The sequence below is a fragment of the Morchella importuna genome, assembly GCF_003444635.1.
Source record: "Morchella importuna strain M04M26 chromosome Unknown Morimp01GS065, whole genome shotgun sequence".
Classification (NCBI taxonomy): Eukaryota; Fungi; Ascomycota; class Pezizomycetes; order Pezizales; family Morchellaceae; genus Morchella; species Morchella importuna.
Genome location: NW_025763461.1, coordinates 1 through 141,454, shown reverse-complemented (window position 1 = coordinate 141,454; position 141,454 = coordinate 1). Strand labels below are relative to the sequence as shown.

General features: G+C 47.3%; 25 protein-coding genes across 25 annotated transcripts; 14 read left to right on the top strand and 11 right to left on the bottom strand.

The window, feature by feature from the left end:
• Nucleotides 1-89: 89 nt before the first annotated feature.
• Nucleotides 90-1,042, bottom strand: LAJ45_11363 (uncharacterized protein; the record flags this gene model as incomplete). The annotated part of the gene is made up of 3 exons (XM_046120871.1): nucleotides 90-414; nucleotides 472-807; nucleotides 918-1,042. The coding sequence occupies 3 exons, from the start codon at nucleotides 1,040-1,042 to the stop codon at nucleotides 90-92; spliced, it is 786 nt and encodes a 261-aa protein (XP_045965958.1).
• Nucleotides 1,043-2,800: 1,758 nt separating this feature from the next.
• On the top strand, nucleotides 2,801-3,621 carry LAJ45_11362 (uncharacterized protein; the record flags this gene model as incomplete). Its single annotated transcript, XM_046120870.1, has 2 exons — nucleotides 2,801-3,055; nucleotides 3,175-3,621. The coding sequence occupies 2 exons, from the start codon at nucleotides 2,801-2,803 to the stop codon at nucleotides 3,619-3,621; spliced, it is 702 nt and encodes a 233-aa protein (XP_045965957.1).
• A 575-nt stretch (nucleotides 3,622-4,196) lies between these two features.
• On the bottom strand, nucleotides 4,197-5,572 carry LAJ45_11361 (uncharacterized protein; the record flags this gene model as incomplete). The annotated part of the gene is made up of 5 exons (XM_046120869.1): nucleotides 4,197-4,475; nucleotides 4,534-4,628; nucleotides 4,736-4,913; nucleotides 5,017-5,190; nucleotides 5,246-5,572. The coding sequence occupies 5 exons, from the start codon at nucleotides 5,570-5,572 to the stop codon at nucleotides 4,197-4,199; spliced, it is 1,053 nt and encodes a 350-aa protein (XP_045965956.1).
• Nucleotides 5,573-6,286: 714 nt separating this feature from the next.
• LAJ45_11360 (uncharacterized protein) lies at nucleotides 6,287-10,509 on the bottom strand (the record flags this gene model as incomplete). The annotated part of the gene is made up of 3 exons (XM_046120868.1): nucleotides 6,287-7,831; nucleotides 9,269-10,031; nucleotides 10,127-10,509. 3 exons carry the CDS (start codon nucleotides 10,507-10,509, stop codon nucleotides 6,287-6,289), a joined length of 2,691 nt encoding a protein of 896 aa, XP_045965955.1.
• Nucleotides 10,510-11,397: 888 nt separating this feature from the next.
• On the bottom strand, nucleotides 11,398-12,006 carry LAJ45_11359 (uncharacterized protein; the record flags this gene model as incomplete). The annotated part of the gene is made up of 1 exon (XM_046120867.1): nucleotides 11,398-12,006. The coding sequence occupies one exon, from the start codon at nucleotides 12,004-12,006 to the stop codon at nucleotides 11,398-11,400; it is 609 nt and encodes a 202-aa protein (XP_045965954.1).
• Nucleotides 12,007-12,498: 492 nt separating this feature from the next.
• LAJ45_11358 (uncharacterized protein) lies at nucleotides 12,499-14,898 on the bottom strand (the record flags this gene model as incomplete). Its single annotated transcript, XM_046120866.1, has 5 exons — nucleotides 12,499-12,873; nucleotides 12,946-13,633; nucleotides 13,826-14,407; nucleotides 14,576-14,826; nucleotides 14,896-14,898. 5 exons carry the CDS (start codon nucleotides 14,896-14,898, stop codon nucleotides 12,499-12,501), a joined length of 1,899 nt encoding a protein of 632 aa, XP_045965953.1.
• An 814-nt stretch (nucleotides 14,899-15,712) lies between these two features.
• Nucleotides 15,713-17,913, top strand: LAJ45_11357 (uncharacterized protein; the record flags this gene model as incomplete). Its single annotated transcript, XM_046120865.1, has 3 exons — nucleotides 15,713-16,521; nucleotides 16,645-17,159; nucleotides 17,372-17,913. The coding sequence occupies 3 exons, from the start codon at nucleotides 15,713-15,715 to the stop codon at nucleotides 17,911-17,913; spliced, it is 1,866 nt and encodes a 621-aa protein (XP_045965952.1).
• Nucleotides 17,914-19,132: 1,219 nt separating this feature from the next.
• On the bottom strand, nucleotides 19,133-19,483 carry LAJ45_11356 (uncharacterized protein; the record flags this gene model as incomplete). The annotated part of the gene is made up of 1 exon (XM_046120864.1): nucleotides 19,133-19,483. One exon carries the CDS (start codon nucleotides 19,481-19,483, stop codon nucleotides 19,133-19,135), a length of 351 nt encoding a protein of 116 aa, XP_045965951.1.
• A 368-nt stretch (nucleotides 19,484-19,851) lies between these two features.
• On the top strand, nucleotides 19,852-20,514 carry LAJ45_11355 (uncharacterized protein; the record flags this gene model as incomplete). Its single annotated transcript, XM_046120863.1, has 1 exon — nucleotides 19,852-20,514. One exon carries the CDS (start codon nucleotides 19,852-19,854, stop codon nucleotides 20,512-20,514), a length of 663 nt encoding a protein of 220 aa, XP_045965950.1.
• Nucleotides 20,515-23,206: 2,692 nt separating this feature from the next.
• On the top strand, nucleotides 23,207-23,624 carry LAJ45_11354 (uncharacterized protein; the record flags this gene model as incomplete). Its single annotated transcript, XM_046120862.1, has 2 exons — nucleotides 23,207-23,287; nucleotides 23,355-23,624. The coding sequence occupies 2 exons, from the start codon at nucleotides 23,207-23,209 to the stop codon at nucleotides 23,622-23,624; spliced, it is 351 nt and encodes a 116-aa protein (XP_045965949.1).
• A 7,355-nt stretch (nucleotides 23,625-30,979) lies between these two features.
• On the bottom strand, nucleotides 30,980-33,153 carry LAJ45_11353 (uncharacterized protein; the record flags this gene model as incomplete). Its single annotated transcript, XM_046120861.1, has 5 exons — nucleotides 30,980-31,701; nucleotides 31,760-32,027; nucleotides 32,127-32,690; nucleotides 32,739-32,752; nucleotides 32,841-33,153. 5 exons carry the CDS (start codon nucleotides 33,151-33,153, stop codon nucleotides 30,980-30,982), a joined length of 1,881 nt encoding a protein of 626 aa, XP_045965948.1.
• Nucleotides 33,154-35,480: 2,327 nt separating this feature from the next.
• On the bottom strand, nucleotides 35,481-37,168 carry LAJ45_11352 (uncharacterized protein; the record flags this gene model as incomplete). Its single annotated transcript, XM_046120860.1, has 7 exons — nucleotides 35,481-35,510; nucleotides 35,595-35,832; nucleotides 35,905-35,951; nucleotides 36,027-36,688; nucleotides 36,743-36,810; nucleotides 36,885-36,985; nucleotides 37,100-37,168. 7 exons carry the CDS (start codon nucleotides 37,166-37,168, stop codon nucleotides 35,481-35,483), a joined length of 1,215 nt encoding a protein of 404 aa, XP_045965947.1.
• Nucleotides 37,169-38,563: 1,395 nt separating this feature from the next.
• Nucleotides 38,564-39,055, top strand: LAJ45_11351 (uncharacterized protein; the record flags this gene model as incomplete). The annotated part of the gene is made up of 2 exons (XM_046120859.1): nucleotides 38,564-38,599; nucleotides 38,687-39,055. 2 exons carry the CDS (start codon nucleotides 38,564-38,566, stop codon nucleotides 39,053-39,055), a joined length of 405 nt encoding a protein of 134 aa, XP_045965946.1.
• Nucleotides 39,056-42,712: 3,657 nt separating this feature from the next.
• LAJ45_11350 (uncharacterized protein) lies at nucleotides 42,713-45,656 on the top strand (the record flags this gene model as incomplete). The annotated part of the gene is made up of 15 exons (XM_046120858.1): nucleotides 42,713-42,858; nucleotides 42,919-43,018; nucleotides 43,070-43,172; nucleotides 43,226-43,408; nucleotides 43,464-43,531; nucleotides 43,579-43,654; nucleotides 43,708-43,754; nucleotides 43,815-43,894; nucleotides 43,953-44,906; nucleotides 44,976-45,020; nucleotides 45,077-45,109; nucleotides 45,167-45,220; nucleotides 45,274-45,400; nucleotides 45,450-45,543; nucleotides 45,607-45,656. 15 exons carry the CDS (start codon nucleotides 42,713-42,715, stop codon nucleotides 45,654-45,656), a joined length of 2,160 nt encoding a protein of 719 aa, XP_045965945.1.
• Nucleotides 45,657-77,487: 31,831 nt separating this feature from the next.
• Nucleotides 77,488-80,382, bottom strand: LAJ45_11349 (uncharacterized protein; the record flags this gene model as incomplete). The annotated part of the gene is made up of 1 exon (XM_046120857.1): nucleotides 77,488-80,382. One exon carries the CDS (start codon nucleotides 80,380-80,382, stop codon nucleotides 77,488-77,490), a length of 2,895 nt encoding a protein of 964 aa, XP_045965944.1.
• A 12,031-nt stretch (nucleotides 80,383-92,413) lies between these two features.
• Nucleotides 92,414-92,761, top strand: LAJ45_11347 (uncharacterized protein; the record flags this gene model as incomplete). Its single annotated transcript, XM_046120856.1, has 1 exon — nucleotides 92,414-92,761. The coding sequence occupies one exon, from the start codon at nucleotides 92,414-92,416 to the stop codon at nucleotides 92,759-92,761; it is 348 nt and encodes a 115-aa protein (XP_045965943.1).
• Nucleotides 92,762-92,911: 150 nt separating this feature from the next.
• LAJ45_11346 (uncharacterized protein) lies at nucleotides 92,912-93,292 on the bottom strand (the record flags this gene model as incomplete). Its single annotated transcript, XM_046120855.1, has 1 exon — nucleotides 92,912-93,292. The coding sequence occupies one exon, from the start codon at nucleotides 93,290-93,292 to the stop codon at nucleotides 92,912-92,914; it is 381 nt and encodes a 126-aa protein (XP_045965942.1).
• A 3,928-nt stretch (nucleotides 93,293-97,220) lies between these two features.
• Nucleotides 97,221-97,541, top strand: LAJ45_11345 (uncharacterized protein; the record flags this gene model as incomplete). Its single annotated transcript, XM_046120854.1, has 1 exon — nucleotides 97,221-97,541. The coding sequence occupies one exon, from the start codon at nucleotides 97,221-97,223 to the stop codon at nucleotides 97,539-97,541; it is 321 nt and encodes a 106-aa protein (XP_045965941.1).
• Nucleotides 97,542-101,292: 3,751 nt separating this feature from the next.
• LAJ45_11344 (uncharacterized protein) lies at nucleotides 101,293-101,840 on the top strand (the record flags this gene model as incomplete). The annotated part of the gene is made up of 2 exons (XM_046120853.1): nucleotides 101,293-101,417; nucleotides 101,507-101,840. 2 exons carry the CDS (start codon nucleotides 101,293-101,295, stop codon nucleotides 101,838-101,840), a joined length of 459 nt encoding a protein of 152 aa, XP_045965940.1.
• Nucleotides 101,841-104,119: 2,279 nt separating this feature from the next.
• Nucleotides 104,120-104,989, top strand: LAJ45_11343 (uncharacterized protein; the record flags this gene model as incomplete). The annotated part of the gene is made up of 2 exons (XM_046120852.1): nucleotides 104,120-104,222; nucleotides 104,292-104,989. The coding sequence occupies 2 exons, from the start codon at nucleotides 104,120-104,122 to the stop codon at nucleotides 104,987-104,989; spliced, it is 801 nt and encodes a 266-aa protein (XP_045965939.1).
• Nucleotides 104,990-108,742: 3,753 nt separating this feature from the next.
• LAJ45_11342 (uncharacterized protein) lies at nucleotides 108,743-113,777 on the top strand (the record flags this gene model as incomplete). The annotated part of the gene is made up of 2 exons (XM_046120851.1): nucleotides 108,743-113,048; nucleotides 113,275-113,777. 2 exons carry the CDS (start codon nucleotides 108,743-108,745, stop codon nucleotides 113,775-113,777), a joined length of 4,809 nt encoding a protein of 1,602 aa, XP_045965938.1.
• Nucleotides 113,778-117,018: 3,241 nt separating this feature from the next.
• LAJ45_11341 (uncharacterized protein) lies at nucleotides 117,019-117,537 on the top strand (the record flags this gene model as incomplete). The annotated part of the gene is made up of 2 exons (XM_046120850.1): nucleotides 117,019-117,445; nucleotides 117,500-117,537. 2 exons carry the CDS (start codon nucleotides 117,019-117,021, stop codon nucleotides 117,535-117,537), a joined length of 465 nt encoding a protein of 154 aa, XP_045965937.1.
• A 6,612-nt stretch (nucleotides 117,538-124,149) lies between these two features.
• Nucleotides 124,150-124,584, bottom strand: LAJ45_11340 (uncharacterized protein; the record flags this gene model as incomplete). The annotated part of the gene is made up of 2 exons (XM_046120849.1): nucleotides 124,150-124,485; nucleotides 124,534-124,584. 2 exons carry the CDS (start codon nucleotides 124,582-124,584, stop codon nucleotides 124,150-124,152), a joined length of 387 nt encoding a protein of 128 aa, XP_045965936.1.
• Nucleotides 124,585-131,965: 7,381 nt separating this feature from the next.
• LAJ45_11339 (uncharacterized protein) lies at nucleotides 131,966-132,642 on the top strand (the record flags this gene model as incomplete). The annotated part of the gene is made up of 3 exons (XM_046120848.1): nucleotides 131,966-132,101; nucleotides 132,153-132,395; nucleotides 132,449-132,642. The coding sequence occupies 3 exons, from the start codon at nucleotides 131,966-131,968 to the stop codon at nucleotides 132,640-132,642; spliced, it is 573 nt and encodes a 190-aa protein (XP_045965935.1).
• A 4,968-nt stretch (nucleotides 132,643-137,610) lies between these two features.
• LAJ45_11338 (uncharacterized protein) lies at nucleotides 137,611-138,145 on the top strand (the record flags this gene model as incomplete). The annotated part of the gene is made up of 2 exons (XM_046120847.1): nucleotides 137,611-137,950; nucleotides 138,009-138,145. 2 exons carry the CDS (start codon nucleotides 137,611-137,613, stop codon nucleotides 138,143-138,145), a joined length of 477 nt encoding a protein of 158 aa, XP_045965934.1.
• Between the last annotated feature and the right edge of the window lie 3,309 nt (nucleotides 138,146-141,454).

Below are 141,454 nucleotides of genomic sequence, written 5' to 3'. Positions count from 1 at the left end.
TAGTACTCGGATTTCAAGTTGAGAGGGCGAAGCCTATGGACCTGTATCTCCCACCATCAATCTCCTGTATGCATTTCCCCGTACAATCGCTAGCCAAATTCATTATGCTCCACTACCGGCGAGTACACCAATGACTCCCGGAAGGCACGTTGCCCCAAAAGATATCGGACGACTACCATTGGATCCCGGTAGTAGTAAGAGATCTTCTCCCCCCCAATATCCACCTCCGAATGATTCCAGCTCGACTTTCCCAATATGTCCTTCATTTCCTCCAGCCTCTTGATACAACCTCGCCCAGTGCTGGAGGAGCACTCGTCACTGCTTGGCGGAGCGTGTAGAAAGAAGCTGTCGATGTTTCCCTGGAAGGTTTTGGACAGTACGAAATACCTTGCCATTCTGAACTCGTATGCTGACCTGAATGGGTGCTATGGGTATCGGAGAAGGCTCTGTCAGTATTCGTCGTAGTCCTACAAGCGGTAAAGTGGTTCCCCAGCACCCTCATAAACTGTTGTAGATGCCTTATGTCCATTTAAATCGCCGTCTGCCTCTTCCATCACGAAATATGATTCAGATTCTATGTCCGAATTGTTACCAGAAACTTGGTCAAAACTATCCGACTCCGAAGCGTAATGCGTGTCTGAATAGCAGTCGGGAATGCTCTCTGGGCTTTCATCAGTGTAGTCGGGAGTCTCCGCAGGTTGATCGTGCTCCAGGAGCGAATATTGGTTTCCCAACCATTCATCTGCTTCCAGAGGATGGATCGTTCGAAGATGTCTGTCAAAGTTGGCGGAGGAGCTGTACTTCTTGCTGCAAAAAGGGCAAGACGATTTCATTGAATTCGAGAATTTGCAGTCTGCCAAGGCTGAGGAGGCTCTTTCCTGCAGGTGGTGCAGAGTGCTCTAATAGCAATTAGTCACCACATGAGGCTCTCGCTGCCAAGCGGTTGTGCAGAGTGCTCTACAAGCGATTTGTCACCCCATGCGGAGTGCTCGCCAAAGCGCTCGCCAAATGATTGTGAGCCTTGCGCTCGCACCTCCACCATAGCGAGGCAGATTTTCACGTCATACATCTCCAACCGAATAATGCAAACACAAACCCCAACACAAATACAACAGGAAGAAACAACAATCACCACAATCACGCCGACAGCGATGCCATGTTCTACCCTCTGAGCACTCGCACACTCTCTGTGAGCACTCGCGGATGCTATTCAGATCGAGAGACTATTCTCAGCACCAAATTCAACACCAATATCGACTACAATCTCAAAGGATAGATTCTCTCCGACTCAGCTTCCTAGCGCACAGAGCACCGATACCAACAAGAAACACAAACACCAACCCACACCGGAATGCTGCCGACACACTATCGATGCTACCATCAGAGCATCCTCGAGTACGCCTAGAGCATTCATCTAGCCATTTTCAAATTGAATCAAACCACCATAGCATTTTCGAGTACGCCTAGAGCATTCATCTACGTCATGTGTGGGAGCAAACATTCAGCACGGTAGGAGCACCCGAGGGTGCTCGTACAGCACCCTCGAGTGCTTCTATAGCAATCTCAAATGCTTATATAGCATATGGTGGTGCTCCAGGAAGAACGATGATGAGCCTGGTAAAGCTGATTGTACTCGGTATAAGAGCACCCTTCTCCTCCTTCCAGTTCATGAGATATTCCTAACATCTTGAATTTCAAGTCCAGCAATACCTATCACTTCAAGCGCTCTGGTATCTAAGCTTCAAGATTACCTCTTGAAAGCGCATTCAAGTCTCGTTTCAAGTTCAAGCTTTCAAGTTTCGTTTCAAGTTCAAGCTTTCAAGCTATACACTTTGCAATCATATATAAGATGGTATATCTTCCTTAACCCGATTGCTTTCTGAACCATATTCATCACAGATTTACAATAGACTCCAAACTCCTCTCAGAGCACTCCCAAGCGCTCACAGAATACCGAAAAACCTCACAAAAGTCGAAAGAGGCGCCATCGAGATCAAGATTCAGACGAATCCAGTACTGATAATAGTGGCAGTAGTCGCAGCAGTAGCAGTAGTAGCTACAAACGCTCCGCCGAAAACACAAGAAGCATAGATCTTCCCGTTCCTCACGTCGAAAGTCGCGGAAAACTCTAAAGGCTATCCCGGAAGAGATAGCAGAGACATCCTCGGAGCACTCGCCAGTGCTTTCAAGTCCCCCGCAGCTCACACCACCTCCCCCGAACTCCCGCCACCCTCCTCCGCAGCTCCCACCACCGTCCTCACAGCGCCCGGCAGTGCCTTCAGTACAGCATCAAGCACCTCCTCCGCAGCGCCCACCACCTCCCCCTCATTACTCGCAAGCGCCTCCTAGCGTTGCCCCCCTCAGCCAGAGCCCTAAAAACGCTGAAGGACTCTTACCGAAGCAGTGGATATCATTGCAATCTGATTCTGACTCCAACGGCGAATGCTCAGCAGCAGGCCCAGCAACACACTCAGCAAAGCGCCAAGCAGCACACCCAGCAGCAGGCCCAGCAGGCCCAGCAGCAAGCCCGGCAGCAAGCCCGGCACCCTGAAGAAGAAGCAGACGGGCACTTTTACGAGTCCCCAGTGATTCCCCAGAACTCGGCAGCTCACCGCCACCACCACCAGCCCCTGTCCATAGAGCCGTGCTTCCAGTTCGTTCCACTGCTCCAACAGCAACCGTCAGTGCTTCACAGAGAGCACCAAAGACACCAAACCCGACCCCCTCGCCGGCTACCAATACAGAGTTCAGTTGCTGGCCCCTCCAGAGCATTAGACACTCCTCCACCGGTAGAGCAGAGATGAAGCAGCAGAGCCCGTGCCCCAGAAACACCCTGAGTGTTCAGGTAGCATACACGAGTGCTTCGGAAGCATCTCCCACCGCTCAAGGTCAATTCAGAATGACTCAGGCGAATAAAGCAAAAATGACTTTAGGTTTGCTCAACCTACCTAAAGTGTACACTAACATCCGCAACAGCCTCAAAGCGCAGATGCAGAACGTCGGTTGGGTTAATAAAAGCGTTCCCTGGGGCAGCAGCGTTCGATGCTCTATGCCTGTATGTGATGAACTTAATGCTCGCTCCGCGCTTTCCTGCCTATTTGGACAGGAGTCGATTCCGAAGCCCGTAGAGTACTCGCGGATGCTTTGAAGTGGCTGATTGGTGATGTTGGACAGAAGGAAAAGCTATCGAGAGGGCAGGGAAATCGCGAGTACAGAGAAGCTGCCGGCGATAGTGATGATGATGACGACGGTGGACAGCCCGCCCAACGCTCTAGGAAGCGTAAACGGGATCCAGTGTCTGCAGATCTCGATAGACCTTCCATAATGGTCACAGTGGTAGACCCCGATGCTCTAGGAGCATTCTTCAACGTTGTCCCGCCTCCTACCTATCACTGGAACTATCCACAAAATGAGCCTTCGTTCATTGGAATTCTGACAAAGATAACGTTTCCAGAGCTCTGCAATTTGATCCTGAAGCACACCGCACACAGCAGAGCAATCAGGAGTATCTGGGGAGCACTGGATAACGTTCCACCGGCATCCAATCCACCTCATCAGCAAACCTGTAGCCTTCGCCAGATGCCCGGGGCGCTCAGGGTGCTCAGGTCGCTTGGTAGGTAAACTATCTCTCCAGAGATACCGCCAGTGCTCCTGGCGAGGTCTGGCGCACATTATTCCGCCCCAGCGCACACTAGTCCGCACAACGGGCCCCGACACTAAATACTAGCGCCCGGTGTAACTAGGACCTCACTTTACCCGTCAGAGAACGCTGGCTGCACGGTTGGATATCCTGACTGCACCTGGAGCACTCTTCACTGCTCCAGCGGGCTTTGGGGATCGAATGATTGCCCTGACTCCCCCTGACGTTGCCGGATGGGGTGCTTTGAAATCTGGCTCATGCCCGACGTACCGATTCCTACATGTCGGCGCCCCGTTCTCTCTAGGCATACACCTTTCCGCCGTTCCGGCCTCTGGTATTCACAATTCTCCCATGAGATTACAAAAACATCGCTCGCACGACGATCTCTACTGTCTCCAGAGCACTCGCGACTGCACTTTGAGAATTGGTGTCTTCAACACCGTGATCCTCCGCCTAATACTAAATACAATACGCCATTTAAAACCCTAACTAACCCTAATACAATATACGAATCAGAAGAAATCCCCCACGATCTCCCTTAGCACTCGTGATTGTTCTACAAATCCTCCTCCCCCCACCCTTCGTAATACCCCGTTACAGGTAATTCCAGCTCTTCTTCTTCCTCCTCCCCGTCCACTTCGGTGTCAATGCCGCGAAGTCGGGCATTAATCACTTCGTCCTGGGTGCTGTCGAAATCAACTCGACCTTCTGGAGCACTCGTGGATGTTCTCCGAGCATCTCGGAATGTGGCAAGATCTGCAGCCAGAGCTTCATCGTCCTCGCTAAAACCCTCCTCCGGTATAATCTCAATCGTTACCCCTTTTTTATCTCGTATCTATTAGGGTTAGCATTTAGAATACCACTCGCATTACCGGCATCTAGAAGTATCATACTTTTTCTCGAAGGTTATCTTTGATTACCTCCAAGATTGCCTCCTGGTTCTGTTTACTTCTCCCCTTCCAAGTGTTGCTCAGCCTGTTGAATGTTTCTACTCGTGTTTGGATGTCAGCTTGGCAATCCCGTATAGCCCTAGAAGCATCCGTCATTGCTCCCAAGGGACTCGCCATAACAATGAGGGCATCGGGCCATACTTACTCACAACACTCTCATTCTGCGACTGAAAATTATCAGGCTTCACGTAACTCCCTGGTGACCACGCCCGAATGCCGTTCCAGATCGCCGTCGATATCAGGCAAATAAGGATAGGGGTTATCCGCTCTAGAAATTCGGGATCACTAACCCCTCGCATTCTTACCCCATTAAAGTATTTAAACTACAATATATCGATAATTTCCGGAGCCAGAAGCTCAGTCGGTAGGTCTAGAATCTATTACCAGCTATCCCGAGTGCTCTCTGGCCATCCACTGGCATCATACCTCGTAATGCTGTTGGGGGCTCAAGAAACGATCATTCTTCAAAAGGTATTCCACTTGAGCCGCCCTCGCCTCAGGCCCCACAAAATCTCCAAGCCCGTATATCGTAGAGTCCACCAGGCGCCCTTTCACCTCGTGCATCAAGTGGGAACGGACACGGGAGTACAGACTTCTGACCTATCATTCTCAATTATGCTTCCAGAGCACTCGTAATCCTTTTGGGGGCACTCACCTGTTTAATAACGACCTCATCAAGGTCTACTCTACATCCCACTCGGCGACTAGCAGTTGCCCACATGCTCACTACCAGTACCAAAAGTCTTGCTGCAGGTGGAAAGGGCTCATGTAGAAGAGTATGCTTCCCGATTAACACGCTACACTCCTTCTCAATCCTCTGAGCCTGCACTGACAGCACATTTGCACTCCTACAGTTAGGGACCACAGACCTCTGAGTCAATTGGCTCGAAGTAATGTCGCCAGTGTTCTCAAAGATGTCGTGAGTATCCTCCGGAATACTAACCTCGCTTCCCGGAATCAAAATACCCTCGCTTTCCGGCATCGGAGTAATCTCGTCCTCCTACCTAGATGAGGAAAGGTACTCGATTTCGTAGACTCTTCCTGTAAAGAACCATGGGCGAAGGTATAGCTACGGGGTCGAGGGACATCAGGGGGCTCCGAGAAGAGGGAGCGACAAAGGCTCGTACTGAGACGAGGAATGGTTCAGCGGCCTGCACGAAGACAGGGAGGAGGGTCTGTACTAGGACAGGGGCCGAGGCCTGTACGAGGACAGGGAGGATAGCGGTCGGCGGATTAGCCGAGGGAAACAGCGCGAAGGTCACGAGCATCGTGAGGACAGCGACGGCGGATGCAAAGAGCATGATGAACAGCAGACGTAACGTGGCTTTGAAGTAAAGTTTGTATTGAAGCGAAGTAAATCCCCCAAAGTAATAACCCAAAGTATAGTACAAGATGTTGCGTAGAGAAGAAAGGAAAGGTAAAGCTAAGCGGGGTGAGAGACCCCTATATACAAGGAAAACAGACTAGCGATGACTAATACCAAGAGAACCTTCCAGAATTCCGCGATGGCTCGTTCCTCCTTGTGTGGTGGGTGTGGTTCGTAACAGTTTAGCTCCCCCTCCGGGAGGGCGAGCTCCTGCGAGCGACGAGGTAGGAGAACGAACAGGGAGAGAGGTTAGTAATGTGGTCTCATAATATTCTAAGCGGGAGACGTAAGATAGGGCGGCTTCGTATGAGAAAGAAACCGTTAACAAACTCATACTTTCCGTGCCTTGGGCTTCGTGGCATCCCGGGACGGCTTGCTGGGGTACAGCGAGTGGAAGCGTTGCAGCGACCCTAATTCTGCGTCGAGGTTCCGGGCTGGTTCCCAAGTGGGTTGCTCATATCCTGTCCACTTGACCAGGTATTGCAGCTGGTTGCGGCGTATCCGGGAATCCATCACTTCCTGTACCTCGAACTCCTCTTCTCCCTCGACGATCACTGGTGGCGGTGGCGGTTGTATATGGCCAGGAAGTGGGTGCCTTCGAGCCGGCTCTAGCGAGGACACATGGAAGACGGGATGGGACTTCATGGACGCGGGGAGTTCCAATCGGTAGGCGTGGGACCCAATGCGTTCGAGGATCCTAAATTTTCCCAGTCGTTTGTGGTCCAATTTGTCCGAGGGTCTAGTGGTGCGTATATGCTTCCGGGATAACCATACCATGTCCCCTACTTCGAGATGGGGTTCTGGGAGTCGGGCCGCATTAGCGCTATCGGTGGCGGCGGCTTGGGCGTACAGTATCTCAGATCTTAACGCGGCTTGCAGGGTGGAGATCGAGTTGGCGAAATCGACCACTTCCTTGGGTGTAGATTCGTGCCTTTCTTCTGAGGGGAGGGTGTCCAGCTGAGGGTTGTATCCATAGTTCGCGAAGAAGGGGCTGACCCCCAGTGGTTCCGTGGTGGCATTGTTGTGCGCGAACTCTGCGAGGGGAAGGAACTCCGACCAGTTATCCTGTTGATAGTTGACATAGCCCCGTAGGTATTGCTCCATTATGGCGTTCACCCTTTCGGTCTGTCCATCGGTTTGAGGGTGGAAGGCGGTACTGAACCGAGGTTTGATGTCCAGTTGGTTGCACAGCGTCCTCCAGAACTGCGACGTGAAGGTGGTACCCCTGTCGGACACTATATCCTTGGGTAGGCCATGGGATGTCCAGACGTGTTGTAGGAACAGGCGGGCCAGTTCGGCCGCGTCCGCCGTGTCTCTGGTGGGGATGTAGTGGGCCATTTTGGTCAGTCGGTCGACCACTACGAGGATAGCGTTGGATCCCTGGGACTCCGGGAGGCCAGTAACATGATCCATGGACAGCGATGACCAAGGCTTTGTGGGTGGTGTGAGGGGTTTGAGGAGGCCATAAGGGGCGTGTCGGACTGGTTTGATCCGAGAGCAAGTGTCGCAGTGGTCTACATAGCGGGCGACGTACTTCCGCATTTGTGGCCAGTAGTAATTGCGTGAGAGGAGTTCCAGTGTGCGGGCGCGTCCGGGGTGTCCAGCCGAAGGGGCGTCATGGTTAGTGCGGAGGACTTCCAGTTTGATAGCGGCATCGTCAGGGATATAGATCAGGCCCTGATAGTACAACAGTCCATCCCTGATTGAACACTCGCCTATTGGTAGGAAACGGGAGTGCTTTTTCTTGTTGGCGATGTCCTTCATCAGTTGTCTGGAGAGGGGATCCTTCCTTAGTGCTGCGCGGAGTTCGTCGTGGCGGTTAAGGGATACAGCGGCGATCTTGAGAGCTTGTAGTGCGGCGGCGAGGCGGAGGTTCTTCGGTTTGAGTATAACCTGATGCTGTTGTGCAAGTCTTTCATCCCCCTCTTTAGGGAGATCTCCAGATCGACGTGTGAGGGCATCAGGTTTCCCATTTTTTGCGCCCGGGCGGTAGGTGACTACAAAGTTGAAGGAGGACAGGGTGAGAGCCCAGCGTGCTTGGCGACGGTTGAGGAGCTTTGTGGACATGAAGTACTCCAGGTTTTTATGGTCGCAGTAGACCACGATCTCCTCATTGCTAGGCTCCAGGTATTTTCGCCATTCCTCAAAGGCCCGTACTATCGCAAGTAGTTCCTTGTCGTAGATCTCGTAGTTGCATTCGGCGGGCGTCATCTTATGCGAGTAGAAGGCCACTGGGTGTAGAATCCTTTGGTTATCCTCCTGGGAGAGTACGGCGGCTGCAACAAAGTCGGAGGCATCGGTTTTCAGGGTACAGGCTCTTGCGGGGTCGAAGTGTCTGAGTATCGGTGCGGTGGTGAAAGCTTTCTTTAGAGCGTTGAAAGCCTTGTCGGCGGCTGGGGTATAGTCGAACTTGGTGTCCTTCCTTAGCAGGGTTGTCAACGGGGCGACCACTCTCGAGTAGTCCTTAATGAATCGTCGATAGAAGTTGGCGAATCCCAAAAAGACCTGGATGTCGTGGACCGAGGTAGGTGCCTGCCATTCCAATATCGCCTTGATCTTGCCCTGATCCATGGTGACCCCTTCGCCCGAGATGATGTACCCTAAGTATTCCGTACGGTTGACATGGAACTCACACTTTTCGGGTTTGCAGTGTAGTCCCGCTGCCTGTAGCTTGTCCAAGACGGTAGTTACATGTCGCGAGTGTTCTTCCTCAGAGTTAGAGTAGATGAGGATGTCGTCGAGGTATACTGTGCAAAAGTCGTCGAGGTGGGTCCGCAGGGTGTCGTTCATGAAAGCCTGGAAGGTGGCAGGTGCGTTTGTGAGGCCGAAGGGCATGACCAAGTATTCGAACAGCCCGTATCGCGTTCGGAAAGCCGTCTTCCATTCCTCCCCCTCCTTGATCCGTATCTGGTTGTAACCATTGCGTAGGTCCAGTTTGGTATAGATTTTGGCGTCCTTAAGCCGGTCTAACGTGTCGTTGATCAAGGGCAGGGGGTACCTGTTTTTGACCGTGATGGCATTGAGGGCCCGATAGTCCACGCATAGTCGTAAGGAGCCGTCCTTCTTTTTGATGAATAGGACCGGGGCGCCGGCTGGGGACGAGGAGGAACGGATGTAACCTCGGGCCAGTTGGTCATCGAGGTATTCACGGAGGGTTTTTAGTTCCTGGGCTGACATGCCATAAAGGGGACCGAAGGGGGGTTGTTTTCCGTCTAAGACTGGGATCTCATGGTCGATGTACCGGTGAGCGGGGAGTCCTTGTGCTTTCGATTCTTGGAATAGGTCGAGGTATCGATGATAGGTCGTGGGGACCAGTTCCTCAGCGGGGGTAGCGCGTGGTTTGTCGGGAGTGGTCGGGCGAGCGGCTAGGAGAAAGAGTTGGTTCTCCTGTTGTTGGAGCTCTCGGTGGAAGCGGGCGGCGGAGATAGTGATGGTGCGACGTGGGGCTGTAGGTCTCGGAGGTATTGGAGGAGGACCGGTGGTCATTCTTGGAGGAATGGGTGGTGGCGGGGAAGAGGCGCGGAGCGGAAGGGGAACGGGTGGTGGCGCGAGGCGTTGGAAACCGGGGGGCAAGGTGCGGTCGTAGGCCCTCGTGGCAGAGGCGATGAGGGGCTTAGAGGCGAGGGTGGTGGCCCAGGAGTCGGCAGTGTGTTGTTGGCAGCGGTCGGCGTGGAAGGTGATGTGGCGGTTAGCGAAGTTGACCCGTGCAGCGTGATGTTGGAGCCAGGGGAGGCCGAGTACTACCTTGGTGTCCCCTAGCTGAGTGACGAAGAGGGAAATCCCCTCCACGTGGGCGTCTATTTCCAGGCGGAGTTTGCATATCTGGGTGATGGCTCCGGAGGCGATGGGTCTGCCGTCGATTACCTGCAGATGTCGAGGAGTGGGGAGGCTTTCCGTGAGGTAGCCCCGGGAGGCCGCAAAGGAGGCGTCGATGAATCCATACCCAGTGGCGCCCGTATCTACCAACGCGCGGAGTTTGACTCGGTCTCGGGTTAGTCGTATGGGTATCTCGAAGGGTTTGCAGTCACCAGGGTGGTGCAGTTGCCCTATTTTGAGTGGGGCCCCACCCGGCGGGCTAGCATCAGGCGTCGGGAGGTGTGGGTGCCCGGGGCGTTATGGACGTGAGCGGTGCCATGGTGGAGGGTGATGCGTGCGGGGAGTATGAGGGACCCTAGTTGACGGAGAGTGTTGAGGACTTTAACCGGTGAAGGGTAGGGCCCTAAGCCGATAAGGTAGGGTCGGAATGGTGCAGGGGCCAGTGTCAGGAAACACCACCCGGGGTCATTCCCTGTGGGTTGTCCGAATGGTATGGAGCAGCGGAGGAGGCGGCGTTGTAGGCGGCGTGTACGGCGAGGCGGCGATGGTTGTGGTGTGGGGTCGGCAGATGGTTCCTTCGTAGTCTGTCGGATCAGTCTACCCAGGAGGTAGGCCGAGGTCCAGGCTAATGGGAAGATGGAGGCGTAGGAGGTGGCCTCCGTGAGGAGGGAGAGTGGTGTGGGTCGCTTAAGCGAGATGTGTCGGCGGATGTCGGACGACCATAGACGACGCAACATAGTGTAAAGAACCATGGGCGAGGGTATAGCTACGGGGTCGAGGGACATCAGGGGGCTCCGAGAAGAGGGAGCGACAAAGGCTCGTACTGAGACGAGGAATGGTTCAGCGGCCTGCACGAAGACAGGGAGGAGGGTCTGTACTAGGACAGGGGCCGAGGCCTGTACGAGGACAGGGAGGATAGCGGTCGCGGATTAGCCGAGGGAAACAGCGCGAAGGTCACGAGCATCGTGAGGACAGCGACGGCGGATGCAAAGAGCATGATGAACAGCAGACGTAACGTGGCTTTGAAGTAAAGTTTGTATTGAAGCGAAGTAAATCCCCCAAAGTAATAACCCAAAGTATAGTACAAGATGTTGCGTAGAGAAGAAAGGAAAGGTAAAGCTAAGCGGGGTGAGAGACCCCTATATACAAGGAAAACAGACTAGCGATGACTAATACCAAGAGAACCTTCCAGAATTCCGCGATGGCTCGTTCCTCCTTGTGTGGTGGGTGTGGTTCGTAACACTTCACGATCTACCTTGACCGTGAAGTTGGCTTGAAGGAATCTGACGACTGCTCACAGAGTTCTCGCCAATTACCTCGCTAGGCAGTGAAGAACAATATGTCCGGTAAGTGGGGGACGACTCCCCATATCGAGAGCGCATCGGGGAAAAATCGATATGGCGCGTAGAAGAGGTATACTCATGAGCATAAACAGATGCAGAGGGCCTAGACTGTGAGGGTATTGGGGGTGCTCTCTGGGATGCCGGGAGTGCTCTCTGGGATGCATTCTGGCTGGATGCTGAAGTGGGTGCTGCTCTCCCTTGACCTTGTTTACGTATTACTTTTGCGCCCGGTCGAGTTCCCCTCTGAATCGTTAGCCACTAATACTTACATGTTAAAAAGCATCAATGAGCGAGATAGAGTCGAACCTGTACCACGTCCACCGACACGTTGGAAGAAGCAATAACCTCTGCTACCGCGGCAGTTGGTTTCCTCCGAGCATTGCCCAGTGCTCTGGCAGTAGTCGGCTGAACTGTATGAGGTCTCTCTCCGACAGTCTGAGACTTCTGGGTGTAAGATGGGGGGGGGGCTTGAGGTTCATCCTCCGGTTCATCCTCATCCTCCTCAGAGCTCTCGTAGTCATTCTCCGGAGCATCATCATAGTCGGAGTGGCTAGTATCAACTATTTCTTCCACCTCTGGCGCCTCAATTGCCTCAGGCTCCTCCTGCGCTTCAAAATCATCAGTATGATCCTCGGGGAGATGAAATTCTACCCTCCTAGGACTGCTCCTCCCAGTGGGGGTTTCGGAGGAACAGAGAATACCTGTCCGAGTTATTTGAGCGGCGGTGGTCGATTGACTACTCCGAGTGGGGGCTGGCAGTGGAGTCAATGTTCGGTAAGATATTCCAGACTCGTCAGTCAGTGAATCTTCATGTTCTTTAGGTCGTTTTGAGAGTCGTGGGCGCTTTAGGGCAAGAGGTGCTGAACCGGAGGAGCGCTTGGTGGGAGCCATTCTGATGACTGGCAGGAATATCCACAGTGCTCTAGGAGCACTCGCGATATCTTCGATTAGAAATCAATTCTTGGCGAGAAAATTTGCGCTGCTAATCAAGAAAAATTTGCACCGCTAATCCTCTTACAGCAGGGATCATCCTATGTTACCACAGTTTCTGCACTCAACCGCATCATTTATCATCACTCGTTTTACTGCACTTTCTGAAGCGGTACCGACTGCTCTGAGAGCGATCTAGGAGTTTGATTCGACTTTGAAATAAAAACAATGCAATTACTACCTGGAATAATCTAATCTAATCTAATCTAATCTAATCCTATCCGATATAACCCATCCATTGATATACTCTCGCAAGACAAAGGGAAATCCAAAACACCAAATCGTACCGCACCTCAGTAGCTATCGCAAGTGCTCAGGGAGTAATCCTAACAACTATGAAAAGGTTAGTGACAATTCCGCAGGAAGGGAAGTTAGAGATTATACCAAAGGGAACTAATGATGCCCACCACCATCACCACCATCACCACCAACACCATCACCACCGCCTCCAGCTGGCCCACCACCACCACCACCACCGCCTCCAGCTGGTCCTCCACCACCACCGCCACCCGGAGGAGGAGGAGGTCCGCCCGGAGGCGGTGGAGGTCCTAGACCACCACCACCACCACCACCACCACCACCACCACCACCACCACCATCACCACCACCGCCGCCACCACCAGCAGCCGCGAGTGCGTCAGCAGCTCTCTTGGCTGCAATCCCGGTAGGTGTCCAAATCGTCCACTGTAAGAAGTTTGGGTCAGCAACCCCGACACCCAAAGGATACTTCCTAAGGTATTTGGGGTCTAAATCGTCGATAGCATCCTGCTGTCTATCGCGACGCCTAACAAGAGTCTAAATTAGCCTTTGATTACTGGCATCAGTTCTAGGCATATATACCCTCAGTCCTTTGGAATTTATCTGGTGCTTTCCCTCCTCGTAATCCGAATCCTCTGCAGGAATATCGATCATGCTATGATCATCTTCCTCAACGTGAGGGAAAGCCGGGTTCAACGGGGGGGATTCCGTACCACCCAGGTAAGCACCCGCGCCTGCTCTGTGGAGGACTGCCAATATCCCCCAAGGCCTGGCATTGCTCTTCTTCAACCAACCTTCGAGCTCCTCTGAATCGGTAATTTGTACCTCCACCGGCTGAACGGGAGGAACAGCTGCTGGGGAGACATTCTCAATTGCCCCCCAGATAGTCCTGACTGCTCTGCCGGGTGCGGTCTGCTTCAGGATCAAGTTGCATAGCTCTGGGAAAGTTATCTTGGTCAAGATTCCGATGAAGGAAGGTTCGTTCAGGGGATCATTCCAGTCATAAGTAGGTGGTGGGACGAGCATAAAGAATGCCCCTAGAGCATCGGGGTCCACCACGGTAACCATTATGGAAGGTCGTACAAGTTCCGGAGGTACTGCACGCTCTTTCCCTTTGCGAGAGCGTCTTCCGGCTGCCTGACCACCGCCGTCATTATCATCATCACTATCACCGGCAGCCTCTTTGAACTGACGGTCTCCCTGTCCTCTTGATAACTTATCCTTCATGCCAACATCCGCGATGAGCCACTGTAGAGCACTCGCCAGTGCTCTACGGGCATCAGATTTACCCCCATTCCAAATTGGCAGAAAACCGTTGAGGGAGGGCAGGTTCATTAAGTAAAGGCATAGGGCATTAAACGCGACCAATCCGGAGGTGTTTTTATTGACCCAACCTACATTTTGCATTCCGCCTTTAGGTTGTTGCGGATGCTGGTGTACACTTTAGGTAGGTTGAGTAGACCTAAAGTCATCTTCGCTTTGCTTGCTTGAATCATCTTGAATGCGGTCGAGCTCGGGGATGTCTCTTGAATCCTCGGGGATGTCTCTTGAACACTCGGGGATGTCTCGGACAATCGGCGATGGCTCGGGTCTAATTCGTCTCTGTCGTACTGGTGAGAGGTGATCTATTAGTTCGGACGGGCTTGCACTAGAAAATAACCGAGAGGGGCATCGGGGCTTGAATGTAGGGGTCTCCGGTGCAAGAACCTTCGGTGGAGCACTGACGGGTGCTGATGAGGGAGTAGTAGAGCCTGCTGGGCCTGTCAAGCGGCCTGTTGCTGGGCCTGTTGAGCGGACTGCACTAGACTTGGACTGAGTGAGAACTTGACTTGGGACTATGGTCTTCCGGGCAAAGTTCTTTTGTGGAGCACTAGCAGGTGCTGGTGGGGTAGCACTAACCCTAAGTACGGTCGTCCGTACAAGGGCCTCTGATGAAGCACTGCTGCGTGCTGAGGAAGCAGTGGAGACTGCTGCTAGTGGGCCTGTTGCTGGGCCTGTTGCTGGGTCTTGACCGTCACTTATGTATGGTTCAGAGGGTTCGGAACTAAAGTCGGGAAAGGAGTCGGAATCAGTTAGGATTGCTCCCCAGTTACTCGGGAAGATCCCTTCAGTGTCCGATGGAGCTAGGTTAGTATTTGGCGGAGTCCGAGTTTCAGTCCGGATTGGTGGAGGTACAGGGTTTTGTTTTCAGCTCTTGTTGATCGGGGTGAACCCGGAAAGCACTGGCGACTGCTTAGGGGGTGTTTCTGGTATCTTCTCCGGGATAGGCTTGACAGTTTTGTGGGACGATTTGCGACCTGAGGAAGTTCGGTGTTTCTTATGTTTTCGGGACGATTTGTGTTTCTTGGTTTTTCGGTGGGTCTTTTCGTTATCATCTTCATCTATGTCACGCAAGCGCTTCTTATTGGGAAGTTGATTTGTGTTCTGTGAGCTACCGGGAGTGCTCTGAGCGGTGTTTGGAGTCTGATAATGTTAATGTATCCCTGTGGTAAGTATGGTTCTAAAATTAATTGGATTAGGAGAGAGAAATACCATCTTATTTATAAAGATTGCAAAGGTTAAATCGCTTGAAAACGGAGGAACTTGAAGGATGAGATTTCAACAGGTAATGTTGAAAGCAATGGAAAACTTGAAGTGATAGGTAGAGGAGAACTTGAAGGTGGTTAGGAACTTCTTATGTACTTGAAGGAAGGGAGGAGTGCTCTTATACCGAGTACGATCAGCTTTTTTCTTGAGCTTATCACGCTTCCGAGAGCACCCACGAATGCTTTGGAAGCACTCGAGGGTGCTCGTACTCAATGTTTGCTTCAATATATGACGTTGATCTAAATGCTCCAGTCGAACTCGGGGATGCTCTGACGGTACCAATGGTGACGTCGATAACATTCTGGTGTTGGGGTTGGTGCTTGTGTTCTTGTTGGTGTTGGTACTCTGTCCTCTAGGAAGCTGATTCGGAGAGAATGTATTCTTTGAGCTCGTAGTCGATATTAGTGTTGAATTTGGCGCTGAGAACACTGTCTCGATCTGAAGAGACTCCGCGAGTGCTCAGGGAGAGAGTGCAGATGCTCAGGGCGATAGAATCTAGCATAACTGGCCGCCTGATTGGGGTGGTGGGTGTTTCTTCGTGTTGGTGTTGATGTTTGTATTAGGTTGGTGATGTATGACATCAGACTCGTATAGAAAATCAGCCTTGCCGACCGGGGTGCAGGTGAGAGGAGCCTCATTGGCTGACAAATCAAATCATTCGAGCACTCTGCAGCAGCACCTGCAGGAAAGAGCCTCCTCGGCCTTGGCAGAAACCAAATTTTTAGAGCACTCAGGAGTGCTTTGCTAGCATCATGAGACTTCAATGAAATCGTCTTGCCCCTTTTGCAGCAAGCGGTACAGCTCCTCCGCGAACTTCGATAAACATCTTCGAACTACACATCCATTTGAAGCAGATGAATGGCTGGGAAACCAATTTTTACTCCTGGAGCGCGATCAAGAGGCACCCGATGACACTCACGACAGCCCGGAAGGCATTCACGATTCCTATTCAGATGCCCATGACGACTCGGATAGTTCGGAGAGCAACAGTATCAATTATCATGACCAAGATCCCGATAATGATTCCGATCTGGAATCCGAATCATATTTTATGATGGAAGAGACAGATGGAGATGCAAATAGGCATGAGGCAGCGACAACGATTTACGAGGGTGATGGGGAGCGTCTCTACCGCTCAGAGGACTACGACGAATGCTCACAAAACCTTCTCCGATACCCGTGGCGCCCATTCAACTCAGCATACGAGTTTAGAATGGCACGTTATTTCATACTGTCGAAGGCCTCACAAGGAAATATCGACAGTTTCTTTCTACACGCTCCGTCAAGCAGTGGCGAATGCTGCTACAGGACTGGGCGCAGTTGTATAAAGAGGTTGGACGAAATGAATGACATATTGGGAAAGGCGAGCTGTCATCATTCGGAGGTGGATATTGGGGGAGAGAAAATCCCTTACTATTACTGGGATGCAATGGTAATTGTGCGATATCTTCTAGGCCAACGGGCCTTTCGGGAGTTATTGGTGTATACGCCAGTGGTAGAACATAATGAATCTGGCGAGAGAATGTACGGGGAAATGCATACGGGAGATTGGTGGTGGGAGACGCAGGTCTGGTAAGCCTCACAAGTGCTCTAGAGGCAGTCGCTAATGCTTTCTGGACAGAATACCTTACCGGAGGGGTCGACTGTGGTACCAATTATATGCGCGTCAGATGGCACACATTTGACACATTTTAGTGGGGACAAGAAAGCCTGGCCAATCTATCTTACCATCGGGAACATCAAGTCATCGGTCCGGAGCAAGACCACCGGGCATTCGTTAATTCTCCTAGGGCTACTGCTAGTTCCACCTAAGCTCGGGAAGAACTCACTCACTAATTCCGCTTTACGACGTCAGAGTCAAATGGCGCTGCATCGTGCCCTTGGGGAGATCTTTCAGAGCATTCGGAAGTGCTCTCAGGAAGGCGAGCTAATCGCATTCGCCGATGGGTACGAACGTCTATGCTTTCCGGTGTTGTCGGGTTGGATCGCTGATCAACCTGAGCATTCAAACTTACAAAATATTAGTACTAGCTCTTGTCCAAGATGCGAAGTGGAATTCCACAGTCTTGGGAGCACTCCCCGGAGCCCTACGTGCGATCATGAAGATTACCGGGAGAGGGTAAAGCTATTCAGGGAGAACCCGGGAAACCTGGGACCGGTGGAATACCTTCTCGTGAGATCAGTAAAGACACTCTTCAATGCTTTCTGGGGTATGCCTAGGGTTATCCATGCGATCTCAACAAACTGCACATTCTGCACAATATCTACCTAGGGATGGTGAAGCACATGATGGAGTGGGTTCAGGCTTTCTTGAAGAAGCACAATCGATTGGAGGAATTTGACAAGGCTTGGGCCTCGATTGCGCCTTACCCTGGACTGGCAGTACCGAACAAGGCATATCATGCCACAACCCAATGACAAGGGAAGGAGATGAGAAATCTGGGGCTGGTCGTTCTTGGAGCACTCGCGGCTGCTTTGAGAAACCCGGGGGTGGCTGTCAGGGGCGACTTCGCAAAGGCATTGAAATGTGTACGAGGCTTAATCGACTTCCACTTAATGGCGCAGTATGGGAGTCATACGACGAGCACACTGAATTATATGGAGAGCTATCTCGAGGATTTCCATAAGCACAAGGATATCTTTTTAGAATTCCGGGCGTACAAGAGGACGGTTAAGGATGCGAGAGATCGGACAAAAGCCTTGAAGACCTCAGGCTCCCAGAGCGCTCAGCGAGGTTTGGAGGAGATTCGCGAGATACGGGAAAGGTCCCACTTCAACTTCATCAAATTGCACGTGTTAATGCACTATCGGGAACATGTCGAGCGCTTTGGGAGCATTCCCCAGTACTCCACCGACATCAGCGAACTCGCCCATGTACGTCAGATAAAAGCGGCATACGGAGTATCCAACAAGGTTGATGCTGCAATGCAGATAATAGACTATGGGGGCGGCAGTTGTCGTTAGAGATTCGAATGCTGAATCTGAAAGACATTGTTGGAGGTCCTGAGAGCACTGACGACATTCTTTGGAGCCATCGAGATAACATAAAGGAGTTACTTGAGATTTTCACAATCGAAGATCGTAGACAAATGCCAAATGAACGACCGATAGTAGAAGGCCGGCTACCTCTAAAACGTCTTTGCAACCCCTCCACGAAATCGGAAAGACTTTTCAATATTGCGGATGGACTGGAAATAAGCCATACCACGTTATATCGCCTGATAAAGGAGTATGCAGAGGATACGGGATACCCTCAAAGCTTTGCCGGAAGCTCTGAGAGCATTTTAGAGCGACGGGTGGAGATGTTCACATGTTTGCAGGTTCCGATACCAATCTTCCAAAGACCTGAGGTGTACGAGGTTCACAATATCAGGTGTACGGGAAACGCGGCTTTCAGGAAAGGGAAAATAAGAAAGGATTGGGTATGGATGTCGGTAGCGTCCTCAGAGGAGTGGGGAGTGTTTCGGGGATGCTTACCATTACGTGTCGAGGCTTTGTTCAAGCTGCGGGACAGTGGGGAGCGAGCACATAGACTATGTATAGTGGAGCTACTCGAGGCAAAGGATCGTGGTATCGCTGATAGCTCACATGGGCTCCTGAAGGTTTGTAGGAGGAGGAGGAAGAGGATATGGGTCATTAATATTCGGAGTATATTGGGAATGGCCCATTTGTTTGAGGTGGAGACTGGTAATTGGTTGGTAAATACTAGGATAGACTTGCGTACGTGGAATGAATTTTGTTGAATACTTGTAAAGCCGTGAGGGCATTCTTGAGTGCTCTAGGAACGTTAGACCCAATTGGACTCTCTAATTCAAAATTCGTGTCGTTCTGCTATGCATGCGGATTGGAAAAAGGAGGTAAAGTTTCGGCCGCTAAGTATCTGAGTCTGGCTATCCAGCAAGCTCGCACCAGGAGGTCAATGCCAGTCCATGTTTGCTGCTTATGCATGGACATTGAGCTTTTCAGACGAGCCGTAACATGGCCTCAACCTCAAGGCTAATTATGCCATTCACGAATCGACAAAAACATACACGTCCGTCAAAGGTTGGGTAGTCGTCACCAGTATACAGGATAGTGCTCGTATCAGTATCCCGCGACTGACCGTAGAGCGGCGTTGAGGATACCCACATTAGATATCTTTTGAGGGACTGGTGTGGCCTTCCTATCCTTTGAGGACAGTGTATCAATCCAAAGGAGCCAAAGTGAGGGTTGCCTCACCTTGGGTGGGTACGACAAATGCCTCAGCTCTGTGAGCCTTGGTGAGTGCTCTGGGAGCACTCACGGAAACACTCGCGGAAGCACTCGTGGAAGCACTCGCGAAAGTACTCGCGGAAGCACTCGTGGGAGCCCTCGCGGGAGCGTTCACGGGAGCGTTCGCGGGAGCGTTCGCGGGAGCTTTAGCGGGAGCATTCGCGGGAGCATTCGCGGGAGCATTCACGGTGCCGTGGGAGCATTCGCCATGCTGTGAGAACATTCGTCGTGCCGTGAGAACATTTGTCATGCCGTGAGAGCATTCGTCGTGCCGTGAGAGCATTCGTCGTGCCGTGAGAGCATTCAAGAAAACTGTGAGAGCATTGGCAAGTGCTCGTGTGTACTACTGACTTAATCAAAAGAAGCAAAAGTTCCTAGGTGCTGTGGGCGGAGTCACTCCATCCCAGCATCTCCGGAGGGGGAGGGAATCTCATGGCGGCCCAGGCGACCAGAGCATCGGCGAGTGCCCTCCGGACGTGAGCCATATCTCCTGGTGGTACCAGAGAGTGGGACGGTCCTGCGGCGGAGCCTGGCGCGAAGGTTGTACTCTGGCGGTGCCGGACGCGCTGGGCGCTCGTGGCGCAGAATGCCCACCAGGATGTAGGGGCTGCGCCCTGGGTAATAGGCGAGCTTGCTGATGCTGTTCGGCCAATGGAAGTCCAAATCACTGATTCGGAAGAGGTCGAAGATTGGTTGAAGAATAGCGTTGGCAGGCCTAGGAGAATACTGGCGGTGCTCTACAGAGCAGGCGCGGGTGCTAATTTGGGTGGCGCTGAATCACGCCCGCTGAACCGGGCATTCCCTCATATCGAAGAAGACGATTATACCATGATCGATATTCCTGCAGAGGACTCTGATTACGAGGAGGGAAGCCACCACATCAATGCTAAAGGACTGAGGGTATATTTACCCAGAACTGATGCCAGTAATCAAAGGCTAATCCAGACTCTTGTTAGACGTCGAGATAGACAGCAGGATGCTATCAACGACTCAGACCCCAAATACCTGAGGAAGTATCCTTTGGGTGTTGGGGTTCCTGACCCGAACTTTGTACAGGGAGTAATCTGGATGCCTGCCAGGATAGCAGCCAAGAGAGCTGCTGACGCACTCGCGGCTGCTGGTGGTGGAGGCGGTGGTAGTGGAGGAGGCGGCGGTGGTGGTGGAGGCGGTGGCGGTGGTGGTGGTAATCCTCCTCCGGGCGGACCTCCGGGCGGTGGTAATCCTCCTCCGGGCAGACCTCCGGGCGGTGGTGGTGGTGGTGGTGGTGATGGTGCTGGTAGTGGCGGCGGTGGTGGTGATGGCGGGCATCATTAGTTTTCTTTGATATAATCTCGCGTCTGTCTTTCTGATCAACGAATGCTTACCTCTGGATAGGGGTGTGTATTGTTTTCTGAGCACTTGCAAGTGCTATTGGCATCACTACTCTTCTTTGGTATAATCTCTCGTCTCTCTTTCTGCTCAACGATTGCTTACCTTTGAATAGCGGTATGTCTTGTTTTCTTAGCACTGGCCAGTGCTCCTGGGATTTGGTTCGGTGCTATTTGATGTCTAGATCTCTTTATATGAATAGATGGGTTTCATCGTTTTATATTTTCTTATATTAGATTAGATTAGATTTGATTAGATTTGATTACGTTCTTCCATTTCTTCTTAATTGAATTGCAATCGGCTCAAACTTCTACATTGCTCTCAGAGCACTCGTTATCGCTTTAGAAAGTGCAGTAAAACGAGTGATTAGAAATGACTCGGATGCGGGTGAGCGGACCGGGATGCGGTGGAGCGGATCGATACCATAGGAGGTTAGTGGTGAAAATTCTTCTAGCTTGGCGACGAAAACTCTGTTGCCAAGCGTTGATTTCTAATCAAAACACGCAGAAGAATGCTCCTAGAGCACATTGGATACTCCTGCAAGCAAGCAGAATGCCTCTCAACAAGCGATCCGCAGGTTCTACACCTCTTTCCACAAAGCGACTACGACTCCCAGTACCACCCGAAGAGCTTGATGATTCACAGACTGACGGGTCTGAAATATCATTCCGAGCATTGACCGCACTGTCAACTAACAGTCGGAGTAGTCAATCGACCAGAACTCGGAGCAGTCAGTCGACCACTGCCTCAATAGCGCGTAAAGGGCTTTTCCGTTCTACCGACACATTGACTGGGACAAGCAGCCCTAGAAGGGTAGAATTCCATCTCCCCGATGGCAATACTGGCAGCGTTGAAGTGCAAGAGGTGGAGGAAACCGCCGATACCAGCCACTCAGAGTACGAGGACTCCCCAGAGAACGCCCAGGAGAGCTCTGAAGAGAATCTGGACGACGTGGAACAAGAATCCCAAGCTTCCACCCAGCAGAGATCCCCGGGTACGGGGAAGAGGCCTCGTACAGTACAGCCGACTACTGCCAGAGCACTGGACAATGCTCGGAGGAGACCAACCGGAGCGGTAGCGGAGGTTATTGCTTCCTCTGACGTGTCGGTGGATGTGGTACAGGTTCGACTCCATCCCACCCATTAATGTTAAGGTCAAGACGCTAACGTTTCAGAGGGGAAAATGTCTGGGTGCAAAGGTAGTACGGAGAGCAGCTCCCACCTCGGCAGCCAGACAGAATGCATCCCAGTGGGCACCCACCGTATCCCACAGACCCACTCCGGTAACCAGCCAGGAGGCATCTCAGGGAGCATTCCCGGCATCTCAGAGAGCACCTCCGATATCCTCACAGTCCATGCCTTCTTCTGTACCTGTTTATTCGCGCGATATTGACTATGGCTCTTCTACACGGCATATCGATCTTTCCTCGATGCGTTCGAGGTACGGCGATTCCTCACCCATTTACCATCCTTATCGTTCCTCCCCGCCTCTTGAGGGCATTGGCGAGAGCTCTATGAGCAGTCCACGGATTCCCTCAAGCCCTCAGGTATATTTACCAGAAGCACAACCAAGAGTCTACGATATTGCACAGCTTTCGTCGTCAATTAGGGAAGGAAATGCTCCTATAGTAGAAAGCGAGGTTAGTAGTATTCCCGATAGCACTGACAACCGCTTTGAGAGCATAGTTAACATTCATGCGAGCAACCTATCTCAGAGATCCCTATTACCTAGCTCGAGGAGTGTAAACGTGCTCTCAATGCAGGCTCAGAGGATTGAGAAGGAGTGTAGCGTGTTAATCGGGAAGCATACTCTTCTACATGAGCCTTTTCCACCTGCAGCGAGGCTTTCGGTCCTGGGAGTAAACATGTGGGCAGCTGCCAGTCGGAGGGTGGGATGTACGGTAGATCTCGACGAGGTTGTTATCAAACAGGTGAATGCTCTTGAAACGTTGACCAGTGCTCTGGAGTCATAATTGACAACGATAGGTAAGAAGTCTACACTCCCGAGTTCGTTTGCACTTGATGCACGAGGTTAAAGGGCACCTGGCGGATTCGACCATCTATGGGCTTGGAAAGCTCTCTAGTCCTGAGGCGAAGGCTGCTCAAGTAGAGTATCTTTTGAAGAATGATCGCTTCTTGAGTCCTGCGCAGCATTATGAGGTATGATCAATTCTTAGAGAGCATCCGGGGGTGCTAATAGAGCACTCGGGTGTTAATGCTCGGAGAGCACCCGGACACCCGGAATGCTTGGAGAGCACTCGCGAATGCTGCTAACAGATACTAGACCTACCGTCTATGGTTTCTTGCACCAGAAATTATCGACATATTGTACTATAAATACTTTGATGGGGTCAGGATGCGAGGGGTGAAAGACCCCGAGTTCCTTGAACGGATTACCCCTACCTTTATTTGCCTGATATTGACTGCTATTTGGCATGGGATTCGGGCATGGTCAGCTGGAACATACGTGAAGCCTGACCATTTCCAGTCACAGAATGAGAGTGTTGTTAGTAAGCATCCCCGATCCTCTCACATCCCCTTACAGCTATAGCGAGTGCTTTGAGAGCAGTGACGGGCGCTCCCAAGGCTATAGTGTATCTCTACGCTGACATTGAATACGAGTAGAAACGTTCAACAGGATGAGCAATACATGGAAGGGGAGGAGTAGGCAGAACCAGGAGGTAACGTTTGAGGTGATCAAGGATAACCTCCGGGAAAAGGTGTGCTATAAGGATGGATGCTACAATGGTGAGGTGCTTTTCTAAATACGGAGGCTAACCTTGATAGATACGAGAGAAGAAGGGCATCACTATCGAGGTGATACCCGAAGAAGGATTCAGCGAGGACGATGAAGCGTTAGCGGCAGATCTTACAGCATTCCGGAATGCTCGAAGAGCGCACCCGAGTGCTCCAGGGGATATCTCTGGTTCCGACAACGGTAACGGCCAGGAAGAGGTGGTTCACGCTCAACTTCGGGGCATTGAAGCGGAAGATGAAGGCGAGGGGAGGGATGAAGAGGAGGATCGCGAGGAAGGCGAGGAGGAAGATGATCTATAGCGCACCGGCGAGTGCTTTGGAGAGCAGCGGCGAGTGCTTTGGGGAGATACCTATATACCTATATTATATCCGATTAGCGATTTCAAGACCTTTGTAGTGTTAGTATTTAGTAATAGAATTACGGTTCTGGATGCTCTGCAAACCAGTGCCTACTAAAGCAAACAGTAATATGCCTGATAAAAACAGGGCGCTGAAAGGTAAAATGCGGTGCGTCGGGCGTCGCGGGAGCAGTCGGGAGTGCTCCAGAAACATTAGCGATATGCACAGGAGTCGTCAGAGAGCTCTAGGAGCGCCCAGGAGATAGGTAGTAGTCTCAGGCGAGAGAGCATTCCGTCGCGTGAACGTCAGGCGAGAGAGCATTCCATCGGGAGAGAATCACGCAAGAGAGCCTTTAGTCGGGATAGCGTCAGGCGAGAGAGCATTCTGTCGGGATAGCGTCAGGAGTAAAAGCATTCCGTCGCGAGAGCGTCCGGGAAGGAGGACACGTCCTAGATAGCGTCAGGCGCGAGCTCACCCCGTCAGGGTGAGCGTATTGCTCTCGGGACGCACTAGCTGCAGTAGTGCATGCCTGGGGGCGCAGGATAAACTGGTGCTCGCCAGGGCGGAATGCTATTCGCCAGGAGGCACCAGGAACGTTCCTTGCTTCTCTGGAGAGGCAGTTTGTTTACCGGGCGTCCAGGACGCCTGGAGCGTCCAGAGCGTCTGGCGGAGGTTACGGGTTTGCTGTTGTCCTTACCTGTAGACTAATGCCGGGGAATACCGGAATGGAGCCAGTGCACCTCTTTGCCAAAAGACATCGTTGCGACAGGTTCAGATGCAAATTCGTCTTTTGGTGTCTAACACTATCTAATGCCGTCTGATGTAATCTGCATGCTGGTATGTTTGGCCCAGTTAATGGGTTTCGCTAGTAGCATTTGCGAAGAGTATGAGATCACTCAGCAAAAGGTACATTGACTAGGACATGGTTTCCACGTAATTGACTTATAACTGTCTATCTGTCTACTAGTACCTAATTGTACGTAAATGTCTGCTAGTTCCCTACCTACTTCCGCACCGCCGAACTCCGAATGCCAGTGCTGTCTACCTGCCTATCCCGCACCCACCTGCTTATTCCCGCAGCTACCTGCCCACCCCCGTGCCTGCCTACTGACCTGCCTACCTCCGCACCTGCCGGCTTATCTACCTACCTATTAGGAGCTTAATTGATGTTGATTTCATGCGCCATCAGTCGTCGATTTGAGCGTATATTTGAGCATAAATTTGATGCTGATTTAGGTGTCGACTTGGGGTAATTAGTCGATATTTTGGCGTTGTTTTGGGCGTCGATTTGTTGCTGATTTCATGTCATTTAGCAGCCTGTAGCAGTTTCTGTAGAGGTATCAAAATGCAGAGGTAGGTAAATACGTATCCAGACATCGCTGCTGGTAGGAGGTAGGCATCCCTGCTGGTAGGATGTAGGAATCGCTGCTGGTAGGAGGTAGGTATTGAGGTTGATATCGAGAGGAATGTAGGCAGATAGGGAGGAAGAAAGCAGGTAGGAAGCTAGACTGGTAGGTAAGTAGGTGGAGATCCTCGAAATGTCAAATCTGACATCATTCACTATCAAAGTCAAGGCTAGCGCTAGCACTTGGGTAGATTCTCCACGGTGGATCACGTTCGAGTTTTGACAGTCATTGGACTTCAAGAGGTAAGGTATCATATTTGGGGCGCCTACTACGCATTGGAAGCCGAAAAGTCATATTTCGGATGCCTAATACGCGTTAAAAGACAATCTATCAGATTTTGTATGCTTACTAGGCGCCAAAAAATGACTTGTTATGTTTTGTATGCTTACTAGGTGGAAAAAAATGACTTGTCATATTTTGGTGGTAGCGGGACGAACTTTTGTGAACAATAGATGCAGTTTTGGATGCGGAATATGAATTTGGACATCTGGGCGTTCGGATTCATCCTGGGGAAACCCATTTCTTGCTGATTTGACAAATCCAAAGTACCTCATACCCTTCCGAACAACAAATCTTCTTGGAATCTAATTTAGATTTTCCTGACAAACTGAACTTTTTGTAACCCAGTATTTTAAACAATCAATATATGAGACGAGGCAAGACCTCTCGTCATGCCCCCCTTTGGGTTTCTCCCACCATCACCAATAGTTCAGAAACCCTGGACTCATTTATTAATGGACTTTGGAATATGCGTATCAGAAAGCAAAAGGAAAAATATTTTTCAGTAATAACAACTGAAAATACTGTTCTAAAAGCAATTGACAGTGAAGCAAACTTGAACGATTAACCTGAATGGGTTCTGATTCAGGAATTATCAGATAATAGAAAGATAAGCATAGAAAAGTATCAGGTAGTGTGGGAGGTACTTGGTGCTACCATAGTACTAGTATAAGACTATTGTGGTAGCATGTTTACCATTGCGTGTCTCACCTAGAATAAAATAATAGATGAGCTTATGGCTGCAGGCAATTTATTTAGGAAAGTGGGGATAAGACAATAGTATGGTACAGCTCAATGACTGGCAATTGCAAGGTTCATGATTATGTATTGGAATTAGAAAAGAGGATGGGACTATTTAGAGGCGGTTTTCTGTCTCCGTTATCTTCAGGTCGTTCTATCATTTTATTATCATGGTATCAGTTAGTATCAAAGAATGAGCCTGAGTATAGATTTGAACATTTATAGATAGTACAGGATTCTCCTTCAGCTTAAGGATGTTATCAATCACTAAGGCAAGAAAATCAAGTCTACAAAATTCCAAGTTTAAATTTTATAAAATTACAAATTAGTATTGGCCAACTTCCCCAAACAAGATGCTATATTGGTTTTCATCGATCGACTAGTCAAAATGAAATACTACATTGCCCGTAATACTACAACCGAATGCAAAAACTCGGACCACCTATACATCGATCACATTTAGAAACTCTGTAGTCTCTCTACTATTATTTTCTCTGATCGAAATATTCAGTTTACCCTAATATTCTGAAAGTACCTTTGCTAGTGCTTGAAGATAATCGCTATAATGTAATCTATAGTTTACCCTGAAACTGTTGGACAAACGGAATGAGCCAAAACAGACAGGTATAGTTCTGGGTCATAAATTATTGTATGGGGCGGTGTAGCAACGGGTTTCGACACCTCAAACCCCATCATGACTACCCACCCAGCAACCACAATTGATCCTTTGGAGAGCTGGATTTTTGTATAATTGTTAAATAGTAGCTAAATAAAATAATTAGACATTTAATATTTTGTATACCAACCCCTTGCCTTTCTAACACCTCTATTCTCCTAGGCATGCTCTCAACTAGCTACCAAATCTCTAGAGAATAAATCATCAGGTAACAGTTCCCAGTATTGAATTAGACCTTCCTCCACGAGGGGCTTCAATACTTAAGGTAATCTAGTATCATATCCCAAATAGGGGTAGTGTTGATGGTAAAGCTTCTTGAGATGTACTCAAACATGTTCAATGCGATTTAAGTCAGGGGAATAAGCAAGCTAGTCCTCCAGAACATCTACCCCACATTCCTCCAACCGCTGAGTTATAAAGGTTGTGGTGTATACCTTTCCAAACCTCATAGTTATAAGACCACGGAGTATACTGTCTCTGGGCGCCATCGGTGATTGTGGAAAAAACTTGTGGTCAGGCATTGCAGTCAGGCGTTGCGGCATTGCGACCTCACGCCGTATGATCATTTACAACATGGCGCTGTACCAATACTTCCGCAGTTACGTTTCCATCCAACAGGATGACTGAGTAGACTGCTAACCTATTATTCAATTCACCGTCAATCACACCATCCGAGTCTCTGAACCCATTCAGGTATCCCTGTACTTGATTAACTGTAGTTACAATCCCTTTTTCAATGAGAATCTTACACTCCTACCCTTTATGAACCAGAAATAAAATACTAATACTTTCATCAAATGGATGACTGAGAAAGAATTACTCTTTTGAGGAATTCACTTCGTTTCAATATACACGTTATCAAAAGCCATGTTTTGTCTGCTGTTCATAATAACTGTCTTCTTTCTTATCGCTATTATTATGGTTCTTGCTACCATCGCCGTCCCCTACAGGTCCCTTGGCATCCTCGATACATTCTCTGTCGCTTATGCCCTTGCTGACCTTGCTGTTCTCCCTGTCTTCATATGAGCCCATTTGATGTCCCTCAGCCACATACCCTATATCTCGTCCATGATTTTTTACACTACTATTATGTTCCGACCACCCCCCCTACGCTTACCAACTGAGAATTTCCAGAAACCTTTTAACAAGTAATAGATCCGTACCACTTTTGAATTCCAGTATATTGCGCAGTTAAAAATGTTGCTACGGTATGAATGTCAGCGATAGCCAGTTTGAATTTAGTTTGTGAAAAAAAGTGTCAACATTCGAAATCGGATTTCTATTACGTTCTTGAAAATTTTCTGGGTATCAACCAAATATATTAGTCATCTGGATTTTATGTGTTTATAGTGGAAGCTTCGCCCTCACTTCTTGAACTCCTCTTACTTTATTCTTCAAGGAAAGTTTTTATTCCTTCTTATATTTCTGGAACGATACTATTATTTTTCTCGGTTACATGATCCTAGTTCTGTTTTCCCCTTGATATGACATAATACCAAAGGGATTCTCAATAAATATTTGTACAAACAAGTTCCCAAAGTGAAGCCACTCCCATGTTCCGCCTGCCCCAAAAGTTACCCTGTTCCTATTCACGTCCATCCTGCCCTCGATCAATGTTGATCTAAACATATCTCGAGTCATAACCGTCCTGAAACTGCCTCGTTAGACAAAATTTAATTGGGTATTAATTGTCTAACTATGAATTATTCGTTTAGGATCTTTGTATACGTAACTCAATGTGTCAAGAATAAGAGTAAGTGAGCACTAAATAGGGAAGGATATCATTGAGAAGCAGAAAATATGGAACTTAAGGAAAGAGATAGTGACGAGGAAGGCACAGATTGTTCCTTGCTAGTTTTTCTTTGTTGGGATACTGGTAGATAGAGTGGCATTCTGGAGCAGTGCGATATTGCTATAACTTTAGGGTTGCATGCGATTAATGAATTAAAAGAAAAAAGAAACAAAAAGAGCTCAGTACTGGGAAACTCACAACACTCAGATGACCTGGGCTACCGAGTGATAGTCAATGATCCTCCTCTACCACTCAATATTGCAATAATAGCAGACGAACCAACCCTGACCAAAGATATTAGTTATCAAAGCCCGGTTTAGATAGAATTAGGGCTGAACGTTAGAATTTATGTAAATACTTGGCAAAGGGTATTCAAGTGGTGCGTTGTTACATCTTAGCACCCCCGAAAAGGCGGTAGCCACAGCAACTCCTGAAGACAGAAACATCTCCCGGACCGAAATCCTTATAACTATTCTATTTTTCCAAGGTGTGTAGTTCTTTAGTTCTATTCTGTTAACGATTTCCATCGGGCGCCGTTTACCCCATTGCTATATCGCAAGAGGTAATCCTCTACCCCCGACTACGCACCAGTCACGGAATGTCTTATTCAATCTATGAACCTGCTTTACGTATTTCTCCTACTTCCTACCCCAGTACTCGCAGTACACGATTCCAAACAGCCCCCGAAACTAAGCAGGAAGCCGCCACCGAGAACAACTGATCATCCCGCTGGACTAGCCCCTCCTCTCTTGTCTTCCTCCTGCCTCCACCTCAACCACACCCACCCCCCTACCAAAAACACTTCCGCTATGCCACTACTACTCTACATAAACCGCTTTAGCCATTCTCGCAATACTCCTCTGTAGAAGGCGAACAGCAGCACATATCCCCCGCCGTCCTCGGTATGCGGGGAAGAGTCTTTCATTGTAAAATCTCATCTAGATACCATGCTGCCCTTCGTCTCTCTCAATCTAAAAAACCCGTCATCAATCATTCCGGCGGGGGCGGGTGCCTTGCAAGAGCCGAAGGGGAATACGACACTGGCGGGGGGGGTACGGGTAAGTTAGAACTGAAGTAACTAGGAATATACAATGTGCGGTGTGTGATAGATAATAGTATTAAATGAAAATTAGAAAATCTCTAAAGTGAGGGCAAAAGGTTCGCAAAGTAAATATAAAGCCAGAGAGGAGGTCAAGAGACCAGGGTTGGGGTTGTCCAGCTAGCCCCATGACAGCCCCAGAACCCACCCATGCGCAAGCTTCCTCACACTTACCAATGTGTCGTATCTACGCCCGGTCCGATTCCTGTGCCAAGTGCTCGTCTACCCTTCTCCGCGTCAGGGATACGGAAATTGGTACTAACGCTATTGGTCCTGCCACAGAGAGTCTTCGTCGGAGATATCTAGAGATGGGGTTTGTGGAAGGGAGAGCGGACGTGGAGACTAGATAACGGAGTCTGTAGACCCGTCACCATGTCGGGGTCAGATGGGAGCGAATGGGGGTGTTACTTCTGGTGTCGTCATCTTGGTCGGGACCAGCGGGGACTCCTGAGAGGGGAAACAACAGGTCGGGAGATGCGATGGGTAAGAATCGTGACCCATTTAGACTGGTTTGCAGGATTGCTGTTGGTAAGGAAAAGAAAGTTCAATAGAGATGAGAGGGTTGCAATTGTTGGAAGTGCAGATGTTGATGCCTTGACCTAATTAACAACCGATCGCGTGAATTGATGGTTTTTTAAATACGGCAATGCATTGAAGAGAGAAATCGGCCAATAATCGGGCGCAGATGTGAATGTAGGGCTACATCTGTGGAGACAGGGTGGTGACAACTGGGATTAAGGGGCGGCTCTGCAGATGGCAATCATCCCAGGGACCTACACAGACTCAACAAACTCCCTTTACCTTTCGTGAAAGTTGATTTTGCGTGCACCCGTACCTGTGGACAAAGTTCTGGATACTCCAACTCACTCTACCTAACCCTTATACTCCCAAGCTAGACGTTATTTTTGAGCTAGTGTAGTCCGTCTCCCTGTCCTCAGTTATTCGATTAGGTGAATACAAATGTGTGGAAACCACTTCAACAGTATCTTCCTAGAATAGAATGGGGATAAAATGGGCCAAGAATGGTAAGCTGTCTTCTCATTGGGTTCAGAGTGGATGGACCTCCTCATCGCGAACACCGAGTTGAGTCCCTCGAATATATCTAAACTTCCTATACGCACATCTACCATAATAATGCCAATGCATCACTGTTCTCATTGGTCAACCAAACCATTGACCTCCACAACCCAGGAATATTGAAGCATAAAATATTTGCGAAGCTACTCATAGCATCAAGACGTGAAGTAAGCAACAAATTCGATAAAAATGCGCATCAATACATATAAGCAATTTCTGTCGATAAAATCCTTCACAATATACTCTTCATTCTACGGCCTCCATAGCCAGATAAACACCTCCGACCGTAAACACCCTCCCGCCCTCTGGCTTTGCAGTAACAATCCACTGCATATCTTCCTTCCCCGCATTACCCCCTACCATCACCCCTATCTCAGCCTCCACATCACACTCGATTTTCGCTACACCAAGCAGCACCATCGGCTCCTCCGCAAACTGCCCAGGCCACCTCACTACCCCAAATTTCTCCCCCATAGCAATCTTCCACCCGCCTTTCTCTGCCGCCTTGAACTCCCCTGTTATCACACCCTCCTTCAAATATGCAACCCAACTCGCCCCAGCACTAACCAAATATGAATCCGCCCAACTCTCAATATGCAAGTCAAATCCCTCTTTCGTAATCGAAGTCGCAAACGTCTTCAACCTCCACCTCCGGTCTAGGCTCATTTGCGCAGCAGTCAACCACACCACTACTGTTGGCTCCGCCGTGAACGGGGCACTGAATTTAACACGTTTAATGCTGTGGGTTGGTGGCGGGTTATTCCGATGATCTCGCTGGACGGTATGCGTGCCAGACCTGAAGGCTAAGTCGTCGGGGGCGATGTCGATCCAGCGACTTCCGTTGTGAAAGAGAGAGTGCGGATTAGTTGAGTCGGTGAGTGTAATGGTGGTGGTGATAAGGGAGGCGGGGTTGAACGTGAACTTAAGTGCTGTAGTTGGTGGGAGTGGGCGTTCAGCGCTGTTGGGATCTGTTGGAAGGATGTTAATTTAGGGCGGTGAGAGGTGGGGGAGGTGGAGGGGCAATACCGAGCAGGGTAATGCGCTGGCGCAGTGCAACTACCTCTGCTTGGCAGTCGCGGAGTATCTTTTCGAGGGCTCGATAACGTTCCTCGCTCCGCTCGAGGGCTTCTGTGGTAGCAGCGTCTTGGGACAACCCTTCTTTTAATTTTGTATTTTCCTCAGTAAGATTTTTGTTGGCTTCTTCAAGGGGTTTAACCCCCGCTTTGGTTCTCCCAAGCTCTCCTTCCAGCTCTTTTGTCAATTCCTCAAGCTCTTGATGCCTTATGGTGTTGTTCTACATCGTATTGCGCCGTCAGTGTCTTAATATGCACGCCGGTTTCGTTGGCAATCCCCTGAATGTCTCTTTTAGCTCTGTACAAGTCGTTCCTCTTACCTGGATTTGAAGTTCAAGAAGTCCTTTGTCCGCCTTCAGCCGTGCTATGCTGGTATTATACTCCGAAATCATATCATGGTTTTCCATAACACTGTTCTTGAGCCTCTGATTTTCGGTCTGGAGCTCATTCAAACGAGGTCCAAGAGTCTCGATCTGTTTCTTAGCCTCCTTGAACTCTTCGGATAGTTTCTTATATTCTGGATCAAGTTCGTTATATGGTAGCTTGTGCCCTAGATTAACCCCTTCCTGTTGTGAATAATCCAGAACCGCTGCCAAAAGCTCGTAAGACATTTTCTTCATGATCTCATCTATTTGTTCCTTAAAATCCTCTCCCACCTGTTGTATCTGCTCATTCTCGAACAACATCCTCCCAACTTCCGATAATGCAGCCTGGAGAATCCTGGGATGGACTCGATCGGGATTGGCAAATAGTTGCCTCTCTATCTTTTTGTACATTTGTTGGTTTTTTTTGATAGCTTCGCCGAGCTCGAGGAATCGTTGATGTAGGGCAACACGTATATCGTTGGCCGCGTTGACGGTGCGTAGGGATCTTTCCTCCCCAAACTTATACCGGTCAGTCTTGAGCAAAATGGCGGCGAGGATAATTCATACGTCTACCCCTATCTCTAAACTTGGGATAAGTATTACGGCGTAACCCATTAGCAGTAAATTGTGAAAAGGCAGGGGGAGTGTAGAGGGAGTGAGGCAGCAAACCTTCAAGAGAACCCAAGTCCCGCCTCGGGAGGGTTAGGGATGAATCGTCAAAGTGAAGGGGCTGATACGAGGGCGAGAATTTATCCAGATCATTGTTCAAATCCGCACCAAGGGATAATTCAAATAAAGTGCTGAACGTAGACAGAACCTGTAACGAATTTTCCTCGACGAAGGGACTATCCATCTGTATGCTCCTCGCGGGGCTTCCGGGCGCTTGTGTCATCGCTACGTCCTCGCTCACCTCTATTTCGTACGGAGGAAGAACATTGGTTCTAGTCAAGTCTAGCACCTTCTTCTTGGAGATCAACGCCATAGATGGATAATGTTTGGGAGATGTTCTAAGATGATGCGGGGCTGGGTGTAGTAGAGAATGTGAGCGATGTATTTATAAAGAATTACCCAGCTCCCCAATGACAGAAACAGCTTTAAAGAGATGAAAAATGCAAGAATACTATATATACATATGTTTAGATGCAAGTGCAAGTTATAGCCAGCAACGGTCATCAACAGCTGAAAAGCAGGTTTCGACCCAGGGGGGGCGGGGGGGTGGGGGGTGGGGGTGGGGGTGGGGGGGAGGCTGAGGGGGGTTGGGCAATTGGTGCCTTGTTTCTTACCACGAGGGCTTGCGAGAAGTCTATCCCTAGTAACACTTGCGAGGGAATGCTGTCTTGAAAGGCCGAGGGGTGTGCGGGTTGACATGTGCGACGAGTGATATCCTATGATGAATTGCCGTCTCCGTTCATTCTCACAAGCCAGGCAACTTCATCATGACAAGTATAGTCGATCCAAAAACCTAAACTTCACTTAGGTGATAAAATGAAATTGATGACTGCCAGCAATACTAGACAACATGCTACCTCTAGTGTCACATAGAGTTCCATAAAAACCAACGACTAGCTAGCTACATGCCTAGTATCCCAAAGACGGATGACCCCTCACCCCCGGGACAAAGCTCACCTCACCCAGTTCCAGCACCATGCACTCAATGGTTCTCAACCTTGCCTCCGAGCGGCCACCCGCGGTCTCACATGGGGGCACACACCAATATTCTATGCGATACTACTAGGGTCCCGTGAAATATACAAGGGTAAGATACTGGGAGTTATAAACCGATTATAAACTCATGTCCAGTTGAGAGGGAGTAAGATACTGTGGCAGGGTTAGGGTTATTCAAGCAATAACATAGGAAGAGGGCGAGAAACACAAGTCCGTTCCCACTGGCACATTTGCAGACAAGGGCATATACAACTTTCTAGTGGACTGTTGAAGAGACACCCGCATTTTTTGGCTTATGTCATCCGGAGTATCATGCAGTTATAAACACCAGATCCAACAGCTCGAGTATTTTGCCCTGTTTTAAACACGTTCTCGAGTATCTCACGGGACCCTTGATACTACATACAAATAAACGCCCCCAGGCGATTTTCCCCGCCTTCGGTCTCAGCTGTAAATATTCAAAGATCCCGACGGAGGCGCAGAGGCCGCCAATCAGAGCTTCTTCCGTTGAAGCCACTATTCCCAAACAGGACTGATGCATGCCCCCACGTAGAGCATGGATCCTCTGAGCACGGGAGAGCAGCAGTTGTCTAGGATTCAGCTCTTTTCGTGGGTTCAACGCGGGCAGTAGCTGGCTGGGTGGTTGATCATTACATATTCACGAGTGACCGACAGTGATCAGCATGCAGAAGCTGAAATCTCACTCTCCCCGCCAACACCTTCAGGTCCAGTCTTAGACGGACCAAGGAGGAATCCACAAGCCTGCAGCGGATTGTAGACTAGGGCAGACCAAAATTTCGACCATAGCCGACTATGGACTGATGATGATGTAATTTATTTCAGGTTTGGTTTGCTCAGGTCGTTTAACCAAGATTATGATCTTTGTTGCGTTCCATTCTGAGAATAACTAAACTGCTTTTGGTTCTTATGCAGTCCACGGTCCATCAGTCCGTCCAACTTTTGGACGGACTGTCTTGGCCGCACGGCCACAGTCGACCGCAGTCTTACAGACCAAACAGTCCGTCCTACCTTTCCACTTGGCGCAGTCAACTACAGTTGATTGCAGTCGGACTGGGAGTACTGGTGACTCCCTAAACCGCTGAGATGTGAACTGGCGGGGTTTTAATCGGTGAGGGCTTGGCATAGCTTGGCAACCGAGACTACACTAGAAAGGCATGTTTCATTGGTCCCTGTAGGGGTAGTAAGGCGAGTGCAAACGGAGAGCAAAAGGACCAAGAGCAGTGATTAGTGTAATGAGTACTAGTATGATTGTGGGGTATGCCAAGAAAGACACGAGATCACATGTGGTGAACGTGGTTTGTATTTAGAGTAGATGAAGAGGAGCGAGGGGCATTCCTCTTAGGATAATCATCATTACAGTAATCAATAAAGTATCAAGTTGATTACATACATTCAGCATACTTCAGTCCCCCTCCTTTTCCAGTATTCAGACACTACACCAAGGGTACAAAACAAGGGACTGGGGTACGAGTACCTTCTGAAATCAAACTACAACTTAGGAAATTCTTCCCTGGTACATTTGGACGTACATAAGTACCCGCTTAATACTCTCTAATTTTTCATACTATCACTGTAAAACATATATAGTCTCCTCCCACACAAAAGAGATTCATCAACTGCGATTCACGATTCCCAGCCTGTTTTTACTCCAACCTGTGCGCGAACAAGATCATGTTAAGCCTAGGCCCGCGGAAGAAGAAGAAAAAAAAAGAGGTAAAAAGACTCGGGGGTGCTCACTGCGTAATCCACCAATGGGTTTTTGGGCTTCTTTATTCCGATATATCTGTTGTATGGAACTTCATCTATCCCCATCCTTTTGATAAGACTTCGGCAGTTTACACATGGCTCTGCAAAGGCCTTCTTTGACTTCGCATTTAATGCGCCCCCGTTTTTGATATTTTTGATGATATCCGTCAAGCCAACTCCTCTAATGGCAAGCCCTTCGTGATTGCTACTATCCGTAAGATATGGCTCACTAATTTGCTACCGGAAGCCGTAGTTAGCCTTATGTTCCAGCATGATAGTTAGGGCGCACGCTGTGGACAACCTGAGTATGTGAAGCACGGGATATGTTTCAGCACAGTGCCCATATAGCTGGCCACCGTAAGACTCCGCTCTCTGGTTCACCACCAACAGAAGGTCATCAGGATTCAAGGCAGCAAAAATCACCTCTTCCATACTGGCGGCAACGACTGGTTCTAGCTCTATAGCTAGATCTAGATTGGGGGGTAGATCTTGGCTCGGGCTTGTATTGTTAAGCACTGATTCTGTATGTGGATCTGAAAGCGGCTCCGGTCCGCTGATAATCACTGAGACAATTCTTTTTCTCCATTCATCAAATTCTCCAAGATCCAGATTAGCTCTTTTTTTTAACACTATTGGGCGGGTTCCGTTACACTCCCCAACTAATAACCGGAGAAGCTGCAGGTAAAGCCAGCCAAGGTACAACAATTTCTCGTCTTTCGGCACCGCCGGTAGTGCGTTAGGGTCAATGCCGAACCGTTTTGTGGGGTATATTTCGATCATGTACTTGACCAACTCGACTTCAAGTATTGGTGGCATCGGCGGCAACGATATGCCTGCTTCAGTATAAGCTCGAAGGAGCAAGCCGAAGCGGAATGCTTGAATAACATTCTTGGCCGTAAGCCTCTCTTCCTCATCCGGTATACCCAAAGTAGGTATTGTTGCTCCAACGAAGTAGGTATACGGTTGCTTCCGAAAGATCACTGCCGTCATCCCGAGTTTCATGTCACCGGCCGCGGCTTCTACAAGAGTTTTCAGGATCTGACAATACAAAAGCAACACTGGAATAAGCTTTTGCTCCATGTCTACTGTCGCCCCTTTTAATTCTGGCAATGCTGAAAATAGGTAACCCAGGGCGCTACCAGCATCCAGTACCTCCGTCGCAGGATCCAAGAAAACTGCATCCGCAGGTGTCGGAACTCCGAGCTGTCTTTGAAAAAAAACAGTGTATAAAATTAGCAGGTGAATTATAAAATATAGATTTCCATGCTAGGGGGGGTTTACTCTGTAGCCGTAGGAAAAAATTTAGCCAAATCATAGCTAGGACCTGCTGGAAGGCCAACAAGGCCCGGTTGGTTTATGATTCGCCGAACGAGATCGATAGTCTAGTTTTTATGATTATTTAGTACGGTAATAAATCATCCCGCAGAGTCGCGTAGGTAGGAGGAGGGAGTTTGTATTGTCTCGTTTACGGACGAAACAAGGTGCTGCCTTCATACCTCAGCCGCTGTAGATTCGAAGATCTCCGCGGGTGGAGGGTTACCTCCGAAAAGGTCAGGAAAAGGCATTGGTATAGTTCCTGTGGAGACTGTTGCCCGAAATGTGGGCAGTGTTTGTACTTGTAAGATAGCGAAGTGCAAACCCTAACCCACGCCACAAAAGATAGAATATTCTTACCCCTAATCAAATGCTACAAGTGAACCTCTTCTTGACCGGCTACCCCACTCAATTGTGTTCAGCGCAACTCAGCTCAAAAAAAAAAAATTCTTGCGATCTGCTAGCTATCGACTTGTCCGTCTAAGATGAATTAGGGTAGGAACCATAGAACCTTGGCAATATTGTTGGGCACGAGCCGAGCTGGCTCGAACACCTCAAGCTCTCCTTCTTACGACCGCAAGCCAGCTCGAACTAGTATTAGAAAGACTCGAGCTTTTTGGGCTGGCAAAATTGGAAAATATAACGAAGATAAACCTCTTGCGTTCGTCCCTAAAAGTGAAACTTATATCGAGATGACTATTTTTAGCTCTTTAATTGGAGCTCGAACATCCCAAGCCTTCGTTTGCACAATCCGAGCTAACCCGAGCTCTAACTCAAGCTCGTCTCGAACAGGCTCGTGCCCAACACTACTTGGCAACATGGCAGATGACCAACAAGATCCCCTGTTGGTGGAAAAGATAGCACTCGGACAAAGAATAAAGAACAGAAAGTCGAGCGCCTGGACAGAAAGCCCTGCGCCTCTTATTGGCTGAATCCTTGCAAGTCTTTGCCTAAAATAGTTAGAATTTCTGTCCAACCTGTCCAACTTTCTGTTCAACTGGCAAAGCTAAAACGCTGAGAAAATTCGTTGCGCTGCAGCAGGGGTATGAGTCAACCAGAGGCGGTATTTAGACGTCAATATGCAAGATTTAGCAGAGAAGTCCCCTGCTGCAGCGCAACAAATTTTCTCAAATACAGCGGTATATTTACTGCTGAGGTGATTCCAAAAGCACCTACCAGCGGGTGGCCATTCTACTCGCGTCTAGGATAAAGAACCAGAACATGCAAATGCCTAGTTTGTATGGCAGCGCCACTCCATACAAATAATGCCTGCTTTCTCACTTGCATGTTCTGGTTCTTTTTCCCTGACGCGAGCAGAAATAGACTCATGATTGGCGTTGTCGATCTTATTTCAAAATGCAAGAGAAATAGGCTCCATAGATCGGTGCCAAGCTTACAGTTGCGGTCACTTTGAGGTTGAAAGTAGACAGTGGCACGGGATACACAGTACCCATCTTCTGCATATTTTTGAGAACGCCATTCCCGCACAAAAGGTGCCCCGTGAAACATCTAACTTCAAACATTACTCATACCGTCAACTCCCACAAAGCCGCAGTCAACGGTTTACAGTTTTGGCCCACCCAGCGGCTGGCTATCATACCGAAACCTAGCCCTTCCTATCCGCCCAGTTCCCAAACACATCAACTATGTCACCACGAGATCCCGGAGGTGACATTATCCGGGTACGTAGCTTCCTAGACAGCTGAGCTTCTCATTCCCATCTACTTTACACCGGAATACTCTAAATTAATGCTCGGTGCAATCTCAAGCCCCTCCCACGCGAGGGCCCTATAGACAACACCTACGTCAACCTGGAAAACAAGGGCATACCGGTTCCCGACGGCTGGTCAAACGAACGGGAACACCTCAACGTGGGGTCCTACTTTCAGCCCGGTGAAGGCGTCTGTGCTATCATCGAAGGCCGCGGATACGGCCACCCCCGCCCCGTCATTACGGACAACGAAGGCAACTTCATTATCCAAAGCACGAAGGGAGAGGAGGAGGAGTTTTTTATCTGGAATGACATTTCGGGCATCTGTTTGCGGGCAAAGGGACGTGGTCTCAATCTTCCAAAGGTTGTGGACTGTCTAGGGCGCAGTCTCTTATCCTTAGATGTTGAGTGTGTAGGTAGTACTTGAGTACTCTCTCCTAGACTTTTACGGGGTTTCAATTATGCCACCCCAAGTACTTCTAATATAATTTACCGCTTTTATGATACGATACACCTCATTGTTTCTCGGCTTTTTGCCTGTAAGATGGGTGGGAGCATCAACAATAGAACTTAGCTCATCCCAAACATTTTCCTTCAAAACTCTTGATACTATGGAATGCTGCTTTCCGCATATACTTTGAAGCTACAATAAATCTTTGTATTACAAGAATTAGTTTCTAAAATAGTAGCTTAGGTTTTAACCCCACACTCTGTAGTACGCTAAACTAGGGGTGTGCCAACTCGCGACCGCGAGTTATTGGATTATGGGTATCAAATAATTATGGAAGGCCTTCGATGGGGGCCTTCGGCCCCCCCATTCCACCTCCTCTGTTTAATTCTCCCTCTAGAATTATGAGAGGCCTTCGGCCCCCGTCCTCCTCCTCTCGAGTGTTCAGTACTTTGATGTGTCATGCTTACTAAACACCCATGTCGGTGTCGACCAATCAGACCGCAACGAATTAAGAAAAAGTGTATTCTAGTAGATACATTTGTATTATTTGTGAAACCTTACTTCCGCCGATCGACGCACACGGTTTTCTCAGAATAGTTGAGATTTTATAGGGTAAGAGACGTAACTACATGTATGTATCTAATGGAGCAATGCGTGACAAAAAAGGAAAAGAAAAAAGAAAAACTGATGTTCGCTCCGGTAGCGCTAGTTGGTAGGGGATTTTTTCAGCTCCAAAATATAAGGTACTCGGGAACTGGTGGTAGATCTCACACTAAAAGGGGTAGTTATGCGGTGAGGGGGTGGTAGGTTACACGGATGGTTCTGACAAGCTTTAGGCATTATAAACAAGACTGAACTGACGTATTTTTTCACCCCACGAACTAGCAGCAGAACGACTGCCGTGCCCACCATCAGGGAGCGACACTAGTATCCCATATCCAGTTATCATTAATAATCCAAGCATTAATCATAAACAATTCGCCCCGGGCCTGTAGCCACCCCCCCCCGGGGGGGAGGCTTCTAGTACTAGCAGGATTTTCCCTTGTCTCGCTAATCTGTCATGCGCAGATAGAATACCGCCAAAACTCGAAAAATTGGCTATTTCCGGCCAGGGATTATCACTCGAGTGATTGGTTGAATGGCATCAATCTGCATCAGAAGTTTCCCATACAAGTAATTTTGATCTCTGGAAGCTAGCCAATTTTTCGAGTTATGGCGGTATTACGAAGAGAAAAGGGTGCAGAGTAGTGTGTGTCCTAGGAATACCTATCCTACTCTGTCTAACTGCCTGTAATGCACCTATCTTTACAGAGAGTTTAGTGAGGGGGGCAGGTAGTCCAGAATTTTGTTAACTTTCACTAATAATCGAGACCGGGAATCACTTTACAACGGTGAAGGCGGATGGGGTGTTATACGGTTCCTGTTACGAAACCTGTTGAAACCGAGTGATAAGATATGTTTGAAAACTTCTCGGAGAACAGATTTGGATAGGGTCCTTCCAAGAGGCTTCGGTTTCGCCAATCGGAGTAGGGAATTGACCTTATCGGAAGGCGGATTTCAGCACCGCACAGAATAAAAACACCAGCACATTGAAGTGGAGAGGGGTATGGTCTCTTGTCCTAGTCCAGAGTTAGTTTAGTTCCCCGCACCTCTCCTTGCCGATCTTCTGAGAAATCCGCCATGTCTGTTTCTCTGGCCTCTGATTCGTCTTTCCTCGTCACAGAGATCCCGCTTCAGAAAACCTCGCGGGGAAATACTTCTAAACAGCCGTGAACATGAACTATCTTTTAGCATGTTCCCTGCACCAAAACCGAAAAGGCTGCGATAAGACCGAAGTGACCGAGCGGGTGAGTTGTGGGGAGTTGTCGGAAACAATGCTTCGCTTGATGAGCTTTCAGCAGATCGTGACATTCTTTCAGAAGTGGTAGCTAATTCTAAGCTGAATTGAAACATGCTTATCTAGCTTAATCTGCTGCCGATCACTTTGCTAGTACTAGAATTTCGGGAGTGTAGCCCCGGTGGCTCGTTCGCACGAGATTAGCGAACCAATAGATTGAGATCTAAGGTATGTCTGTCTGATATGCAGCCTGCAGGTACTCGAACTTCAGGCATGGTTCCTGGCTTGGCAAAACACACCAAAACCGCCCTTTCAACAAGGGCAGGGAACCAACACCCCCCCACTCCATGATATCACAGTTTAATAACTAAATGTAACATTAAGTGAAAGAAGATAAGCAACTCAGCAAAGCGAGAATTAACGCATATTTGCCCCTGTTACAGCGAGTCGAATTTACTTACTCGTATTGTGCTGACGTTTTTGAACTGGGCCATTATTGCATACACCCAAAATCATGAGCTTGGCGTATTTTTGTATGGCATGCAATATCAGTCGCGTCCACAAACGTCAGCGCAATACGAGTAGATAGTACGGTATTTTGAGTACATAGAGAACCGGTGGCTGGGTTATTGCACCCCGATCCTGAACGCAAGCCTCAATACATACAGCCGATAGATTCTATTTTTCTCTCGATAAGTGGCTTTTCACTTCCGCCAGTGCTATGTTAAGATTTTTGACTCTTATGATTTTACCTCTGTAAGCCGTAATATTGGCATTCATGCTTTTTCGGAATATTTGACTAGGGTGGATAGGCATTGGCGAAGAAGGCGACCCCTCTTACCCATATTGCACTTTTGATCTTACAGTCCGGCAAATGAATAGTGACTACCGGTCTAAGGCCTAGCTCCATATATCAAAAGGTTGAACATCCACTAGTAGTGACTTCATTTGAGGATAAGCAAATTAGGCTACTAGAGTATGTCTAGTGCGTTGGGATCGAGATAATACCCATGAGTGATATTTCACAATCAAACCAGAAGGTACCAGATCGGTGCAGTGGACTTTAGGTGGGTGGCTTAGAGACGCTGATATTCAGCTGGTACTAAACAGACCCCACAACAGGTGATGGGTTATTTGGGTACCTGGGTAAATTAACTTGGGTTGGGTTGGGTGCAAGCAGATCCTTACCTGGGTAACCCATGGGCTGAGTGATACGCTATGATCACATAGAGAAGGGAAGAATACACAAAAAAGTGGTATCATAACCCTAACCCATTACATAAAAAAGCCCTCTCCATCCATCACTAGGGAGGTTTTTGTACCGATTTATCCACTGTGGATAACCCGGGTATGGTAGGTTGTGTTGGGTAAGACCATTTATAACGCGGGTGGGTTGGGTGAGGCCTCAATCCAACCCTGGTTCACCCATTGCGGGGTCTGGTACTAAATAATCAACCATCGAGGAATAGTGTATCGCTAGCTGCGGCCCTAACCGTCGTTGCCATAGTGCCTAGCCAATGAAGCCCACAACACCTCTGCATGTCCAGTAACGAACGTATTTCACCTAAAACAACCTGTGATGCCAGGCACGCATCCACGTATCACCGGATTGGGAGTCTGTCACTAACAGCTAGCGAAAGTCCTGCCAAGGATTGAAGTCTCCCTGGAAATCGTATATAAAGCTTCGGGAGACGTGCTAAATAGAGAATGGGAGCTCGTTACCTATCGGTATTTATTATACATCTCTTTTTCTTCAAGAACGTCACTCTATCTGATCTCTTTCTATCATACCCACCATGGATCCATCGGCGCAGAATAACCAACTCGGGAAGCTCGCTCTCCAAATCAGGAAAGCGATCGTAGCATCGCTTCCCACTGCGAGGGACCAATTTCTGACGATCTCGATGCCCGGACGTATCATTGATACAACTCCTGGTGGAGAGTAGGCAAATCCTCTTGTTAAAAGTCCAGTTCTTGTTTAGACTAACCTTGTACGCCGTAGGTTCGTCCCCCAAACGACGTATAGTGCCAGCGGGGATAACAAGAGAAAGGTCAATGAAGCCAAGCTTGTTGACTCAATGGTGCCGCTTAGCACTGTGATGGTAGCTCTTAACTCTTCAACTACATGTTGCAATACTTACCCAGGGGAGTAGTTGGGCCCTAGCGGGAAAAGCGTTTCCCGGAGCTATCTCTCGGCCCTTGACCACCTGGTTCCTGCAAACTCAGGCCTTGATCTGGAGCATCTGGAGTCCGATGGTCTGGAACCGTCTCTTCTATTAGATATGTACGAATTGCTCACGTACCAGTAGAAACAAGTGCCGCTACCACCAAATATAAATCTGGTTCCAAATATAACGCCGCCATGAGCTACCTCCGGTCGCCGGCCCCCGTGAATACAAGCGGACGTACAATCGTCGATGTATATATTGAGAAACAGACTGCTTATGCTAGAGCCCAATCCATTCTAGAGGGTGTTCTCATCAAGAATGCCGGTGTGTAGCCCCTCCGACATCTCTGGGGGCGATATCGACACTGACGTTTCACCAGGGGCTGCAAAATCCAAAGCTGGGATGAATGCCGATGAACTGGCGATTGCAACTTCCGAAATGAAGAGAGTAAGTTTGGTGCCTCAGACCAAATCGGCATTATCTAATTGTCACAGGCAAACGACAAACTTCAAGCCGCTTGGATGGACTGGGTAATTAACGGTCATAAGACAATGATCGATCATCACTTTGGTGAGTTATGTTCCCTTTCCATATCCGCTGCAGCAATCTCATTGGTGTATCAGCCGTTGTCGACACCACAACTATCATGAGTCGCATCGAGATGGCCAAGGTAAGGCAGTAATCTATGGTACTGAAGCGATTGTGTTGGTGGACTAACACTATATCGCAGGCGGCACTAAGAAGAGCGACTATTAGTGATATTGACGACGGCACAGAATGGCCGAGAGTGACTCTGTCTCCGGAGAACTGGTGAGTAGTATAGTACCAATCAGGATTTCACGGCATCAATGTCTGATTGGTGAAACAGGGCGGTGTTGTGTGCGAATAAGTCTAAAAGCTGGGCATCCCGAAATCCTCTGTCACCTGCAATTATCCAGATGGAGATTACCAGACTCAAAAAAATAGTAGTGGCTTTGAAAGGAAATTTGGAATGGGCCAACGAGCATGCCGGAAAAAACCCAGAGCCAGCACAGGTATTGAACGAGGCGAATGAACCGAAACCTAGTCAAAAGCTTGTGGACCTCCGGGCGGCGCTTAAGACGATCCAAGAAGAGTTGGATGCTGCAAAGGCTGAGAAGGAATCCGACGAAGAGATTGAAGGGATACAGGAAAGACTTGAAAGGGCCAGGTCGGCTGTTTTGGTACAAGAGGCCGAGGAGCACCCAGAAGCTGATACCCCGGAGACAGAGGCTGAAATCGCGGCCTACAAAGAGGTTGTCGAGGCCGCAAATGAGTACAAAACCTCGGATCCTAAAACTCAGGATGCGAAAAAAACAGACGTTCTGGAGAAGAGTAAAGCCATCGGAGAGCTTCTTGACAAAAATATAGAAAAGGAAAAGGAGATAGTTGCCAAGATGGTTGCCGGCAGTTCTGGTCAATTAAAAAGGACTCTTCAGGGAATGATTGCCGAGCGGCAGGATGAGATCCGCCAGCTAGAGTTAAGCTTGACCAGCCCCAGACCGGCCGCAGAGCGAATCAAGGTAATCACCAGTATAGAGAAGGTTAAGAACAATGGCAAGGATGTGTATGTACCGGTGGAGGGCAAGCCAGAGGTAAGTGACTTCGTCAAAGCTGCTCTTGCTCCAACGGAGGAGAAGCCGGACGAGATTGCGGATCCATGGACGACAATTTCCTTCAGCGCGTCGGCAATGAAATCAGCCGAGAGCTCGGAGGAGGCAAGTCTTTCTGTCCAGGCCAAGGTGGAAGTTAATTATGGGATGTTTTCAGGAGGAGGAGGTACAGATGTATCTTCTGCTAGACAGTAAGTTTTCTTTCCACCCCTCTGTGGAATCGTGTTGTGCTGCCGGTTCTAACCTTTTGTGCGTAACAGAAAATTGTCGAAAACGATGGAAGAAAGTTCGGTCACCGGTACCTTGTAGGTTCCCCAGATGCATCCTATTCCCCCCGACATTGAGCTCTAACAATGTTTAGTTCTACGATGCTAGTGCAGATCAATCGACCTTGGTAGGAAGAGACCTACCCATTGGGGGGGGGGGAGCGAGGGTTGTTGACAATTATTAGGCTTCATGGCGAGTTATTCGAGGACACTGATATTGATACGCCCACAACAAACAAGTTAGTAAAACCCTTCTAACATATTACATTCGGTTGCTAACTGCCGGTGTTAGACTGAGCCCGGGTCCCCAGGAGTTGAAAGATTGGTTGGACAATGGAAGGGAACCTGAATTGAGCGCCTATGGAACCTTTCCATGGTATCCAACTGCATTCGTTGTAGCAGCTGATACTGAGCTTGAAGTGAGTTTAGTAAAGATACTGCAACAGCTTCCCAACTAAAAATCTATAGATAAAGTGCTCAAGGTCAGATGCTGAGGTGTTGGCATCAGCCTGTCCACCGACTCCAACGCCAATGTTGGCTACGGTCCCTTTGTCAGTGCAAGGTACGCTAATGAGCTGATTACCCGCATGGGATACAGTGTTACTAACATTCTTCCACAATATAGTACTCATGTTAAGACCGGAAACAAGAGTACAAGCCACAGAATGGAAGTAACCGCAACGGGGATGAAGATAAGCTTCCGAGCGCCACAGATTATTGGTTGGGTCAGCGAGATTTTGCCCGAGCTTCCTCGTCGTGCAAATGTTGGGGATTGAGACCTATACCCGTAAGATACAGATAGTGGGGATCTCGTTTACTTTGTTTTTGTCGGCCATTATGTTATTAGTTTTCCCGTAGTTCCAGGGCTCTGCCCGTTTTAGTAGTAGCTTCACTCAATGCAGAATGATTCCTTCAAGCTTCTATCTTTTAGATTATTCAAAGTAAGCTGACTCTTCAACGCTAGAAGTTGCTTCGAGGTACATGGAATCCGTAGAAAACATTAAAATAGGGAAATGACTAAGCACCAACCTTCACTCATAAAAATGCGTAAAACATTGAGCAAACCTAAGCTTACCCTCTAAGCTGGAAAAGGTGTTTATGATACACGCAAGAATTTGGCCTCTACTGCTACAATTATCAAAGTATGTTTACTCAAAACCGTTAAGTGTCAAGTACCATACTTTAAACTGCGCCAGAAAAAACACATAGGTTAAAGATTAACAACGTGTCCACAGCCTGCGCCAGTCATACAGAAGATACATACTCTTAAAGCAACGTACTTTCTCCCGGCAACCAACTAATCCACAACAAACAATCTTTATTGGACACGAAGTCAAACCAAAAACGCTGGCTTCTAACCTGTTCTATTTGAACTGGTTCTACCTTTCTTTCCCTCTTACCTCTGCCATACAACCGTCTAACTCCTACAGTCCTACATGCGCACCCTATAACTACCTTCTTTTAACTCTTCTCGTCCTTCAGAAAATGGACAGAACTCAAGACACCCAACCAGAATAAAAGGAACATGCCGACCACCAAGCCCGGTCCTCACCCAACGTCACTGCCAAAATCGAATCCCAACTTCAAAGCATTCCCCAAGACTTACTCCACACCTACATTGTGCAGAGCAAGGAAATTTCAAACCTCAAGAAACGATTGGCTTGTAGCTGTTCAGTCCCATTCGCGGATGCTACTCATTCACCGGACATCCATCGAATGGGTATCCCATCCGATGGACACTTCGGATATTCCGGATGTCTGCTTGATGAGCATCCCATTGATCAGACCTTTGTACAATTGTCGAACCGGTACTTGTTGAGGTGGAACTCATACGGAAGGAAGAGCATTTTTCTTGGTGACACGACTGTCATCGGGAAGAGGTGACTGGCATCGGAAGCAGGTGAGAGGTATCGGAACAAGGTAACTGGTATTGGTATTGGCCAGGAGGTAGGAGAAATTGCCTGATGGAACACCTATCGGTTGTAAAATATTTATAAGTAGCTCTGTGACCTAGTTACCAACACACCGCTCGCTCACCTTATATCATGCCGGTGTTTTCACAGCTCGATCCCATCCTCATAAAAGGGTCCCGAAGAAAGGGTCACGAAGAAAGAGTCACGAAGAAAGGGTCCCGACGCAAACTTGAAGGACGCCTGACCTCGGTGAGCTCATACCAATACACCGCTCGCTGACCTTATATCAAGCCAGTGTTTTCACAGCTCGATCCCATCCTCATAAAAGGGTCCCGAAGAAAGGGTCCCGAAGAAAGGGTCCCGACGCAAACTTAAGGACACCCAACCTCGGTGAGCTCATACCAATACACCGCTCGCTGACCTTATATCACGCAAGTGTTTTCACAGCCCAGTCCCATCGTAATAAAAGGGTCCCGAAGAAAGGGTCCCGAGGCAAACTTAGAACACACCCGACCTCGGTGAGCTCATACCAATACACCGCTCACTGATCTTATATCATCCCAGTGTTTTCACAGCTCGGTCCCATCCTCATAAAAGGGTCCCGAAGAAAGGGTCCCGACGCCGCCCACTCAGATGAAAGACAATGATACGAACTCGGCGAGCTAAATGGCAAACACATTCACATCTCCCCTCCCCTCATCCCTAGCAGGTCCCCCCTCATACCCTCCGAGTGCCTCATTGTGTAATATTCAGTATCATGTAGACAGGAAAATTCTTTTTTATTATTCGTTCTTCATTCCTACTGGCCCAAAGTGAGACTCGGGGAATTTGAGATAATCATTCCCGTATCTTTAACTGCTCAAATCAGTAAGTAACTGAGATCCACGAGGCTTTCAATGAAGCAAGGGATCACCTTTCATTATGTATCATACTTGAGAGATACGGTCGAGCACATCCCAAAGAATATTTCCAGACCGATATATTTGAAATATTCATCCGGAGAAACGAGGTATGCGTATTAGTCTGATATTTAAGTGAATGAGGGTTGATTTCCTCAATACAAAGTACCCTGTTATATTAGTATTACATGAGGAACCCCGCTATCACTTCTAGTTGCAACGACTGTTGTGGGTGGTCCCACCTAAACCATCACACATACATCGTGTGCTCCAAACGAATATCTCTCCCACCTCGTGGCCAAGTTTGAAACTTCCACCATACTCAAACATGGGACCACTGGCAATAGTTCCGAAGCTCTGGAGGTCCCGATATGCAAATCTGAGACCTGCCCTACAACGCCTCACCTGCCCTCAAATGGGGTTCAGAAGAAGGATTCGAATATTCCGGGTCCCAACAGAAAAGAGACTTCATATCGGCGAGTTCATACATTCCCACAGCTTGCATTCATGTGAACCCAAGAAAGGCGCTGTGGGTACAGCCGCAAACTTAAGCAATCCGATTGAGAACATCTAAACTCAGCTTGTAACCTTCACACACTTCTTCGGCACACCCACCGGTAGGGCATGGTCCCGACGAAGCTATAGGGTAGCTTCCAACTAACATACCCAAGGGAGCCAATAATCGGCCTGTGAAATGGAGACAAAACTTGAGGACAACCTCCATATACTTGGTTGACGCAACTTTACCATCCAAATTAGACTCCCTTGGCACACAGGGTCCCCAAGCTGGGCCGGCGGTACCACGAGCAGCCGTGGCCCAAACGAAACCTTGAAAACCAAACGCCAAGCTTATGCACGACCCCAAACCCACCGACGACTGTCCAGCAGGCCGCAAAACTACTAGGGACCACCCAAAAACAAGGCAGAGAGAGAATCTCTCTCGGCGAGTGTCATAGATTGGGCTCCAGGTTGGACCCTTCGTACCACACAAGGCTTGAAAGTCTGCGATAGCACAACCTACAACACAGATTCACACTTATAGATGATTGTCAATGGACTATCGGGCTCTCAAAAAGTTACGAAAGATTATCTCTGGCTGAGTGAGCAAGTCCGGGAATTTCAGAATACTATCCCTGAATTATCAACTCTTCACTAAGTAACATACTCGTGCCTTTCCATCAAAGATCATCTGTTTGGCTTGTAGTCCTGTACTCTCGTCGAGGAGCTGTAGTGGTACAACCAGAAAATATTTCAGAGTAAGTAAATGATGAACGATTCCCAGGTTAGGGTTGTTGGAATTTACCCACAAATTATATTGCAGATCTCATCCTTTGGTAGGACTCGAGCCTGATTGTGAATCTATCTGGTCTCGCCGTCTCCCCAATGTTCTCGCCTATAATGCCCGATGCCTAGCCTGGTGCTCATGTCGAGACAAGGTTTCAACTGTTCTGTTCTTCTGCCCAAGAATCCAGAGGTATACCCTTCCCCCATACTTCACAGTTAATATTGGTGAGCTTGTTTCCAGAGTCATAATTTGAAATTTTATTTTTAGACAACCGAGATACGAGTATGAGTTATTATACCACTATTGTTACCAGTAAGTGATTGAGCTGTCATCAATTCCCCAATACAATGTTCTCTTAGTCATACATGGGGCACCGCACTACTTCCTCAAATCGCATTGCCTCTCTTGGGTGGGCCCACCTCCGACAACACTCATAGTACATCATGTGCTTCAACCCAATATCCCAGTGCAGTGGTCCCACTAGTCTCCACACCTCCACTAGACTATGACATGGTCCTAAAAACAATTTGTAAGCCCTAAAATAGGGAAGCACCCCACCCAAAGTGTGACCTGAGCTCACTTCGTAGTAGGTTCACACTCACCAGCAGGACCCCACTACCATGCTGTTGGGCCCACTATCTAAAAGGGTCACGAAGCAGGGTCCCGATGACTGCGAGTCCTGATGCAACAGATACATTTACACTAGAGGCATATATTGCACACCTTTCTCACCAAAGTAGTAGGCCCCGGGCCTCCTTCTCCCAAGAGGTCCCAGACCGATGACACTGTGGGTCCCCACCTACAACGAGAATCCAGGACCACGCTGCAGTCCCTTACATTGAACTCTTACTCGACCCCAACATCGCGGTCCCTCATTCACCACTCCACCTCGCGTAACAGAGCCAAGGAACCTCCCATTTCAAAGCATACCGAGGAGCTCACTTGTCCCAAACTCGTACACCTTGACGCTGTAGATCCACCTGCGAGCGTCGAGTCAACCTTGGTAAGGTGACAATCAAACATAGCCAGGACCCTTTGCAGAAGGCACCAACTCTCATGGCCCCGATGGAAGGGGTTCCCGACCTAACTCACCCACTCAGAACTGATGAGCCTGTGAAACCAGTAAGTGCCCCCACCCGAAGTAGTGGGCCCATACGAGGAAGGAACAAGTATTCCCCCCCCCCCCGAAAGAAGGAACGCTATCGCCCCAATTGGACAGTACCTGTTATACCAGCATACCACGCCACTCGACTGATGGAAATTAGTTTGAGGACCAACTGGGTCCTCACAGCTAGACAGATGCTGCTTGGTACCGAAATCCACTAGTGTAATTGGACCATGGTCTCCATCAATACCAGCGAGCAAGGGAGCAAGGTATTGGCAGAGGACCATCACAATGAGGGTCCATATCCGCTCAAATATTTATAAAAGGTCCCAACGAGCAGAGCTTAACTTCCATAGCCCACCCCCTTGTAAAGAGTCCCGACGCACAACACGAGCTGTAGGTCCCCACCGAGATTAGGAAAGATGACACCCACTCGCAAATCGGTGAGCCAGCCCGCAAACTGGTACCAAAGCTAACCACGCCAAAGTCATAGGCTCTTACAGCTCCCGGTACTACCAACCACTTCTGACTCTGTAAATTCTCGGGAAGCCTTATCATAGGTAAAATTCTAGGACCTCCTCTGCCGAGTGCGTCATGATGCATCATTCGGTATGCATATTATCTTACTCTCTTATTTTCTTTTCCCCTTCGTTTAGTTACAAACCCCTCCACCTCATGGTTCAGCTCTAAAAAACCACTCCACGCAGTGAATCGTGACATCCCAAAGAGGAGTGCCATGACGTGGAAGCAAGGGGGGGAAAGAAACCTCGGTAAGTCCACCCACACGCCATAATTCGCAATCCCCTCGTTAATTGGTGGATTGCCCCACTCCCGCTTAAAAAACATGCAACCACACTCAGACAAGCAAACAGCACTCTTCCACCGAGCTGCAAAAGAATCCGAATTTTTGGTCACCTCTGCTCGGTGGTCCCCTCCCCTCCCAGTCCTCATGATGAGCAATCAAATAGCTAAATTCGGCGAGCCCAACCCAAAACACATTCGCATACGTTCTCCTGTCATTAGCTGGTCACTGCTCCTCTGATAAAATGCCCCCAACATTCGCACTCAATGCACTCCACTTGCCGAGAATTTCATTATGTATCACTCGGTATCTTCTAGTCTTCCAACCTCTTTTATTTTATTTCCTCCTTCTCAACTTCAGCTTTCGGTGAAACCCCCAGTCACACCCTGTACCACAGTCAATTAACTGGGAGTCACTATATTAATTTTCGTACCTCCCACCCATGTTGTTAAGCTTATGAAAAGGAAACACCATTATATTGAACATCGGCACACAAGACCAGAAAAGCCTTCAAAAGAGGCTCGTACCTGTAGATAGCCTCAAATGACTAGAGGACTACCTCGGTCTCCTCCCCTTCCCCCGATAATGTCGTTTGGAATATCCTGTGCACAGCCCCTTTAGGTAATCCAAGTTAAATATCTCAGATACTTGAGTATATGAATTCTATTCCCGGTCCCGTCTTCCAAACTGAACCTGATTTCTACAGGGGGGACAGAACCTCAAAATCCGAGAGATTTTACATGCTACATTCTCATATCCATATGCTCATACACGGTGGGTATCCCAGTCAGGAATGCTACCCATTCGCGAATATACATATCCAGCCAGGAACATTCATCACTGGGCAGCGTTCCCTGCTGGACGGAGTCATAATTTGAAATATTAATTAGACAACCGAGATATGAGTATGAGTGTAATGGTCAAGAGATTGAGCGTCGATTCCCCAATACAACGTACCCTGTTGTATTGGTCATACAAACCCACTAGGTCTTCGAGTTGCAACTTCTCTCATGGGCGGTCCCATCCGACATCACTCAAACATCGTGTGCTGCAAACAAATATCCCAGTGTAAGCCTGCAGTTCCACCGGTTTCCACACCTCCATCAGACCAGGACATGGTCCCAAGAAAAACGACGAACCCCGAAAATCAGGAAGCAACCCACCCAACTTTGTAGACCTCATACCTTGGGACCCAAAACAAAGCTCCTTTCCTCCTGCAGTCAGATACGAGGAACTATCTCAAAAATGACACCAGGGCTCCCCCGAGCCCATATTAGAAATATATTCGCACACTCCTGTGCCATGCCCTAACCTCGCTCATAAAAGGTCCCGAACCCAGTTCAGATGGGCCCCACCGAGAATTAGGAAAATGGAACCACCATCCTGAGGGTCAAATCGGTGAGCCTACCTGCACAACCTCTGCACCCAACAGCGGCAACCAGTACCCAGTGAAGGCTCGAGGTACAATTCGGAACCCGTGGACCCCGATCAACAGTCTGGAAATGAAAAGCACACCTCGGTCCCATCACTCCAATTTGCACTCACTCACTCGACGATACCTTCACACTGGCAACTAAATCCTAACTAGCTTGAGAGACCAATAGGACACCTATGTTCAGTCCACCCACTTCCCAGAGGAAGCACTGCGGAGGAATCATTGCGGTCCCCATACTTCATAACCTTTCGGGACTATCAGGGTTCCATAGAGACACAAAGCTTCCTCAATTTCAAAAGGTCCCAGACTCCACACCAATGGTTCCAAAATGTGGTGGACACATCGGGTACTCGAAACGCTACCCCACTCATTCTTTTCATAGGTAATCTCCCCACCTGCAAAACGATACAGCTTCGTAAAGTTTTCCTTTCACACTGAAAGCCTTGCTTGAGTGTCCCCCCCATACCATATATAGCTGCGTATAGAAGTTGAATCTTGGGATTCTGAGAATAAATATCTCTTCACACCCACTACTAGTACGCCCCAAAGGTCCCACAGTCAACCCCAAATCTAATGAGTAACCCTCTTGTAGCAACATGCGCAGGGCCCCGATCAATGGTTTTCACCGAAGATGAGGAGCCACTCTCATCAAGTCTATTGGCACTCTCAGCGGCTCATTCGCAGACAAAGTTCTATTTCCTAACACGACACCTAGTAACCAAAGCTTAAGGGACAGCATTGCAACAAATATAGAGGCAATTTTCCACCCTCGGCCAACACTCTAACAGTTCTAACCCGCACTTGCTCGGCGAAGCCTTTTAAGTAGTCTCCCAACTGTTACACACAGGTCCCCCTCAACACCCAAATATACAATCGGAACCTACCTCCTTGGTCAAGCATCCATGATGCATCACTCGGCGAAGAACAATGAACGCTTGACTTTTTCTTCTCTTTTGCTTTAATTTCTCTGAATGCCATAGCCAAACGAGCAACAGTATGCTGTCTGCCTTTTACCAAGCAAACTAGCATCCATTCACATCCATTAGTGGTCAATTCGCAGCATAAGGTCTGGGCCCTCACAAAGAATGAGTACCCATTCTAGTGGAAGACGCCCAAACCCAGCGATATCATCTAAACAAAACATACTTTGCACACCTCCTATATCGAGTCCCTTTTTAGCGTCGTAAAGGTTCGAGTGGTAGAAGCCACCATGTTCGCGCCGAATGATGTATCACTCGGTATGCATATAAGCATCACAATTTTTTTCCTTTGATCGAATCGTTAAACTACCCCCCTTTTTGTACCCAGCTATATAGAAACACTTCCTCGAGTAAGTTGAGGCGTACACAACAGGAGAGGCCCCGACGAGGCAGCAAGGGGGGAACACCCCCGTACCATATTCAGACACCCCTCTCGTTACTAGTAGGTGGTCCCACCCGCATAAAAATCCCGAGCTTGAGACCCACTCTCAGTCTCCAGCCATACATTTTAATAAGAAACTACAATTGTAGAAGAAATTGAAACTGTCAGAGCCTATGCACTGTCCCAATAAGGAAGTCTCGGGGATTTGAAAACATTATTCTCCGATCGTTAACTCTGCCAGTAAGTCAGTAAGTAACTAAAATCCACGAGACTTTCCCTAAACAAGGAATCACCCATCGGGCATACTTTCAAGAATAGTTTTGCTCAGGGTTTACAGATAATATCAGCGAGGATATTACTATAGTTAGGTACTCCTAAAGCGATCAATTTGAAATACCGATTTTCAGAACCGAAATATTCGAAAGAGTATTATAGTCGAAGTAGTATTGATTTTATAGAACGCCGATATATGTTTCATGTTTAAGAGGTCGAGCGCAAACCGCCTAATGCAAGGTGCCCTGTTCCAAGTATTAGTGATACATGAGCAATCCAACTAAATACATGTAGCTTCCTTCGTGGTCCCCATACCTGTGACACCACCAGTGTAGGCTAGCACTTCAACTCTCAAATTTTCAACAGTCATGATGGTCCTAACCACAGCAACTGTTCGAAGAGCCATTTAGTTCCAAATGCAAGTCCCTTGGCGGTCAAAGCCTGCCGTATGTGGCTTAATAATTGCTTGCAGCCAAGATGAAACCCGACGAGGAACCACTCTGTGTCCATTCACTTGCTCCATGACCAATGCAGGAACCCTATCCTCTAACTGTTGGACAACAAAGTCCCACACCGAAAAAGATATTAAACTTGAGCCCAGTTCCCCCCGCCCCATCATACGCGTGGAATCACACTGGCATACGAGTACCTAGTTTACCTCCGCCCGAGAATGAGCACCAGAGAATGAGCACTGGGACCACCGATCTCCTTAGACCCCCTTCCCCCCCTTATTAGACCATCTGTGAAACTAACGCTTGAAGCATCAGGCGCGTAAACACAAAGGTTCTGAACTCACACTTGTAGCTCTTTCCCACATCGGAACAAATAGTCCCCGCACAGACAAACCTCTTATAAGTGGTCCCCTCACCCGTGGAATCTCTCCTCCAAACATTGGTTCTACAACAGTTCCCTTCACCACAGCCAAACGAGAATTCAATGTTTGGTCTTCACCCAACAGGAACTACCCTCTGCCTGGGTATGAGAACGAACGACACTCTTTCGCAACCCAGGGTATGGGACCACTATGTTCTAAACAATCCCTCAGCCAAGTCAACAACCCTCCTCGGGACAATCTTGATCCCTCACTCGCCCCCCAGAATGTACCAACCCCACTGTCAAGACAAATACCACTTACATTTGTTCGAATAGTGCTACAAAGCTCAAGGCATGACTAAGAGTCGTCCCATACATAACACTTAAACCCAGCGAGCACACTGAAGAAACCATTGGCACAGCAGCGGAATCGTAGGTCTCATTCATGCTCAAAAAAGATCCCCAAAATGTAATCGGCTTGGGGGCCCTACAGAAACACCGTGACGAGTGTGTCACGATGTATCACTCGGATGCATGTAGCAATAAAGCAGTCCTCACACCCCCCCCCCCCCAGTCTGACCCAACGAAAACAAAATTCGTATAATCTTAAAGATTCAATCCACAAATAAATCTTTTGCTTTCTCTCAATTACAACACAATACATCACTCGTTTACACCGTACATCGGGTCAGGAAAATAAGAATTCTACTTGAGCATATCACTCAGCTCAATGGATAGGAAGCTAATGTAATAGGTTCGGTGTGGCATCAAAATGGTACCGATATTTCACGGATCGGTTGGTGGAGTCGTCGGGTTAGACGGAGTGGGATTAGTCAGGAGGTTTCTACCGTGTTCTTTGGGTTTCTGTTCGGTTGCGCAGTGTGAGTCATTGGGATTAGTCATCGCAGGATAATTCTTGGGTATAATAAGAGGGCTCTCCCTCGCTTCGTTCCTGTTTCTCCTTCTCTTCTTCTTTCCTTACGCAACGTCTTCTGTACTCTCGCAACACCAAAACTTTCGAACAACAATAACTTTTGGCCTGCACTCCCGATAAAACTTTTACTCGAACACGATTCTGTATGTCAATAGACCGCGTAATCTATTGGTATCTTATCGCACATCTGTTCGTACGCGAAGTCATTCACGCTCTAGTCCCTGAGTTGTGATCCCCTCACCCCTCAACCCTCGCTTAAGCCTCGCGACCGTAGCGAAAAACAACAACCTGGCCTCACCAAACCCACCCAACCCACCAAACATTGCGGGCAGAAAGAGGACTCTATCAGAAGTCTTTCCTAACCCAATCCGATCCGGAACATCAGTGATGTCCCAGCAAGCCTCGTTGAGCTCCTGGTTCGCAGGAGCCCCACCACCAGGAACACCGGCACCCCCCCGCTTCCCTGACACTCAATCGACCCAACAAACACAGTCCACCACAGTGGAGCAAACCCAACTCGGAAACGAACCTTTCTATATCTTCGCCGAACACACCCAATACAACGAGCCATACGCACCAAAATACGACTACATCCACCCCAGCATCGTCCCTGACGAAACCCACGCCAGGATGGACCTAAACTATATATCCTGGGTAGTTAGAAATGCCCTCACCGTAGCGCTGGAACCCATCAACCAAACAACTGAGCAAATCAATAAAGGCCTAAAAGCCACCATCGAAGTCCTATCCGTCCAAAACGAATCCCTCAAACACACCGTCGACATCCTGGGCAAACAAATGTTTGAAATGACAAAGAACCAGGATAAAACTTCCGAAAAACTCCACCGCCTCCAACAACAGCTCACCAACCTCTCCGTCAACAGGCCCAGCAACCAAGCAGTCACCGAAGGAAGAACCTCCGCAGCTGCCGCCGTCGCTGCTGCCACTATCACCGCCCCTACCACACCCGCCAACAACCCCAACAACCCCAACCACCCCAAACCCAACCCCCCCCAACAACCAAAAGGGAAAGCACTGACCCCACCGGCACAAAAATCGTATGCGGCCGCCGCGGCAGGAAACACGAATCCCGAATTCACGACCGTCACAAACAAGAGAAAAACCAAAACCAAAGTAGACCCCCTTTTCAAACCGGAAATCACCAAACTCAATCGGGAAATTGTAATTGAAACAAACAAAGAACCCTCAGTCACCCCATCAGACATCAGAGCCAAAATAAATGCAAAAATCCAGGACCCCGACTGTCAACTAATCGCCGCACGAAAAACAACCAAGAACAACATAATCCTGGAATCGAAATTTGCAACCCCAGCAACAAAGGTCCTTGAATATAAAAAGGAAATCAAAACCGCCCTAAACGAACTAAAAGTACCCTTCGTCGACATCCGAGTCAACTCCAGATGGTCGAAATTCATTCTGCACGGCGTCCCCACCTCCATAGGGGAAGCATTTGAAGCAGGACAATTTCTGGCCTCGGAAATTAGAAACAATTACGGCAACACCTTCGAACTGGCACAAATCCCGAGATGGTTATCAAAACCAGAAGCCAGAATTGGGAAATCCCACTCCTCCATGATCATCGCCCTCCTCGGTCAATTCACCAAAGAAAACCTTGGCCTCCGGTACCTCACCCTCTTTGACAGAAACTGCAAAATCGACAGCTACCTCCCCGCAAACCCAGAAACCCAATGCGCCAAATGCCTTGAATATGGACATAGGCAAGAACGCTGCTCCCATACCAACGGAAGATGCGGACACTGTGCCGAGGAACACCAAACCAAGGACCACCCATGCACAGAATGCGCTGGAGGCCTTAGATGTTCACACACACCCATCCGATGCTACCATTGCAAGGCCCCCCACAAAGCAACAGATAGCAACTGCCCAGAACGAACCAAAGTCCGAATCACAAACCGACTCGGACCAGACACAAACCCAAGCCCGCTACCAATACCCATAGTTATCCCGGCCCAAAACCCCCACAGGAAGATGCAGCCATGGATAACTCCCAATGAGTTACAACAAAAGGACAACGGCTATCGCACAGCAACTGAACTGCGCGAAAAATGAGCTCACAACAAAGTCAGTAGTGGAGGAAGCAGAACAGGACCACAACATACTCTTTCTTTTGTTACAAGAACCATGGAACAACAAAAACGGCCACCCACCGGAATCCCCTCTTTTTTACCTTTTCACAGCCAGCAACAAAGGCACTAAAGCTGCCACATATATCAGAAAACACGCCAACCTAAAACCAAAACACCATTACACACACAGCAACTTCATCGTCTCCGTCACGGTGGAAATCCAAAACCAAAAGACACAAATCTCAACATATACTCACCAGGACGAAGCGGACCCTTCGCAGAAATCTCCCGACAAATAAGTACCATCCAAAATTGCCTCGTCATGGGAGACTTCAACAGCCACCACCAACTCTGGTATGGACATAGATCCCACGACTACACCAATACGATCAGAGCAGACAAACCGGGATCCAAGAAGCTGAAAAGATGGATAGACCGACAAAAGCTATCCATACTCAACGAACCAGGCGAATTCACACATTTTCTCAGGAACAACAACAGACCGACCATCATCGACCTGACACTTGTAAAAGGACCAGTACTGGACCACGATGTCCGCTGGAACATCGACCGACATGGAGCAGGTTCTGACCATGGGAAAACAATCCTGCAACTACGAATAGAGAAACCCCCCACATCCCCAGGAGACTATGGCACCGAACGAACTGGGAGAAATTGGAAGAAAACATCTCAGGCCTCCACTTCCCCCCCGAAGCATGGGAGAGCCAGAACCATACAAGACAATCGGTCGACTTCATCCTCGAACACATAGACAACCTAATAGACCAGGTCACCCCATGGAGCCAAGGACACCTCAAATCCAAGAAATGGTGGACCCCAGAGCTCAAGAAATCAAATCCCCCTCAACACCTAGAAAGGAAAGCCAGAAACACCCAAAACACGAAGATAGGGAAACCTTCAGGAAACAAGCAGGAAATGGACCGGCAGCGATCCGCAAAGCCAAGGCAGAACAAAGGGAGAAAGAACTCACAGAGGCCAAGGGAAGCGCCATCTGGAAACTAGTTAATAAAGGGAAAAGGAGGGATATTACAATCCCAACTATACAAGGTGAAGAAACGTTTGCGGGGAAGTGCCAAGCTCTAAGAGCACAACTCTTCCCCACAAATTGGACGTCCCCCGACAACCCCCCACTCCAAATCAGACCCCCCTCTTTTGACCTTAGTGACGATTTTCAGGAAGTAACAACAGAAGAAATTACATCCGCAATCAGATCATGCCCAACACACTCGGCCACCGGACCAGATAACATCCCATACCCATTTATACAGGCAACAATCAAGGCAAACACCCAACTCTTCCAAGACATGTTCTCGGCCATGCTCCGACATGGGGTACAACCGGACCGATGGAAAGCGGCGAAATGCATACCATCCCAAACCAGGAAAACCCGACTATTCTCAGCCAAAGCCTACCGACCCATCTCCCTATTACAATGCTTCAGCAAAGTACTGGAAAAGATAGTGGCAACAAGACTATGACCGCCGGATCCATCCTGGAAACCCTTAGCAAAGACCAGTTTGGAGGCAGACCAACAATCTCAGCAATCGATGCCCTACTACGACCCTACACCCATACAACAAACCTCCTAATCAAACGACCACAGGAACCACCCCAGACAGACCAGCCCTCCTACAAATGATATACAGGAGCTTCAACTGCGTCACCACCTCCTACTAGCAGAAATCATGACCCAACAAAAATTCCCAACATACCTAACCAACTGGTGCAAGAAATTCAACACCAACCGAACACTCCAATTCCAATTAACCACGAACTGGAACCACCACAACCATAGCCTCAGGACTACCCAAGGCTCCCCCCTCTCCCCAGTATTATTCATGATATACGCCGGAGTGATAACAGACCCCACCACTCCCCCAAAGAAACCAACACCACTACATCGACGACGATGCCTCGTACAACTCGCAAAGTCCCCCTCTTCATTACCAAAAGACTCAACGAAAGAATGGCAGAAAGGTCAAGAAAGCAGCACCCCTCAACATCAAATACGAACCCCAGAAATCCGACCTGGTATTCTTCAAACCCACATCATCGAACATCCAACTCCCAGAAACTCAGTAACAATCGCAAAAGAAGAAATCCAACCCAAAGATAGACTCAAATACGTCGGAGTCTGGCTGGACTCAAACTCTCCTTCCGACCCACATCGAAGAAATCATCGCCAAAGGCCTTAAGCCCTAAGCAGAATCAGAAATATCGCACACCTCCCCGGACAACAGTAAAATCCATCCACCACCTCATCGTCCAAGGCTCCTCCCCACCATCCTATGGGGATCAGAGGCATGGTGGACGGGAGCCGACCACATCCTCCGATCACTATCCCCACTCTATAACGAAGCTGCCAGGATAGTAACAGGCCTACCCCGCTGGACAAAAACCGAAAGATTGCTCAAAGAGGCAGCACTCCCCCACTTGAACACCTCCTCAACCAAAATCACGAAAATACGGGACCGATCCTTTGCCACCCTGCCGACCACCCACTCAACGAAGACTTATACAGCTCCTCCCCACCAGAATAAAAATAAAAGGCACAGGCCTACATCGGATTGCATCACTCATGCTACCCTTCCAGAACCAGGCAACCGCAGAGAGCGATGGATCCAAAACGACACCCTCACCAAACGCATGCTGGAAGAATGGAACTCCATCCCATGCACCAATTACCACGACCAGGAACCCTTAAAATCCACCAAACGAGCAAAACTCCCCGATCCAAGCGAAACTCATACATCGCATACGATGCAAGCCACCAGAATAGACAGACACGCAGCATTCACGGAACCGAACCCTGCCAATGTGGCTCGAACAATCCTCCAAACACACCATATCGACTGCCCGCGATGGGCTCAAATACGAAGGCCACTTATGGATAAATCCCAGGACCGCATACTGGGAAAACTGATTATTCACCAACCTCAACGTAGACCTGATTCTACAATTCGCATCAAAAACCAACCTACTCGACTGGTACGAAATGGACGAGGAGTACCCGGAGGAATGACGTAGTTTCTTTGTTTTCTTTTCCTTTTCTGTACTCTCCTTTGATCTTCGTTGCTTCTCGTTTCTTTCCTTTCGTCTCCTTTGTTTTTCCTATGTTTATGGCGGTGGTTCCGGCGTGCGATAAGTCTGTACTTCAAAGCAATATAAAACTATCTATCTATCTTCTGTATTACCTATACTATAACACTCGTCCTTACCTGGCCTATCGTACCAGGAAGGACCACTCCTATATCTACGCTGGTTCTCAATATATACGCTGTTACTTCTCCTCTTCACGGGGACCTTCGCACCTCGCTTGACCTCACTTGACTAACTCGACAGCTACTACTGTTGCACATCGTACCCTGCGGAATATCTACCATCACCGCCCCTTGAGATTACGTTGCGTCATCATCCGCACCGAACGCCATGTCCGCCGCCGACCCACCTGCATGGGTCCCTCCCAATAATGTGGAGGAATTCAAACAACAGTTCGAACAAGACCCCGCCGCCCTATTCGCCCATCTCGCTGAAAACTCCCAGCTCCGCATCGCTCAGCGAAACGAAGCTCGCCAACAACTCGCCGCCGCCAACGAAGTCATCGATAACCTGGAAGAGCAAATAAACCAGCTCAACCTAAACCTCAACATCGTCCGTGCTGCTGCCGCCGCCCCTGCTCCCGTCGCCGTCGCCCCCCAAAATGCCGCACCACAGTCCAATGCCGCCCCGCCTTCAGGTCCTAAAAGTTCCCGGACCCTGAGAAATTCGATGGTACCCGTTCCAAGCTCCCTGGGTTTATCACCCAACTCCGGATGAAACTCGAGGTCAACGACGACAGGTTCCGCAACGAAGCAGCAAAGGTCATCTATGCTGTTAGCCGAATGGAAGGAAGGGCCCTAGACCAGGTCGTCCCTCTTGTTAACGCCAACCCCGCCGCACCGTTCTCCTCCGTCGCCGCCTTCATCGCCCACCTGGAAGCTTCGTTCGGAGACCCAGACCCCCGAGGAACCGCCCGCCGCCAACTCGTCGCACTCAGGCAAGGCAAAGGAGACTTTGCCACATACTATTCCCAGTTTCTCCGCATCGTAGCCTACCTAGACTACAATGAGGGGGCAAAAATTGATGCTCTGGCCGAAGGATTATCCGAGGACCTCAAGGACGCCATGAGTTACAGGACGGACAGGCCAAACACTGTGGAAGCCTATGCGACCACCCTCATGACCATCGACAACCAGATCCGGGGCCGGAAGGCCGAACAAAAGGCCATCCGCAACACGATGGGCCAATTTACCGCTCCCCCGCCGCTGCACACCCGTCCCACACCACTGGAGGCCTCGCCCCCATGGACCTCTCCGCCCTACAGGCTCGCCCCACCCAACGACCGGCCCCTGAACAACGCTACGCCTTCATCAATGGTCAACGGAAAACCTCCACTGCTGAGAAGCAATGGAGGCGAGATAACAACCTTTGCATGTACTGCGCCAACCCCGGTCACGTCTTTGCTAACTGCCCCTCCGCCAACCGCCCCCGTGGCAACCAACCGGCTATGAGGGGTGCCCTCCTCGCACCTGCCCGCACCACCGATGACCCCCGCCCCCGCCGATCGCTAGCTCCGCCTCCTCCGAGTCGGGTTTTCACTAGTCCCGGGCTTGATCAGTGGCCCCTGCCCGGGACCACCTAATGTTTTTCCTTTGTCTGCGTTCTCTATCTCTGACTTCTCGGTATCGTCTGTGGAGGATAAATTGGATGGTGATCATTTTGTTGCTTCTTGTAAAATTGTAAACAATAAAACTCCCATTCAAACCTACGCATTGATTGATACTGGTTGCTCTGGGTTCGCATTCATTGACGAAACATTCGCGCGCCATAACAACTTCCCTCTACTCCCACTCAATCACCTCGCACCCTCGAAGTCATAGACGGCCGACCCATATCTTCTGGTCAAATCACCCACCTATGCTACTTGCCCATGTCCATCGATACCCACCATGAAACCGTCCCTTTCTTCGTCACCAAACTCGGCTCTTACCCCCTTGTACTAGGAATCCCCTGGCTCCAGCTGCATGACGCCACTCTGCGGTTTAAGGAAAAAACCATACAGTTTGAGTCAGAATATTGCACGCGCAAGTGCAATGCCTCCAAGAAAGCCGCGCCCGTCAAAGCAATCGCCCCACCACCCCGCTTCCACCTCGTTAGCTCCGCCGCCCTCTGCCGCTTCGCCCGAAGGGATAAACTTCGGATTTTTAGCGTAACCATGGAAGAAATCGACCAAGCTATCGACAAAACCCCGAAGGACGACTGGAGAATCAAGATACCAACGCAATACCAAAGGTTCTACTGCATGTTTGACGAAGACCTCGCTAACGAAATGCCACCACGCCGGCCATACGACCACAAAATACCGCTCAAGGAAGGGAAAGAACCACCGTTTGGTCCACTATACGGCATGTCCCGTGACGAATTGATCGTTCTCAAGAAGTACATACAGGATAACTTGGAAAAAGGCTTCATACGAGCCAGCTCCTCCCCCGCCGGTGCTCCTGTCCTATTCGTTAAGAAAGCTGACGGAACTCTGCGTCTTTTCGTTGACTATCGCGGCCTAAACGAGCTAACCATCAAGAACCGGTACCCCCTACCACTCATCCGGGAAACACTCGACCGACTGTCCAAAGCAAAATGGTACACCAAGCTCGACCTCCGCCAGGGATACAACCAGATTCGAATGGCCGAAGGCGAGGAATGGAAGACAGCTTTCCGCACCCGATATGGTCACTTCGAATACACGGTAATGCCCTTCGGCCTCACCAACGCACCGGCCACATTTCAACACTTCATCAATGACTGCGTCCGCGAATACCTCGATCTATTCTGCACGGCCTATCTCGACGACATCCTGATCTACAGCGACACCCTCGAGGAACACCAAGCCCACGTCGAAAAAGTCCTTGAGGCCCTGAAGTCAAACGGGATATTGCTGAAACCGGAGAAATGCGAGTTCCACACACAGAGCACCACCTACCTTGGCCTCATCATCGAACCCAACGGCATCCGGATGGACCCCAAGAAAGTAGATACAGTTCAGAACTGGACAGTCCCTAAGACGGTCAAAGACGTACAAGCATTCCTCGGATTCGCTAACTTCTACCGCCGGTTCATATACGGATTCTCCAAGCTTGCTGCACCGCTAAGTGGACTGACGAAGAAGGACAGAACATGGGCATGGACAAGCGAAGCTCAAGCCGCATTCAACACCCTCAAAGAAGCTTTCACTACCGCCCCCGTTCTTGCTCACTTTGACCCCGAGAAGGAAATCATTGTGGAAACTGACGCTTCAGACTACGTCTCCGCCGGCATACTCTCACAATACGACGACAATAATACCCTCCGACCTGTGGCTTACTTCTCCAAGAAGCACTCCCCTGCCGAGTGTAACTATGAGATTTACGATAAGGAGTTACTGGCAATCATACGATCTTTCGAAGAATGGCGCCCAGAACTCGAAGGAGCCGCACACCCAATCGCCGTCATATCAGACCACAAGAACCTCGAGTACTTCATGAGTACTAAACAACTCAATCGGAGACAGGCACGCTGGGCAGAATATCTCTCAAGATTCAACTTCGTCATCAAGTACAGGCCGGGGAAGCAAGGCGGGAAACCGGACGCATTGACAAGGAGATCAGGAGATCTCCCTGGAGAGGGGGATGAAAGATATTTACATCAGAGCCAGACCGTGCTGAAGAGGGAGAATTTGGAAACTAAGCTAAGTTTGTTAGCGGGTTCTTTATCAAATGAACCCGCTGAAAAGAACGCCTCACTGGACAAACTATTTGACGAAGGATACAAAGCTGACCCATTCCCACAAAAGATACTAGACATGCGAAGCAAAGGCAAACAACAGTCGAAGGAAATATCACTAGCCGAATGCAGCGAGAACGAAGGACGACTACTTTACCGCGGTAACCTCTACGTGCCTGAATACGACCCCCTGAAACTCCAAATCCTCAAGCTTTACCACGACGCTCCCTCTGCTGGACACCCCGGACGCGAAAAGACATTCGAACTCATCAGTAGGGACTACTACTAGCCTCGCATGCGAAAATATATTGGCCGCTACGTCCGGAACTGTCATACCTGTCGACGAAGCAAACCAAGCACCCACGGAAAACTCGGCGTACTCCGCCCCCTACCAATACCCGAACAACCCTGGCAGGAAGTATCAATGGATTTCGTCACTGGCCTACCGGAGAGCGAAGGATACGATGCAATCATGGTAATCGTGGACCGACTGACGAAGATGCGACATCTTCTACCTTGCAATACAACTGTTAACGCAGAAGATGTCGCCCAGCTATATCTACGGAACATCTGGAAACTCCATGGTCTCCCCACCCATGTCACCTCCGACCGCGGCACACAGTTCACTGCCAAGTTCTGGAAGGAACTATGCAAACACCTTGGGATCGATGCAAGGATGTCCACCGCCTTCCATCCAGAAACAGACGGCCAAACCGAAAGGCTCAATGCTGTGATGGAGCAATACCTACGAGGTTACGTGTCCTATCAACAGTATGACTGGGTCAAATGGCTCCCCATGGCCGAATTCTCTGCCAATAACCAGGTCTCCGCCTCCACAAAAGCTACACCTTTCTTCGCAAACTTCGGCTTCCACCCGCGGTTCACGGTGACAATCAACCCATCCGATAAGACACCGCCTAGCCTCGATGCCAGGGACTTCGCCGGGAAGATGTCGGAACTACATGAATACCTACGCACCAATATCCGAACGGCACAGGACCAGCAAGAGCAAGCCACCAACGCGAAGCGAACCCCCGCACCCCAATATAATATCGGCGATATGGTCTTTGTTTCAGCAAAAAATATCCGCACCACCCGCAACTCGAGGAAGCTCGACTGGAAGAAGCTCGGACCATTCCCTATCAAGGCAGTTATCTCCCCATACGCCTACCGAGTCGACCTCCCCCGGAGTATGAAGATGCACCCTGTCTTCCATGTGTCGCTCTTGGACCTCGCCGCACAGGACCCAGTACCGGGCCAGGTACAACCACCCCCGCCACCCGTTATCGTCGAACAGGAGGAGGAATATGAGGTTGAGGAGATTCTGGACTCGCGGGAAACAAGGAATAACGGCCTGAAATACTTCGTCAAGTGGACAGGGTACACCGACCCCACCTGGGAGCCCGCTCCCTACCATAACGACACCGCCGCAATCGATGTCTTCCATGCACAATACCCTGGGAAACCAGGACCACTCGAGGCGAAGGTCAAGACTCAGGCTCGCAGGAGCTCGCGCTTGAAGGGGGGGCTACTTTCACGGATCGGTTGGTGGAGTCGTCGGGTTAGACGGAGTGGGATTAGTCAGGAGGTTTCTACCGTGTTCTTTGGGTTTCTGTTCGGTTGCGCAGTGTGAGTCATTGGGATTAGTCATCGCAGGATAATTCTTGGGTATAATAAGAGGGCTCTCCCTCGCTTCGTTCCTGTTTCTCCTTCTCTTCTTCTTTCCTTACGCAACGTCTTCTGTACTCCTCGCAACACCAAAACTTTCGAACAAACAAAAACTTTTGGCCTGCCTTTCCGATAAAACTTTTACTCGAACACGATCCTGTATGTCAATAGACCGCGTAATCTATTGGTATCTCATCGCACATCTGTTCGTACGCGAAGTCATTCACGCTCTAGTCCCTGAGTTGTGATTCTCTCACCCCTCAACCCTCGCTTAAGCCTCGCGACCGCAGCGAAAATAACAACCTGGCCTCACCAAACCCACCCAACCCTCCAAACACCGCGGGCAGGAAGAGAACTCTATCAGAAGTCTTCCCAAACCCAACCCGATCCGGATCATCAGTAATGTCCCAGCAAGCCTCGTTGAGCTCCTGGTTCGCAGGGGCCCCCCCTCCAGGAACCCCGGCACCCCCCCGCTTCCCCGACACCCAATCCACCCAATCGACCCAACAAACACAATCCACCACAGTGGAACAGACCCAACTCGGTAATGAACCTTTTTCCATCTTTGCCGAACATACTCAGTACAACGAACCATACGCCCCAAAATATGACTACATCCACCCCAGCATCGTTCCCGAAGAATCCCACGCCAGAATGGACTTGAACTACATCTCTTGGGTAGTTAGAAACGCCCTCACCGTAGCACTCGAACCCCTCAACCAAACGACCGAACAAATCAACAGGGACCTAAAAGCTACCATCGAAGTCCTATCCACCCAAAACGATTCCCTCAAGCACACCGTCGACGTCCTGGCCAAACAAATGTTTGAAATGACAAAGAACCAGGACAAAACATCGGAAAAACTCCACCGCCTCCAACAACAGCTTACCAACCTCTCTGTCAACAGGCCCAGCAATCAAGCAATCACCGAAGGTAGAACTGGTGCAATTGCCGCCGTCGCGGCTGCCACCATCACCGCTCACACCACACCCGCCAACCACCCCAACCACCCTAACCAACCCAACCATGCCCAACAGCAAAAAGGGAAAGCTAAGGAAACACTGGCTCCACCGGCACCGAAATCCTACGCGTCCGCTGCGGCAGGAAATACAAACCCCGAATTCACGACTGTCACAAACAAGAGGAAAACCAAACCCAAAGCAGACCCCCTGTTTAAACCGGAAATCACCAAACTCAACCGGGAAATCGTGATCGAAACCAACAAGGAAATCACAGTCACCCCATCGGACATCAGAACCAAGATAAATGCAAAAATCCAGGACCCTGATTGCCAGCTAATCGCCGCCCGGAAAACAACCAAGAACAACATAATCTAGAATCAAAGTTCGCAACCCCAGCAACTAAGGTCCTGGAATACAAAAAGGAAATCGAAACCGCCCTGAACGAACTAAAGATACCCTTCGTCGACATCCGAATTAACTCCAGATGGTCGAAATTCATCATTCACGGCATCCCCACATCCATAGGCGAAGCCTTCGACGCAGGACAATGCCTAGCATCGGAAATCAGAAGCAACTACGGCAACACTTTCGAACTGGCCCAAATCCCGAGATGGCTATCAAAACCAGAAGCCCGAATCGGAAAGTCACACTCCTCCATGATCATCGCCCTCCCCGGACAATTCACCAAAGAAAACCTCGGCCTCCGATACCTTACCCTCTTCGACAGGAACTGTAAAATCGACAGTTACCTCCCAGCAAACCCAGAGACCCAGTGTGCCAAATGCCTCGAATACGGCCATAGACAGGAACGATGCTCCAACAGCGGAAGGTGCGGACACTGTGCCGAGGAACACCAAACCAAAGACCACCCATGCACAGAATGCGCTGGAGGCCTCAGATGCTCACACACACCTATCCGATGCTATCACTGTAAAGCCCCCCACAAAGCAACAGACGCCAACTGCCCAGAACGAACCAAAGTCCGAATCACAAACAGACTCGGACCAGACACAAACCCAAGCCCGCTACCAATTCCCGTAGTTATCCCGGCCCAAGAAGCCCCACAAGAAGACGCAGCCATGGACAACACCCAATGAGTCACATCAAAAGAACCACGGCTATCGCACAGCAACTGAACTGTGCGAAAAACGAGCTAACAACAAAGTCAGTAGTGGAGGAAGCAGAACAGGACCACAACATACTATTTCTTTTGTTACAAGAACCATGGAACAATAAGGACGGCCACCCACCGGAATCCCCTCTTTTCTATCTATTCACAGCCAGCAACAAGGGCACCAAAGCCGCCACGTACATCAGAAAACATGCCAATCTAAAACCAAAACACCATTACACGCACAACAACTTCATCGTCTCCGTCACGGTGGAAATCCAGAACCAAAAAACACAAATACTCAACATATACTCACCAGGACGAAGCGGACCTTTCGCAGAAATCTCCCATCAAATCATCACCATCCAAAACTGCCTCGTCATGGGAGACTTCAACAGCCACCACCAACTCTGGTATGGACACAGATCCCACGACTACACCAACACGATTAGAGCAGACAAATCGGGATCCAGGAAACTGAAGAAATGGATAGACCGACAAAAGTTATCCCTACTCAACGAACCAGGCGAATTTACACATTTCCCCAGGAACAACAATAGACCGACCATCATCGATCTGACACTCGTAAAAGGACCAGTACTGGACCATGATGTCCGCTGGAACATCGACCGATATGGAGCAGGTTCTGACCATGGAAAAACGATCCTGCAACTACGAATAGAGAAACCCCCCCATATCCCCAGGAGACTATGGCACCGAACAAATTGGGAGAAACTGGAAGAAAATATCTCAGGCCTCCACTTCCCCCCCGAAGCATGGGAAAGCCAGAACCACACAAAGCAATCGGTTGACTTCATTCTCGACCATATAGACAACCTGATAGACCAGATAACCCCATGGAGCCAAGGACACCTTAAATCCAAAAAATGGTGGACCCCAGAGCTGAAGGAAATTAAATCAACCCTCAACACACTAGAAAGGAAAGCCAGAAACACCCAAAAGGACGAAGATAGGGAATCTCTCAGGAAGACCAGCAGGAAATGGACGGCAGCAATCCGCAAAGCCAAGACAGAACAAAGGGAAAAAGAACTCATGGAAGCCAAGGGAAGCGCCATTTGGAATCTAGTCAACACGGGGAAAAGAAGGGACTCTACAATCCCAACTATACAAGGTGAAGAAACGTTTGCGGGGAAGTGCCAAGCTCTAAGAGCCCAACTCTTCCCCACAAATTGGACGTCCCCCGACAACCCCCCACTCCAAATTAGACCCCCCTCTTTTGACCTTAGTGACGATTTCCAGGAAGTAACAACAGAAGAAATTACATCCGCAATCAGATCATGCCCGACACACTCGGCCACCGGACCTGATAACATCCCATACCCGTTTATACAGGCAACAATCAAGGCAAATACCCAACTCTTCCAAGATATGTTCTCGGCCATGCTCCGACATGGAGTCCAGCCGGATCGATGGAAAGCGGCAAAATGCATACCGATCCCCAAACCAGGAAAATCCGACTATTCGTCAGCCAAAGCCTACCGACCCATCTCCTTATTACAATGCTTCAGCAAAGTACTGGAAAAGATAGTGGCAACAAGACTATGCACCGCCGGATCCATCCTGGAAACCCTTAGCAAAGACCAGTTTGGAGGAAGACCAACAATCTCAGCGATCGATGCCCTATTACGGACCCTTACACCCATACAACAAAACCTCCTAATCAAACGAACCACAGGAACCACCCCAGACAGACCAGCCCTCCTTACAAATGATATACAGGGAGCTTTCAACTGCGTCAACCACCTCCTACTCGCAGAAATCATGACCCAACAAAAATTCCCAACATACCTAACCAACTGGTGCAAGGAATTCAACACCAACCGAACACTCCAATTCCAATTTAACCACGAACTGGAACCACCACAACCATATGCCTCGGGACTACCCCAAGGCTCCCCCCTCTCCCCAGTATTATTTATGATATACGCCGGAGTGATAACAGACCCCACCAACTCCCCCAAAGAAACCAACACCACTTATATCGACGACGATGCACTTGTACAACTCGCAAAGTCCCCCCTCTTCATCACCAAAAGACTCAACGAAAGAATGGCAGAAAGGGTCAAGAAAGCAGCACCCCTCAACATCAAATACGAACCTCAGAAATCCGACCTGGTATTCTTCAAACCCAAATCGTCGAACACTCCAACTCCCAGAAACTCGGTAACAATCGCAAAAGAAGAAATCCAACCTAAAGACAGACTCAAATATGTCGGAGTCTGGCTGGACTCAAATCTCTCCTTCCGACCCCACATCGAAGAAACCATCACCAAAGGCCTTAAAGCCCTAAGCAGAATCCGAAACATCGCACACCTCCCCGGGACAACAGTAAAATCCATCCACCACCTCATCGTCCAAGGCTTCCTCCCCACCATCCTATGGGGATCAGAGGCATGGTGGACGGGAGCCGACCACATCATCCGATCACTATCCCCACTCTATAACGAAGCTGCCAGGATAGTAACAGGCCTACCCCGCTGGACAAAAACCGAAAGACTGCTGAAAGAGGCAGCACTCCCCCCACTTGAACACCTCCTCAACTACAAATCACGAAAATACGGGACACGTATCCTTTGTCACCCTGCCGACCACCCACTCAACGAAGGACTTATACAGCTCCTCCCCACCAGAACTAAAAACATAAAAGGCACAGGCCTACACCGGATAGCATCACTCATGCTACCCTTCCAAGAACCAGGCAACCGCAGAGAGCGATGGATCCAAAACGATACTCTCACCAAACGAATGCTGGAAGAATGGAACTCCATCCCATGCACCAACTACCACGAACCAGGGACCCTAAAAATCCAATCAAAGCGAGCAAAACTCCTCCGATCCAAAGCAAAACTCATACACCGCATACGATGTCAAGCCACCAGGATAGACAGACACGCAGCATTCACAGAACCCGAACCCTGCCAATGTGGCTCGGAACAATCTTCCAAGCACACTATGATCGACTGCCCACGATGGTTACAACTACGAAGGCCACTTATGGACAAAATCCCAGGACCGCCCACTTGGGAAAACTGGCTATTCACCAACCTCAACGTAGATATGGTTCTACAATTCGCAGCAAAAACCAACCTACTCGACTGGTACGAAATGGACGAGGAAGACCCGGAGGAATGATATTTCTTTCTTTCTATCTTTTCTTTTCCTTTTCTGTTCCGCCTTATGATTCTTCACGTTGTCTTTTCTTCTCTTCGGTTTGCTGTTCTTTTCCTTTGTCTTTTCTTATGTCTATAGGCGGAGGCGTCGGCGTGCGATAAGTCCTGTACTTCAAAGCAATATAAAACTATCTATCTATCTATCTTCTGTATTACCTATACTATAACACTCGTCCTTACCTGGCCTATCGTACCAGGAAGGACCACTCCTATATCTACGCTGGTTCTCAATATATACGCTGTTACTTCTCCTCTTCACGGGGACCTTCGCACCTCGCTTGACCTCACTTGACTAACTCGACAGCTACTACTGTTGCACATCGTACCCTGCGGAATATCTACCATCACCCCCCCTTGAGACGATACCTATGATTGAAAACCCTGCCTCCAAGAAGATTGATACCACGAAGGTCCCACAAATACAGGAACCATTCTTGTCCTATAAGATCGCCGAGGTAGGTACCACTCGCAACCATAAATGATCCAAAACCCAAACTATGCCACTAGTTCCCCAGCATAAACACAAAGCGGGTAGTTCCGCCTGAGGCTTACATCGACCACGAGGGACAATTTTAGTCCACAATACATTCGGGACACCATCTCCCTTGGACTGGCATCACTCATACTAAAGGAACTCTTGCTGTCACTACCAATCAGTACTCTTACTGCTGCTCCCTAGAGAATAAAAATTGGATCACAATGATCCTAGCAGGAAAACCTGGAGGGTCCGACGCTGCCAAAAATATCCAAACAAGAACGCCGCACACCGCGCTCATCTCATGCCAAAAAAAGGTTCTGAGATTGTACTTCTCCTGTTCCGCACCCAGTGAGTAATCACCATTTGCGAAGACACCTAAGCCATGGCCATCGCACCCGTGAGACCAGTGCAGCGTACATAATTGCGCTCAAAAACTGAAGCCTGTTGAAGCCAAGGTTTGAGGGACCACTAGCCAATACGCTACAGATTGACCCCCTCCTGGAGAGAAACCATCTCAGTTCTCTTTATCCACAGGAACACCACTCAGAGGACACCACGGCGGCCAAAGCTTGAGGAAACAGCAGGGACCGAAAAACAATTTTCCATCGAGCTTCGCTGTACTTCTACCAATGGTCCCGACCTCAAACTTGGAGAACAAACCACGTCGATCCCATGTGATTTTCCCACCCCAATGCCTTTCCATCATACCTTTGACTCCAAGGGAGGTGCCTAGCCAGCGAAAGAGCGAGAACCAATCCGCACCCAAGTTCATACTCCAACACTCCGAGGACCAACCACCACTGCCCCGAAAGTCAATCTTTGTCCCGACCCGGTACAAACTTCAAACGATATGCAACCTCAGTGAGGTAACCTTACGAATCAGCAGAGCATACATCTGGTTCCAAAACAGTGGTTTCTTCACAAGGCAAGCTGGCAGGTCCCTCTACGAGCTTACTGAAACACACTCAACTACAGACCGCTACCAGTCGTTCTCTCTTAGCCTGATAGAAGGTCCTCACCATTCACTCGGACTCTTCCACCCCTCTCCTCTTGGTGAGCGCGTTATGATATATCACTCGGTAGAATGCAATCAACAAGAACATACTTTTTTTAATTTTTATTTGATTCATTAGAAGGCATACACCAACTGGTACTAATTGAGGAGACGTACCAAACAGTTGCTTCGCGGAGTATGTTTTTTTATAGTCGGTCTTACCTGCGAGAGTACTTCGGAATACATTCGCATGCATCAGAGGTCCCACCGCAGTCAAACCCCGATGACTACCAATCTAGTTCAAATCAGAGTTGCTTCGTAGAGAATGGACCACTAGATTCTCAAAACCCCTGAGCGGAGGGGGAAGGCCTCGACACCTGCACTCCGAAACGAGGAACCACTTTGCTCGAAGCATGATCCTCATCCGAGAGCGAGGCACCACCCCTGTGAGGAAAACCAAAGGTACCAGCCATCATCTTGCAAACAATCCGTACCGTCCTAGCTTCACCAGTCTCAGGAGGCCCAGCACACAGAAGTAGTGGCCTCCACTGGGCGAAACTCGAGGAACGACTATACTGGAGAACGATCCCACACGCGAGCCTAGGTTAGCAACCTCTGGCTTTAAACATAATTCTCTCATAACCAAAGTTTGAGGCATCACTATGCTTTCAAATCCCTGAGATCCTATGACCAAAGGACCACCTTGGACCCATCCCACCGACATGTCATGTCACTAAGGACCCCTAAGCTCCAGCACACTCAGAAACTCGGAATTAAAACAGGCTTCATTTCCCACAGCACTTGATTTCAACAGTCGTGCACCCAAGACAAAACTCCAAGGAGAAGGGTTATCACTCGGATAACAGAGGTCCATCACCTGATTCTTATCTAAGGTATACAACACCATGAGTACCGAAAACGACCCACTGGCACCAAATCCATTGTTGCAGGCATCTAACCTCATCAACATACCCATCAGACCTATATATAAACAGAGGTCCCTTAACAACCAAAGCTAGAGGTATTACCAGGTTGCCCATCCCATGCGCATAACCGGAGTGGTCCAAACCCCACCTCACAAAAAACAAGAACGAGAACACCTTGGATATCTAAATAGCGGAGCCTACAGAAGCATAAATTTACACGCCTCCTGGTTGTTCCCTTCATGCTTATAAAAGGTCCCGAAGATGAACATAGACTCTTGTACTATTGCAACTTCTTCTCTCCCCTAGTGCATCATAATGTATCACTCCACAGGCATACAACAAGAGCGAGCTCAGTTTTTTCCTCCCGGTTTTATTCATTAAGGATACGAGTAATATCACAATTGAGCCTAGAAGAGAAATTAACCCTTTTTCTTTTCCTACTGTGTTTCTATGCTTCCTGAATATTTGCAACACAACAAATCCCTCGCACCACAATACATCCAATACTATTTATTCCGTTAGTACAGTGAGAATGAGGCGAGCTCCGTTGGGCTTCGCAGAAGAGGTTTTAAACACCCACGAATCCTTAAATATCAGCCTCGTCAATATTCAGCATATATCCTTCGAATCTCCCTATATCATAACTTCCCCCTAAATAATAGAAACCCACCTACGAGTAGCAGTTTAAACATCGGCTGAGTATAAGACAACTCCTCGATTAAATATGTATTTGATATAGTATCAGCAATGTACTTTCTAGCGCGGTTATCTGAAGCTTAACAACACGTATTACTAAACTGGTTAGTCTTCCCCAAGGAGCCACCGTACCCAGACTTTGTGACTATACGTGTCTCGTAATTCAACGTCACGTCTCAAAAGCAGTCTTCTCCCTCTTTTTATACGAAATCCACCCAAACAACACACTCGAATTACACAGCAAACACCAACGCTACAGAAAGCGATGTCGGCAGACGAACTACGGATGATTGCAAAGTATAAGGCTCGCATCTCAGCATACGAAATCCGAATCGGCCACCTCACCCTAAAGCTAGCAGAGCATGATCGACAGATTCTCATGTTGCAGGATAAGTATTCGTCGCCGAGTATAACGCCGCAATCCTACCAGACACCCACTCGCAGGAGGTGTGGAACTCCACAGGGCCATGAAAATCGGAAAATAGATATCTCAGGGAAACTTCTAGCATGATTGACTTTGTCGAATGGCTCAAAGCGGAACCTGCTCGCAATTTGTCATTCCTACAAAGAGCATTCACGCTGCTCGTGAACGCACTGGTCAGTTTCAAATTCATTTTCACAGTCCTTTGGACTAACGTTCACCTCCTAGGTTCTATCGAAGCTGTTGGTGGAGCTACAAATCCAGGAGCTACAAATAATACTCATCAGCTTACTGGTCAGTATCCTAATTTCTCCCTTCAATTCAGTAAGCTAACAGCAGCCAGTAGGCGACATCAAACACCAAAATGAAGCCCGCCAGATGGAAGCGATGAAAGAGAATGATTCCAAAGCAAAAGAGCAAATGAATCAGTAATGGCTGGGAATTAGGATGATGACGAGAGCTCATTACAACTGAATACGATTCCATGGTACTCGAGATACCATAAGATGGACCACTTTTGTAAGAAGACCATTAAATCTTCACCCGCTATCCTGGTATACGAACTCTCACTCTGACTGTGCTTTATACCAAACAGCGTATACTCTTCTTTTCAGTCGGGGTTTTCAACGAATATTAAACTTGATACACTTAACGAGAGATTTCGCTCCAATGAAACTGACAAAATGGAATAAGAAACTATACTTGTTATAGCCAATGTCACTCACAAGTTCGGCGATTCTTCTATAGTAGTACCAAATAGATTCGACGGACTCTCTCACACTTTGATAACACTTTTAAACCCTTACATTGTCTGTCTCAACCACTACTGGTCACTCACAAGTTAAATTGAATTCTTTTACTACCTTTTTGTGAAAACTGTTGTATTCTTTCAATAAATATCACTTAGTCGTACTTCTCGAGAACTCAAAGCTTTGTTCACTAAATTCTCATACTCTACTCCGAAAAATGTTACACTGCGTGATATCTTTGAATACTTTATTCTCTGGTCATTTGAACAAGTCTTGTAATCCCTTTTTTTTTTTAAATATTCCAACATAGATTATCACTCGCCCTGTCCCAAAACTTGTCTGTGGAGAACCCAAACCTCTCGAGAACCAACCACTCTCGGATACCATATCCTGCCAGAGCATTAATGTTAGTGAGCAAATCCACATTCACATACTCTCCTGAGTGCATATCTAAAATAAATCCACAGTCATCTACTGTCACTCGTACCGCCCGAATCCATTCCATCAAGTGAACATATCTACAGTATGATATTTTTTACTTATACCCACACCTTGAGTGTATTTCGGTGATTATAGCCAATTGAAATCTACTCTCTCAGTACAAAGTGTAAAATAAATTTAAACTCACTCATTGTCACTCGGTAATCCGAAGCCTTTTCTACATAGATACATACTCCAAAAGCTTATTGTTCCTTTTTAATCCCCGGTACTCGATATACTGTATCATTAGTGACCGAACCCACCTCTTCTATAGCCCTTCGTCAAAAGAATTAAAATTCATTGCCATTCATAAACCGTCTCTCGTCCCCCCAAAAACCTTCCTCCCTAAATACATACAACCACAGCTGAACATTACTTACTCCTATCTATACTCTGAAAATAGATTTTAATTATCAAAGTAACCATCATCACTATAGTAATCTGATGTCATATTTCAATTTAATCTAGATTCACCAAAGGTCACTCGTTATAACCAAGTTCAACGCAGCAACAGCTGCGAGTGACACTGTGAATTTCATATATAAAGTCCTTGAATTAAAATACCACCCCCTGCATCAAGGGCACTTAGAATGCCTACTGCGGCAACATATATTACTACAATACCCACAACTCTTCTCCCCCTCACCTTCAAACCATGCTATTTAGACTCTGCGAGAGGTGATGTGTTAAGTAGCCAATAGCATTATATTTCCGACGTGTTTTTAATCACTGAACTAGATTTATGCAATGATAGAAGTTAATTTATTTCCCTCCACTGATAGCAAATCCCCGCAGCCTACACAAGAGATATCTATTCCTACTAGATACCTTTTCGCATCCGATATAACCACCTCCATACACAAATATAAATCAGTCTCATGCTCACTGTCATTATAGCTCAAAAGTAATTAATTTCATGCCTGATCTGTAATGACCTATCGTCATTTAACCCTTCTTCACAACCTTATTCCCCCATAGCGAATTCAAGAACCCAGCCATATAAGCCCAACCACAATGAACCTATAATTAACACTCGTTAAAAGCTCTTCGAAACTAGCATATTTCTTTACTAACCTTATCTTTAAATATCGATTGCCATATCGAAAACCCTCATGAGGTTTGTGCTTTTTTGACCATGAACCCAGACCAGCTTTCCAATCCAAGCAGTGTACTCATCGGGGTTAAAGACTTCGACACCCATAAGCCCCTTGATCTTCACCCTCAATCGCCTGATAAATTGAGCAACATATACCACTAGCATGATAACATGTGGCCCATATTTGCACGTTAATTTCTGACCCATATTACTCCTTGAAACTTTGCAAATATGCTGAGGTAGTTGGCATCGGAAACAGCAGGCATACTGATCGCATTTCACAACATTTCTCCACTCCCAGTAGGAATTATAGTCACTACTAATCCCCTGTAAACTGAGCTTACTATACCTCCCAGTACATTCCTTGCTTGGATGATCAAGCTCGGCTTCCACTCGAGAACCCATCCAACAGTACCCACATGAACCAGCGAGCTTCGGCATTGCTCCCTCTATCCTGTGCCAGTACTCGGAGGCCAATGCAACCCTTTCGACCCTCATCTCCTCTATGACCCGCAATGTGGTGCTTTTATACTCTGGTGAGGCCCGGTTCACGTTTTTTGAAATGACAGCCTCCGAGGAACTTGAGCGCGAATTGCCAGTACTTATTGCAAAATCAGTCAATGGCAAGCTAACACTTGATGGGGCACCAGCTGGCAGTCTGGACATCTCATACCTATCGACCACCCTTATTATTCTTCTATTTTTTACAGGTTTTTCAAGAATCGCAACTGGAGTATCGTCATCGTCGTTTTCGTTCGAGGAAACGATGGTGCTTGTAGTCCTTCGCCTTTTCCTTGCATTGCCACTGGTCATTGCACCATCATTACTTCCACTAGCTGCAGATATTCCCCTCATTTGATTATTATCATTCCCGTCCGATTCTGAATCAATGTTGATTACAGATTTGTTGATCGGGACACTTAATTTTACACCGAAATTGATGGCTACTTTTTCTTTGGCTTGAGCACAAGTTAACCTCTTCGTGGCTGCACCAATAGCGATGTTTACCTTAGCGGGTACATCGGGAATTGAAGTGCTCGAACTCGGTGTTGCCAGTCCAGAAGCTCGTGAAGTTCTTATCTCGTTATTATCCTCGACATTTGGTACTGGAACATATTCAATCGACTTTGCAAACAAGCTTGCCACTTCCTCATCCTCAGAGTATAGATCCTCCCCTTGGTGAAGTTTCCTTAGGCAGTTATCGCATAATTCGTCAGAACCCAATATGCACCTCATACCATACCCATCAAAATACTCACCAAGCTTTATCCTTCTACAGTCGCTTGTCTTGCAGTAAGCTGTCATAGCCTCTCTGTCACCACTCATAATATCAACCTTCTCACTATCGATATTATCTGTAGCTACTAATACCACAGAACTAGCAGTGTTCCCATTTCTACCTGCTCTCCCACTTCCCTGTGAAAAGTCAACGAATCCATAGGGAATTTTAAAATGTACCACCAAGGTAATATTCGGTATATCGATACCTGCTCCTAATGCAGTTGTGGCAACAAGAATCCTACTCTTCCCATTGGCGAAATCGTCGAGTATTGCATCTTTATCACCAGTTCTCGAGTGATACATCGAGCAATTCAGAGTTCTCGCAATATTTTCACCCTCTTTGCAAGACCTGGTATATATTAAGGCTTGTGCATTGGTGTTACTAGAGAAGTCTGACATAATCTCATCGAGATGCTTCTCTATTGATGTTCTACTGCCGGTGAGTACTGAGTATGCGATGTTGGATCGTGATACTCTAGCCCGCACCAAGGCAAAGCTCGGTATGAATGCCGCTTTCCTCAGCTCGGGTTCCATCCAGCTTGGCAGGGTTGCAGTCAGAAATATACATTGTACACCGATGCCTGTAAACCAGTCGAGCTTTGTAAATGACTCCCTGAAATTGACCATGGTGACAAGCATATGTGCTTCGTCTACTACTACCCTATCTAATCTCCCAACTTCCTTAATTCTCCGGATATATTGTCTGAACTTCGCCGATACTGCCGACTCCACTGTAACAACTAACAATTGACTATCCTGTTTCATGTCCTTACCCCACAGCTGGCAGTCGAGTTTTAGGGTGCTCGCCCTCCTTACAATATCCTGCGAGAGCGCAATGAATGGTGAGATTAGAACTGTAACCCCTGCACCAAGCTCCAGCGAGGGGCCCTGCAAAAGAATACTTTTGCCTCCACCAGTCGGCAGTACCACGACTAGCGGTGATACCCCCTTTAACAAAGCTGCGAGAGCCTCCTTCTGCTCTACCGACTTGAATTTGGCATCGTTACCATATAACCCATTCAGTATCTGATTGCACCGGATGTGTGTTTCTTCATTGGTCAATCCTCTTGATTTCTGCTGTACAGATACCTGCCCAATCTCCCTGACTAGATCTGCAGTCGCTGATTGTGTAATGCTCTCCACACTCTCGGGGTTTTTGTCCTTCGTCTTCGTTCCTGTAACCCCCTCAAGTACCTCACTTTGAGCCAATAAGTTTTGCTTTGGATACACAAGCTTGTGCCAATCGCGGCTGATTAATCCAAATATATTCATCGAGCTCTCTGTCAACTCATTCAAAGTACTTGCATTGACAGGATAAAACCTATCTGCTACAGCACTCGAATGTGCAGCTTGCAAATCGAGGCCCTCCTCCTCGGCTTGGGAGTCTTCATCTTCAAAAGGCTTTTTCAAAAACCTTCTTCCCATAGAAATAGCCAGGTGTCGGTAGGTGGAAACTCCAAATTTGTGGTCTACACCGAATTCTGAGCAGGTTACTCTTTTGAGGGCATCTGTGAGTCGATCGCTCTCCCATGCCTCTTGACCATCATTCGAAAAGAGATAGTATCTGGAAGAGAAGGAAACTTGTGACTTTTTTGTCATAGTTGTATGTTACAGGGATTACGGAATACTGTCCTAAAGGCTTAGAACAGTGAGGAATACGAGTGACGGATTGTGATGCGAGGACGGTCGGGTAACGGAAGGACAAGCATAGAAAGGTATCGGGTAGTGTGGGGGCACGCGGTGTTACCACACTAGTACTATACTATTATGACGGCACGCTTACTGTTGGGTGTCTCACCCGAAATAGAATAGGAAGCGGGGCTTACGGCTGTAGGCTGTTCTACTCAGGGAAGTAGGTCTAGGATAATAGTATGGTACAGCCCGATGACTGGCAATTGCAAGGTTCATGGTTACGTGTCGGAATTAGAATGGAGGACGGAACTATGCGGGGGCGCTTTTCTATCTGGGGTATCTTCGGGAGCATTGTCTTATTCTATTATCGTTGTATCAGTTAGTATTAGAAAGCGGGCCTTGGCCTAGGTTCCAACATGTATAAATAGGGCAGGATTCTGCGAAGACTTGAGGGTATCATCAACCATCAAGTCAAGGGAATCCGGTTTACAATATCATCAGTTTAAACGCTACAGAATTATCGCTTAGCACTGGCCATTTCCCCAAACACTATATTGTACCTTATCCCTAACTTTTACTCTTTACCTATCGCATACACTACCAAAAGTCTCGATAAGACAACTACTCGCTTAAACCCATACTTTGAGTATTTTGCTTAGTGGCGGATAGTCACCGTGCTCTTAGTAGAAGAATAAGCGCTTAGTCTATTAGAAAGACCAAGGTACTATATGCACCCCCGAGTGGCAACAGCAGCCATCAATAACTACCTTTGCGCTACATCCTTCATCGTACGAAGAGGAAGCGCCGAACACCTATACTGCGGATACCTTCATTACACAGGTTTCTTCGCAGAAGCAGGAACCACAGCCACCTTTGAGGAACACGATCCCGAAATCCTCAACTACCCAGAACTCTTCCCAATCAAGATCACCCTCTCGCAACGGTCTTTCGGACTTGCTCACCCAGCCCCTTGGTTCATCGCTCAACCCTGGTGCAGAAGGCAACCACAGCTCAAACTCGAGCAACTTAGCAATGTCAAGGGCTCATCAGCAACGGTCGGAGGAAGACTACAACATGGAGAGCTCAATCGCCTTGAGAGATCGAGGTATATTGGAAACCCAGGCGAAGAGGCGCCACAGGAAAGAGAGAGATGTGCCGATAGGCTCCCTCTTCGCATCGACGAGGCAGGAAGAATCATATGGGCAGGCGAGGAGGCGGCAGGTAGACCACAGGGAATTCTCCCCATACGTCACCCCAATCAGAGAGAGATCCTCTACTCAGAGGCCCTCGGTGCCTCGGGTAATGGACGACGACGAGGATACCAACATGGACGTGGAGGAACGGCGGGTGGAGAACCCTTTTGGCGACCTTATTGGGCAAGAAGTCCAGCGACAAGGGGCCCCCGTGGTGCAACAGCTCAGCCGTGGGATCGAGGAACTCAGCATGCACGTACGGGACATTCCCATCCTCAGAGAACTCACCCGTCAGCAGCAGGAGTACACCAACAAGATCGTCGAGGACCTCCACGCCAAGTTTGCTGGGGACAGAGCCGAGCGCGACAATCAGCTCAACCAGGTCATGGCTCAGCTACGAGCGGAATCCACCGCCGCTACCAGCAACCTCGGTCAAGTCCTTGGGCAGATCGTCGAAGCAACTAGGGCGCATCAGGAGAGGCAGGAGCGACAGGATCAGCACATAAACGCGCTGACCAACTTCGTCCAGCAACTCCCAAAGGATGGCCCAGTGCAGATACCCGCGGAAGTTGCGGCTGCCCTCAAAAAGATGGAACGGGACAGACAAGCTGCGATGGAAGACCAGTTCGCGGGTACGAAGAAGAACCTGGAGGAGATTATCGAGCAAATGCGGGTAGCAGCCAATAGAACGGCAGCAGCCCCTGAAGGCTCAGGAGGCGGGGGCGTAGTACCCCCCCAACCTCCACAAAACCCCCCTAGCAATTCCGGAGAAAGACCGGAAGAATCAGCAAACCAACCCCCCGTACCCCCTCGCTCTGAGGCCAGGAGCCAACAAAGTGAGCAAGGAGGCAGGGGAGGCAACGGCAATAATGGTAATGGAGGAACCCGCGGGAGACCACGAGACCCATCCCCCTCCGACTCATCCAGCTCCTCAGATTCAGAGGACGATCGCCGAGCACGCGAGCGAAGGCAGAGAAGACGGGAGGAGCGAAGGCGCCGTAATAGGCAGCAAGAGGTAAATCTCATGCACCCCCCTCGCGCCACCCTGGGAGACACGCCAAAACAGGCAAAAATCCCCTTCTCTGGAAAAGCCGACGAAGACGTGCGACACTGGATTGACCAAATGGAAGTCTTAATTGAACTTCAGAGGAAAGTCCGGTGGGATGACCAAACCAAGATCCTATGGGCATCCTTGGAACTTACCGGGAGCGCGGCAAAATTCTGGCGAAACTTCGTGGAACGACTATCGGTTGACCCCAGCATCGGGACATGGGAAAATTTCAAAAACGAATTACGGATTCAATATGGCAATCGGACTAGTCAAGAGCAAGCCAAGCAGAAGATGGATAGGCTCCGTCAAACTGGCATGATCGATGACTACATCAATGAGATGCAGAATCTAGAATGGGACGCAAAGGTCGGGCCCATCGTAATGAAATCCATGATCCTAACAGGAATAAACTCCTCGCTGGAACAACGCCTCTCGAATGCGATCGAGGAACCAGAAAATTTCGCAGAATGGCTAGCATGGGTTAGAAAGGTCGGACGAAAGGATCACGAGGTGAAGGCCCGGAAAGAAATCTTACGTGGCAAAGATGTCGTGAAACCTCGTGAGGAGAAGTCGGAACGGCGAAAATCGCGCAACCCCGCACCTCGGAAAACTTTCTCCGCGCCAGCACACAACTCCAAGGCCTCGGATGACTTAGGTGTCACCAAGGACGAGAAGGAGAAGTGGCAAAAGGAAGAAAAGTGTTTCCGTTGTGGAAGAGATAACCACTTTGCGAAAGATTGCGTGGCGACGAGTAAGGTCAGGATAACCGACCTGAAGAGGAAACGGTATCCTTCCGGAGGAAAGGACCACGGAAGGGAGGGTGAAAAGAAGCGAAAATTGGGCCCCCAGAATGAGGTATTTAGGGCAAGGATTACAACTTTGGAGGATCAAAATTGATTGGGTATTTCTATTTTTTCGGTATCTCATGTTGCGTTCTGGTTTCTTTCTATTTTGTTGCGGAAACAAGGATTTTATGTATTATGGTTATTTTTATCGGTGGGCTACGGGATTTTCTATATTTGTTTTGCTACACGCGCGGAAATTCAATTCTCTTTACACACACTCTGAGGATGGGGTTACACCCCGAAACGCCTGGTGCGTAAGTGTTGTACCATGATCTTCATCAAACACTCGAACTCTCTATATAAAACCCCTCACCCCGCGCTCAACAAAAGAGAAAATCCATCGAACCAACCCACATCAAACCAATAAACAACCTTTTATTAAACCAACATACAAACATGGCTTCCAACACACAAGAAACTCGCCTCGAGATCGAAATCTCTTGGGACCACCCCGCAACTAGTACCAAACATGTCGCGACAGTCAACGCCCTCTTGGACAGTGGCACAGAAGACTGGATCATGTCCTGGGACTGTATCCACCGTGCAAAAATACCCACTCAACCTCGACCAAAGCCTCTCATCATCAGACAGGCCGATGGTACCCCTATGCCCAATTCCGGCACTCACATCACTCAACCTCTTACCCTCCGCATCGGAAATCATCCAGACAGGGCTATCACCTGTGAAGTTGGCTCGTTTGCAGGAGAGGACCTCGTCATACCACATCGATGGCTCAAGGAGCATCAACCAACCATCCATTGGGGACGCAACAGTGTTAGCTTCCATAGCAACAACTGTATAGTCAATGGATGCTTCGTATCAGTCGAGGACATATACGATCAAGACCCAGAAGAGCTAGTCATCAGGCTGTTGAGGGCGTCACCCAAGAAGCAGATGGCGATTGAGCAACACCCCTTCTGGGCAAGAGCATCGGTAAACGAGGCTCTCGTTAGTGCTATACCGGTGGAGTTTCAGGGACATGCCGACGTATTCTCCAAGGAAGGAGCCGCGCGACTACCTGACCACTCTGAATGGGATCATACCATTCCTCTTATGGAAGGAAAGCAGCCTCCGTGGGGACCGATCTATTCGCTCTCCCCACCTGAAGATAAGGCACTCCGGGAGTATTTGGACGAAAATCTGCCCTCTGGCAAAGTAGTCCCCTCCACTAGCCCAGCAGCGGCACCCGTCCTGTTCGTTCCGAAAGCTAATGGTAAGCTTCGGTTATGTGTCGACTTTCGCGGCTTGAATGGAATCACGATCAAGAACCGCTATCCATTACCACTCATGAATGAGCTGGCCGACGCAACGAAAGGAGCACTCTACTTCACGAAAATAGACCTGAAAAATGGCTATAATCTGATTAGGATTGCTAAGGGCGAAGAATGGAAAACCGCTTTCCGAACAAAATACGGCCTCTTCGAATATAGGGTAATGCCTTTCGGCCTGACCAATGCTCCTGCGTCGTTTCAGGTCATGGTCAATACCATATTCAAGGATCTTCTAGATCAAGGCGTAGTAGTCTACTTGGATGACATCTTAATGTATTCAAAGACTAGAGAAGAGCATACGACTCTTGTACGGGAAGTTTTGGAGCGACTGCGACGACACCATCTATACGGAAACCTCGAGAAAACGGAATGGTATCAACAGGAGGTAGAATTCCTGGGATTCATACTATCAGGAAAAGGGAATCGTGTATCACCAAAGAAAGTTCAGGCGATCGAAGGTTGGTTAGCTCCAACCAAAGTCAAGGAACTTCAGTGCTTCCTCGGATTCGCCAATTTCCTAAGACGGTTTATCCACCGATACTCTGAGGTTTGCAGACCCATGACCGATCTCCTGAAGAAAGGTTCCGTATGGAAATGGGGCAGGGAACAGCAGGACGCGTTCGACGAGCTCAAAGGAAGATTTACGTCCGCTCCAATACTCCGACACTATGACGAACACCGCGAAGCAATCGTGGAGACTGATGCGAGTGATTGGGCCGAGGCCGCAGTACTCTCTCAGGTGTTCGAGGACGGTATCCTACATCCGGTAGCTTACCACTCTCGCAAGTTCAACGAGGCAGAGGTCAACTACGAGATCTATGACAAGGAGATGCTCGCAATAGTCTCTGCTCTCTTGACTTGGAGACACTGGCTGGAAGGGACGGACATCCCTATCCAGATACATTCGGATCATCAAAACCTGCAGTATTTCACAACGACCAAGAAGTTGTCGAGAAGACAAGCCAGATGGGCCGAGAAGATAGCACCTTTTCGCTTCAAGATCCATTACCGACCAGGCGAAAAGAACGGCAAGCCAGATGCACTTACAAGGCGTCCGGAGTTCGCGATGGAAGGGGGAGTAATGCGTGAGCAGCCCGTAAAACAGCTACTCAACGCAGAACAATTTGTCAGAAAATCACGGACCAGCGTAGAAACTGGGTCTGAAGTGATTGGCAACCCCGAAGAGGAATGGAATCAGTTGGATCAGTGGTACGACATACCGAGCGTAGAGCTGCCTCAGCCACTACAGGGTTGGTATGAACAGGAAAGACGATGGGTTCGGAGGATGGTTCCGGATGAACACCTCCCTGACTCAAACCTTGAGATCTTCGGACCACCGGAGGCTGCTGTCGTAAAGGTAGAGCCTGCCGCTGAATGGAGTCCCGATTCGAATGACCCCACCCACGATGGTCGATGGGTAGTACCGGGCTACGCGGTCAAGCAGGTCATTGAGGAACATCATGATCGACCCGTAGCGGGGCATCTAGGAAGGGATAAAACCCTTGAGTTGATCGATAGGAACTACTGGTGGCCAGGAATGTCCACAGATGTAGCCAACTTCGTCAAGACTTGCGATGTATGCCAGAGAGCCAAGCAACGTCGGAGACACTTGTCACTCCCTCAACCCCTAGAATTAGCCACCACACCTTGGACTGATATCTCGATGGATTTCGTAGTAGAAATGCCAAAGGAGAAATCAGGATTCCGTAACGTATTGGTAGTTGTGGATCGTTTTACGAAAATGGCTCACTTCATTCCAATGACGGGAATCAACGCGGAACAGACCGCTAACGCATTTGTCAAGGACATCTGGCGTTTTCACGGACTTCCTAGGAGCATCGTTTCTGATAGAGGAACCCAGTTCGTGTCAGCATTCTGGGCGGCCATCACGGAAAGATTGGGAATTCGTAGAAGACTCTCCACATCATTCCACCCGCAGACCGATGGCCAGACAGAACGGACCAACCAGCACATGGAAGGTTATATCCGGGCATATACGGCAGGAACAGGAAAGAAGTGGAAGGATCTGTTACCTATCTGCGAATATGCCTATAATAATGCGAAGCACACGTCGACGGGACAATCACCGTTCTACTGCAACTATGGCTTCCACCCTCGGACGGACTGGCCTACAGATGCGGAGATCGAACGTTTAGATGCCAACGGGAACAACTACTTGGACGAGATCATCACGGCCCATGAGTTAGCAAGAGATACGCTACGGAAGACCTTCGACAGGATGGCGTCAAAGCCAGGACCAGCAGTACAGCGGTTCACTATCGGTCAGAAAGTCTTGCTGGATACTCGGAACCTAGGCGGATACTCCAAGTGGTCAGATAAATTTACAGGACCATTCACGATCTCAGCGGTAATAGGCAATCGGGCTTACCGCCTTGAACTCCCGGTAGAATGGAGGGTTCATGACGTATTCCACGAGATGCTGCTACGGCCCTATCGCGAGGACCCGGATCCCGCTAGGCAGCAAAACACACGAAAACGACTAGCAACACCCGAGCCACAGGAGGCATTGGCGGATGAGAACTTCCAGCCAACCTCCAACATACGACCCCATACACGAAGTCGAGGCCCAGCGATCGATGACGAACGGGCTCATAAGCGACAACGGAACAGGCGGGACTAAGCTCGATACCTTTCCCTACTCTATGACTTTTCCCACAGGGTTTTTATCATAGAAGGGTTTTAACGGTCGAGGGCGACGTCTAGGAAGGGGGAGTAGTGTTACAGGGATTACGGAATACTGTCCTAAAGGCTTAGAACAGTGAGGAATACGAGTGACGGATTGTGATGCGAGGACGGTCGGGTAACGGAAGGACAAGCATAGAAAGGTATCGGGTAGTGTGGGGGCACGCGGTGTTACCACACTAGTACTATACTATTATGACGGCACGCTTACTGTTGGGTGTCTCACCCGAAATAGAATAGGAAGCGGGGCTTACGGCTGTAGGCTGTTCTACTCAGGGAAGTAGGTCTAGGATAATAGTATGGTACAGCCCGATGACTGGCAATTGCAAGGTTCATGGTTACGTGTCGGAATTAGAATGGAGGACGGAACTATGCGGGGGCGCTTTTCTATCTGGGGTATCTTCGGGAGCATTGTCTTATTCTATTATCGTTGTATCAGTTAGTATTAGAAAGCGGGCCTTGGCCTAGGTTCCAACATGTATAAATAGGGCAGGATTCTGCGAAGACTTGAGGGTATCATCAACCATCAAGTCAAGGGAATCCGGTTTACAATATCATCAGTTTAAACGCTACAGAATTATCGCTTAGCACTGGCCATTTCCCCAAACATTGTAATGCATACCTCCCTCAAATAATCCATCAAAGGATGTACTCTTTCGATGTACAAAATGTATACCGCAGCTATATCCGAAGGGAGGAAACGTGGAATAAATTTCGAATGACCCGATTTGGTAAGACCCTTGTGCCAACTGGTGACCCACATTAACATACCATCAACAACAAAAATATTTCTGTTCCCCAAAATCCCATTTCGGAATTTAATTTTAATGATCTCCGAGGCTCTCGCGGGTTGACCCCCAACTAGGTGGAATAGTAGTAGCAGTGCTTCGAGAAGCAGATTTTGATCATTAATTAGTTGTTGAATGCCGTTGTCCATATATACCAATTCTCCATCGACTGTTCGCAATATTTTGTTCCTCAGAGTTTCATTGTCAAATATAGCGTCAAGGCACTCCCCATTCCCTTGGGGAGCAAAGATCTTCCTATTTCTTCGGTCTTTAAGAAAACAGTAGTCTCTGTTGAGGCATGACATATCATCACACACACCCGATACCCAATTCTCAAGGTCCCCTTGCGGCATAGCAATCCCGAACCCTTTCAAAAGCACCCAAGCTTTCTCCACTTGGTCTTTAATCATTTTCCTGAACCTCGCCATACTCAGTTCCGAACCTTTATAGCATATGGTTTCTTCGCCACCTTTAAGACTCCAGAACAGGTCAGGTTGGTTGGATTCAAGCCTGCCAATCTGCAAAGCCCAAGCAAGCAGGTTGGTAACCTCCGCAACTGGAACCAAGCCCGTAGGTGTCAGGTATTTGTGGTGCAGTTTCTCCAATTGAGGTAATATTTCATCGTCATTCCCTCTGGCGAGTTCCCAAGCCTTTCGCAGAAACAAGATTCTCGCATCGTATTGTAAACCTGCCAGATCTGTTGAGATATTCTTCGCTGTTTTGAATAAGGATTCAATTGGGTCAATTCCAAGAACGCCGACAGCATGTAGGAATGGAGCTCGCATTAGCATAGTCTCACTGAATGATTGCATAAGAAGGCTCATGCTGAACCCGAAAACTGCCTTTTCCAAGTTCTGGTAATGAATAGAGTTCTCCATATCATCGTCACCCGCCTGCTCATCGCTTTTACTTTGTTGGATCTCTTTCTCGATACTGATCAGCCATTCCTTTTGTTCATTCGTGAACACTAGCATGTTATCATAAGGTGGCTTTCGAATGTAATCTCCAACCCAAATATGCACGAGATAAATAATGATCTTCTTGAAGCCATCGGCGTATCTCTTTTCAGTAGAGCCAAATCTCCTTTTCCATGGTTTAACTGAGTATTCCTGTGAACTAAAGCTCGCCATCCAGCGCCTCGTCGCTAGGCCGGCCTTCCAGTCATATATGTTCCTGCAGACAATAAACATATCACCCACAGCACAGGCGACTGCAGACAAACCCTGATAAAACTCCCCTTGTGGTATATCCATTAACTTGCGGATAACCGCGAGATCTGTTTCTTTGAAGTGAATCAGCCAACCAGTTCTCCTAAGCCAAGGCGAAACCTGGTCTCCAATCACCTCCCCAACCACGCCTCCTGTCGCTCTTCTCATGAACTCGTTGAACTTTCTCTTTTCATTGACTCTCATTTCTTCCGTTATCAATCCCCTATCGATTCTCATCTTACTATCTGGAACTACAGGAAACCATTTCCTCCCTAGCCCTATAAAGAATGATTGTACCTGGGCATCGCGATACCCTTTTGCTGAATTGTGTCCCTCAGGGGGATTTGTCGGTGTCTGTTTCTCTCGGATATGCCGCTGCATTGTCTCTTTAGATCTTGATGAATAAGGGCATGAGAGGCATCTAAACCCATCATAAATCGCCAGAGGATCGATTGGAGCTTTATCGGGAACCTGCACTTCCACCTCGTGAACCGGCAAAAGCTCCAAAACTTCGAGAATCTTTTGCAAATGTTTTTCACCCTTTTTGAACTTGTGTTTCGACACCAAGTGTGAGAGAATATACCTCGGATCGATTCCAGTTTTGCATTGAAAGCATATCATTACTTTGTGTTCCCGATTATACTCTAGACCCCAGTTTGCTGCAGCTCGCCGTGCTCCGAGCTCATCTAAAGGGTTATTATCCGTCGATTCTTGAATCAAGCTGGGCACAGCACTTGCTAAACCCGAAACGGCTTGCTTGTTCCAACTTGTCGATACAAGTAATCTCGTTTCGGCATACACCACCTGCATATCTGAAGCAGCCAAGAAAGGAGGTGTGCAGGCTGCCTTTCCAAGCATATCCAAATCACCGGAAAGAACAGTATTGGGAGAATCTGCTATCATCTCATAATCTTCACCCGCCACTAATTCGTTGGAAACTCCGAGTTCTGATTCCCACTCGTTAGCTACTGAGATAAACAGAAGCAATAAGAGAGTTTCTATCTCACCTAAACCAGGAGGTTCATTACCCAAACCTTGATATGACGAAGAAGCTTCCTTTTGCCCTACTCCTATATTTAGAAAAACTCATCGAACCTCGCGAGTATAAAACACTCACCATCAAAATATTTTCTTATATCATTCTGCATACAGAGGTTCTCCAAGTCGAGATCTGTAATATGATCCCCGAGAAGATCCTCCATACTTCCACTTGGGATGAGAAACTCGTCACCGGTGTCTTCCATACCAGCATTCATCTGCCCAACTTCAGCAGCCTCACTTCCCTTCGCTGAGTCTTCACTGATTATGTCATCCGTAGATGTAGTATTTTGTTCTGAAACCATTTGGCTGTCAAGCGACTCCACCACATTATCCCCATTCACAGCAAATGTGGATGGAGGAGATTCACAAACAGAAGGCCGACTCAGCGCCTCTCCAACTGGAATTACGCCCACTCCCTGATCTGTTTCAGTATCGAGTGGAGATGTAGTAGCTATTGAAAGTTTAGTAAACTCGACGATACTTGGAGCTTTTTCTGATACATACAATTACTCGGTATAGTAGCAACAGACTCTTGCAACCCTGTAGAGCTTGAGGTTTCGGCGACACTCGTCGGGACAGGTGGGGTTGCAACATTTTCCTTTAGTCGTGGATCAATCGGAACACCAGACTCAACTACATTGTCTATAGTAGCGTTGGTAGATGCAACTAAAGCTTCCGAGTTATTGCCTGACTCTACAGGAGGTGGGGCAGGCTTAGCGGCGGCTTTTGCCTTTCCCGACCGTCTTTTCTTTGTATTAATTGCTGGGGTTCCAACAGCTGGGGTGGCCTCGTTGCCCCCATCGCGCACCGAAACCCCTTGGTTACCATCACCCGCTGAGGTAGTCTTTTTTGTATTTCGTGAATAAGCAGGAGTCGTTTCATCATGTGTTGTGTTCCTCAACCGAATGTGCCTTCTTATATACTCTGGCTTTCCACTCGTATAACCACATTGGCATCTAAATAATCCTGTAACTCCATCCCGAGCCAGAGTTGCAGTATTTCCATCCCAACTGGTGGCCTCGACACTCGTTTGATGAGTCTCCTAAATATTTTACTCGAGTGTTAGAAAATGCATCTAGAACAGAGGCTGGGACTCAATCACCCTCTTGTGACTCATGAGTCTCGCATTGCTCTGAAATTTCTGATCACACTGCGAGCACTCGAAAGATGTTGTCATTTTGTCTCTAAATAGAGTCAATTATCATTACCTAAAGCTCGGGAATGCCTAATTGTTTAATCTCCCCTCAACTCACTTCTTTTCGGTATCGCTTGTTATTTTTGATTCTCAGTTTTCAAGTATGTTTTGTTGTTGTTTTGTCTGCCGAACTTTTTACTTGTGGCTCTCATCGGGCCACATTGCTTGCCACATAAACACACTATGAGTCGGCCACATTTACATTGAACGATTTCCCTCATAGTTCCAGAATTATGCATAACTGTCCTTAGAGTTACGCGTAATTTGGCTTTGATAACAAGGCTTTCGTAAATCGGTTTCATCTTACCCTTGAATAACTGGCAGATAAAATTGACAACTATGTGTATACACACTCAAAGTCGCAATGTATGACTTGATCGATTATTTGATTCGTGACCTCATCTGTTTTCTCACTATAAAACAGACAGAATGTTCCCTCATTCTCGCAATTAATATCAAACCTCCACCAATCCATACAGCAATGTCTTGTAAGAATCCCCTCGATCACAAATATTCGCTTCACCAATACCAGCCAACAGCCAATAACGAATCCCGCTTCTACAAAAAGAAAAACGAGCTGCGAAAGACGATTCATATCCGCGATAGAGGCTAGCCGGCGATCTCAGACTATCTTTGCCGCACTGTCACGGAGCCCGTTAATAGTTTCCTTGTGAATGGTCCTCTTGCAGCTTCCACTCCTCCGATGACCAGTAAGCGCGCCAAACAAGCCGCGAAGGACAAACAAAAGAACATACCTAGACTCTCGGAGGCACAACTCCATGCAAATCTCAAAGCAGATGAAGATCTTCGTAAACAGCGCGAAGAATTGGCAAGAAAAATGATCAAGCAGAGGGACAATAAAGTCCGTTTGAAACTGCGGGCAACAGAGAAAGCAAAGGCCAAGCTTATCCAACAGAAGGGCAAGCAACCCGAGGGACAACATCAATTGTCTAAATTTGGCTTCATTCAGAATACCGTTCGTACCTCTTGTAGCCAGGCAAAGGAACGATCCCCAGTTGCACGAACACAAAAACGTAATTCATTTAGCTAGTTTGTTGTCAGTTTCAGTATCTTGCTGTCTTTTGCAAACTTAATAATTCAAACTGTGTTGCTTACCTCAATGAATAAATTCGCTTTTTTTCTAACTGCAAGTCCTAATTATCTAAAACACCCCCGAGTCATTTTATAACTCTAGTATATATTAGTACACTCCTGTTAAGAATATGTATAGATACTCTTTACCTTCACTCTCCTTCCGACCATACCCTACGCGTGTCTCGAGAACGAGAGCCCTGTACCAGTCTCTATCCACTAATGCAGCTCGGAGCTCCTCGCACACAACGGCAGCCTCGCCTTTGATAATTGCGTTTTCCCTCATCAGATCTCGGGTGACCTTGATATCCTCTTCCATCAATCGTAGCTCTCTGTTCAATTCTTCGATTTCCTGTCTTTGTAATCTCCTGATAAACTCGGAATCCTCAAGCCTTTTTTTCAAATGCGAGAAACTTTCTCTTACAGAAGCTTTCAGCCTCGTAGCCTGATCTGGTGACAGAGATCTAGCAAATATGGCGATGCTAACCATTGTGTAAATATCTGTCCTGGTTTAAAAGGTTCCTGGTATCGATGATATTACTTGGCAGGTATAGAGTAGGTACTCAGTTATCGTGGAACTGATGAATTCTTTCGGGGGGGTGTTGTCTGATTCCCAGTTAACACAATTTGTACCTGAAAACACGTGTTATCTGGGAGGCTGCACAGTGAACACCTTATACCCGAACGCGATACTGTAACCCTTGCTCACTCGGTGAAATGCTTGGCTAAACCTTAAATCAACTACATAAAAATAAAATAACCCCACCCCCACCCCCACTACCCCTCCAATCACTCGAGAATGACACAAAAAATTATGCTATGAACCATTACCTTTACTCAACCAATCGGGTGCAATCAAATTATCAATATCTATCACAGTGGGGTTTCCCTAGAAAAACACGATTACAACATAAACTGAGAAATTAGAAAACCAAAAAACCATGCATTGCACATACTTGTTTCTTTTAGACTTGACACAACTCGTCAAAAGTACTCTCTATTCAAATTGGTATTCTGTCTCGTACTTGAGCCTCCTTTGAACACATATTTAAACACCCATCGGCCAATTTTCTCAAAGACACATATGTCTCCACAGAATGTATAAGTTCACACAATTGCCTCCGACTCATCACTCCTATCAAACAACTGACAAAAGCAGCCTAAGTATGTGTAAGAAACTCCATCAATCGAACTTATCTAACTATACCTCAAAAGCATAATCCATCGATTGCTTATACACAACTTAATACCCTCAAGAAACTCGATTTAATGATGAGGTTAGTGTATTCCTCCTTGCTATTTATGAACCACTGTATCACTAATCACTCGTCCTCTTCTAGCACCATCGAGGACTCTCAAAATACCGATTCATTCGTAATACCTTCACCCCACAAAATCCATTCAATTTCAGATTTCTTGGATCGGGATATTTCTACCAAAAGAAGTGGAGCCCCTCCACCCGAAAGCCCATATATGGTTCCTAACACTTATCCTCAAGCCGGATCTCATCAGGGCCTGAAGAAACCCACCCAAAGCCACCTACCCCAGTCACAGGAAGTGACTGAACTAAAGTCAACGCTGGCCAGAATCAAAAAGCTTAATCATAGATATATAAATGTTGCGAACGAGAACCTGGAACTAAAAGTTGACATTGAGCTATACCGAAAGGAGCGCAGACAGTGCAAAGAGGAACTTGATGCCATGCAGAAGAAGGCCGAAAATGCTATCGCAAGATCGCTGTTTTACCAGAAATTGTACTTCAGGTCCGAAGCCAGTCATAATCCAGGAATGCCTGAATGTCGGTTATACTCACCAATGATATATACTTTCTCTACGAATACTAATTTGTACAGATTCCTACTCATCGGACAGCCAATCGGAGTCTATTCCTGATGAATGCTGCATTCCCGAACCCCCAACTGGAGCTGAATTCACAACTAGTTCTGTTTTTATCCAAGAAGATGGCTCTTTACTTGCTAACTAGCTAACTCCTGTCTGCTGCAAGAACAATACCAAACTTTGTTCAAAGATACCATTCAAGTAAACATAAGCTATAATAATAGATGTGGTCTACCTGCTTGAAATTCCTCTGTACAATCCTGATAAGTGAACATTGTTATCGTGTACTCTTCCAGCTCCCCTGCTCCACCCCCATCTGGGCCACCATTCAGTATTTTAGTCCCCTTTTCCCAATTATTACAACAAGTATCCTTGAATACTCCTCTACAAACAAGTAGAGATGAATAGCCATAACACTCCCTTTTTCCTGCATAACATTCACACTCCGGCCACTTCACCAGAATTACAATTCTTCACAAAATAAAATTTTATCCACAACATAAATCCGTTACTTTTTGTTATGCCCTATCAGGCTTATGTGGTCTAGATAGTGTTCTAAATTCAATGAGATCCACTCTGCGGGTTTCGTTTCAATTCGCATCGAAGTATCGTTTCTCTTCCTCTGGCTACCAGCATCAGGAAAAAGTGAAATTGCTCAGTGTGCTCCATGGAGGTGATGGAGCCCGCAGAGCACGCGGTGGAATTTTGCCTTCATGGAGGGACCCTATTTGTTTCTCCTCTGGGAGCCAAATATTCTGCAAGCTAAATTAGGTCACAACTTGTGACCTCGGCACTAGTCCTTTATGTATATGCCTTGAATCGTCGTCTATTACTACATACAGTATCTGGTAAAATTATTGCGAAAGTGGGTTCTGCGTGACCCGATAGTCCTATTGGCCCTTACAAGGTTTTTGCTGCGAGCACAGACCAACAAATCCACTCTTTTAGCTCTGACTTTTGCAATAATTCTACCGGGTACTGTATACTATCTAGGCTAATTAAATCAACCACCTGGTACCTCCGCGCCCACCTCCGTCCCTACATCCGCGCATGACTGCCTTCCCGACTGTCCGCCTAGCTCTCCACCTACCTCCACACCCAACTACCTCCCCGACTGCCTGCCTTTGGTCGATCTAGTCGTCAACTTGATAGCCAATTAGGCGTCGATTAGGAGTCTGTAGCGGTGTCAGTACAGGCGTCAAAATGCATAGGTAGGTAAATACGCATCTAGGCGTCGATACAGGTAGGTAAATACGCATCTAGGCGTCGATACAGGTAGGAGGGAGGTACTCTACCAAGGTAGGAGATGGGTGTCGATGCAGGTATCTAGGAGTAGGCGTTGATGCAGGTAGTAGGTAGGTGTCAATGCAGGTAGGAGGTTCTACAAAGGTGGGGATCCACAAGATGCGTTAAACCTGAGGTCATTCACCTCCAGCTTACCTAATCGGGACTAGCCTCCTAATATATCACATTTCAGACGCCCTATCCCTTCGTTCGTGCCCGCATTTCACATTCTTATAGGGCGAGTATTCTTATAGAAGGAACCCTTATAGCGAGAGTCGACTGTACCGGGGGTTCACCTTAAATACCGAGACGCCTTGGATTTTGTATGGGAACCGCCCATGGCAACCAAAAAGCAGCCAATGAATTTTGATCTTGGCCCTGAAATTTGTATGGGGAAAAAAGAACGAACACACTTCATATATACTCACTCAAAAATTTAAATATTTTCCTAAAAATGCAAAAAATAACCAAATGATAGCCCTTGTTCTGGCCATCACCTTAATAGCAATCCTAAACTTTCAAACTTGTTTTTCGTGGAGCTCAGAGAGAGCATCAGTGGAAAAGAGGGGATGGAGGTTGCGTTGCAAAAGCTGGAACACACACAATTCAAATAACCTCTTGCCCGCCAAGTGTCCTTTTTTTTGGAATCGACCAATAGCAGACGCCCACTGACCCTTACAGCCCAAAATGGGGTTCTCAGTACTTAACCTTAACCCCGGTACTGACGCTTAGGCTGTATCTAGAGCTCAATCCCTTCGTCTGTTCCCGCGGATCACCACCCATTAGCGTGGAAACGGCGTCGTGATCAACCAAAATCAAACGACAACTGTTTAAAGCACTACTTGAATGAGGATTTTTGCGTGAAGAGTGGAGACAATTTTGCACCGCCGACGGCCGCTTCCAGCTAGGCAGTAGATTTTGTATGGTAAGCCACAGATTCCCACAAGTCCTGAATAGAGTGTATTGGCCACGCCGGATATCCAAATTTTGAGCCCAAATTTTTAGTTCTTGGCGGCGCACTAGACTAGACTGTACTATACTGTATGAGTGCTATGACATAGCCGGCTTTCAACCTCATTCCTCCTCAACTCGCTGCATCAAATAATTGAAGTACTTATCATCATCCCCCATCAGGAAAGTCACAACTAATTAAAGACAGACACAATATGGATGTTTCTCAACTGCTAGATGATACAATGCTCAGGAGGGTTTCCTCTAGTAACTTTTACAGTGCAAGAAACGGGCGGAATTCGTTTCGAAACTCGTCTATAAACATTGGGAGGTAGGGAACAGTTATGGATCTCATCTATATCATAGAAAGAGAGTATGATGTTAATATTCACATAGAACTTTCGCGATACCAAACGCCGAGGATGCCGAGAGCGCCGGTTCAAATGGCAATCCAGATCCAGAAGGTGTCGCGGATGCATCCAGTTGGTCAGATAGGGATTCTGGAGCGGATGCAGGGCCCTGTCGGGTCAGCCAAAGCTTGCTTTGAGGAAGCCCGAGACCTAGCAAGGGCAATACTGGATGTAAATCCATACAATTCGGGTCATGGGAAAACCACTGCCGCTTGGGATGAGGTACTCAAGAGACTGAATGAATCTAAGAAGTAAGTGTTTCTATGAGTAAATAGGTTTCTAAAAGTGACTTTGCTTACTAGTAGTTGTATTTACTCATATGCGATAGGTTTATGGGAAAGAAGCCATTATATTTACAGACTCGTATCAAGGACCCGATTTCATTTAAAGAGAATCCACCCCGGAGTAGTTCAGGAGATATTAAAAGGAATAAGTTTGGATTGGATGATAATGCGGTAGGTATATCTGCTACTACCTGATGTGCGAGTACTAATTTAGAGTATTTGTTCTAGTTAACGAGACTGGCCGGTACTTTGGGAAGTGTTGCGAACATAATTGAAGAGGAAAAAATTGTTAGAGCGGGGGAAAAGTGCTATTGCGGAAAGGAAAAGACAATCTGATATGATTGATCAAGAACGGGGATTGACTTTTAGTAAGATCGCTTCAATGGGCTATGTCACAGCCAGGCAGGCGGGTGATATTTTGACACACCCGGATGATCAAATTGTCAGCAGCGCTCAACGTAAAAGACCACGGACCACTAGGCGTCAGAGATTGATGCGAGATGAGAATGATCAAGTCATATCACAAGACAGCGACACTGACGCGCCTAACAGCCAATCTATAGGCACATCGCACAGCGTACCCATTCAACAATTTAGAGGTGGAGATGGATGGTTTAGTGGTACTCCAGTACAAGGCACCGGCTCAAGGAATTCAGCGACTGCACAACTCCCGTCCTACTCCATGATATTACAAAAGAAAGGGAATCAAGACGGAACAAAGATATGGACGAAGTAAAGGAAAGATTGAAGAGTTTGGAAACAAATTTGAGGAAATGATAGAGATATTGAACGATATACGGCATAATACACGATCGGCAATTACAACAGATAGAGAAATATAGAAAACAGTTATCTACCTTTTAGGTATTCTGATAGCAAAGGTGGAAAGCATTTAAAGTAATGGCTTGTCTCGGACCCATACAGACAGATATGAATATTCGTTAACAAAACTGCTACTCTGTATTCCATTCCTAATGGTGCATTCAACAACTTCTGACCCCGTTTATAATCCAAATACGCCCATAACCGAATGATGTCTGCAAATCCCCATTCCACACACTCGCGACACGAGGCCATTGCCTTCTTGAATGTCTTCTCTTTTTCAGTGATATCCAGGTTACTAAATGGAGACTGTAATACTGTAGAGACTGAGTAGACTGGGTCCCCGTAAATGCAGAATTCAGGCGCATGAACTAGACAACCGTCTTTGAGTCCGCTCTCTCTTAATAGATGATTGTCATTCCGTCTACCTTCGTACGGTCCAAATAAGTGGTAAATAATTCCATTCGGACTCTTAACTGCTGAGTATTTCAAAGCGTGATGCTTTTTATGCCCATTACAAAAAGTTCGTTGCCATACAACAGGTCGGCAAATATCGCGTATCGTGCAGTCGATAAATCCTCAGCAATTTGGTAGAGGCGCTCCTTTTTTGTATATTGCTGCTGCAAATAAAGACAGACGGTCAGTAGTTAGATGGCCTGAGTTGAAATCGCAAAGTAGAAAGTCCCAATTGGACTGTATTTCGGCTAACACCCAAAAAAATGCCTCGGAAATCATTGAAGCCGAATAACCAAGCAGTAAAGACAGCGTCTGTAGCCGACTTGGCCAAGCAAGCCTTGTGTATAGTATAGAAAATCCTTCTTCACGAGTGAACCTATAGCGTGAAGGGGTGGTGAAGGATTCTGAGAGGCGAAGGGCATTTGAAACCTCACGGATGACTTGAGAGGTAAAGCGTGTAAGGTGCAACAGATCTGAGTCGCTTAAGGAGTTGAGATTTATTCTTTGCCGTGCTTGGACATTCGGAATAATTAAGTTTTCCACGAGAAAAAGAAATATCTCCTCGTAACTGGCATTTGTCGCCCGCAACTGATTCAACAAATTTTGATCCAACGGCATAGGAATAGAACTGATACTTCAATCTCCCCGGGTCTCCAAAAGTTTTTTATATTGCTATAATGTAATTACTAACCCGTTCCTCTTTAGTCTAACTCCGCCCCACTCGTCAAGAATCCAAAATTTGAGCTCAAAATTTAGATATCCAGCGTAGCCAATACACTCTAATACAGAAGGGATAAGCAACTCTGGCTTGCTTGGAACAGGGCATATTATGTACACTTCCAATGACACCCCACCTTCCACATTCACCTTCCGCCTTCCACATTCACCTCCACCTCCACTTCCATCTCGATACACACCACCAATCAATCGTCAACATTCTGCTCAACAGCGTCCTCCTAGTATGTAGTTTGGTGCCCTCCTACTAGCGCGTAATTCTGTTGCATCTTTGCTTACTTTCCTCAAGGTGAGATTTAGGCACCGAATCGAACACGAAATCGAGCACAGAATCAACCTTTTTGTACACCAATCCAAGCACCGGCCCCGATTCAGGCACCAATTGGTGCAGCACACGATATGGTGATATCATGCCAGTGCCGGCGGGTAGCGTCCTCAATTGGGTCAGAACAGTTACAACCCAACTACAGCTAGTATACGGAAAAGCCCCACACCATTTCTTCGGCAAAAGGTTGTGAATTGCGTGAACGAACGAAGAGATATGTCTCAACGTTAAATCAATAGAGTGTGTTTGCGTATATGAAACACCAAGATCTCACTTAACCCGCGATACAGCTGGCTGGCTCAAAACCTGTCTTGGCATTTCCCCTATATAATCACGACCTCACCACCTTACGAGGAACAAACCATAGCGCCAATACACGTCATGGAATGCTCCTACACCCAGTCCCCGCATTTCCGAGGAATGTGCTCAGCCGCACATGCAATGATCATTGATCCCAACCTTGTGGCCTCTTTCCAACACTCTGTCTTTCCGATACATGGCAGCTCTTTGTGTGGCTTTCTTCACAAACATCTTTCATCTCTCGGGCTTAACTTCCATGACAACCTCGGAAATAACGATTTAATCTCGCAATTCATCAATCATATACACGAATGCACCCTGTGTCTATCAAGTCCAAGTTTGATCGATGCTTACAATACCCAGTCAATCAACCGCAAGGACCATCACTACAAGCGCAGGAAACTAGTTTCCACAATAGGCCTCACCAGGACCATTCAAAACAGGGACATTTTTCTCGGTGCACTTGAGACCAACGAGAGACTAATTCAGCTTGATACCCCCTACCCACCACCAGATTTGTGGGTTGCCCCCTCCGAAGAGATTAGATCAATTTGGTATAAACACTTCGAAAAAATCAAACTATACAACAAGAGGCATACGCGAAAGCAAATTATTATTGTTGCACATCCTGAATGGAAAAGGGTGGTAAGAAAGGAAGAGAGTGTTATTCTCCGCGATACCCATAATAAAATCATATGCATCGTTATCCGGAATTTTATACCACATGAGGAAACAAGAGCACGGGCGAATTCAATCGTACTCGATACATTGGCAAAGAAGAAGAGTGTGAGGGTATGTATTTACCATCAAGTCCTTATTCACAAGTTTCTTTTCAGTTGTCTGACAAACATAACAGCTTGATGATCCTGGAAAAATTGTACTCGAAGGTTACTCAGCTGGCGCGTTAAACCAGCCAATGTTTGCATGGGCTCAAAACCTTCTCTCCCAAAGCTACAATTCCGATGAACTCAAAGATATGAAATATCAGAGTGCATCTGTATTCGCTTTATTATGGAATGTATGCAAGAGACTCTTGCCATACGAAGTAATCAATGATTATCAGGAATATCTTACTCAACACAACATGTGCCGCATGAACCCCGTCACAAGGACCCCTGGTGCAACTGGAGAGTATAGTATTGGAAAACAGATTTTCCGACACCATGAGCTTGCACCACCCTCGGGTCAGTTTACAAGTAATTATATCAGGTTAGTCAGAAAGCAAATAATACGAATACTATCCCTTTATATCAAGTACCGAAAGGTTGCTAAAAATATCATTAACAACCTATTCACAGATACACACATAATGAGTTTAACGCAACAGAGTATATGATAGCTTGGACAACGAATAGGGTTGCCAGCGAGGGAACCAAAATGGGTGGAAACTTCTATCTTTCTGATTTCGGTTTACTCATTGAGGCTTCTCAAAACTCTCTCGTTGTTTGGAAGCCTTCTGAATATCATGGCACTACTTTAACCAACATTAATCCTATGGATACCGATCCCCCAGGCTTTAATCAAAGTGGATGTAGTATCGCCCTTTCCAAACGCCTTGCAAAGTCTTGGGAGATCTACCTTCAGCGTGTGTTGACAGAGGAGGAGGTAGCGAATGCTTTCGAAAATACTTAGTTGATAAACAATAAAATACCCCTTTTTTCTTACATTCCAACACGGAAAGAAGTGAAAAAAGAATGAAAAGCTCCGAAAACCAGCCGAGTATTTTAATGCTGCAAACTAGTGATGCGCACGAGCCCGGGGTAGGGCTAGAGCCGGCTTGGATTGTGGAGCCAGTGGCTCGAGGTGTTCGAGCCCTCGAGCTCTAATGTTTATATCTAAGAATAGAGTTTACAGTAACTAAATGACTCCTGCCAGCAGCCAGCTATAAAAGCACCACCACGAGTGGCCTTCCTCTTCTTCAACACCAATACCTCAACACCACCAACACCTCGACAATAATTACCACCAACATCTTCAGCATCACCCCCTTCACCCCCATTTCTATCAGGTTCATCATATTAGATCGGTGCCCCATCTAGTCCCCTCCGTTCCCCAACTGTTCCCATCTGTTCCTCACGTCTCCCCCTCTGCTCTCCCTCCTTTCCCCCTACATTCTCCACCTGTTCCCCACCTGTTCCCCACCTGTTCCCCTATGGTCTCCCCTTTCGCTAATGTATTTTAGAGCTTGGGGTCATCATCACTATGATCGGTAACAAGGTAGGTCATATCCAGTCAACTAATTGATATAGCTATTACTAATAGGCAGCAGCAGCAGCAGCAACGGGGGCAGCAGAAGCAGCAGCGGGGGCAGTGGTAGTATCAGCAGCGGTAGCATTAGAAATAATAAAAAAGAAATTTAAATTCATTAATTCAATAAATTGATTAATATATATCCCTAAACAACTAGTCATTTATTAACGGTGGTCATACACTCGACGTTGTCATTTAGTATAAGTGACAAAAGTCGTTTAGTTAATTGAGTTTGTCACTTATAGTAAATATCGAAGTCACTTATACTAAACGACTCTACCAAATGACAAAGTCATTGATAGTTCGCTACTAGAGGTAGGAAACTGATGATAAACATGGACATATCTAGTTCAAAATTACGCTTGATTTTTCAGATGAGATATCACCGATATCAAATCAGTGTGGGAACAGACCTACAAGAACATCCGATGCTTCCAATGAATAAGCCCTATCAAGCCTTATTATACAAAAATTAAACTACTTTGCAAATCCAAGTAATTGGAAGAGGAAGCCACTTTCGTTCTAGAAATGGGCGGGTAAATTCATCAAAATAAGGTTCGGCCCGCATTGCTGGCTAGATACCTCCATGCTGCCATCCTCCCTCGCTGCAAACAAAACCACATCAACCACCACTACATGACCGAGTCCACCGTTAGCCCAAGCATGCCATCTCTCGACCCCACCGATCCAGGTACATTGGCTCCTAATCGTCAACTCATCTCTCACGCTGATCAATCACGTGCACATGAGCTATCGGGAAGGCAGAGAAAGAAACTAGAGAGCGAGAAGAGAAGGAAAGCTCACAAAGCAAAAATGAAGGCAAATAAAGCAAATGCGTTCGTTCCACCTCTCCTGTACTGTCACCTTCCCTACTCCATGTCGAGCTCTTTCTCATACCTCTTATGGGACGAGTTCGAACCTGCCCTGATACGGACTCTGTGCACCGCAGTTGCGGAGACCATACCCTGATTTGCCCCTTACCTCTACTGCGACGGGTTCGAGCTTAGCTCTCATGTAACGGGTTCTGCCCCAGTTCGCCCTTACCTGTACCGGGCCGGGTTCGAGCTCAACACAAGACTCAATCATCAAATGCTAATTGAACTATAGGTCAAAGGAGTGCCGTTGTAGGATGTATGGGTGTATGGAAATGATCCCTTGTCCCGATCTTTCTGTCCCATCCCATCAGACAAGTTGCAGGTTCCACTGTGTGGACTTCAAGGCAGATGCTCTTTGGGGAACTATCATCAAGTACCAGAAAGAAAACCCTACATTCAAGCCTGATATATGGGGAAATCTCGCATCCAAAGCCTCCAAGTACACCAGCGTGCCAACGCATAATGCAGCTCACCCTACTGATGGCAAAACTCCTGTCTTATTTCAGTCCAGTGAACTTTGGGATGACAGAGAGCGTCCATACTCCCGGGTTCATGACGAGTGCCTACAGTTTGGAATGAATGTATGTTTGATCCCTATATTCCAGACATTCCTCTCTCGTATACTCCACAGAATCCTCCTGACGTTAGTAGAAACGATGGGAATCTGTACCCCCTAAGGCCTCACCCTGGACAATTAACAGTCAGCTCATCCACAATGAACACACCCCAAGTGAGACAGTATATATGCTCAATTTGGATCCCCCGAAATTGATAAACGATTTCCCAATGACTGCACCATCATGTCTGGGAGCCAGCACTGGTGGAGAAGCAATTGGTTATATGGCATATAATGTCACCCCAAAACACTCCTATGTTGACCTGCATGTCGGTATGTCTTCTCTTTTATACCTTTTATCGATTCCCTCTTCGCCCTGTACACTAATACATGTTATAAAAGACCGTGGAACAGAGACTATAGCTACTGTCTGTCATAAAGCTGTCAAGTTTTGGCTCTTGTGGCCCCCTACATCCAAGAACGAACAAAGTTTCTATTCCCAGGCTGAACAACACCATGGAACAGGCACAAAGACTCCAACTTCAAAAAAATCCAAAAAGCCAGATCACATCGTCACCGACAGGCTTTGTAGAATTGGAATCCATCTTGAAGGGGGAATGATCACTAAAACTACCAACAAAGAGGCATTGTTCATCCCCGCTGGCTGGATTCATTGTGTCCTCACAACCGAAGGAGGCTTCCTGGCTGGTGTTACTTGGGGTAACACTACCCGCCTAGACACCTTATTGCATTGTCTTAAGCTGGAGGCCCAGTTTCATCACAAGCTCGAAGAAATGATTCCCAATGTCGAGTTCCTAATGGAAATCATCAACATCTTCTTCAAAGCGCCTTTCCAAGAGAGCATAAATCTTGGCATGAAGAAATGGCTACAACTGCTTGATATCTTGAAGGAATCCGGCCTGGAATGGGGAAAGGAGCCTCATGTGAAGTCTCTTGCTATCATGAAGGTTCTCTCCAAGCAGAAGCTTGTCACACTTCCAGAAAGCTGTGTCTGTGGTTCAACAGCCGCCGATATGGCAGCTCACCTTTTAACTCACGTTTGGGGAACCGCGGCGCCTAGGCACATTCTTAGGGGGTAACACTATTTAAACTGTATCACTTGTAACGCTAGTTTCGTCAAATACATCACTGGTGGACCTCTATCTTTTTCTATGTTCTTATTAGTGTTTGTTCTGGCACAATTAAGGACGCTACCCGCCAGCGTGATATAGTCACATATGGCCTGTCTCGTTCACAGAAAGGTAGCGGCTTACAGATGAGTAGCCTATTCAGTGACATCGAAATTTGATATCCGACTATTAAACGTTGTGACACCATATTTGTATTTACCTTACTCTATCGCTTCGTGTAATTAATTAATTACATAAATAAAAAATAAAAAAACCTTTGTGTGTTTTCACGGGTGTGAGCCGGGTGTGAGCTAAAGTGATAGGCAGCTGTTGATCCCACGCCGTAATAATGCCCTCCTTCATCCCCCGTCGCGCCCTGACAATGCTCAAGCACGCCCAATCGTTGGGATAATTTAGAGAATCTTTCCTCCTACCTCATCTTTCTTAGGTTGTTATTAGTATGTTCCCTTCAACTCACGCCCAACGCATTCGAATTGCTGTCTGGCGGTATCTTCTCAAAATTTGGGGCCTCGCCCTGCTCGATCTTGGGCCGTAATAATGACCAAACCCGCCCAATGCTTGTGATGATTCTAGCGCAACTTTCTTCTTACATAGATTATCTTTCTTTAGGTTCTTAATACTTCTTATTAGTATCTCCACTTCACCCCACCCATACCCAATTCTAATCGTGCTGTGTGGCGATATCTCTTAGCATGTATTTGGGAATAAGAGTGCTCTACGTCTGCACTCAGCCTGAAGCTACATTCACACATTACATGTATGGACTAAAGATGTACCTCACTACATGTACATCCCTTCGTGTGTTTTCACGACCAGACGCTAATAGGCAGCTTTTACTCGGCAATAAACCTAACCCTCATTCCGTGAGCCCTTTGCTGTAAAGTCACCTTCTGCGACCCCTTCTATACCTTTTTCAGGTGTCTACACAGTCTGTAGGTATCTAGACATTCTGAATATCACCACGCCGTCGCGGGCCTAATATGTCTCCGATTTTGCTCTGATGAACGAAGGGATAGTCAAGCGAATTAAATAACCTAGAAACTAGACAGATCAAGCGAACTTCTTCAATAACTTACATTAGCTCCATTGTATGTATATTGTGTATATACATATCCAAAGAACAGGATGTTTCGCGACCGAGCCAGCCCACTTGAAACCAGGAGTGGTTCGGTGCCTGTGGTCATTGCGCCTATTTCGGCTATCTAATCGTATTTACCCCTAGCGCGCCCGGTTGTGGTGTAGTCCTAAAAGACAGTCATGTCGCAAAAATCAGGCGGGTAACCACCCCACACCAGTTTCGTCGACCACACCCCACAACACTCCACTACCCCACTACCCCACTACAACATCAACATCATCCTAACGATAAAATCGGATCATCACCACCACCACCACCACCACCACCACCACCATCGCAACGTCAACATCAGCAACGTCAACATCAGCAACGCTCAGGTGCATGTCAGTTCTCGGTGCAGCTGTGGAAATACCTCTTACGAGGGCTACAGCCGCTCGAGACCTTGTCCTCTCATTTCTCGGTTGGGTTGCTGCTCTGGGCTGCCTTCCTGCCTTTGCGGCGGGTACCCAGACGGCTGTGGGCTCTGTGTCGGGGCATGTCAGCTCTCGGTGTAGCTGTGGAAATACCTCTTACGAGGGCTACAGCCGCTCGAGACCTTGTCCTCTCATTTCTCGGTTGGGTTGCTGCTCTGGGCTGCCTTCCTGCCTTTGCGGCGGGTACCCAGACGGCCGTGGGCTCTTACTTAGGGAGGGCATGTCAGTTCTCGGTGTAGCTGTGGAAATACCTCTTACGAGGGCTACAGCCGCTCGAGACCTTGTCCTCTCATTTCTAGGTTGGGTTGCTGCTCTGGGCTACCTTCCTGCCTTTGCGGCGGGTACCCAGACGGCCGTGGGCTCTTACTTAGGGAGGGCATGTCAGTTCTCGGCGCAGCTGTGGAAATACCTCTTAAGGGGCCCATAGCTGCTCGAGACCTTGTCCTCTCATTTCTAGGTTGGGTTGCTGCTCTGGGCTACCTTCCTGCCTTTGCGGCGGGTACCCAGACGGCCGTGGGCTCTTACTTAGGGGGTGCATGTCAGTTCTCGGTGCAGCTGTGGAAATACCTCTTACGAGGGCTACAGCTGCTCGAGATCTCGTCCCTTCTGTTTTCATTACGAATGTTCCTTTCTGTCCCTGCGCCGGGGCACGTCAATTTTTGGCTCAGCTGTGGAAATACCTCTTCCAAGGCCTATAGTGACCGAGACTTTGTCCTTCCTTTTAAATTTCCTTTCTACTCCCATTCCTTCGCTATCATGTATTCCCCCCTCTGTAGCGTGTACTAAGCTAGCGGTCCATGAATAGGCAGCGCTATCCGATGGTGACGGTCAGAAGGGCCTGCCTATATGCCAATCTCAGGGGATGGGGATTCGCGGTTTAATGAGTTAGCATATGTACAGTACGATGCCAGTCGTGAGGGTCAGGCGCGGCGTCGCAACGCCCCCCGAACCATCACGGGTACCAGCACAGCAACCACAATTGATCTTTTGGAGAGCTGAATTTTTGTATAGTTGTTAAATAGTAGATAAATAACAATAATTTGACATTTAATATCTTGTGTACCAACCCGCCGTTAAAAGGTTGTGGAAATCTGGTTGCGCCTGACCCTCACGACTGGCATCGTACTGTACATACAGACTTTGACCCAAGTGTGCGCTTTTTAACCCGTCTTTTTTTATTATCCTCAAAACTCACTAAGAAAGAATCATCACATACCGGGGAGTGGAGCGATCTGATGAAAATGTAAACAGATAATTGTAACCTGCGTAACACGAACCTCGCAAAGTGTACGCTTTATCTGCTAGAGACCAAGCCCACCAGCACAGGCTATATCCCATGAGAGTTTATCCTATTACATGTAATGAACACTCACTGCGTGAACCCCCTCCGCCTTTGTCAGTCTTTTACCTCTTACATATCCTCCAACTCCCTGACAATACACTCCTCTGCCACTCAGGATTCTGAATCTGGGTTTTCCTTATGAAAACCACATGCGGATTAAGTGATCTTGCAGTGTTGGTTCAAGATTGTCAATTAGAAGAAAAGACGAAGGCATGACTGAAGGTTGTCGTCACTGCTTACATAACATTGCGCCAGCAAAACTGGGAATTATAAACGTGTCCACAAACTTTCACCAACCCTCCCGCCAAAAAGCCCCGCTCTCTCTCTTTCCTTCTATTATCACCTCCACTCTTATTATTAACAACCCGCACCACGAGCTAAGGAGTAGGTTTCATCAACAACTCCTGAGCTACTATCTAATACAAGCACTGTTTCTCTCCGTGACGCTAATAACTGCTCACAGCAAAAACATTTAGGGTTACTGTTATCAACGAACCGACATATTCTTACAAAACTGCGAAATTTCTTTAAGTCCCGATCACGGCTCCTCATCCCCCAAATTATATACCTGCTCCGCCCGAATACCACACACCCAAATTAAAGTTTCATCTCTAAAAATGGACCCAAGTCCCTCCCCCAACAGTGATAAAAATGACACCTATTTTACGTGCAACAAATGCACAAGCGTTTTCGAAAAAGAAAGCAGACTCGTGGCACATGGACGTGTAGTGACCCCCTATACTAGTATTCCAAATATGAGCTGTGAAATGCTGATACTATAACATTCTGTTATATAGGATACTCATCAAATGGCAGTTTCTGCTAAAGCCGAAAGAGGCCCTCCGATTGTATTCCACCGGGATGAGACAAGTGGGATGTTCAGCTGCCCCTGTGGCTATACAACGCCTCGTCCCCACCTCATCCGCCGACATATTGTCCGCAAGGGTCGAGACCATCTTGGAAATACACCAGTCACCAAACCAATTGATGGTTCACAGGCGGAGGATGATAACCTCGTAGTGCGCGTAGGGCCACTTCCAATTAGAAGAGCTCCAAGTCTTGTGGACAGAGTCCAACCCACTATAGAGCGATCAAAACGATGCGCCAAACCACGCCCAGCTAAAACAGCCCCAAAGAACCTCGTGGATAGAGCGCAGCCTGCCATAGAGCGGTCAAAATTCCACATAAAACCACCTCCAGTTATAACAGCTCCAAACACTCACGTGGACAGATCCCAGGATGCTATACAGCGATCAAAACGCACAGAAGGAATTATCAATAGGGAGACGACCCCCATTATAGAGGAATCCCTACAACCCCTGAGATATTACTCTGACTCTGATGCTGAGTCAGTCATACTCGAAGACCTTGAGCTCAGTAGTAGTGAAGTACAAGGCTTTGAATTCAGCACTCCTGGAGCGACAAATTTATCTAGCCTCTACGGTTTATACTTCATCCAAGAATACAAGGTTATCATCTGCCTGCAGTGCCGCAATGGACTCGATCCCAATCATGTCTTTACTTATTTGAAGAATCACCATGATATGGCATTAAACAAAAAAGACGAGGTCGAAGAACTATGCGCCGCATTAAAGCCCCTATCAGTACATGATGTACCAGTACCAGCACCAAATAGCAAACCTATCGACAATCTCCTTATATACAAAGGATTCACTTGCATTCGGTGCAGTTATACAGCAAAGCATAAGGATAGTGTTCGGAGACACATACAGAAGAGCAGTTGTTTTACACAAGAGGAGAAGGCAACAAAGCGTGTTGCAAAGTACGAGCCTTGCAGATTTCAGGCATTCTTTACCGGTTTAGGTAGGAAGCCTTTTCCGGTCTCTGAGAGAGTGGATGAGAGGATAGCTCTTGACTTTCGTGGGGCGACAAATAAAAGTATCGAAAAGGCTACAGCAGACTATATCCAATACCAAACCCTTATACAGTCCAGTAAGCCTATTGGCGATGTTTCAAGGCAGGAAACATCCCCATGGCTCTCAAAGACTGGTTGGCTGGTACATTTCAAGGATGTCGAAACTTCAGTGATACGTAGCTTTTTTGGCACCAGCCAGGGCCAGCATCAATCGTTTCTCAAAACCACGGCAAAGCTAATTGAGAAAATGATGTCTCGGTGCAGGGAAACATACGACCGCAGGGCGACTGAACACACGAGGCGATGGATGAATAGTACCAGTGCCGTCGAATATAGTATGATTCCATTCAATACGGTCTATCCCACCACTGAGGTGCGCTACTTTGGTACCCTAAGATCTATCGGTATCTATCTCATATATATGGTAATTTCAGGCCGAGTTTTGGAGAAACCCTATGAAGGGCTCTTCATGTTCAATGCTGACCAGGAGGCATGCCTCGAACCAATCCTATCGATGAAAAATAGAAATGTAGATGAAGAGTTGCTTGAAAAACATCTCTTTAACTTTTACTTGGCTCTTATCGAGCATACCTTTGAGGAGGGAAAGGCACGAAGTGTGCTTTTACTCCATGCAATCGGTGTTTTAGGGCTCGATCCCAATGGCACTTTTCGTCCTGCAACTTCGGTTTCGGGGGACCTTGCAGCCATCATATATTGTGCAAAGATGTTATTATTTAGGCATGCATGTGAACTTGCGAGCATAGTCCCTTCGGGTGAACCGGGTTCTTCCACCTGCGAGCAATTCATTATCCTCCACCAAAGGTTTCTGGTAATGACAGACCTTACCCCCATCACCGAAATCATCAATCTCCTATCCTGGGCCAAAACCATTGGCCATGGCGAATCTTCGGTACCTGATATCATATGGTCAACTCTTCCTGGAATCGAGGCAGTCTGCTACAAAGGTGTGGAGATGAATATTGACACTCTAAAGGCAATGGTACAAGACCAAGTTACCAAAGCAGAAACTATATTATTGAAGATATTCGGCATTAACAGCACCTTACTCGACCAAAAGGCTATCTCAAAAATCAAGGATGATATGAGCATTAGGACTACAGGGTACAGCTTTCTCACAGATCCCAAAAACAAAGATATATTCCCTATCGGGGACCATATCGAGTACGTCTTTAAAAACCGACATCTCAGAGAGAGCTTAGTGAGAACGGTGGATGGCGAAATTGTGTGGTTATCCGAAGGCAAGACCCATTTTGCTACCCAAGCCCAAAGCTTACTTGAGGTTCTCTTGACAATCTTCCACCTTCTCGGTGGTCAGCCTGCGCGCTCTACAGAGATCATGAAGATTACATGGTATAACAGCGAGATAAAGCATCGGAACATCTTCCTCTGTGATGGGGGTATTCTCTGGATTACCGATTACTCTAAAGGAAGAAATCAGATGGGGTGGTCGAAATTCATACCCCGATACCTACCCTCCGATATCGCTTCGATCTACATATCATATCTCCACCGCGTCTTGCCATTGTACCAGTATTTTATAGGACCTAACGGAGACAAGTCTTTGATCCGGCCACGCTACTATTTCTTTTCGAGTAACGGTATTGCACCATGGCACAGTAGCCGGCTCACCCAAGTCCTTCAAACCATATCAGCACAGGCTTTCGGACAAGACAATTCCTTTGGCGTTTCGGGTTACCGGCATATGGCTATATCTATGAGTAGACGTTACCTGGCAGAGGGTTTCGATGAGCAACAACTGAGTAGAGATACCGAGGATCCCCTCGATTTACAAGCATGTCATTCTTCAAGTACAGCCGACCGAGTCTACGGAGTACGGGCAGATATAATACATGGTATTTCCGAAAGGTCTCTGTCGGTTTTCAGGGGGATAAGCCTGGCGTGGCATGCATTCTTCAGATCGAAAGAGCCAGCACTGGTATGGTATGAGCGAAACAAAGCGGCTTCTAAGTTGCGCCAGAAATGTGTCTGTGGTGGATATCTTGAAGGCGTCACACCCGCTACAAATTATACTAATAATCCCCTCCGACGTGCTGAGGACATGCTATACTCCAATGGTTACCCATGCTCCTCCCGACAGCGGGGCCCACTATCGTCAGACAGTTTCACAACAGCTCGGATCATTTTGACAAGACTATATGGGGAGTCGGCTGTTTTCAAAAGCAGCGAGCAGGCATTAGCCCTTCAGCATGTCCTCGAAGGTTCTAGCCCATTGGTTGTCGTACTCACAACAGGGGGAGGCAAGAGTCTTTTATTTGAAGGTCCATCAACAGAGAGAAAAGCCGGTGTCACTGTCGTCGTCGTTCCATTCATTGCTGCGAGAGAGTATTTATATAGTAGAGGAAAAGCGAAAGGTATTCCCTGTGCACAGTGGTTGGGAAAGGGTGAACGAAACAGTACATTGGTGTTCATCACTGCAAAATCGACATCTGAACTCGAGTTTAGAAAGTATATACGGAGTCTCAAGAACAAAGAAAGACTGGACCGAATCATTGTCGATGAAGCACATATGCTAATCTTTGGCGATGATTTCCGTATTGACTATTGCGACTTGTATTGGTTTTCCGGATTGGGTATTCCTGTAATATTTATGACAACGATACTTCCTCCGGCACTGCAAGAAGAACTCTGCATAGCTGCTCTGATCAGGAATCCAGTTCTTGTTCGCGGAAACACAGCCCGCAGCAATTTAAACTACAGTTGCATCAAGGTCAAAAAACCTCTTCTTCACTCCCATGGCGCACAAATAATCAATAACTTTCCTTTGGATCGAGCCGAAAAGATACTTGTTTACACCCGTAGCGTCGAAGCCTGCCAGGGCTTATCAAAGCTATGGAAATCGGGGGCTTACTACTCGTCGAGTGCTGGAAAAACTACGGCGTTGAAGGATTGGTTGGATGGAAAAGAAACAGTACTTATCACCACGAGTGCATTGGCTGCGAGGCTCGATATCAAAAATATTAGGTTAATTATGTTTTTCAACATGCCTCATACCTTTGTTGATTTTGCACAGGAGAGTGGACGGGTAGGCAGAGACGGGAAGCCATCCAGTATTATTCTTATTTATTCACCCGACGAGTATATGAAGTGCCAGGATACATCTTTCCCCTTGGATACAGACGCGCTCAAACGTTTTATTGCCACTGATGGGTGCCGAAGACTGCACCTCTCTGCATATTTCGACGGGGTGCCACAAGAGTGTAATACTGAACTAGATCAACTGTGTGACAATTGCAGTACACGGAGAAAGGCACAAGGTACAGCACAGATGACTGTTACCCCCGCCTCGAGTGGGCTCTAAACCGCTTTCATCACCTATCTCGAGTCCTATTTCTATATCCAGTAGACGTTCTTCTATAGATAGTTACGGCACAGATTCAGAGCCACCAATCTCGATTTCGAATATTATGCGTACTACTCTTACAGTTCTGGACTCCACACCAAAGGCCACCAGTCCAATGTCCGAAGGATCCACAGAGTCCGCATCAATCTTCAGTAGTCCATCCTATCCAGAGATTAGCCCGTCCCCTCAGCCAAAACATCTGCGCCGCATGTTGTTTCGGGAGGCCAAGTCGCAAGAACCCTATGGGTCACCCGGTATTCAGACACCATATCCAGGGCAATCGTCAACTGCAGGACAGTCATCGGGTGCGGCAAATATCTTGACTAGTCGCAAGAGAAAACACATCCCGTCTTCTATCATGGATTTCAGTGACGCCGATAATATCCCTTCCTCCCCTCCCTCAAAAGTGAAGAAAAGAAAAACATCTTCCATGGCTCATATAGTACCTTCGAGGAAGCGAACAACCACCTCCAGCAACACCCCGATGTATATCACAACAAGCTTGGGTGAGACAGAGCCCAGGGGCAGAGTATCGGATGAGTTCAGTCCTATTCAACTAAACCACCATCCCATGGGCACACACTAGACCAGAGATGGAATCTGAATGCAAGTATGTCAAAAAGATACATAAGTTCTCATATCAATCCTTACGAGTATTTACAGGCTCCTGAGAAACCAATTCATCATACCGAAATCGAAAACGTCAACCCACACCCTATATAGGTACCTACTTCTCACTGAGTGGTTTGAGCAATCAGCTAATCATTTGTTATAGGTTCTTATTCTTATCTAAATACGGTTCCGAGTGATTTTTTATTGTTTTATTCAATGATTGTAAATAGCGCATAATCGCTCAATGGTAATGCAAAATGTTACGTTTGCTGTCATACAGTAAGTGTGGTAGCTACAGCGTGGCGGTTTATCATGTAAAATTGTTGGAGTATGTTGTGAACGAACTTCATTCAGGTAGGTTGAAGTGATGTGCCTAAAATAGAGCATATAATCTCCAAGACAAGGGAGTTGTACTAGCCCCATATGTGTTACACGATAACGAATGTGGAGTCGAGTTTTGATGAGATCAGTTTGTGATCGATGCTTGTAACAAATGACGCTTTCGTCCACCTATACTAAAATAAGTAAATCCGTCTCCGCTGTTGAGTAAACTTTCTTACCTTCAGGTATGTATCGATATGGTGATACCTAGTGTGGTCCACTAGGCCCCTGGCTTAAGGGAGTTCAAGGCATGGGTGTCGACGAGGTGAGCTATCAGAGGTTTATGTCATACTATATTAGTGGCATATATTCAGTCGGACTCGTGTTTCTCATACGGATATTGAAAGTAATCCCTACATTTTCATCCCGGTATTGCAACACAATATGCCTTTGGCGGATCTGAACATAATGATTATCCCCTTCGAGCTAGCCCGAGCACCTCGAGGCATCACCTATCTCTCACAAGCAAGCAAAAGAATAGACCATACGAGGCAGGAGCGCCCCGAGGCAATCATTTCTGTCTCTCGCGAGTAGCCTCGTGGACCACACTAACACTGATACCATAGTCGAGTAGCTGCTTGAGCCCATAAAGAGCTTTCAGGAACTGGCCAGTATTCTTTGCACAATCCTTTTCTGCTGTAGCTGGGCAACATTAAACCTACCCAGCGGCGACTGGGCTACTTCACCACGAATAATACTTATTCGCAAATGGGCATACCCACCCAGTTTTTTTCGTCACCAAGTATACCTAACCATGAATATTAGTAACTGCATAGCATTCACCGATGGGCAATATCGGCTCTAAGCCAAGCTCGTCTCGACCGGGCTCGTGCCCAATACTAGTCACAATTACACACAAAACACGTCTTGGAAAACTCTTGCACGCCGTTGTTCCTTTCCATTATACGATCAGAAATTACCCCATTTCCCATTTTGTACCTTAATTCCCAAGCATCCAGGATATGTTGGGGTTAACGACCCACCACTTCAACTTCCCAGTGAACACCCGTAGCCCCCCCGACCCCAATTCATCGCCTTCCAGTTCAATCAGGCCATCACTTCAGTTTCCTTGACCCATGTAACCTCGCCATATACACATTCGCAGTTGGTAAGGTGACTAACAAGGATATGGATATCGATCGCCCCAACCCATCCATAGCTCTGTAAATGAGGACCAACTCGCCCTTGTAGTTGGACCCCCAAGCGCGGTTCCTTCCCAGTAGACCAAGCAGTCTCCAAACTGTAAGACTCCCCTTGTTGTGGCGGGAATGAAAAGATAGACTCCCCTCCGTGGCAGATGGATGAATTGCTAGAAGAGCCAACAATGCCTGGAAGGTATCAGTATCTCTTACTTGATGAAGTCGTGACAGGAGACATTGTACTCACAAACCAAATAAGCGGTGCCTTTACGCGGAAGTGCAATCATGCCACTCTCCTCGTAATGTGGATGTGCCGACATTATCTATTGCTAGGCAGTTGGCACATCAGTAAGCTTCAGCGGATAAGATCAATAGAAACTCACCCAGGGTTCTTATCGATGGAGGAGATAATGTCCTGGTTGTGGTACACACTGATAGTATTAGGTGGGGAGAGGTGTTGTGACAAGGTGAGCGATGGGTGTGTGTATTTATCTCGAGCTTTCGTTAGGGTAACTACATGTACTCACATTCTATTTTTTTGTCCCCGATAGTTTGGGCACGCACTCCATCAAGCTAGCGTTCTCAGCGATACTTCAACAACCCCTGTCAGACCCTCACACTACATGTACTTAATTATCCCACTCTGTCCTACTAGAGGCACCGGAGGTACACGTACTTATCTCATTTAAATGTCCATTCCATTCCATCCCAACCGTGCTTCGCTGCGAGTGGAGAGAGTTGAACACCGTTATAGCAGCATTCAGAAAGAGCCTGTTGAGCTTTGGGGATATGTCAGCTACCATCACCGACTTTGCTCCAGAAAAAGCGAACACCAGCGTGTCAAATGCAGACCGAGTGATAAAGGAGACGCACTCGCCGAACTTTCCTTGCTGAGGTGCGCAGGTGGGCGAGGTGGTTGGGGAAAATCATTGCAGGTAGAGATCGAGGGGGGCAAGGGAGTATGCAGGGTTGGAGGCTTTGAGTGCCCTCGTAAAATTGGTGCATGGCGGCGGGCTTTTAAATGTAGTTGTACAGGTGCATGTGGAGACGGAGGTGAGGCTCATCGAGTGATCCTCTATGATACACTCGAATCTACCTACTTGTAGTTTCGCTGTTGTTATAGAGGGTGGGCACAATGAGGTAGTAAGGTGGAGGTGGGCTAAGTGGGTGAAGCGGGCGTGTTAGAGTTGACGGGGTGGGGAGGGGACGGCGATCTTTTGATGGAAGAGAGGCCGAGTGAGGTGGGTATGAGTGCGAGCTCAAGTAGGGCGTGGAAGCTGGATTTGAGATGGCAACACCTAGCCCCCCGCAGGCAGGTGATCCTATTGTGGGGGAGTGTGGCCGGTGGAGGCGGAGGTGATGCGGAGGGGCGAGCTATTCTCTTAGTGACCCCGAATCCGCCAGCATTGAATTTTTCTGTATGTGTGTAACAATCCCCCCTTGGACCATTTGAATAGGAGCGGGCATGAGGCCGAGAGAGAGTTTTACAACGTAGCTTTAGAGAAGAAGCCAACTTGGCTGCAACAGATGAGTAGTCTAAATTTCGTGACTTCTCCCCCCTCTCTCGTTTCTCCTCGTCAACATCAACGCCTCAACACTATTTCCATCAACAAATCCATCGTACAGGATCCCTGGTAAGTGCAAAACCATTAATATCAGGACGAATGCTAACAGGAGATGAGTCCAGTGATCAAAATGTCTCAAAACGTCAAGGTTGAAGAAAAGTCCGATAGAACGACCAACCAAGTAGCTGCAGCAGAGAATACCAATGACAAAACAGCGAACGAACAAGCACCTAGAGCTCGTGCGCCTGCCCGTCAATGTGCAGCTCTCATCTGGATGAAAATCAAACACAAAAGGCTGAATGATAAATTGGTCGATAAGAGAAAGATGATTGCCTCTTTAGAGAAGGAAAATTCAAAACTCCAAGAGGAATTGAGGCGCACCAAGAATATGAATGATTCTCTTCTCCCTTTGGCTGCTGAGAATCTTTCACTTAAAGCAGATCTCCATCTCTGCAAAGTCGATCTTGAGGGTATTAATAATGAGAAAAATCACCTTCATAAACTTTTGACCGAGGCTGCTGGAGATATCAAAGGCGAAGATGAAGAAAGCTTAGATGGTATTTATATCTAATAAAACAATTATATGATTGATTCTAATATTTTTAATTTAGATTCCGACTGGGAGGGTGATTGTGATATGTACCAGTAGGAGGATCCTTAACTTGCTAGATGGGGTTTATTGTGGAGACAAATATTTTTGTCTTGATTTTTTGCTTTAAGATTGATATTTAAATTAATTGCTTAAATTCACTCATTCCGCGTGTAACCGAACAACCTACAGTGGAACAAAATTACATTCTAATCATTTTTATTCCGATTGTGTGAAATTGTTATGGGGGCGATACTTAGCAGATGGAGAGGTGCAGGCGAGAGTGTGCTTCAAAAGTGTCAGCAGCAAACCAAACACCATAGCGAGTTTTCCTAGTGTCGGTGGTTAAGTCGAGGGCGAGCTTTAGCAGCGTACACCAAGTCTCAAGCTTTTCTATCCCCTAAGCTTCTACCTTTTGGTCTGCTAGAAATAAAGTACACCTGGTTTACGGGTTTAATTAATTCAATCATGAAACGTCACTCGGAGTTGCAACTCTCGATATATTTACCTTTGAAGTATAGGGAGTATATCGAAGGGCTATGGCAAGACGACTCCACCTAATCCCTGAAAACAGTTGGCAGTATCCTCAGAAATTAATAATTCGGAAGTGAACCACACCGAGTGATAGTTTATGACTACAAAACTCATATACAGAGATTTATGCACAACGTAACCTTAGCCTCTATGATTACTATGTACGGTACAGCTCTTAGTCGGATGGGGCGGTTGTTTACCCCTCTGAGAGTCAAGGGCTAGTTTTCAACACTTGAGTCTGGCCGACTAGTGTCAATCAGTAGAAACTCCAAACCCATGACGTGTAAGTGTTAAACTTACTACCCTGTCCTTGATGATACCGGTAGCCTAACGTCTAATCCGCTCTACAATAGATGTAACTTGTCCACATCTCGGCGCTGGGTAAAATAACAGTATAATGATGCCGCGTGGATCAAATGAAAGTCGTCGATGCCAACTGTCGACAACGTAACTAAGAGCAATTTTCTTCCTTACCCCTTCTCCCAACTCACCAACCGAACCAATACCTTTCATATGTATATCCCCCCGATGAATACCAACTACAATCGAATGTCGAGCTCCTCGGAGCAGTTTAGATGTGCCCAGCGGTCCAATACAGATGGTAATAAAAGTCCTTCTCTGGGTTCAGGAGTTAATGGCTAATCTCATATATACAGAAATAAGTGAAACAGAAACGCTGATAAACTCGCCATCGAATGGGTACCAACGTCATCTCCAGATTGTATGTGGCCCGGTGCCCCCATCAAAGTCCTATCATGATACCTCCCCTGAGGAAAGGTTCCGTCTTTTTAAAATTATTGGCTACGAGTGTTGGCGGCCATCTCCCGAGACACTTGACAAGAAGGTAGGGCTTCTCTGTACTTGGGACACGTTTCTTTTCAAGAATATTTTGGAAAACACATGCACATGGGAGGCATGGTATAATCACTTCTCCTCCAAAATCCGTTCATATGAACCTGCTTTATTAAAATGCTACCTGGTATACGACTGGAAGGAACAATGCAACATGCCAATCTATATATCTCCACTCTGCCAGCAACCAGGAACACTACGGACAGTATTAGATAGCTGGTATCCTCTTCATATGCAGAACGTTACCCTTATATACGAGTACGAGGATCCATACTACCAAAGTCGGGCCGGTGCTTCGGGACTTTCTCCTATCATATCTTCGCGGGGATTCCCGTCCTCCAGCTCCGAGCTTCCAACCTTGAACGTACTCCTGGCAGGTTGGAAGGCTCGGGATACTATAATTCCATCCTCACCAGCCAGGAGTGAAAACGTTGTTCCCTCGGAAAACAAAACTGTTCAGTCCTTACCAAATCTTAGCCCGCGGTTAAGATCTCTAAAATCCTCACCGAGTGCAGCTAAAGAGAACTTGAAATCCTCTGCCAGTAAATACATCTCTGCTGTTAACAATTATGCTTCCTCCCAAATCAGATACTCATCGCCGCTACTACCGACAGCATCCGGGGAGAATAGCTCGAATGCTCAGCGGCTTGCCAGCAATTTATCCCGCATACCCAAGAGAAAGCTTTTGAGAAATCGCCAGGGTTCTTCTGCTTCCTACATTCCTTCCAGAATAGTTGGGGAGCATAATATGACTACATCGCAGTTATCGTGGCTTAAGCGTAGGAGGACTAAGTTGCGCCCGGAATAATGCTGCTAATGTTTCGTTTTCTATGATGCTAAATGTTTTACCTTTTATACTAAAATTGCGCCCTACAGTTCATTGTACTCTTTTCACTCGCTATCGCTATCTTTTTTTTCCCTTCTCTTTCATTGCTTGTTGATTAATAATTTGAAGGCAATTATATCTTGTTTTCAATTTCCTTTCTTTTATGCTGTTGGTTTCATCGACGAAGGAATTCATACTATGCACATGAAAATACGAAACCTATAATACCTAAATCACCAGAAAGTAGCTGTAACGTACTTTAGTAGTCGGAAATGGTGTCCAATTAGTAACAAATTACCATGCAATTAATGAATTAAACAAAAAAAAAAAAAAAAAAAAAAAAAAATAACAAATCACCTTATATACAGACAACACAAATGAGCTTATTTATATCACCAGCGCCCCTCTGCGATAGGAGGACAGATTTACTTATAATCAACTCAATTTAATTTTTAATTTAATGATTTAACTGATAACACTAGGGGCAGGGGGAGCTGGATGGAGTTGTAGGCCTGCGTGGTGGAGGGCAGCGCCGGGCAGCGGAGTATGTGAAGCTATAGATGGAACTGTTACGGCTCATCCACGAAGACAGTTCACTCGCGGGGTTGCGGATGAAGATATTGGGCTCTTCCAGCTGATCCCCCTCCTCCGCCTATTACAAAAATTATTCCCCTAACTTCCTCCGAGTATTACAGATGTTATTCCCTAACCTCCTCTCCGTATTCCCAAGGTTATTCCCCGACTACACGATAAACCCCCTAGGACCGGAGGAGTACTGCGCTAGCATGTATGGGTTGACAAAGACAATGGGCATGAGCTCAAGTAGAGTAAATCTATGGAGCGGTAAATTATGGGGCGGTAAATGTTTCAAAAGTAATTTTACCACCGGTGGTATAAGCATCGAATTTCAGCCCTTGTGCCAGTATCAACACTGAATTTTAGTCTTTATACTGCGCTATACTACATAAATGTTCAAAAAACTTATGAAAATTTCCCACTGGTTGTGAAATTCCCCACCGGTGAACAATGTTCATATATAGTGGCATTATATGGTCCCTTCTGGCCATATATTGGCATTCTATGGCCCATTTCGGCCATATATTAGCGTTCTATGGCCCCTTTTGGCCAAAAGATCTGTGCTTTTATCATAAAAGTTTGTATTATTTCCACCACCGGTGGTAAAATAATTTACTACCGTTGGTAAAATTACTTTTGACATATTTACCGCTCCATATTTACCGCTCCATAGTCGCCAATGGTGAAATACCTGTCACCAATGGTGAAATTCCCCACCGGTGGACAATAGGACTCATACATTGGCATTATATAGCCCCTTTTGGCCAAAAGGTCTGTGCTTTTATCCATTATTAGGTATAAATGATGGCATTATTTCCACCACCGGTCGTAAAACGATTTACTACTGTTGGTAAAATTACTTTTGACACATTTACCGCTCCATATAAATCCGGGTTTTTTTTTCGTTGCACTTACCGCTGACTTCATGAACGGTCTGAATTATTCCGAACTGAGCTGGGACGTTCCAATATATATCTCACTTCCTGGATGAACTAGTTCACTCACTGAACTTCGTGAATAAACCGGCTTCGTGAATGAGCTGTAACAGAACTATAAGTAAAATATAGGTCAGAGTTCGAAGCGGAGGACAGCGGGTGGTCGAAGAAATCTCCTCTACAATTATGCCGGGAGCTTCAATGCAGCATTCCGCCCCATCCACCTCCATCCACCCCCCTCTGGGCTTTGGGCCCTCCCTTTATGGGCACTGAATGCCGTATGGGTTAGGGTTCCTTGCTCTCGGCCAATCACACACTGGGCTCGCGCGCGCAAATCGAGCTTTTATGATAGAATGATCCGGTGCATGACCAACTTCAAGTACACGAGAACTACTAGGGGTCTCTCGCAACCAAATCATTTTCATTTGGTCTTGCCGGAACTCTATTTTCCACACGGATCCTTGTAGTAGGTACATATTAGATAGAGACTTAGAAACTGTATCACATTAACAATACCATCCGGCAACCATACAACATATTAGATTGCTATCAGTGGATGAGAAAGGAAATAGAATTACCATGCCATGCGATCGTATGAACTCGCGGGTTTTATGTTCCTTCTTGACTCCCTTCCCGCTCCTCTTGGGCTCCCCCAGCACGTCGCTGACCTCCTCAAAACTCATGAACTCCTTGAAGGCTATTAAGTTCTTCACCTCGTCTCTCAAGGTTGGAAGAGCATTTTTCTTATCTCTGTAATAGCCCATCCCATGCAACGAGGATAACCCTTGGCAGCATCCCGGTCTGTAGCTCTTGGGAGTGCGCCTGATGATTGAGGTAGTAAAGGGGCACTAGAAGGAAGTTCTACTCTTGCAGATTCCGCCGCCGAATCAAAACTCGAAGTAGATGAGACATCTAGCGGCCAGGAATAACGAATTTTTGCAGTTGGCCTTGGTTACCAGGCGTAGAACTGCCCTGGTGTGATTTCCTCAACCAGATATGAAAGTTCCATTTCGCGTAACGTTGAACGGATTGGACTGATTGGTCGCGGATGGGTTGAATAAGGTTCACTACTTCACTGTTAGAAACTGCCCCACAGAACTTTGCCACACCCCGCACCGCCTTAGCTTTGATATTTGCAGATGTATTGAGCATGAGGTACTTTTTTTCCCGACTCTGGCCATTTTGCCTGCAACTTTCGTTGCAACGCCCATGGCCAAGACCCTCGTGGATAAAAGACTCGCGCGGCCTGTTTGAAGCCATCCAAAGAACTGTGGCGAATGATCTGGCAACGACTAGGAGCTCACGTTTTTTTAGAGTATGTACACGGATTCGTCCCGATTGGCCGGAGAGAGACAAACCCTAACCCCGCGTTGCAACCAGCCCACGACACTGGCATACACGGTATTACCTACTCAGAATACCTAGATATGACTGTTAGGAGCACCACTTGGGGGCCGAACACATTGCACAATATTTCAAGCAAAGTATAATATTGATGATAGATGAACAAAAAAAGAAAAAGAACAAAGGCTTAGCCGACTACAAAAATACAATCTAATTAGAATGCCAAGGAAAGTGATTAGTGCTTAGTCATCTCATGACAACATCCCCCCCCCCCCCCACTCGATTGAGTTCCTCCCGAGCTCCTGAAATCCAAAAGTTAGCCTCAGCTCCACGTTAACGTCTTTCCACTGAATAGTGTGCGGATGGTCGGGGGCGGTCGAGTTCAAGACCCACTCAGATCCGAGTCCGGCCACCCAGCAAGCTCGCATTCTCGGAGGGTTGGCAATGGCAGGTGGCGACCCCGCACCATTCCTGTCCGGGCTTCACTGCTTAATTGCATGGGCACACAGTATTTCGGACGAAGTCGTCCCATCCCCCCGGCCGCAACACCATGGAAGAAGCATCGTAATCCGTCGGTTTACGTCTGGGGTCAAGGGCTAAGCGAGTATCAAGTGTTGTGTACTCGCCTTCGAATCAGATCTGTGAGGTTCTAGGTTGAGTCGGGCGAGGTTCCGTCTCTCGATGGTATTGTAGGAGCGATGGAGCGGGTACCGATCCAGAGAGGGGGTGTCCTCCTTTTAGATCCCTCGATCCTGAGTGGAGCTGCATTGCCAGCTACCTTCGCGAAAAAAGAAATGAAACGAAAAAAGCAAATTAAAAACAAAAAAGAAATATCAAACTTGCAATGTGAGCAACACTTGAGGAAATGAGGAGATGAATCTCGTCGGTGTTGCCAGCTGTTAGGAGCCCCGAACACAATGCACAATATTTCAAGAAGAAAAGTGATTACTGTACAGTATATTGATGGTAGATGAACAAACAAAGAAAGTTAGGGTATTATTAATTATCCTAAGTGTGCAATATGGCAGGTGGGAAATTAAATGGGACGTATTGGTGCTGGAGATAGAACCCGAGACGCACTCTAAAGTCTACGGCCTAAGCTGCATGAGAGAACAAAAGCCTCACTAGCTACACGCGCGTGGCAATCGCAACCGAGATAGCTGAATCTCCAAGCCAATGAACTACTGCTGAAGGGTGGATTCGGCGAGAACTGGCCATGACTAACGGTATCCCTTGGGCTGGCGAGACATGCAGATTCCCTGACTTCCTGATTAGGGTGTGGCAGAGTGACTTCGCCATTGAGGAAATGATCCTTTTTACAGAGGCAAGGTCACTTAGCCACCGCATGCCAGTGTAGTTCCCCAGTGAGGAAGTCAGGGAATCTGTATGTCTCACCAGCCCAAGGGATAAGCTGGCTATGGGATGACTAAGAGCAACATCCGGGAGAATATCTTTATTCGTCGAGAGCCACAGGGTCGGTAACCTGGCGGCTTTAAGCGCGGGGCGTCGGGGTGCTGGGCGGTGTGGGAGTGAACTGCGGAGAGTAGGTACATAGGAGGTAGGAGGGGATGCGGGGGGCCCAATGCCCCCAGTGAACTGTTACTGTTACAAGTCCTTGATATCCAAAGTGTAACCTCGTGCGCGGTCGCGAGCTGGGCTACCAGGTATACCTACCGCTGTTTGTTTTGCTATCAAAGCATTCAAAACATCAACAACAGGCACGGGTGGTTCACATGAGCGGACCTCCAAAGTTCCTACCTGCCTCACAAAAGCAGAATTCTGTCCTGGTTGCTCGGCGCGCATCTCGGCGCGCATCTCGGCAGAGTTCCGAAAAGTAGCAATGCCTTCAAGACTCTGTATAGGTTGGGAGTCGGATGATTGTGTATGATGAGCGGAACTCTCGGCGTTCGTCTCGGCAGAGTTCTGAAAACTGTCCACTGGCTGTATAGATGTTAGCAATAGTGCTTGTAACAGGAATTAGATACTTACATATTGATTATAAAAAACACCTATAGGTGGAAGAGACTGTGAAGACTGCATGTGTGCGATGTTGATGGATTGTGAATAATTTTTTATATGTATTTCACTAGCGCAAACTTAATTTAGTGGCCTCCCTACTCTACACTTTTTTCAAAACCTCGTTAAAACTCACGAACTTTGCTAGGTGATCTGACCAAAAACTAACTTGTCGAGAAAATATCTGAAGCTGATCTCTGCATTTAAGCCAATCATCAATGAAGAAATCCCTACATGGAGATAATCAAGTTGGCGAGTTTCTGCGGTATTAACCCGTATTCGTCACCCCTGTGGACCTAGTTCGCACTTCGTTGCAAAACCTGTCTAATATCTAATATGCACTCTTGCCTCCCACCCACGGTGACCCACCCACCAGCGCCACCGCTGAGTCTTGGTCTGTCCGAGTGAAGGAATATCCGCGTGGCCAGGGGCACCTGCTAAACTACTTACTCGCGTCAGGGAAAAAGAACCAGAACATGCAAGTGAGAAAGCAGGGATTATTTGTATGGAGTGGCGCTGAGCTGCCATACAAACTAGGCATTTGCATGTTCTGGTTCTTTATCCTAGACGCGAGTACCGGGTGTTCACCCTTAGTCTGAAGAACTCTGCTTCATTGGTTGAAAATGCAGGGGTTTTATATGGGAGCCACAAATCCGCAACCAATTATCATCGATCACACTGGCAAGGTCTGGCATTAGCGCACTAAATTTGTATGGGGGAAAAAGGTCTGAAGAACTTTCATATATCTTCACTCAAAAATCAAAATATTTTGCTAAAAATACAAAAAAAAATAACCGCAGAATAGCGCTGGCTCCCAGCTTCCCCTAGATAGTATTTTGAGCTCATAAGCCCTTGTGGGGAGTATTTTCTGATGAAGCTGGGTGCAAACAGCAGTCTCGGAGGTTGCGTTGCAAAAGATGGGGGGCAGCCTATTCAAGTACTTTTCTGGCGCCAAGTATCATTTTCTGCAGCTTCAACCAATCATACGCCAACAAAGGGTTCTTCAGACTAATCCATAACCCCCGGTACATGGCTGTTTTCTTGTCAGCACCCCAAAATAGGCCGCGCCAGAGCTCCCTGATTTGTCGAGAGTGGAAACCCTAACCCTGCCTAGCAACCACCCTACAGTACAAGGCTCTGGCATTAAGTGAGTGAACTAAATGGGGTGTTGCCTGGTGTGGATCCGTTCACTCACTTAATCCCAGAGCCTTGTACCGGGTGTTGAGGGTAAGTGATCAGAATCTGATAAGTGAATGTTGCGGTGAATACTTGTAATTGTCTTATCAGATTCTGATCACATTTCGCTACACCCTAGTACATATCTACAAACCCGCATACCTAATGCCGGCGCTGTCTCTTGCCCAGCCTTCGTCTGATTGGCTGTTAATTACACTGCGCTTTATGACACAAGTAGCGAGAGGCACGATCCTTGGTGCCATGTGATTTGGGCTGGGTACGAGACGGAGAAGAAGGCTGGGCACGAGACAGATGCCGGCGCACCAAATTCGCGAAGGTTTTTCTTTCGTTAAAATGCGCGGACTAAAATATAACCTTAAAAATATACTGGTGATATTCACAGATCAATATCAACCGGCGACGGGAGACATATATCAGAATACGCTAAGGTCGATATAACGAGCTGTGGCTCTGATTGATTGGTTGGGAGCGACAGGAAGAGGGGGGAGGTTGTTAGTAAGCACAAACTGTGTACTCGTAATTTTTTTGCGTTTCCGGACTGGACTGGGTCCGCATACCACCAAAATATGGTTGTCAAGCACGATTTACGCCCATATGCGGACCCAGTCCAGTCCGGAAACGCAAAAAAATTACGAGTAGCAACGAGAGCCGAGAAGTGCCAATCGTCCAGTTTGACTGCAGTCAACTGTAGTCGACTAGGTATGCCAGGCCAGGACGGTGGACGGTCAGAACGGACTGCATGGACTGCGTTTTTCCAGCCAAGCCAGTCCGTCCAAAGGGAGGACGGAATTCAAGGACTATGGACTGCATATCGCCTAAAACAGTTTAGTGGTATTGTTTATCATGATGTTTATGGTAAGTAAATAGATTTCCATTCTTATAAAGGTGAATGAATACAATACAGAACCATTATGGTATTAATTTAGTTCTCTTTGACTGTGATGATACATATTGTCTATGAGCTCCAGGTTAAGGCCGCCTCAACCTAGCAAGAACGCGACTTAGGTAACGCCCCAATACAGCCCCGAGGGTCAAATTTCATGCAATCCATAGTCACACCGCAGGCAGACTGTGGACTAGTCATGCAAGGTAAGTAGACTGCACGATTCAGTCCCGTCTAGCCCGAGACTGGACGGTTGTACTCGAATGTGCCAAGCCAGTCCTGTTGCAATAGTTTGGACGGACTAAATGGACTGCGGCGGACTACAGTCGACTGCAGTTTTTCAGCCAAGCCAGTCCGTCCAAAAGGAGGATAGACTGTAAGGACTATGGAGTCCTGCATGAAATTTGTCCGGATGTCCAAAAGTAGTTTAGTTAATTGGCTGCAATCTGTATAAAACACTCAACACCCTCAATATATATACAGCTCGAGTAACACCACAAGTACATATTTTATCCCTAAATTATGTCGTTTACCAAAAACAATTCGCAAGTATGGCTGGGGACGCCTTGAACCGGGGTATTGCAACATTCGGTCCAGGAATTAACAGTATGTTAATAAATACGCGGCCATTAACCGCCTCCACTAAGCAGTTAACTGCCTGCGTCAACACCCATTAACATGGTCCGCGACACCCATCTCAGACCCCATCTCTAATAACTCCACCCACAGAATAGCTAAATTAATTTAGGCTCTGTAGAGTGATAGAGCAGGTGAAGACTAGTCGAATTACAGAGAGAGAATTAATTTAGGGTGTGGTTGTGGAAAGTTATTAGCTTGGAAACACTTGACGTTGAAAATGCTCCGGTTCAAGGTGTCCCCAGCCATAGATGCTGGTTCTTCATATCAACGCAGGGTAACATTATCACCCTGTCATTTTTTGTCAGCATGCAGTCCGTCCACTTTTTGGAGGAACTGACTTGGCTGCTTGAAAAGTTCCGCAGTCGACTGCAGTCCAGCTACAGTCCGACTAGCACTGGTCGCCAGACTGCGCTAGTGACGGGACGCGAGTCTGATTCTGATTCTGATTCTGGCATAATCATGACATGCAATCCAACGGACCAGCCCTGGACGGGTCTGTTGTCGCCGTTGAAATTTACTTTCCGTCACCGTATAATTTCATGTAGGCGGCGGAGTTAAGACATTCTCAGGCAAAACCAACGGCCGCGGTCCCTAGTCTATCGTTAACCCACCATCCCGTAATGTATGCGGTAAGCAAACACCACCTCCAGCCGGACTTAAGATTTAGTGAAGCGGGCATAGCTGTGGTATCCAGGCTCCGAAATGTCAAAACCCGTAAGCTAGCTACCCATAATGTTATTACTAAACTCGTTGGATGAGGTTTGCATTATACCTAACTAACCGCTTTACTAGATGCAGAGTCCGCGCCGCCCCGCACCCGACGAGCCTGCGCTATGCAGAAAAAAAGCCCGCTCAGGCCAGGAGAGCTCGCGCCGCTCAGAAAGCGCCCGCGCTGCATAGGAAGAGCCTAGAAAGACCCCGACTTCCAAAGAAGAGTTTAGGGAGAGATTGTACAGCTAAGGGAGATCTCGCGCTGACTAGGAAGAAGCCCGCGCCGCACTGCCCAAGAAAGGTGTAGAGTGGGTTTGCGCTGGGGGGGGGGGGGGGGCTCCTCAGGAATAGCCCGCGGTGCCCTCTGCGAGCTCGCTTTCCTTAAAAAGCGCTCGCGTGCCTTGTGGGAGCTCGAACTGGGGGGGGAGTGTTCGGTATGATTCAGAAGAGCTTGCGATGGGTAGGGGATTGAGGATGAGAATATGCTGATATGAGATGATACTCGTGAATATTTTGCTGCCCGATTCTCGGAACAAGATTGCCCCCGCATTGTTAAAAGTCTGCACATCGATCTTGACCCCGCTTAAAGGTTTGACGACCTTGTCCGCAATCAACGTATCCGGGCAATACAATTCGATATCCGCCTCTATTTCCTATTCAAGCCAACCTGAACGTGATCGCTCTTGGGCTCGCGGGGAAATGAGGTCATGGTACAATGGATCGAGGACCCCGCGTATTTGAGAAGCATTGAAGTGCTCGGAGAAAACCAAGAAAGGTTGGCTGAAGGAGATCAAATCGCTTTTGCCTGGGGAGGCATATCTGCAGGTGCTTAAGAAATTTCATAGTCTGAAAAAGAAATCTCACCGAAATGCCGGCCAGATGAACGAGGCTTGAGGTTGGGGATTGACCGCCGATGACTTGAGCCAGAGGAAGAGATCGCTAAGAGCTTTGTAGAGATTAATCCTACACTCAGAACTTTAGCGAAGAATACTAACGGCCAATAGAGAAGTTACTGTCTACATATGTAAATATCAGTTCTTCTTTCGGTTTGAAGATATATGGGGGAAACAGTCCTAATATCCGCCCTCTTGTTGCGTTCCATTCCAGTTCTGATAATAGAGAAAAACTATCGGATGAGTGGAGCTTTAATTCAATATCTCTTAACTCTAGCGGATATCGAAGAGGAAATGCCCGTGACTGTATCTGATAATGAATTAGCCTTTTCCCCAGCTCCCCCTGAATCACCTTCGATAGATAATAGTTCTTATATCCCCTTGGATCCGATATTTACTTATAACTATCCCTTCGTTAGTGCCCGAGTTTCATAGTACTTAAGCAAGAGAGGGCGCTGTGTTAATCACTGAATTAATTATGATCGGTAATGTAACGCTGCCACCAAAGGGAAATTGCACTAAATATAAGGGTTACGTTTACTAAAGCAAGAATTGCCTCAACAGGTAAATTCCATCCCAACTGCCATTGAAAGGAACAAAGCGGTCGCAGGTGTGCTACTGTAAGTACCGGCAGTGAGGAGTATCGGCTCTGGAAAGGGAGAGAGAGGATGCCCTGGTCGGAGATGGGAAGTACTACAGAGTATTCCTCGGATTGACTGAAGTAGCGCAGCATCAATAATTCAATTATGAACTTATATCCACCCGGCCCCGGCTGGCTGTGGCGCACGATGAATATGGTCACGGAATGGATAAGGGGAATATTAATTAATGACCGGAGATGCCATTAGAGGTGGGAGAGATTCTCAACTAGGAGAGTTTCTTGAATAGGAGTAAAACCTCGCGGTCCCGAGGTGGTCCACTACTAGTCTTGCCCTGAACGAAGTGAAGGATATGGGGGTAAGAGCTTATATCCCTCGCTGGTTGGCTACTGCATGTGACCAACAACCCTAACCCAAAATAATATCAATATCCCTTTAAAAAAAATTATAATCATGTCAGTCATATGATCCTGTTGCGTGGCCGCGAGGAGGCGCTTCCTATACACCAATTCACGTTCTTCGTTCAGGGGTATACGAATACCCGCGGGCCTTGTAAGGTAGGGTCGGGTCTGGGCCGGGGTAACGCCTTAAAAGTAACCAAAGGTGACAAAAAGTCAATTGCTAATAACTTTACCGCCAAAAACATAAAATAAACCGGTACAATGAAAGCGTGTTAGTAGTGGTGAAGCTTACCTTCATCGACAGATCTTTGATATCTATCCTAGTTGTGAAGTTATCAGAGCTTGAAACCGGCTGTTTTTGTATATAAAAAGCGCCAAGACTGAGCAAAGCGAAACAGTATTATACCCATTTATACCAGCAATGTAGTATGGTTGCGGACACCTGTATCCCTTTCGTGCCAACACCTATCAATGATATTAAAAGGTAGTCCGAGAATTGCCTAATCGGGTGATTGAATGCATAAAGCGCTAGAACTATTTCCAAAATAGGCAATTCTGGGCGACATTCATTTGGTCTCTTACCAAAAGCCCAACTTTTAGAAATTCAATAACTCCACAACCATAAACAATAAAATTGATTGGACTCTGTCATAATGTAGAGCGGAGGTTAAAGCATAATTTAACAGAGAGAAAATAAATCTAGGTGCGGTGGTTGGAAAGTCATCACCCCCCAAAGTTTGATGTCAAATGTCCTCTGGTTACAGGTGTCCGCAACCATAATATTTTACCCTCCCATAGAGGTAATATTAATGAGTTGAATAAAAAATAAGCATGCAGTATGGATTGTACCTGCATGCATATATGCGCTTATACAGGACCTATCCACTACACTATAATCCGAGATGTAACTGCTATTAGAGCTATGTAGTGGGAGTGGAGGGGAAATTCGAAAGTTACCTCTGTGTCTAACCAGATTGGGAAGCTTGAGCCGGCGGTATCACCTTTACCTTCCTCTGAGGACATGTAGATAAACAGGAAATCTTCAAAGAGGCCATGTTTCACTCCCGGTTAACTGGCGGGGGCAGATAATTTACCTGTCTACATCCCAATAATTGTACGATAGGATTTTGGCGGGCATCAGATAGGGCATCAAGTAGCATATTTCCAACGACGCATCCCACACCAAAATATTCGCTTACAAAATTTATTCATAAACTGATTCATTTCTATAGACTGCAGAGAGATAGCTGGCGTTGTCTACCAGTTTGTTTGGTTATTATACAGTGTCCGGCGTCAAGGAAACGATACTACCCCGGCCCCTTACATAATCAGCAAGGTCGCTGTAATTCTTTTTTTGTTTAATTCATTAATTGCATGGAGGTCGCTGTAATTAAGATGGGCATGTTTGCGAGGACCTCCTGCTTTTTTTTGGCACAACAGTGTCCTTGTTGATAGGGATATCCATTACCGTCAATAATATCTGAATAGTTTGTAATATCGAACTAGTATCTGGTCAGTTCGGCCATCTCAATTGGATAGAACATCTTCTTGTTAGCGCATAGACCTCTGAGACTGATTAGTGGTTTATACAAGTGGTATCTATATCTGCGAACCGGTGAGGTATTTCATCTAATATCAGCAAACGGGTTACCCATCTATCTGTCACGACCTGTCTGCTAACGGGGCGGGCCATATCATGATATCCCTCGGGCGCGTACCATCCTTATTTAAGCTTAAACAGTTTGTGGTGGCAGATACAGACAACTGTATCTAGACACAAGGCCACATACTGCCTCCGGGCTAGCAGCGGAAGAGGGTACCCAGAGGACAAGCATACCTCTCATCTCTATTAACACACAAGGCAAACTAGGATGTTGAGCAAGGGAATATCTGTTCGCAAAACACAATGTGTCCAACTATCGTAGCCATCAGGATAAGTATACTCGACAAAGAAGAAAAGGCAAGATACTCCGGACACCTAATTCCCTTCTCACCTGTATTTAAATGCGCCCATTCCTCTCTCCCCTTCGCTCCCACATCCATCCTCAGTATCACAACACCGACAACACCCATACTACAACCATGGATTCGAACTCTACTCCTCTCTTGAATGCAACTATCCGTGCGACAGAGCCTTCTCCTCAACCTCGTCTTAGCCAGGGCTCGTCCTCTCGCGCTGCAGGCAAACGCCCTAAAGCCTCTCCCGAGCCTAGCTCCAGTACAGTTAAAGCTATACAAGACCACCACGACCATCTCTAACCCCCGGAAGGCGGAATGTTCTGGAAAAAGTTCCTCATTGTGCACTATCGTCAACAGAAGACAATTGCTACTCTGACTAAAGAGCTCACTCGCAGTCACAAAAAGGTCAAAAAAGCAAAGCACCACAGATCTGAACAATTCAGAGAGCTACGGCAGGAATTGCATATGGCCCTTGTTTCAGTCTACAGACTTAGAAAACAGAACATGAAATATCGCAGAATTCTCTCTATCGCTGTTGGTAAATACCCACTTGGTAAGTCTGTTCCTTCCCTAATTTTATAGGCTCGTCAGCTAAGAATCATACAGGGGAGACATTTGTCGACGAAAAAGATCAAATACTTAGTCCTGGTGAGGAGGAATCTGAATCTGATGGTATCGACGAAATGGGCTGGAACCAATCTGAAACATCCGAGAGCTCTGAGGAATCCGACGACGGCTCAGAGGACGAAGTCAGTACCGACTCTGATGAGCTCTTCGATCCCGCTGAGTTGCTGGCATAGTTGTTTGGAGGAACTGAACTAGTGGAATAGTCAATATTTTCATTTGGTCATTACACACGCGCAGCACGATACTGTTTTTTTAAATTGCTATTAAAATAAATATCGCTTCATGAACCAGATTCAATTTAATTGCGCCATCCCAGCGTCCGCTGGACAGCACTAAATTCTAGTTCGCTTCTGGTCGATTGAATAGTAGTGCCCACCCATCTCGAAATCTCTTCATCACGAAATGTATATATTATATTACGGGTTGTCAAAAATAATAGGACGCAACAGGCACTTGAACGCAATGATCTCTCGGCCACGACGGATCACGGGGTGGCAACAGAAAAGATCAGTTATAATAAAGAAATACTAGAGACTCGAAAAGTATCTTTCTTCCTATCGTCATCCTTTGGTGGCCGGATTGCGTGGCCGCTACGGTTTTCATTGGCCACTTGCGACCTATTATTTTTGAGAACTTATATTAATAGTACTTTCGAGCTTTTAATTGATGATTGAATAAATTTATTTAGTTGAGTATATTGTTGAAAAATCGAGTATACATATCGATGAGGGTGCCGAACCTCCAGTGCTACACATCGTTTGTGATATGAGCAGTCATTTTCTATGATAACTCTAAATAGGCTACTTATCTATAAGTCACTATCTGTCTGTGAGCGGGGTTGGCCGTATGATGATATCATGCCGGCGGGTAGCGTCCTCAGTTGGGTGAGAATACTTTTTGGTTGTTGCCAAAACCGAGTGATTACTTATGACTTCATATATATCTATTGTCCTAGCTGTCAAAATCAAGGACTAGATAAACCAGAATCATATAGAAGCACGCGAGAGGCTCAATGCTCTAGTGTGATATCACCATAACTCTAATGTTGCGTATAAGTAATAAATCAAAAAAAAATTTAACACTCCCAAAACCGAGTGATCACTCACGACTCGATATATATCTACAGTTCTGAGGACATCAAGGACTACATAGACCACAACCATATAGGTCTGTCCAGTCTGGAGGCACTGCCAATGCATATACAGATATCTATAATCCGGACTTGGCCGTTGTGAACAAGGACTACCACTACGTGGGAATAGCATATCTAGAAATAACTGCGTGTTGGCGGCACCCGTGAAGTATGTGTTTTATACATTCACGTGCCCGTTCTGTACTTGATGGGACAAATTTATCAGAACCTACACAAGCCTTCTAACAAAGTAGCCTAACCAACAGATTTTGCCCGGTCATAGAACACTGTCAACATCTTGTATTATGACGACTATTAGGAACACGGTTTATCTTTTCTGTACAACTCACCATCAATATAACCTAACCCAAGATATTTTGTGTTATAAATATATTGCCTTTCAACCCCGAGGGAAATTCGGTCATAGTCTATCACTCGCTTTATTCACCTGATATCACTCGATAAACTTCGATTACTCTTTATTGTCCGGGTCTTGCCTAGTACTGAGAGTCAAACCCAGAGCACCAGCTTGTTTTATGACGTTTTATCGCTTGGGCTGGTCAAGTCCGGCATAAAGGTGTTTACGATGGGGTTATCCACTCAACCACAAGAAATGGTACAAGAATCATAGTGATTGCCGTGACACAGGTCGTGACACGGGACATCCTGGTGGGATCACGAATACTGATTACCCGCAAATATTTGTCTATAGATTCTTCTAGGCTTGAGCATTCGTGGAACGCGAATCTTTGCAAAGTGACGGTCTGTTTGAAGGTATCCTCCAACGGACTACGGACAGATCAGTAGTAATAACAGTTAAATAACGACACATTTGACAGTAATACCACAATTCAACAGCCGGGACCTTGCACTCTTACCTCCGAGTACTACGAATAGATCTAATGTGTACTAGTGATGGGCACGAGATGAGACGAGACGAGACCTGGCTTAATCTTCACTCGTCTCGTCGCGCAGGGTCTCCGTCTTGTCTTGTTTTGTCTTGTCTTGTAGGTTTTTTTTTCTTTTCTTTTTCGTTTAATTCATTAATTGCATGCAATTTGTCTTGTGGTTGTGGCTGGTCTTGAGACAAAGTCTCGAGACGTCTTGCACTTTAACTAAACAAAGTTCAAGTCTTGTCTCGTCTCGTCTTGTATTTATTCTCGTCTCGTGCTCATCACTAGTGTGTACAGTAAGCGGACGGAACAATAGAAACGCAAGACAGACACCAATAGGAGTTGTAATAATACATTTGAACTAACACAAATGTATTTCTGGGAGCACCTAGGATCCAACACTAGTAACATCGATTATATGATAGATGGTTACCATTATACTAGGTAACGTATATCATGGGGAAATCGCATATCACCAGGATGAGGGTACTGAATTGTCTCACTTTCCCTCCTTGACCATTTTGGTTACAAAAGTAAGAAATACTAATACTACAAGAATAAAGCCTAGTTTCAACGATGCGAGAACACATACTTTTTATTGGTTAAAATCCATATGAGAGGAATGATATTAGAGATATTTAAAGGAAATATTGAGGGTGTGGACTGAGTACCTTTAATCTATCTCCTTGAATGAAGTGAAATTCCGGGGGGTCTCTTAGCCAAACTTTATCAAGACCTCGCCGCAGATCCACTGCCCGCATTTGACACAAGTGGTAATAGGTTTTCATCAAGGTAAGAGTCTTCGGGTTCTAAAAATGCTTGAGGTGTTGTAGTCTTGACTCTCCTTTGGCAATTTTTCCGTGATGTTTGATTTTTAGGAGTTGGAGTCGCGGGTTCTTGGGTAATGGTGGGCTTTTGAGGGGTACTCGCTGCATTCCTCTTCTTGCCCTCTTCCTCTATTGCCTTTTCCAATTCCTTCCTTCCTAATAGATTTTTATCTAGTTGTGCACTGTATTTGGATGCCAAATCCAGATGGCTGTCGCTCTACCAGTTTTAGAAATGAATCAGTAAATGCATCCAATTTTCATAATGCGGAAATGCATCACCGTAAATGTGTATTGGTAAACGAATCAAATTAGTATGGGGAAACGAAGCGGTAAACGAATCGATAAGTTCGCTTTATTACTTAACCTTACACATATCCTACCCAACACAAAAAAAGGAATTACTAAATGATATTCTTTATTAGCAGCGGCAAAAATTAAATATGGGGTTAGGGGGGATCGAACTCTGATAACTTTGAGTAATAAGTGCATGAGTTACCGCCTATGCTATGTGTTATTCACATATTAAGTATACATTTAAAACTGCAATAAAGTGTATTTTATTTGGACTAGAGCCGAAAATTTCACTAAGTTCAAAAATGCTAGGGACCTAAAATACTACACCCATCCGCATCCCCCAGTCTTACAATTATACTAGTATTTGCCCCCGCGCGACCGCGAGATCTTACTCCTGCTCGAGAAATTCTCCCACCTCTGTGCACGTGTACTTCCCATCTCCAATGCACGTAGTTGCTCACCTATAGTAGTTAATTGATATTCCCAGTCAATCCAGGCCATTGTTATTCTACTTTCCACCTATAGTACTTACTCCCTCTCAATTTCCAGCCCCATCTCCCGTAGCATAATTAATCCCCCCATACCGGGTATATTAGTGTCAGGTTTGAAGCCCATTCCAGATTTTTGGTGCGTTAGTTAGGGTTCTTCGCTCTCAACCAATCACATATATAGTTACCCAATCGTTTCAAAAATCGTTAATAGATAATAGACTAGGGGTGTGCCACCTCGCGACCGCGAGACCCCCCTCCAAATGAGAATCTACGTGTAGTAGGAAATTGACAATCTTAAATATTTTAATTAGTTTTGATTTGCCCTTAGCTATTCTGTGGTCAGATCTCACCGTTGGCCATAGCTAGTTTCTCCATCTAGTTCTTTTAGTAAATAATAATCTCAACTCATTCCATCTCCGCTTAGCCACCGCCAATGCAAATCTGTAGGTGAGTCTTTCCCGTGATCGATTCCAGCTCCAGTCAATGCTAAACCCAGTTAATTCCACCTTAAATGCCATATTGTGGATGAGTTCGGTATGTTAGTGCATGTCGCTGCCTGCAATGTTTGGTCCAACCCCTTTTGGATTTTTTGGGCCCCATCGCCAAGAAACGATATTTGAACCCTAACCCCATCCTTTATGATATCCGATAAGTTTAATTTGACATTATATACATATGAACCAGCTTCCTCGCCAGTGCACGTACCTACCTGCCTACCTGCATGCCTGCACATTAACATCAATTTGTTGAACTTGGTACTCGATTTGGTGTCGTATTGGTACTGGATTTGATACTCGATTTGATGCTGCTGTTGGATTCGCTGCTGCTGGATTAATCGCTGTTCAATTCGCTTATTAGCGCCTTGATGATAACCCTGATGGTAATTTGGGGTGGGGGGGATCGGGGTAGAAGGTACGGAGGTGGTCGAGGTGATGGAGATGAGCAGGCGTAGACGGCTTGATATTTTCTACAAGTAAGTGCCTAACCCTAACCCACAAAACCTTAATTTTGCGCTCCAGACCTTACAGATTTCCTTTCCGTAATTCATACCTCTTGATGAGCCTTATTACTAGGAAAACCCTTAATAAAATGTGATTTATGCGGGTTTCTGAGCACCGATCACACCTACATACGCCCAAAACAAGCCAAATCTGGGCTTATTTGAGACATGAGGTTTAAATAATGCTTTTCGTCTGCCTATCAGCCTTATAGGAATACCCGTTCGGACCCCAATATGAGCAATCGAGTTTTACCTAGCTTGACTACATGTATCTTGTTGCGATGTATGGGGTGTTTATGGGGCTAGCATCGATCGCAATATATAGAATGTGGGATACCCGTGTTTTGCTTTAAGTTATCGTTCCAGGGTCGGAAGGAGAGCCAAGATAGTTTCTCTTGGCACCAGCGTAGCTCGCTATTTAAGAAGTTTCAACTCTCCTCGTCTTCCTTCCTCCAACATCAACCTTACCGAGTATCATCCTTCCTTTTCATCGACAGAATCATCATGGTCTTACTCGATGAATCTATGGTAGTCACCTACCAACGCAGGGTCGACAGGCTACAGGAACGCATTGCAGATCTCAATAAGGAGCTTGCCCAACACGTTAAGGCATTCTTCGAACTACAGGGCCAGCTCCACATTGCGAGATATAATTCTTTGCACTTTAAGTCGGACAACTACGCAGAGGAAGTGTTGGTTCTTGATTGGGCGCTCAGATGGGAGAAAGGCCAAAGAGATGAAACCAGGAGGAAGATTGAGATGAATGAGTGGCTGATGGAGGAACCTACTCGTGAATTGGCTCTTGTCAAACACATGATACAGACAAAACCTGTGCTCATGTCTGGTAAAACCTACTTTTTCAAAGTTCTCTGGGAAGTACACCAGCTAATAGTGCCCTTTAGATGATACCGACAATGGATCATCCACGATGGAGACAACTGGGGGGGATACCGAGGAGGATACCGAGGAGGAAGGGGCCGAGGAGCAGATGGCACAGGAGAAGGAGGAGACCGAATGGGAGGGCATCATGGAGGAATAGGGGATGGTATCCGCTGTTGGAAACCGAATTAGTTTGTTTCATCATAATTCAAAATAAGGTATTCGGTTTCAAAAGGTCTCGTGTAAACAGTTTCTGTGTTTCGTGTTTTCTGTACCATCTGTTGATTAAGACTTCAATTTGGTCAAGTGTACGACTAATTCATCAAGTTCGATCGATCGATAGTGCGACCCGCCCAGAAGGCCTATGTCAAGTTGAAAGGGTTAACCTGTTGAAGAAGTGCTGTTACGACCCAGTGGGGGACGGCCCTTATTTAGGGACGTCCCTGGCTGGTATGTACCAGTCGTGGAGGTCCCCGGATGGAATAGGGAACCCATATGTACCTGTATAGTATGAGCTAAGTATACCAACCAGTGACAACGGCGGTTAGTGTCATAAAGTACAGAGAAATCTGTACATCTCATCTGTCTACCTTCTCGAAAATCCATTTCTAAACTCTATCTCTCACATTTCTAGCGATAGCTGCGCAGTGTAACACAATTCTCGAATACCCCCTCACCCACCAAAACCAGTAGAGTTTCTGTATGATTCCCCAATCTTATTTTGTTGTGAGGCCTTGTGGGTAGAAGCGAATTGGTAGAACACTTATTCTGTTTCCTTTAATTGTACTGCCCAGGGACGTCCTTGACTGGTCCAGTTAGTGTATACCACTCAGAAAATCACACTATTCTTGACTGGTACATACCAGCCATGGACGTCCCTGGATAAGGGCGGTCCTTGGCTGGGGCGTAATACTGCTCCAGCATAAAAAGGGTACCAGCGAGCACCCACATCCGCGTGCAGAAATATATAGGTATACCAGGACGGCTATGGTTAATGGGCAAAGGATAATCGGCAGGAGAAGTACTGAGGAGAATGCGTTACCGACGGCGCTGATGGATGGGACCATTCTGGACACGGGAGCCAGACAGTGCCATATCTTCAGACTGATTGGGGAGGATATGTAGCACCTACCCCCGTAGATTAGCGGTTTCTACTGATCATAACTTGTCAACTATCTTGGGAATCCCGTGCCCATCACCACTCATTATATGGCTCGACAATGTTTACTATCGCAACATGATGATCGGCCGAGCTATTGATGAAGACGCCCCATTTGGCCAATGCGTTGTTCCATTCATCATCTTCCTCGATAGAGCGCCCACCTGACCAAATGCACGTCTTGATTAATGCAGTATAATAGCCCTCGAGATATCTCTGCCTCGTGTGGGATCTCTCTTTCGTTCCGCGTGGAATATAAGTCGTTCTTCGGGTGCTTTTGATATCCATATCGGAACCTCAATCTCGTTGAAACTACCCCGTGCAGGTGGTTGCTTTCTAAAGAATCTGGAGCATCGTGGGCTGTGCAAGAGCAACTTGCTCAAAGATTCTCTTCTTACCGGCCCCACACCTTGAGCCTACTCGACGCAGGAGCCTGGAGGTAAGGCTATACATAACCTTTAATACCTAGTGGACTAAAGTAAAGAAGATTATGTGTATTTCAAGATTTTGTATTGGTCAACAAGTAGGTACCCCCGCACACTCGCTGTTGGTTTGGGACCGAGCGTTGAACGAGATACAGTCTTATATGCGGTTAAGGCTAATACTACCGTTTCTCCTGAATGGGGCCTTATTTCATTCTCGTTTGGCAATAAGTTGTTACTAGAGACTTATTTTCTACTTGTTCGGGGCATAGTGTGTATGCATGAAGTCTTTTCTTTTCGAGCCCTACATGGATGGCCGTTGAATAATGGGGGACCAGCTTTCATTACCCTGCGAAAAATGAATAGCGCGATAGGATTTGAATGGCCGAGTTAAGGCCTTATGCCATTCGACTTATGCATCAACCTCAAATTTTTTTTTTTGTTTAATTCATTAATTGCATACATCAACCTCAAATGCTCAAGGTGAGTTTTTATACCTGGAAGTGAATCTCTGTGAGTATATATCCATATAAAGGGCTTTCGGCTCAAATAAAAACTTCCCTCATGATGGGCCTCACGGGCAAAATCTCATCAGGGGCCCGGCCCAGCCCAATGTCAATTTCCTCAAGCCCGGCCCGGCCCGTTATATTTTTTCCCGCGCAAACTGTTTCGGGCCGAAGCCCATTGGAGCCTCTGCCCTCATCTCAGTGTTTTCAAGGACCACTATATATGTGTTATGTATACCGGTAGGTAACTCTTTCAACGGTCCCAGGCGCCCCGCCGGGCACCGTCCAGGGCTCTGATTTAGGATATGACCGGGCGGACGGCAGCTAGTGGTCTGTCCAGTCCTGAGAATGGATGACCACAGACGACGGCCGCGGCCCGCAGGCCTCTGGAACTGGATACCCTGACGCGGGTGACTGCATATAACTGAGAAGACTACCGAGATATATTGGGTCACGATATATCGCTCGGAATTCTCTTTTTCTAGGTCTTCACTTATTTCTGTATCTCGAGCCTGGGTAGAACTCTGCTCCTAAGGAGTGATGCAAGGAGTCCGGCGGTCATGATGGCAGTCTTAGGTCTTATGTCTCTGTGAATGGTATGTGTTTACACTAGTCTTTTTCGTTTTCTTGTTAATCGATACAACCCCGTTGAGGTACAAAAAGATACCAGACAACAAGTAAAAGCTTTCAGGGTTCGAGTACTATCAGGGCATTGATCGTGAACATGCTGATGAATAGGGGAGAGATGACCCGGTGACGGAAGACCGCTTATTTCCAGGCATGATTGATGTCTCCAGGATATATTCAGGGTTTGGTATCGTGCCTAACTGCAGGCTGTTGGTAAGTCAGTTCCCACCTAGACAACCGGATTCCATAGTGATGGTATCTGGCCTAGCCAGAGTTCGCAGATAGAAACCAGATAGCTTATGGATGAGCCAGGGTTAGTTAGGTTTAGTTAGGGTTAGGGTTAGTTAGGGTTAGTAAGGGTTAGTTAGGGTTAGTTAGGGGTTAGTAAGGGTTAGTTAGGGTTAGTTAGGTTAGTTAGGGTTAGTTAGGGTTAGTTAGGGTTAGTTAGGGGTTAGTTAGGGTTAGTTAGGGTTAGTTAGGGTTAGTTAGGGTTAGTTAGGTTAGTTAGGGTTAGTTAGGGTTAGTTAGGGTTAAGTTAGGGTTAGTTAGGGGTTAGTTTAGGGTTAGTTAGTTAGGTTAGGGTTAGTTGGTTAGTTAGGTAGTTTAGTTAGGGTTAGTTAGGGTTAGTTAGGGTTAGTTAGGGTTAGTTAGGGTTAGTTTAGGGTAGTTAGGGTTTAGTTAGGGTTAGTAGGGAGTTAGGGTTAGTTAGGGTTAGTTTAGGGTTAGTTAGGGTTAGTTAGGGTTAATTAGGGTTA